This window comes from Cyprinodon tularosa, unplaced genomic scaffold (assembly GCF_016077235.1).
Source record: "Cyprinodon tularosa strain WSP-4 unplaced genomic scaffold, ASM1607723v1 ctg482, whole genome shotgun sequence".
Classification (NCBI taxonomy): domain Eukaryota; kingdom Metazoa; phylum Chordata; class Actinopteri; order Cyprinodontiformes; family Cyprinodontidae; genus Cyprinodon; species Cyprinodon tularosa.
In genome coordinates, this window is record NW_024039210.1 from 156,069 (window position 1) to 264,213 (window position 108,145).

Below are 108,145 nucleotides of genomic sequence, written 5' to 3' on the forward strand. Positions count from 1 at the left end.
GAATTGCTGCTCAGTGGGTAGCACTGCTGCCTTGCACCAAGAAGGTTCCAGGTTTGATTCCCAGCCTAAGGGTCTTTCTGCATCGATTTTGCATGTCTCCCTGTGCGCGTGTGAGTTCTCTCGGGGTACCCCAGCTTCCTCCCACAGTCCAAAAACATTGTTAGGTTAATTGGCTTCTCTAAATTGTCCTTAGGTGTGAGTGTGTGCGTGAAGGGTTGTTGTTGTCCTGTGTGTCTCTGTGTTGCCCTGCGATCGACTGGTCCTCTGTCTCGCCCCTAGACAGCTGGAGATTGGCACTAGCACCCCTTGTGACCCCACTTGGGATAAGCGTGACAGAAAATAGATGGATGGATGCTGGAATTTAAACTCTTTTCCACCTGTTTTCAGAAAGGGCTTAGCAATGGAGCCAATGCCGCCGGTCATCATGGATGACGGAGGTCCATGTTCCCAGCCTGAAGTTGAGGCCTCCTCTCCGTTCACCCTGGATTCAACAGACAGGCCTCATCTCCAGCAGATGGAAGATCTCCACCCAGCGTTGGAACCTGCTGCTCAGATGAGCCATTGGGTCGTTGAAGAGCAGCTGATTGGTTCTTATGAGGTCCAACACAGGAGGGCATCTTCAGACGCAGGGACACTAACAAGAAGAGTTAGTTGCCTTCAAATCAACACAACAGGGACACGTAACTCCTTCCCCAACCCGATGACGCCCCTCCAGGACCCGATGTGGAACGCAGCTATCCAGAATTCTCCTCTTCCTGCCATTTATTCCTTTCCACGGCCCTTCCAAATTGCCGCACCTTCTTATAATGGGCTCTTAGATAATATCCCTCCAACCCATTTTGCTTGCAGAGCTCCTGGAGACTTACCCATTATAAATTTCCCGCAGCCCACACCTGAGTTTTGGTTGAGTTCGGGCCCCTGCATGCTGGTCCCGATCCCACAGCTCTGGCATGGAGAATATTTAACTCCTTACCGATTACCCTCCACAAGTGAATATTGTCCCAGCTGGTGCATTTGTCCTCCGATGGGGACGTTCTGCCAGACCTGCAGACTGACTCAGTAAGGAATACAGTTTTAATGGTTGAATTCTTAGTATTCTTATGTGTCTAAATGCTAAATCTGGGCTTTGTAGGACAAGAGACAACCTGCTGCTGAATGGGCCGCAGGCATCAGAGGATCAGACGCCCAGAGAGCCAGAAGGTCAGTGATCAGAGTTTACGCCCAGGTGTAGAGACCAGGTTAAAGAGCTAAACACACACTGTCATTACTGAGGTATAAGAAAAGAGTGACTCTTATCAAACTAAACAACATTTCACCAACGCATTAGCAATACATCTTCTGGACAACTTTACGATGCTGAAAAATCACCAATACCTCCATTATTTTTAACACTGAAAGCAAACAGCTGTTTTCCATGTTCTCAGCCGCATTCATCTCTATCATTTTCCTGCTGATGATGATGATTTATTTTGTCATCTCTATCACAGCATACTTCTTAGGTCTGCAAACTACAAGCCCAAATCCTCAGACCTCCACTGCCATGCTTTAGAGGAGCTGATTTACAGTGGAAATCCCTCTAAATAACTCTCCATCCTATCTTCATTAAACCTTCATTTAACCATTAATAATCTCATAGAGATTAATAATCTGTTACAAGAGCATCCTGGACAAGATCGTCTGCACTTTAGTTACGTCTCAGTTTCAATCAGCTATCAATCAAAACACATAAACAAATATTTACAATTCAAGAAAAAAAATGCACACAAAAACTACAACGAAAAGGTCCCACTATACTTAAAACACTCAAGAGAAGCAGTTACGTACAAATGTTTCTACATTCCTGTTAATTTAGATCTTTTAGGTTAGTTTAGAGTCTAAATAGAGCAGCTCAGTCGATTTTAAATCTTTCTGTGAAAGACCACAAAGATCTCTATAAATCTGCTCTTATTTGTACGTTTGCTGCGTGCTGTTTAGATTTAAAAGTTCATTTAGAAATGGTTCCTATTTTTAATCACTATATATAAGTGTTAATGTTGGTCTGTCATATAAATTCTGGTGAAAATGCAGGAGTCAGCGGCAGTTATGATGAAATAAGCATTGTTTTTAATATTGTCAAATAAATATGAGTAACAAACACACAATAAATATATAAAATAAAGCAAGAGCAAATTGTTTAGCATTTTAGGTGAGCCACATCGCCAAGGTTACAGAGCCCTGATCTAACAGATGAAAATCGTGATCCCATGATAATATGGCTGGAGCTTAAAGCTGACTTGTTTCTAATTAATTATCAAGGGGAATTTTTGAGGTGAATATTAAATTGAACGAAGAGAGAAACTGATTTACTGCAAAAATTAATCTAAAAACAGAATGAAATAAGTATATTTGCCATTAATAATTATTTCAAGAAGGTAAATAAGATAATCAGGCAGAGGAATGATAAGATGTGATGCACTTCAATTAAGACAGTATAATTTTCTTATTTTAAAGCTACAGTGTGTAATAATTACAGGGATTTACTGACATACATTTAATATAATATTATACTTAAGTATGTTATTTATTATTATCTATGGAATGAAAATCTTAAGCTGCTTTCCTTTGCCTCATAAAATTTCTTTTTCGGATCACATAGGAGGTCGTCTCTCATTTATGGAGGCAAACATTTTTGTGCTATGGCAGCCCAGAGCAGACAAACTAGTGGCGTCATGATGCTGGGATCTGACTATGGCAATTATAGTGACAGTGAAACTGTAACTGTACTGCCAGAGGCGCTCAGAGCTGTCAATAAAACATATTCAATAAGGATTATTTCCATCTATACATCGTCTACCATCAGGGGCGTGGTGGGGCCAGTACCTGGCAGGGGTACATTCTGGACAGGACGCCAGTCCGTCACAGGGCAACACAGAGACACACAACCAGGCAGAGAAGCCAATTAACCTAAAAGTCTTATATTTGGACTGTGGGGGGAAGCTGGAGTACCTGGAGAGAACCCACACATGCACAGGGAGAACATGCAATCTCCATGCAGAAAGATCCTGGACCGGGGATTAAACCAAGAACCTTCATTCTGCACGACAACAGTGCAACAAAGTGAATCCCTGTGCAACCCAAGGATTATTAATATAGAGTAAATCAGCCTTTGGAAAATGGACCGCTTTTCTGCTCAATTCAAGGGAAACTATATATAAAAAAGAAAATTTGGATTATATTTGAAGTTTTGCAGTGTATGTTCTTAGTACAGGGGCCAAAATAGGGGCCAGGACCAGTTCTACAGAGTCGCAGGCCCCTGTTGGCCCCTGTCTAGAACCGCCTATGATGAGACTCACTATAGACTCATATATGTTGCAGTTATGACCTAATAGCTGAATATTTTTACTAGCTGTGTGTTTAATTAAAATGCTTATCAGCTTCATATTAATTCTAATCAGTAGAAGAACACAAACATTTGAAGGGAAATTAAATGGTCAACGTTTCTTAGGAGGAACTTTCTGATATAGTGTTATGGCTTTCTGCCCAGGGTGGCATGTTTTAGGGGAAAATCAGTAAGAAGTGTGAGAGCAAATAAAAATTAAATGATTATTTCTATTGTTTTTATCTGGAGCGTTTCTGGATCACTGTGCGCAGATGTTTAAAACACTTTGATATTTAAGAAACTTTCTTTCCCCATTTTTGGAAACAACAACCGAAAAGATTAGCGCTGGGTAAGCTATGCTTTCCCTCCAGATACCATTCATACAAGAACCGCCTCTGGTTCCTGCTGTTCTTTCTCTCTCACAGAGGAACACCAGGTTCTTACAGCTCAAAGGACCAGCGGACAATGGAACCCCATCGAAGCACAGCAGACCTTAGAGGACGTCTTCAGCTCCGACCCTACCAAGGTTCCTGCTTTTTATTAGTGAATCATGAAGAGAAAACACAAATAATCTTTTACAATCTGTTTATATTTATGTAGTAAAAGCACAGGCTGTGATAACCTTTGTTTATTTGTCAGGGCTCTAGGGACGACTGGAGGGAACCGAACAGTGACCTGGACTTGGACCTTTCTGTAGGTTATCATTGCAACCATTACATTTGTTATTAATTTTCTGTCTTATATTTCTCTGTCGCAAAGGATAGAGGTAGGTCTGAATTAGAAAATATTCGGATGTCATGTGTGACGATACAATAGGTTTTTATTTAGTTTGAAGAGGACACAAAATAGAACAAAGATTTTGGAGCATTAAACTCCATGACAGAAGCTGCCATCTAAGCCTTACTTTGATTAGACCACAATCCAAAAGCTTCTCTCTCTGCTTTGACCCATTAACTTGGTTTTATGTTCTTGGGTCATTTGATTGATTGATTGATTGATTGATTGATTGATTGATTGATTGATTGATTGATTGATTGATTGATTGATTGATTGATTGATAATATTGATGTCTAAGTGGAGAAATTTTCAAATTACATGAGCTCAATAGTCAAAGAAGAAGAATGTGTGCCAAGAGGAGGAAAAGGAGCATGAAGCATGGGATATATATATATATATATATATATATATATATATATATATATATATATATATATATATATATATATATATATATATATATATATAAAACAGCTGAAGTCTCTAATTTAACATGATTATTACAGGGTATTGCACAAGGTATTAAATGGGTATTTATATTTACTTATTATAGCAGCAGATCTTATGGTTCCATCAGTTCCAGCAAGCTGTCCAGGTGCTGAACCAGTAAAGTAGCTCCAGACCTGAGCAGCTCTTCCATGGCTGAACATGTTTGTTCTTTCTCTAAAGTAAAAAACTGTGTTATTTTTAACACCACATACTAAAAAACCAAGTCATTCTCCTCCTTTGATAATTATTCTCACAGAGGTATTTCAGATCATCATGGTCAGAGGAGGCGTTCTCCTTAGAATTGAGCCATGGGGGACATTTCTACCCATTCTGATGCCTAAATAATATGAATTTAATTTAACTTAGTCAAGCTGCTCTGGTTTGTTTTGGGACCACCTGGATGAGTGGCTGAAGACCTCATGTTCACCACGGCTCCATCTTCTCTCCTTCACCTCCGAAAGCTGGAGCTCTAAAGCCTTTAAAAGCTGCTTTGTGAGCATTTCTACAACATTGGAGTTTGTTTCCGTCCTGTTTGTGCCCCTGACCATCTTTGGTTCATAACCAGTTGCTTTTTGAATTCTCCAAGATAATGTTCCCACGCACGTCCTAGTTTAGTGATTTATTCCCCCCTTAAATAATCATCAGTTTATTCCTTCAAGGCTAATGTTCTGTTGTTTTATTTTTTTTGGAATTTAATACATGAAATAATCAGAACCAAGAATTGATTTTGTATTAGTTTATGGTTAATATTAGAATGGGATATAAAACATTTTAATTCAAGTGAAAATTAAAGTCAAAAGAATTTTGTGAGGGATTATAAACCGATTAAAGACACCAACTTGACCAAAATAAAGGTAACACGTAAAGACAGTTAGTGAATGCATATAACAAAAGTCCATAATATTGTGTTTTAGTTTATTTTCTCCTCTTTTATTAAATCTCTAACTCCGTTGTCCATCCCTTCCTGTCAGGTGGGGTCACTCCCGAAGGCGGACGACCTGAACTGCTTCCTTCCTTTAGAGCTCTACACCTTCGATCAGTTCACTGTGGAGGACCTGGAGGTGAGAACGCTGCTGCCTGATTCACTGCAGCTCTAACTTATGATACAAAAACATAAGAAGAAAAGCGTTTTAAAATTGCTTCGCCATAAAGTAGAGGAGTGGTAGCATCATTTTAGCAGGAGAGGGTCTCACAGCAGTTGGATATTGAACTAAACAAAGTAAATTGAGTTTTAAGAAAAAGACATTTTATGAAAATATTAATAAAACATTAAAAAAAAACCTCCATCACCTGAATCAGTTATAACAGCCTTGGTTGGAAGAGTGGATCAGAATTACACAGAGGAGCTGATGTCCCACGGTTAGAAAAAAAAATAAAATTTATCAAGTTCTGATAAATGTGGGCTTCAAATGCAAAGAAAAGGTCAGTGGTTCCTAAACTGTTGACAGTTTTATTAAACTATCACCACTTAAATAAAAAAATTGTTTTATTTAAGTTGTGAAATCACAGTAAAAGTAATTTATCACCCTGAAGCTTTACAATCTCTACCCCAATGAGAACAAATAGGTCCTTCCATATAGAAGATCGATAGGACCCGATGTTTGATCAGTTTGAGTATTTCTTGAAATTATATTAAAAATAAGAAGTCAGGATCTGTTTTTGCTCTAATTGCCTGTTTTCTTATATTTCTGTTTGACATCCAGGTCTTGATACAGAAGACTATAGATGCAGTTTCCGCTCAAACGCCTGCTGACGTTAAAGGAATAAATCCATCGTTGGACACTCTGAGAAAAGACTATGGGCCAAATGAGCCAGAACTGCAACAGAGGAACGTTTTTAGTTCCTCTCCACTCGTAGAAAAACAACCATCTGATCAGTGTCAGTCCTTTACTCTGGGTGACTGTTTGAAAGAGGATATGACCTTTAAGAACGAGAAGAAAGTGTCTGGTGACGCGCGGCCGAGACGCCGCAAAAGAAACCCAGAGAATCGTTCTGTAGAAACGACTTTAGCTCCCATCAGACGCACCCAGAGAGAGAAAAGCCAAAGGACCAGAGAGCAAAGAAAACAGGCGATTAAAACCGAGCAGGTAGATTATAAAGATTTCTGCAAAAGAATGGAGAAGATGGAATGGCTTTCTTGCACAAGAGAGGAACGAAAGGAGGAGCAGACGGGGGAAGATTCAAAGGCTACAAGAGGGAAAACCAAAACCAGAGAGGAGAGAGCACCGCCTGCTCAGAGGGAAATAAAACAATCAACAAAAAGAGAGGAGAGGATAAACGTGTATGAAGATCAGGGCCAACATTCAATCCTTTTGAGTCCGAGGAACAGAAGAAAGACCAAACAGAAGAAAGATGAACCCAACCAGCCTGTTGACGTGTTCAAAAAGCCAAAGGTTTCTATGAATCAACCTCCACCTGCCAATTCCAAAAAAGACCCAACAGCTGATAAAGAAAAGGCCTCAGAAAAGGCACCAAAGAGACCCTCCAACTGGAAGAAGCTCCGCACTTCGAAAACAGCTGAGGGGAGATGTCCTGATCAACACCTCCTTACCCCAGAGTTGAGTTGCAGAGGGACTGTGGGGGCCAACACCAGTCTGCCAACAGGAAAGCTTTTAGCAAATAGAAGGAACACGTTGGGGATGCCGACTGAACCGGAGCAGCTCAGCCATCAGAACACAGAAAGCCAAAAGCAGAGAGGCAAAAACCCAAAAAAGAGGAAAAGGAACACAAACGAGACGGTGGAAACACAGCAGGAGCAGAGAGGCATCCTCCTCAGAATAAAGCAAGAAGGAGAGACTCTACGAGTAATCGGTCCTCATAGTGAACAAATAAACTGACCGCACGCTTAAAACGGCTCCGTTTATTCTCCAAATAAACACTAAGAATCAGTTACATCACAAACACTTTACAATGATAAGTTATTCTGACAAACACCTTTGTGTCTTACATAGACGTCACATGGTTATAAATAATTTTCAACTTTCAGTGGAAAAAACAACAACACAAAAACAAATATTAAAAGATAAAAACACAGCAGTAAACATTGAGACCTTCAGAGTCACTGAGGGGAAATCTTGGATTCTCTTTAGGCGTTTTCACATTTGTGCAAGTTACGCTTGACATAAAATTACATCCAAAAATACCTGAATGTCCGTCATTAAACGTATAAAAATATAAATCTGTGGATCCGCTTGGTAGGATCGTCTGTCATCTAAACACTCATTCAAACTTCTTCACGTGGTGCAGAGACCCGTTGATGATGTGGGTGAATCGGTTGTTGTTCACAGCCTTCCCATTGGCTGGTGGAGCGTGCGGAGAGCCCGCCTCCTCGGGCTGCAGGAGGTCGTTCAGCAGTCTCCCATAGGTAGGATGGGTGGTCAGCAGTCGCAGCAGGTTTTCTGGAAGCAAACAGGGAGACGTTTGGGTTTTAGTCTGGTATAAAAATGTCCTGATCGATCCAGAAATGATAACAAAGGTTCACCTTCAGTAAGCAGGCCTAGACTGGACGCCTCGGCATAAAGAGCACCGGTGCTATGCTGAGGAATACTGAGCAGCGCCCCCATGAGGTCTGACAGCTCCTCTGCATTCAGGCTGCCTTTTCCCTCCTGGTCGAATATCTGCAGGGGTGTCAGAAGTACACATATCTGTTACTTAAGTAGAAGTATAGATACTGCAGTTTAAAAACACTCTGGTAAAAGTTGAAGTATCAACTTGACATCTTTACTCAAGTAAAAGTGAAAAAGTATGTGCTGCAAAAACTGCTTAAAGTACAAAAGTATAAAGTAACATTTAAAACACAGCCAGATGCCACTAAATGAATTGAAAGCTAAATTTTTTGAATATTCCAAAAACAATTCTTTGAGATAGAGCCAAGGATGAGGGAGGTCTTGATGGTCTCCATCTCCAGATACTCTCTCTCTCGCCTATGTCTGACCTTTCAGACATTTCAACATCTTCTTCTGAATCTGACATTGTAGCATGGCATAGATCAGTGTTTTTCAACCCTGGTCCTAAAGGCACACTGCTCTGCATGTTTTGGATGTTTCTGAGCTTCAGCACACCCGATTCAAATGATTGCAGTTCAGCAAAGCCTGATAATCTGCTATCAACTGATAACAGGTGTGTGAAAGCTGGGAAACATCTAAAACATGCAGGGCAGTGTACCTTGAGGAGCGGGGTTGAAAAACACTGGCATAGACAATTCACGTTTGCAGTTTGAAGAACACCCGTTTGCTTCTGATGATTTCCTTTAGCTAACCAATGCGTGTTTGCGTTATATGACTCATCCAATTACACTCGTTTTCACTAGATGTGGATGGAGCAAATGATCTGCATTGGATGGCGCACAAACCGAAGCCAAGGGTAATGAGTAACGTTTGTTTTAAAAATGTAAGGAATAGAAAGTACAGATACTTGTGTGAAAATGTAATGAGTAGAGGTCAGAAGTAGGAAGAAAAATAAGTAATGGAGTAAAGTATAGATACCTATAAACTGTACTTAAGTACAGCAACAAAGTATTTGTACTTCCTTACTTGACACCTCTGAATATCTGGGAGGTTGATGGAGCAAACAGAGTAAAAATAAAAAAAAAACAGTTCTGGTAAGAGATGAAGATCGATGGAGCGTACCGTGAAAGCAGCGTGGATCAGCTCTGTGAAGTTGTGGGAGTTGGTAAGCAGTGAAACACTGAAGTAAAGCTGTCTGAGGTCCACCGTTTCATCCTACCAATAAGAAAGGTTACATGAAATCACACAAGGGGAAAAAAACTGCAGCAAAGACACTTTAATGTTTTATCAAGTTTCGTTTTTTGGTTATTTGGATAAAAAGCTAAAAACTCAATGCTCATGACCAGACCTGTGTCATCAATGCTCATGACACAGGTTTGGGTTTAAAAATAAAAATGGGTTTAAAATTATCAAAAAAAAAATTGGAGCCAACAGGATAACATTAAAACTAGCAGTGGGACATGATTCAAATTCTACACTTATTAAAGGGTCTGTATTCAATTAATCAAAAACCATATTGACAAAGTATTTTTTTCCAATTCAAAAAAAACTTTTTCTCATCAATTATTGAAAGAATATTCATAGGAGAACAGCAACACAAATGTTTCTTGTATTTAATCCATGATTTATGCCAGTCGACCATCAGATAGCTTGAGAGTTTTAATCAATGCTTTTTTTCCCCTTTTAGAAACCCTTTATGTAACATATTTAACAAAAAACTACTTCCATGGAAATGTGAACACTTCTGAGTGACAGACTGCTGCACCATAAATGCACCAGGGAGCGTTATCACTGATCCTTCCTCCCAGCAGCAGGAAGACTCTATAACCATCACTGCTCCCAACAATCTCCAGTACAAAGGTTCCTACTTGAGATTTTAGTATGAAGCGGTTATATTAGAAAACGCGGTAACGCTTTCTTTTACAGTACATCAATAACCATGTAATAACATGGTAATAACATAGCAAGTTACACTATATTACTAGGTAACGAGAATCTTACTAAGTGCTGTGCTTCAAATTTTAGGCAGACAAGGTAAAGTCCGGCTTCTTCTGATTTCAAACCGCTATTACCAGGCAACTCATTCATTTCGCAGACGGCAATAAATGAATGTGTTATCTGTTAAAATTCAGTTTATTACTATATAACAGAAAACCAAACCTAGAAGACAGCAAGCCAATCTTCTTAACTGAATTCTTATTTATCAATACATCTTGAGTTCAGTTTTATATTTGTAGGTGGTGGCCAATTATAGAAAATGTTATGTGGTAACCTAATGGTAATTACAATGTTACATAGTCACATACGTTTGTAATATTTACGTGTAGTTTATTATTTTGAAATCATATATATCTTAATCTTGGGGTAATTACCCAAAAAGTTTTGCTTGTTACCAAGTCCTATAGTGTGACTTGCTATGTTATTACCATGTTATTATGTTATCATCATGTTACCATGTTATTACCATGTTATTACCATGTTATTACATGGTTATTGATGTTATGTTAAAAAAAGCATTACTGAAAACTTAAGTAATAGTTTATTTTTTTACGTGTTAAAATGTTTCCATTTCATCGAAATGAACGCTTTACAGTCCCAACTTTAAATAAAACATGAGAAACACTGGTTAGAATGTCTGTGGAGCTAAATGAAAATATTTGTCCTCCATTCAGACCAACAGTAAAGTTACCTTTGAGTATAAGCCCCAGATGGAGACAGCCGTTTGTCTGTCCTTCAGAGAGAGAATAGAGCTGAGCTCATCTGCGCTGACCTTTGCCCTCTGAACTCCTGACTGACACCTGTCAATCATTCTGGCTAGAGCCGCCTCGATCTCATGTTTTTGCAGCCTGACAGACAGAAAGTAGTGAGAGGAAGGATTGTGGTGAATTTAGATAACAGCTTTATGTCAAACATTTAATCAGGAGAAGAATAGTTACCCAGCTTTCTGCAGGAGAGACAACGTTTCTCTGCTAGGAGACACAAGCGGCAGAGACAACCCACCCAGTTTGCTCACTGGAAATTTTCCCTCCATCACATAGTCTGTGGCTGGGATTCCTAAAGCCCTGTTGATCAGTGAAGAAATGTTAGGAAGCTAAAAAGAAGCATTTCAGCTGCTCTAATGAAGGAGAATCATTCAGTTGGAGCAGAAAAAAAATCCTTAAGATAAAACCTGGCTCAAGTGCTACACCTAGTGGCAGCCATCTGCAACTACATCCACAAACTTCAGAGCTATGAGAAAAAGGAGCTCCACCAGGAGAGTTTTTCTTGTTAGAAATCACCCCTGCTGTGTTATTTATAAGTTTCTAATTTCCCTAAAGTTGAGCTAACCCATCTTTAATCTCCTTACTTGGCCATGAGTCTCTGAACGTTGTCAGCGTACAGGTTGGGATCCTGCTTCTCCTCCTCAGATGGTTTGTAAACAGGCAGGAACTAAAAAAGCAGGAAGACAAGAAAATTTTTTCACTTATCTATTGTTTATTTCTTTAAGGCCGACTTGTTTTTTTTAAGATGTTTCCGATACGAGTAAAAACTGCCATATCTGCTGCAACTTAGTGCCAGTAGTGAACACACCCTAAGTAAACACAGGTTTTTCTTTTACGACTTGGCGGCAGGAGTAGGGGAAATAAAAGCTAATCTTACCTCAACAGTCATGTTTGTGTAAAACTGTGAAGCAGTGTGCCACACGGCCTCGGTCCTGATGGATTAAACAGAAAACATTACAGTCATTGAAAAATGCACATTATTCTGACAGCGTCACAACAAACCGTTACTAGTCAGACTGAATGGTGGATGCATTCCAAGAACACAGATTTATCCGACATTAATCAAACTTCAGGCAAAGCGGTATGAAAAAGATTGTTTTTATACATGACAAGGTGATATTTTTAATCCCAGTTATGAAAGCTAAATAAATAGTAAAAAAAATAAATAAATATACTAAAAATAAATGCACGCATTTGCTAAACATTACAAATCAATGGAAGTTAGCATTCATATTTTGAAAGTAAGGCCATAAGCTTTATATTCTTAAAAGTTTCAGATATTTGTGCAAAAAGCAAGAGAAACCTATATATTTATATGTATTTAATTAAACTGCCCCTCAGGCTGATTAGTTTAAATTCTTTGCAGATTAATATTCTGTACAGATTAACAGTTTATTTCATATTTTTTGTTTTTCATTGTCAACATTAGTTAGTCCGAGCGGCTAAAGCTAATAGCTAGTTAGAGAGCAGAGCACTAGTGTCCCAGAACAACCCCAGTCCTAAGAGTGACCTAACAATTTATGCAAATATTTTATTAATCTCTCTAAACATAATTTACTTTTGGCTGGATAGCAGCTCATAATGGATCCTAATAGAGGATGGAGGCTGTGTGCGTCCAGTGATCTGTGAAAAACACAGAGGACAGTCACATTTCAACTGTTTCCTGTCAGTCAGTTCAGAAAATTAAACCTAACCGCTCTAATGTTGGCTGCTTTAGATCACAGTTTTACTCAAAGGAAATACTTTTTGTTTCATTATCATGATGTGCTTCAGATAGGAACATTAATGGTGGCACACCACCCAAAAAAAACAAAAACAAATTCCAAATGTGAAAGCCATCTGTGTTTAAAGGTTTATCAAAAAGCATTTACGCAAAGTGATATAACCTTTCTAGGAGCGGGGTTGTGTTGATATGTAGAACTGGTTTACAGCTGCTTTTTGTTTCTCTTCTTCCGTTTTCTTAAACTCCAGTCGCCTCAGCAGATGGCCGCTCACACTGAGCCTGGTTCTGCTGGAGGTTTCTTCCTGTTTAAAGGGAGTTTTTCCTCTCCACTGTCACTACAAGCATGCTTAGTGTGAGGGATTGCTTTCCAGTCAATGAGTCAATACAATCAACTGTTTTTCCTTAGAAAACTTTGAATCAATTTGACTGGATGATCTGGTTGAATTTTAAAGTGCCTTAGGATGACATGTGTTGTGAATTGGCGCCTTATAAATAAACTGAATTGATATCGATTTAATAGGGATTTTTAGAGCTGTTGACCTTTTAAACTTATTAACCCCTGCCAAGACTCAGTTTTAAAATGGCCTTAAGCCGTTTCCAGTCTGTGCTGATTGATATTGAACGAGTCTAAATACCAAAGATTGTAGCGTTAGCTTTACGCAAACACTATGGGATTGGAGTCTGAATTAAATCTGCTTGTTTTTTCTGTTTTTCACAGCCAATGATGGATGGAATTGGAATGAAATGTGATGCAATTCAACCACCAACATAAGCTTTAGCCTTAGTTGCATCGTTCTGGAAGATGTTTAACTTTTGAAACATATGCACCGTTTTCACACTTGTTTAACTCTGATAGTAGATTAACCCAACCTTAAAAAGTCTGGACAAATCTTTTATAATAATTAAGAAACATATCAAAGCAGTTTTTAAATAACTATAGTCTTATTCACCCATTATCTATTTACTTTATCATCCTCCAGTTTAGCCTCATGAAATGATCGGACAAAATTTATTTTGTGACTGATTGGACAAATAATAAGTCGTCAAATCCAAGCCAATTTTATACCACATACTGGCTGTGTTCAAATGAATTACCCTAATCCCTGCATAGAGCACTAGAGGGGTTACACCATTTTAAAAGAGTGTCCGAGCGTCTAGTGGATGAAAAAGTAGTGGACTAAAAATGTCCCCAAAATGCACCTTAAAAAGTAGTGTGCAACCATTGTCACAATCGATCCAACCCGGAAGCACGATCCGTTCTGCGCATGCACCATCAGCTCATTTCTGCATGTGCATCCAGCTATACATCCGGGTTGCCCTCGATTTTATTTTGTTAAAAATACCTAAATTACTTTTTTCCCCTCTCCAAAAATAGTAATTGTACTAAACTATAATGTGCCAGACCTGCACCGGAAATGGTGTCCTACGCTACTTCCGGTGGCTAACTTTTTCAGCTTTGGATTTAAACATAAATCTAGTCTTTTTGAGTTTTATGTTTTTCTTTTGTGTTAACATTATGGTATATAGTGCATAATCTAAAGAAACAACTAAAATACAGACAAACATGGTTTAATCATATTTTGCCAGACTGCTCTGAGGATGATGACGTCATGAGAAACAGTTAAACGGAGAGCAAATGCATAAAGAATCAAAATTATCACAAAAAAGTCAAAAAAACATTTTTAAAGATGTGCATTTGCTTTCTTTAGTGGGTTAATTTTAGAACCATAATTACATTATTTATGGACACCCGGATGTATATCTGTTCGCTCATGCCCAGGACGGATCGTGCTTCCGGGACAGATCCATGGCCGCTACATGAGCACATACATCCCACAATGCTTTGCAAGAGCTCTCCTCGCAAAGCATCATGAGATTTCTTTTGGGGGTTGAGAAGGAACAAAGATGGCACCATGTGAGGAGCTGGAGTTACGTGACCAACAGAGAGCGAAAAGCAGCGATCATCTGTCCGAACAGTCAGTTAACAGAGTTCACTATATAGTTCTCGCTCCATGTAGCGTTTGAGGGGTTAGAGCAGACGTTTGGACACGCATGCAATTTTCTTCTAAGCCAAATCTATACAGGTTTAGAGCCATTTATAAGCAATATAAAACATTTAAAGCTAAAATTATTATCTTTTTTATGTCTTTAAAATGTTTAAACTAGATAGTGCTTTCTACATAAGGGTAAGGATGTGGATTTAATTTAGTGTCGCAAATTCTGAGAATGTAAAAAAAAAAAAAAAAAAAAAAAAAAGCCCTATATCAACTAATTAAATGAAGGTGCCCGTTAGTTGCTGCAACTTTTAATTGCCCTTTAGGATTTAGAATTTTTGAAATTAACTGGGAAAAAAATAATAAAAACCCTTGAAATATAAAAGCAAACGTGTAAAGAACTCACCATGATGCTCCTTTGTACGTCCATCGAACCGTATCCTGAGGAAGAGTCATAAAATCAAAGATCAAACAGTGGAAAATGGGGGGAAAAAAAGGTTTTATCTTCCACTCAAAGATTTTTTTATGCACTACAAACAGTGATATATTTGCACTATGCAAACACTTCCCTAGACAGCGCCTGCAAACATTAGAGAAAGTAACAGGGAACATGCAAAAGAAAACTGCATCTGTTAAAAAAATAATAATTTTTTGCTGAATGAGTGTAAGAAAGTAAAATATGATGCAGTTTGTCGAAAACAGGATTAATGTAAAAAAGGCTGCAGCTTCTTCTACTCCAATGGTTGATCTAAAAGCTTCACTGAAGAGTTCAAACTACTTCTGCTTTATTGATCTTTTGCCTGCTTTACTATAACATCACCTACAGTTGGAAAAGACGCTTCTAAAGCGATCATCCAAAAATCATGGTTAAAAGATCAGAAAAGTTAATTATTGAAGGTAAACCTAAAAACTGGAGACTTACAGATAATCATTTGTTTACAGTTTTAAAAACAGTGTTAGAGTGTAACCTGAAGCACTAAACCTTCTCACCAGTTTGTTTGGGTAACGTAGCAGCACTGGTTGGACAGGGACTCCAGCAAGAAAGGCACCTGATATCCAGAGACAAAGATGGTGTAAGAAGAGAAAGAAAAGACAGTGGAAAAGTACTAAGTCATCAGGCAGAAAAACAAGAAACTCCAACCGTTCCTGTATGATTTACACAAACAGGACTGCCTGGATCAGGTGAGGCAGACAGGACAGTGCGCTCTGAAACATCACTGCAGAAACCTACCAGGCTTGAACTTGATGAGAGCTCGGCCATTAGTGGTGGTTCCCTCTGGGAACATGAGCATCTGAAAAATAAAAAGATGCTTTAGTTGTAAATTCTAATGTTGGCATATCATAAAAAAAAACAAAAAACAATCAGTCCCAATCAGCAGCCCTTTAACTCTGTATAACCTACTATACAGGAAGGCACGTAGTGTATTAATGAAAAGTTATTTTGAAAATTATTTCTAATTATGCGTCATAAGGTTCCTATGGCTTAAACTTTGTGTGTTTCTATTTTTTTTTTTTTTTTTTTGGGAAATGGAACATAAAGTTGGACATGTTTCCATCAGTGAAAAGATTAGTGTGCAAACGACAGATCCCCCTGCTTTCATGCCTAATAAAACAAGGAGAGTAATCTTTTATTTTCAGGGTGGATCATCTCAATAAGTGGTCCTCCTAACTGTCAATCATTCTGGTGATATGTTTACATAAGGCCGTCCTACGTGCTCGCCCCGTTAGCCATCTTTTTAAGCACAGGCACACTTTCAGGCGTATATGTGTGGTGAGCTACGGTTTCAGACAGTCATTGAAGCTCATCTTTCTCACCACAGTTCTTGTGGCAGAGGGACGTAAGACGAAAAAGTGTCTACGAAATGTATGAGAAGAAAAGAAAGGCCTTCGAAGAGGCAGATATATCCCAAAATGCTTTGCGCGGAGAGCTCTTATTTGCTGTTACAGCTGGCGACTAATAACAAAGATGGCGCAGGCACCCCGCGGTGGGGGAGGAGTTTTGTCACTAACAGACCGAAAAGCAGTGATCATCTGTCTGAACTGTCAGTTAACTGAGTTTGCTATAAAGTCTACTATATACAGGTGCTGGTCATAAAATTAGAATATCATGAAAAAGTTGATTGATTTCAGTAATTCCATTTAAAAAGTGAAACTTGTATATTATATTCATACATTACATACAAACTCATATATTTCAGATGTTTATTTTGTTTAATTTTGATGATTAATTTTGAAATGACAACAAATGAAAATCTCAAATTCATCATATCAGAAAATTAGAATATTACTGAAGACCAATAAAAACAAAGGATTTATAGAAATGTTGGCCAACTGAAAAGTATGAACATGAAAAGTATGAGCATGTACAGCACTCAGTATTTAGTTGGGCCTCCTTTGGCCTGTATTACTGCAGCAATGCGGCGTGGCATGGAGTCGATCAGTCTGTGGCACTGCTCAGGTGTTATGATAGCCCAGGTTGCTCTAATAGTGGCTTTTAGCTCTTCTGAATTGTTGGGTCTGGTGTATTGCATCTTCTTCTTCACAATATCCCATAGATTTTCTATGGGGTTAAGGTCAGGAGAGTTTGCTGGCCAATTAAGAACAGGGATACCATGGTCCTTCAACCAGGTACTGGTAGCTTTGGCACTGTGTGCAGGTGCCAAGTCCTGTTGGAAAATGAAATCTGCATCTCCAAAAAGTTGGTCAGCTGCAGGAAGCATGAAGTGCTCTAAAACTTCCTGGTATGTGGCTGCGTTGACCCTGGACCTCAGAAAACACAATGGACCAACACCAGCAGATGACATGGCACCCCAAACCATCACTGACTGTGGAAACTTTACACTGGACTTCAAGCAACGTGGATGAAGTGCCTCTCTTCTTTTCCTCCAGACTCTGGGACCTTGATTTCCAAAGGAAATGCAAAATTTACTTTCATCAGAGAACATGACTTTGGACCACTCACCAGCAGTCCAGTCCTGTTTCTCTTTAGCCCAGGCAAGACGCTTCTGACGCTGTCTGTGGTTCAAGAGTGGCTTGACACAAGGAATGCGACAGCAGAAACCCATGTCTTTCATACGTCTGTGTGTGGTGGTTCTTGAAGCACTCACTCCAGCTGCAGTCCACTCTTTGTGAATCTCCCCCACATTTTTGAATGGGTTTTGTTTCACAATCCTCTCCAGGGTGCGGTTATCTCTCTTGCTTGTACACTTTTTTCGACCACATCTTTTCCTTCCCTTCGCCTCTCTATTAATGTGCTTGGACACTGAGCTCTGTGAACAGCCAGCCTCTTTAGCGATGACCTTTTGTGTCTTGCCCTCCTTGTGCAAGGTGTCGATGGTCGTCTTTTGGACAACTGTCAAGTCAGCAGTCTTCCCCATGATTGTGTAGCCTATAGAACTAGACTGAAAGACCATTTAAAGGCTTTTGCAGGTGGTTTGAGTTAATTAGCTGATTAGAGTGTGGCACCAGGGGCCATCAATTTTGAACCTTTTCACAATATTCTAATTTTCTGATATGATGAATTTGAGATTTTCATTTGTTGTCATTTGTAATCATCAAAATTAAACAAAATAAACATCTGAAATATATGAGTTTGTATGTAATGTATGCATATAATATACAAGTTTCACTTTTTAAATGGAATTACTGAAATCAATCTACTTTTTCATGATATTCTAATTTTATGACCAGCACCTGTATTTCCCGCAGTATCTGGGCACAGTAAGCTTGTATAACTCTATATAAGAACAGCACATTTTAAACAGGGCGTGCATGAGGGGAATGGGCTTGTGCACGCTGTTGCACGCAATTTTTTTAATTTTTTTTTTTAAGTGGGGAGGGCGGGTCTTTTAAAAAAATCCTCCACAATACCTTTAACCTACTGGACAGCAGTTATTTTACTTTATGGAATAGATTTATTGTCATGTTATTGAAATATAGATTGCATCTATCCTAAAGTGCTATATAGGATATAAATATTCATGTGCACAGAGACATGTTAGACTTGTTAGAGGCAATAAGGTCACAATGACAAAAAGTGGATAATCTACCAGAAGCACATTTAAATGCAAGGTTTTTAATACTTTTAGCAAGTTTTGTTGTTGTTTACAAATCAAAATTAAATTAAAAGAATCCAATATTTCTGTATAGGTTTAAATATAAAAGGATTTTTTTTTAATATAAATTTAAAAAAAATAAAGTTTTTACATTTTTAAATTAACAAACTGGATCCTGATATACATTTCTGTACGGTTTTGCTCCAGTTTATCCATTTTAAAATCACTGGTGACAGAAGTAAACATCATACCTGGGGCCAGTAGCCTTTAGAGGTCAGCCTCTCGATGAGCTCAGTGACGGCCTTCTTCCTGGACTCTGGATCTTTCCTGCTCACCAGCACAGACTGGTTGAACTCCAGTAGAGCTGGAACACAGAAAAAATTAAGATTACACTGCATTAAACCAGAAGATTTAAAAAATTATCATTAAGAAATGTTACAGTCAGGCAGGAAGATGCTAACAAAAGTAGCCACTTTTTTATTGTTGAACATCCAGGCATTCATCCTCCTTCCTCACTCTCTGCTACTCTAATACTTCTCTATTTAGCAATGGTTTGGTGTAAAGATTTTAGGTATTCCTGATTCTCAGCAACAAATAATCTGCATTCTTTGCCAATTTATCAGTTTCATCATTGAATTATAATCTCCATCCCATTGCAGAATTTGCTACCGCAGCTTTTAAATGATATTAATATCCTGAATGTCTCTTCATATATACGATCATTTTTCATAAGCCATCACACTGAATTACATCCATCAGAGTTTTGCAGAAGCGTTTTCCACAAAGGTTAATATCATGTTGGATTTAAAGGTTTTAGTTGAAATGTTTAAAAGAATCCAAACCTGCTTAAGTTACAGGAAGTTACAAACCTTTGGTAGCTGTCAGTTTATCGTTTTTAGTCATCTTGTTTAGAGATTAAGTCCACTCCTTTTATTTTAAACACTGAGGCGTTAAAACTGCTCTTCCACTGTGAATCACATTTTTGGGTTTGGCCTTTTTTAAACACATTATGCTGATTTACTAAACAATTGAGTTTCTGTCTTTAGAGATTTTCTTAAAGCTTTTTGTGCATGAGAGATTAATAATGAAAATCCATCAATATTAATTTAAATTCTTATTAATTTAAATTACTTAATTGAATCTATTATAAAACAATTTTATTCTTTTGCCCTGTCGCACCGTTACAAATTGTGGCCTCTGATTAAACTAAAATAACCATATGACCTCCTGCTTGCAGGATCACATCAATGTAGTGGATTAGTTTCCTTTTTTGGTTGTCAAAGCAGGTTTTAAAAAATCACCACCATCACCTTTCTGGCTGGTGCAAACTGAAGCAAAAAGATACTCTTAATATTTTCAAATGATGCGTTTTAGTGATGACGAAAAAAGTAGATAACAAAAGACACAAATCCAAAGTGTGAAACAAAGAAGGGACAAATCAACCTGCAGGAGATATGGAGAACCGATTGCTCTTAAACGCAGCTTAGCTTCATCTCCACCTGGATTCCTAGCAGGGCTGAAGTGTGCAGATGCTGCATCATGGAGTCAGAGTTGTAAATATAAACAAAGACCAACAGATTCTGCAGCTACAGAAATGTTTAGTTTCACTTTTAGATAAAAACTTTAAATTATCCGTTCCCAGCAACAGCTTCTGCTGTTAGGAAGGGCTTTTGTAGGATTTCAGCTGTTAAGCTCCAGCAGATCAAAGACCCAATTTTTCCAAGAGGACGGCGACACAGAAACCATCAACCAACCAAAATGCTGCAATTACATGTTAAAAACCCCCAAACCTACAGTTGATTTTATGCTAATTCTTCCAATCCACATTTTCAGCCTCATTTATAAACAAGGCTCTTTACTTTGACACCTGGAGTTAAAAATCCTGCTTTAATAGCCTTGGTGCCTCCATTAGCCATGATGCTGGTTAAGATCCAAACATCAGAAATAATGGTTAGAATATTAAAGTTTCTGAAAGCAGTGCTTGTTTTATTCATTTACTCACTAAGGTTAAACAGTTCTCCACGCTGTAACAATTGTCGTAAAAAATTAAAGGTTTAAAATAAGTGTTTGTCCTTATTTGAGCTGGTAAATAAGATGATCTGCCAATTAAATTTATATTTTTTGCCCTTTAAATAAGATGATTAGATATTATGTAGCTGAGATAAGATGATTATCCTTGAACCCCAGTCGGCCTCGGCAGATGGCCGCTCACACTGAGCCTGGTTCTGCTGGAGGTTTCTTCCTGTTAAAAATTAGTTTTTCCTCTCCACTGTCGCTACAAGCATGCTTAGTTTGAGGGATTGCATTTGAGTCAATAAGTCGATGCAATCAACTGGTTTACCTTAGATAGAAAACCTTGAATCAATTTGACTGTATGATCTGGTGAACTGTAAAGTGCCTTGAGATGACATGTTGTGATTTGGCGCTATAGAAATAAACTGAATTGAATGAAGTTGTTTTTTTTAAGACTTATTTTAAAATGTAAATCATCATATTCCATTGGTAGATTTCTTACCTGTTCAAATTAAGGAAAAATGAAATGAATAACTGGACTGTATTTAATGAAAGTGTGGGGACTATAAAAGCTTCAGGCATTTACCTCCTATGACAGGCAGACTGGTGTTCTCTGACCGAGACACAACGGTGGCCAGCTGGGTCGGGCACAGAACCAGCATGTCTAGAAAGCCACTATGGGGGGCCACCACCAGGACCGGGGCCTCCTTCAGGTCGGCCCTGCGACCTTTGACTCTGACCCACAGGAAGCCCATAGAGAAGAACACGGCTCTGCTCAGGAGCCAGATGATGGGGTGAAAAAGCCAGCGGCGCCAGCCTGTGACGGGCCGGGCTCGCTCTTCTTTGGACAGGCCGGCCAGTCTTAGCCGGGCTATGGGCCACATGATGAGGAAGAATAAGGCTGCCAGCGTGATGCGGAGAGGGACGAGGACGCTGCCTAGGATAACCCCCTAAAGATGGAAGGAAACAAGAATATTAGACCTGATCTGGTCACAAACTAGCTAACAAAAATAAAACATTTTGTTCTGAAACCAGGCATTCTTCTATGGTGTGACTTTCAAAACAAATCACCCCACCTAAAAACAGCAGAACAAAAAATGTGGAAAATCCTGTAGAGAGCATTCATCATCAGGCTGCCCTGCCCTCTCCATGCTGTTATCAGTCACACCTGTCTATGATCAACACATTTATGACTCTGCTCTTTTGCTTAGGTTTAAATCAATATTGTTAAAGCCAATAAAAATGGTTTTATGCCAGATGCTGGGGAGGAAGTCAATTTTTAAAAGTGGTGACATCAGAAAAACACAACGGAGAGAGAAAACAATGGCAATTCCTACACGTTTATATTAAAAATAGCTAAAATAATTAATTAGAGGAGATTTAATTTGACATTTTCCAGGTAGATAAACTTTTAGCTGATAATAAAAGAAGCCAACTTACCCTGATTGTCTGAGCTCTGCTCAGCTTCACCTCATGGATGAAAGGATGAGGATATTCCTGTGCCCCCCTCTGACTGCCTGCTGTCTCCATGACTACAGGCTTTAATAAAAACTCCTCTAAAAAGTGCTCCAGGAAGGGGGGGCTTCTATCCAAGGCCAGGTGAACCAGGGGCTCCTTAATTCCTGTTAAAAGAAGGAGATAAAACAGGAAGAGACGCGCGTGGAGGGAAACTTTAGTCTGAGCGCGAGACTTTAAAAACTAAAACTAGAACCACGGACGGAGCCCCCACGCCACAGTCACACCAGTCATTATTAACCTGTCAGTCCTTTTTATTTTCTGCTAACTCCACCTCACCTGTCACTGCCCCGCCCCCTTCCACGGTACACACCCACGCTGGGTGGGTTCAGGCCAGTCGGACCGGTACCCGAAACTGAACTGGGACCTCCAGATTCCACAGTGGGGTTTGTTGGTGGAAACACTGGGATATACTGATGAATATCATTGATTGGGCCCCTGGGGGCCTGAGCAGGGTGTCCTGGGGCCGCTGGATCATGTCTCCACCTCCATCCACATAGGATTGGATGGTTAAGAACTATTTAAAGACTGGTTGAATGAATGACTGGATCTGTTTCAGTTTTAGTCACTAATTGTTGATGACATGTGTTAAATCACCTGCCATCCACCAGGGGGAGCTACAGCAGCCTGTGTGTCTGCGAGGCTTTTCATCAGAGCAATAGTGATTATGTGTCTATGTATATATACTATATATATATATATATATATATATATATATATATATATATATATATATATATATATATATATACATATATATATATATATATATATAGTATTATATATATTTAATATATTTTATCATTATATATATATATATATATATATATAAAAGAAAATGTTCGAACTGTAAATTTACAGTCATATGTTAATATTACTGTTTATATATATATATTTTTTTACTATTTTTTAAGGCTGCACTTAAGTCTATATATATATATATATATATATATGTGTGTGTGTGGACTGACAGGGAAATATATGTATTTACATATATATATTACTCTGTCAGTCCACATATATATATATATATATATATATATTACAGCTGACAACTGATCGTCTTAATCGATTATTGAATTAATCAACTAGTAGTCAGTAATCGATTAATCGTAAACTGGAGCATAGAGACTCTAAAACATGCCTTTAGCTGACTGAGCGACCCATTTTATTTTTAAAATATATAAACATTTTGCATTTCAGTTTTTTGTCCGTCAATATGCTCTACCCAAAACTCAAGTGGAAAAGTTTTAGTTCCACCTGGTGTATTTTGTAAAAAACTTCTTTAAGCAATCTTTTGCTATACGATAATTGATTAATCGAAAAAATTATCGACAGATTAATTGATTAGTAAAATAATCGTCAATAGCGGCTGTAGCATATATATATATATATCTATATATACTAGATAGATACTACTCGCACTTCAGTGATCGTAAAATTTTTCCAGTCCATTTCTATCCTAAACAAACATAGAAGCAGGTTTACAGCTTATATCCTTCTAAAATTAGCTTTTATACATTGGTTATTTTTAATATTTATCCCATCTCCACAGCTCTGGTTTTATTTACCGAGGCACCGTCCATGCCAGTAAAAACCAGAAGCAAAGAGGAACCAAACCCTCTTTTTCTTATTTTGACAGTGAATTTAAAACATAATTAAAAACTGTAAAATAGTGAGAATCATCAGGCTACAGATAGTAAAAACCTTTAGTTCCAAGTCTCTATCATGGAGGTGGTAGGAACTAGTTACAGTTACTTTTTAACTTAAATCTGTTTTTGGGAGTAGTTTTATTGCATTCTACTTTTTATTTTATAAAAAAAAAAAAAAGGTACTTGAGTAACATTTTTTGGCTACTGTACCCATCATGAGTAACTTGACTCAGTAAAAACAAGCATGTTTTTAATCAAAAAGCATCAGACAGACACCAACCTAGACTTTATGTTTAGGTTAGATTCTTATTTTCTATTTGCTGAATTGAATTTGTCATATTGAAGTAAAATAGAGTAACCGTTATACATTTCGTAAAGAAATTAACATTTCAGTTGCATAATTTAGTGAGAAACAGGTAAACCCTGTATAAACCTATTTATTTATTGCAGTTATGCTGCAGTGAAATAAAAACATAACGAAATAAAAACCATCAATGCTAACTAACCTAATAAAAAGGTATCTTTATTGACATCGTTGGAAACATTTGAATTCAAGCAATAAGGATTTATTTATAGAACATTTTCATAGCAAATCAGCATAAATTACACAGAGCTATAAATTAAAACTGAGTTAATGATGCAGGGCAGGAAGTGGAAACAAAAACCACCTCAGGCTGAAGATACAACAAAATGTGTTTAAACTGAATGACGATAAAAGCTAAGCATTTAGGAGACTCTTCCCTACATGGTCAGGAATCAAACGGACTAAACTATTGGATTAAAGGTGTGACCAATGGTTAATGAGCTGGGAGCTATAAAACACCCCCACTAACAACCTACTGAAGAGGCGACTACCTGGACAGAAACTGGGCGGCCTCGTCTTCAGACTATCATGAGAAATAAAAACAAAAGATGCTAATCGCCAGAGGAAGACCAAAGAAATGCTTCAGCAACAAAGCCAGAAAGAGCCGGGATGCATCCGTGATGTTGGACTGAGATCCTCCTGCACCTCGCTGCTGTTGCTTGGACTGAGACGGTCCAGTCTGGATCTGGAAATGGCTGAAAGTCCGGTTTTTTGTGTTCGGCTGTGAAGGGATGCCCGGTGGCGTGGCGATAAGAAGGATGGAGCATGTGGAGCATGTGACCTCTCCCCTCACAGCACCATCCCTCCACCCATGATCTCCATCCTCTGTTTAACACAAAAACACACGTTAGGAGGTGAAAATGAGCCAATTAGTCAGTCTAAGAACAGGGGCAAAGCAAACCATGGGCCAATAGGGTGGAAGGGTAAAGGGGACAGAATAAAATATTAAAAACAAATAAATATGTGGCATTTATTTATTTAATAGACAATTAAACTGTTAGATGTGTTATTTAATTATGACATGCTAAGTTAAATCATTTAATTCAGACATAAAATAATTCAACAATATAAATTGAGTCATTCAAATAAATTCATTTGCATTGCTTTATTTCACACCTTTTCCAAATAATAAAAACCAAAACATCTTAGTTTACTTTTATTATAATAAAGAAACATGATCACATCTACAGAATTATAATGCAACTCACTTGTCAAACCACCACAAAAATAATGCAGATTAGTTTTTCAGTGTTTTCAGATGTTTGGACCTTTTAATTAATAAATCAATTAATAACAAACACCTTATATATACCCATGTAAACACGCTGTGCAAAAACCCAGTATAATGAGACGCACTGTGTATACTGTATCTATCCGTCCTTTAGCGCATTCTTCTTCTTTGACTATTTGAGCTGATGTAATGAGTACATTTCTCCGCTGTGAGATCAGTAAAGTCAATCAATCAATCAATAATCCATAAATGATCCTCTAGTTCAGGGGAAACCAACTGTTTTAAGGCTGAGGGCTGCTTCATGGCCGCTGAGTCATTGGAAGGGCTGCCAATACTGTAATATGAGCTGGAAAAGAAGCTTCACGCAGAATAAACTGATTTCTATTACATCTTTCCAATTTTGTTTTGGATGTTGTCATTTTAAAATCTCTATAAACGCTCTATGTGATCACTATGATGTTCTGAAAAGGATTAAAAATAGGACAGAAATGGATTAAACTAAAATTTCCTGCCAGTTACTGCTGCTGGTAGTGAGTTACCTTCCCTGAACAGTAACCAAGTTACTGACTCAGTTACTGTCTTGGAGAACTACTAACATTACTAGTTACTTTTTAAGTAATTAGTCCAACACTGTTCATTTCATAACAAATTAACATTCATTTACTCAGTCCCTAACCCTACAAAGTACGGCGGCTATGAGTGTGCTGGTCACGTGAGGCTGGCACGGTTAAAACAGGTCCTGATGCCTCATAACTGGAGAGGAAATAACCAGGAAACGTACGTTTGAAACAAACGGGACTGAGATTGGACCAGCATACCAGATTAGGACAAACCTGTTCTGTTCTGTGAAGCAAACAAGTTGAAACCCGGAAACAAAGAATTAAAAGCTTCTGATGATTGAGAGAAAGTACAGTGACAGCAGAGCTACGACATCTTTCAGTCATCTGCAGTTTCAACCAAACCAGTTCCTAAAGAAACCAGTAAAACCAGATGTTTTGACAGAATGAATGCAGAACATCCACTTTCATCTTTGACCCTCATTACTCTTGTTGACTGGGTGCCAAATAGGAAAAAGATGCAGCTTCATTTTCAGACTAGGAATGCAGGGTCACTGACACAACAAAATGTTCTTTCCTAATGCTGAAGTTGCCCCTGATAGAAGCTATACCCATCATCATCATCATCATCATCATCATCACCGCTGTCTGTTTACTTATGCTGGTTAGCTCCTCAATGCTATATGTGGAGTTTAAAATTTGAATGGATGGCGTTTAAATCTTTTTAAAATCTTGCACACAAACGTGTAGAATTTAAGATAATTTAGTTTAAAATGAGAATGATGGTCCAAACAGACGGCTTTCACCCGCTAACAAAACAAACTAGAGTAGAAACAATTAATCGGATGAACCGATTATTGAAATAATCATCGATTAAGTTAGTAAAGGATGAAACATTAACTGAGATGTAGAGATGATAAAACTTTAGCTGATAGAGCAACCTACGAAGAGCAGTAATTATACCAAAATTGTAAAATAATATATGAACATTTGGATTTGAGATAAAACAAATCCTTTTCATTCGTCAATATTCTCCATCCAGAACTCCTAAATTGGAAAAGTTTTGGTTTCATCTGGTTTAATTTGAGTATCTGATTAATACTATCAAGGTTCTCCATATTTATTTTTGATTCTGTTCATGGTGGATAATCCTGCTTCACAGCAGCAGGTTGAGCCAAACATCCTCTAAATATGCAGGATTATCTTTGAGCACCATTTCACTTTTCTGTCACCAGTTCACCGCAGTTCTTCCAGCAGTCCACACTTTCTCTGCTCTCTTTTTCTCATCATCTTCTCCTTCTTTCCCATCGCCCAGCTTGCCACAGGTTTACCTGCTGTGTCTAAAAGAAGCAGCAGCAGCAACCCAGACTGACAGCAGCTCATTGGCTAATGTGTATCACGTGCAGCCTGGTGCCGGACGCTCTGAAGAGCTTTACTGTATTAATAGGAGAAGCGGCGCAAGTAAAGTTAAACACTGTCGTCAGACAACATGCGGTAATTTATAAATGTTTTAAATCAGGTTGGGTCCAGATTAGCCAGCAGGTGGGTCCGGTTCCGGATCTGGACCACGGTCCGCTAATCCGTGACCTCTGCTCTACCAGCTAAATGCATTCCATAAAAGTTAAAAAACAATCCACTATACTTTCTTTCCCAGTTTGAAAATGTGTTGCTTTTTCAATTCAAATGTTAAATAGCGTTGAGTTTGAGGTTTTATAGAGTGGACTTAGAAAACATGCAAACTGATCCTGACGAATGGGTCCACCCTTTAGGAATGGGGGTCGTTTGGTTTCTTTGTTAGCTAAAGGCATGTTTTAGAGTCTCTTAAGTGGTGTGAATACTTTCTGTATGGATGAACTATTTAATAATTTGGAGAGAAAGAACCCATCAGATCATCTGACCTGCTGATCAAAGATGCTTTGATTAAAAATGTGGCAGGTTTATGTGGTTTGTCGCTAGATGTTTTCCTTCTGTCGAAATGTTTGTCTCGTGTTAAATATGCTTTTGTTGTGCTGAGGACTTTTTGTTTGATATCTCAAACTGTATCCTGTCAAGGATAAAATGTGAAATATGTTTTTTTCCCCTCTCCCTCCCCAATGTGGCTCCTATCTTTCCATAGAGTTAAAGGCAGCCTCCCGGTGGGGCCCTTGGCCGGCATACGAACACGCCAAAGGCAGCGTTCTGCGGGACGCAGGGCCTCAGTAAATCATCATGTATGTGATGAACGGTTTGTACCGATACTGAAATTGTGGTTGACAATAAAGAAATTGATTAATAAATGACCATCGTACGGTTCTATCAGGATGCATTCCATGCCACATCTAAATAACAAAATGACTATTTTCACTATTAGATGATTTCCTAATTAAGATATTTGAGTGTGAGCCGTTGCTGCTGTGTGTTTATGACATTACCTGCGGCGGCTCTATGAAAGCCAGCCAATCAGACGAGTGTGTTGGAAGCAGCCCCATGGACTGGCACTTATATATGGCCAACGCTGCTCCCAGGAGGTTCCCGATCAGGTAGACCAGGCCCTGTAGCCACTGCTGACTGGAGCTCTCCAACAGCTTGAAGGCTGGGAGACGAGAACGAGACGAGGTTTGATGGCGCAAAGAGTCTGATGATGTCAGCGGGTCAGAGCGAAACAGGAAGAGCATTAATACTTACTGGCAGACATGGACATGAGAGCCTGAATGGGCCTCCAGGCCATCATGCAGACCATCATGATGGGGAAGATGGAGATGGTGTTTCCAGACATGTACATGATGAACAGGTTCATGGGGATCTGCTTTAGGGGCCCGAGGGCCACATCCCAGCAGCGCTGCGACACAAGAAGAAGAAAGAGCATAAAGACCGGCTGCTTACATCAACATATCAGTCAGAGATGCACTGAGAGGTTAGCTGCTGGCTGGACACAATCTGATCCTGGATCAGTTTCAAGGGTGATACGTTTAAAATGACAGCAGGAGTTAGAGGAAGCAGTTAGAGAGCAAGGATTTCAACAGATAACATGAAGGCTCAAAGCTAGCCAAGCTAATGGCAATTGCATCCTATTTAGATAAAATAATGACTCCCTCTACCTCCATTAAGGTTGGAGAAAACTGTATTTCTCTGGCGTGCTTTGGTGACGCAGTGGTTAGCACACACGACCCATGAATGGAGGCCTTAAGGCTGATTTATACTTCGAAACTAGGTCGTCTGCGTAGGTGTCGCAGTGAACGCAGAGACGTCCCCGCCTCCTCTTCAGATACTCTGCTGCTCCTATCCCAAACTGTAGGTGACCGCAGACAGTGCCGCAGACAGGAGGCCTCTGATTGGTCAAATCTACATGCGCTCTACTCTATGCCTATTTCCTGTTTTGTTTTGTTTGTAAGACCGCCATTGTGGAAAACGACCTGTGAAGATGGACCAGCTAGAAAAGAGGTGCGATCCCCGCTCTTTTTGGCCCTCACGTCCCTCCGTTGTTGCACAAACTTGCTCCCACTTCCTCACCACCTCTGCCGTATCTAGACCCACAGCTAGTTCCCGATCGTCCCTCTTGCGTTGTGGCGTGGAATAACATAGCACAGACCACGCTTCAATATTGGGCATAAATCAAAAATGTCCGCGTCCAGCTCACTGAGACACACTGCTGCAGGAGGATGACCAGCCCTTTAGTCCTTGGCGCAGTAGACCCAGGTTAGAATCCGACCTGTTGTCCTTTGCCGCATGTCTCTCCCCCTCCCTCTTACCCCCTTTCCTGTCAGCCTACTGTCCAAAAAACAGCCACTAGTGCCACAAAACGTAAAAAAACAACTGTTTTTTTGGGTTTTCACAAGTTTTTTACAAGGTGTACAATTTGTCATAGTTGTCAAACTTAATAAACACCTAGTTCTAAAAGAAAATATCCTCTTTGTTTGAACAAGCTAGTGAGACCAATTCCAATGGAATAAGATGATTTATGCTTAAAATAAGAAAAAAAACATATTTTAAGTGCCTATCAAAGCATTTTATCTTCAGAATACGGTTACCTGCTCAAGTTTTTTTTTACTTTTAAGTTTTGTCAATTCAACCTTTTTGGGAAGATTAATTTGCACAAACTGTTTGAAAGGTTTGAATTCCATCCTCACCCCTGATGTCTTTTATCCAAAGCAGCTAAACTTTAATCAAAAAAAAAAAAAAAAAAAACTTAAAATCTTCCCTCACCTTCTCCACCAGGTTCTTGTCAGTCTCCTGGATGCTGGTGTCAGGAACGGGTTTCTCTGAGTAGCCGATGGGGTAAACGACATCTCCCTGACCGCCTTGTCGGTCACCGCGACTCCTGCAGACAGCGGCAGCAGTTTAGCTTCTGATCAAACCATTTCTGGAACATTCAGATTAGCATCATTGAATAGAAAGCAATTCTTTGGAAGAAAAGAAGGAAGGAAGTTGCAGGCTACTACCGATATATATTCGTCACAATTTAATGCACCAGTTCAGACACTGAAAACCACCATAGCCACAGATATACAGCTAGATTCCTTAAAGGTCCAAACCACTACTGCAGGGTTAGTAAATGCTGCTATAGGACCTCCCAAAGCAACAATCAGGTTTAATAAACTGCTTCACAATATTGGACACTTCAGCTACCATTAGATTAAAACCCGAGGACCAGGCTGATCTACTGACAGCCTCTGCATTAAATGGATCTCAGCATCCATCTATATTAGATGATATTAGGAGGCGGCTGGTCATGCAGCACATACTGGCTTTATGCTGCCATGCTCTGCTATCCATACGTAGAGTCAGTCCAATACTTCGCTGTAAGTTATTCAAAAAGATGATCAAAATGCTGCAGATCATATAATCGGTTGAAAGCACCAGAACAAACATAAAAAACATGAGAAATGAAGAAATATAAAATGATTTAATGCAACCAACTGATTAGACACAACACAGTTGTTCTGGGGCCCCTTTCCATCTCTTTTCCAGCCAGTTATAAATTAACATCACAAATATGTTTAAATGTGTTCAATATCTATATATAAATGTTTTTAACAGCATTTTTCAGGGTTGCATAGAAGACTGAAAGAAATATGTTAAAAACTATGAAGATAATATGTTGTTATCTTTGAAATAACTATTAGAAAACCGGCACATCGCTGCCACCAAGAGGACCGGAGTATCATGCATAGAGGTGAGTATTGGCATGAGTGTTGCAATTCGATACATGTCGCAATACTTGGGTCACGATACGATATTATCACAATATTGCAGTATCACTATATATTGCCATATTTTCCCCAGCTATCAAAATCAAATGATGAGATAAAACAGCAAGTGCTGTATATTTTCATCAGAAAATATTGATTAGGTATTATTATCCATGTTGTTTGGCGTTTTCTTCCACTGTGACTGCCTTTAATACAGATTTGGTGCTGCACGCATAGTTAAAGGGCTCCACAGCGCTTTCTGCCAGAGTGGTGGTGCAGAGGTAGCCCATTTTCCCATCAATGTTTTATGTAACCATTTTTTTTTTGTTGAAAATCGATACTAAGAAGTGAAAGATCGATATTATATTGGGCAGCCGAATATCACGATATATCGCCAAAACGATTATTTCCCACACCCCTAATCATGCAGAATAGTTTTAGCTAAAGAGATGTGGGTAGGAGCGTGGAGCCGCTCTCTGAGAAGCATCCCGCTGCAGCCTTGCGGGAAGGCTTGACATCAAGCCCCGCCCACATCAAGGACAGCCATATTGGAAATGCTCACGTACCAGGGCAGGGAAGCACATAGACATATAAGAAGATATATATAAAGATATGTTTTCATCTTAATTGTGAAAGGTTATCCCTCGAGCCCTGACGTCAATAGTCCGTAAATTTAAACAAAAATACGCCGCACAGTGCTGAGGCATCATTAGTGTGTTCAGCTTGAATCAGCATGTTTGAGTAGCAGGTCGACCGCCCCAACATGGCGGCCGTAATTCCTGCGCCAATGCGGGGTCTACTCATATTATATTATTATTTGAACTTCAGCACCAGCAAGTATTTGGTTATATTGCTTTTCTTAATCAACGCTGGAGATAGGCACGAGCAACCCCCGCGACCCCATGAGGGATTAAGCGGATCAGAAATTTGATGGATAGATTTTTTCTTAATCTGCGATGGACTGGGAATCTGTCCAGAATCCACTGCACCAGCCCTAACGACACCACTATAGGGATAAGTGTGCGTGTATGATAATTATTGGATAGATAAATGTGTCCTCAATGTAATGTTCATTTGTCTCTAAACTACCAATTTAATTTACGTTTTATGAAATTTGTGATAGGGTTTGAGGATAGATAAATACATCTTCATAATAATTCCTTATTGTTGTTTATTTTAGACTGTTTGTTACTAATGTTATTTTAACATCTGAAAATTTAATAAAGATTTAAAAATAAAAAGGACAGACATACCATGTGACATAACACATTTTTTTTGGCCATTTCTTTCTTTTTTTTTATTTATGAATGTAAATATAAACATACAAGGCATACAATAAATTCACACTTGTGATTTTTTTTTTTAAACATGGATTGAGCATGTTCAACATAAAAAAGTATGAAACTAATCCAACAGGATTGTAAACTAAAATAAGATGAAAATAAAAACATAAATTTCACAGGGCCATTTCAAATTAATTTAAATGCTTCGAGTAAAGAAAATAATTTAAGGGCTTTCTTTTCTTCTACAAATCTAAGAGATTTACTGAAAAGATTCAGCTCATTTCTCCAATGAGTCATATAAGGTTTGGTCTTAAAGTATCTGCACTTGTGAATCAAGAACTTTCCAAATAACAAAAGAGTCTACATTCTTATGTTCAACAAAAACACCAAAAAAAAAAAATAGATTTCACAGACAAAGGCAATATAATTTCTTTGGATAGTAGCCAGCTTTGCATCTCTTTCCAAAAAAGCTGCACAGCATTACAATAAAAAAAAAAGAGATGTTCTAAAGTTTCCACATTCTCTTCACAAAAAACGCAGTTATTCCGATCAATATTAAATCTTAATCTCAGATATTCGTTCACTGGGTAGATTTCATTCAAAATTTTGAAGTTAACCTTTCTTTTTTGGCCATTTCTCTCACCAGCTTCTATAGGCAAGAGCGGTCAGCATTTCCAATATGGCTGTCCTTGATGTGGGCGGGGCTTCATGTCAAGCCCCGCCTTCCCGCAGGCTGCCGCGGGATGTACTTGCGCTCTCTGACAGGTATTCCCGTCTTAGGGAGGAGGTGTGGTTTACCCCGTTGCCATGGGCAACAATGTCTTCTGAGAGATGTAATTGGTTGATTCACAAAACAAAAAATAAAAGAAATAAAAAAACTAGACAAATGTGCTTAAAGTTATCAATGGAAAGGAATTAGGGTGGGGGAAGATTTTTATGATATTGATAATCAAATATTCTATTTATAAATAGTTATGATTTTAGGAAGGTTTTCTGTAAGCCGCTGACTTCCAGTACCAGAGTCCTGTCATCTGCAGAAATACTCAGATGACTCTGCAATCATTGGATTCATCAAAAAGCTTTGTGATATGGTGTGGAAAAAAAATATCTGATCCTGATTCTCCACAAAACAAGGGAGAGGATTGTATATTTCAGAAGAAACAGGAACACGTTGAAACCTATTAACATCATGGGAGAAGAAGTGGAGGTAGAAGGGACAGAGCAGATTTTACTTCCTGAGGAAGTCCTACAGTGACTGCAGCAAGATGCTACAGATCTGCTAGAAATCTGCTGTGGAGAGTTTGATCTATTCTTCCATCCCCTGCTGCGGTAACAGTGTTAGAGCTAATGGCTTAAAAAGCTAATAAAGTGTTTATTCAGGAATGAGTAACTCTAATTTAATGCTTTTTAATTCTCTTAGAAATAATTTTAATGCCATCGAAGAGTACCCATGACTCTCATGTATATAAATAACACAGCAAAATGCTTTGTCATCTTTACGGTTGACAGGCCGCAGTCATGTACCGTCCATCGCTTTCCAGACACTTTTTGTTCTGCATTTCCCCCCATTCTCTAGCTTTCTCTCCGCCTCAAGCTTCTTTTCAGAACATACAGTTTTACAATCAACCAGAAGCAGTTCTGCGCAAATATATTGTGATATAATATATATATGACGTATAAAAAAATTTAAAAAAGGCATTTTAAATACCACAATAATCACATTTAGTGAATTTTATTGCCAATTAAGGCCTTAATTTAAAAAATAATAATTTAATGACTTTTAATAACCGCCGGAAACCATGTAATAAAGATGGACGGCTTTACCTACTGCAACTCCATAAAAAAAAAGCACAAAAAAAAAACTATGAGCTCCTGCAGGCCAGATTGAATTAAAATCTGGAGTTTACTGTGTTTAGTGTTATGTTTCCATTGTTTATCCAACATAATTCTTTTACACAGCTTGATTTTTGTTATCCTTTACATTCAGCTGATCTAAGAGAGGGTGATTGAAATTAAAGCTGGTTTTTCAAAGTAATGCAAGTCATCGGTTTCTTTTTATTATGACAGAAATCAATTTATCAAATTTGGTAGAAAAAATTTGAAATCTGAGATAAGATTCTGTCGCCCAGCCCTAAAAGAAATTAACTTATTATAGAATTTATACATGGACTAAAAAATGTGTCTCCTGATGATAAAATAGGACAAGTTTGTTTTACACAGCATGAAAATGTTTAAACACCTTATTAACAAACTAATCTTTATTTCCATGTGCTTACTGTAACATTTACTCACCAAGCTGCTCATTTTCATACCTCTATTATTTGGTTTTAATGTGGACTCTCACCTCTCGGCACGTTGCCTGATTGTTTAAGGTATTTTAACAAAAATGATCAACCGAACCTGGAGAAAAAGAGATGAAAAAGAAAAAAGGCAGTGAAGAGAGGAGCAGCAGCTCTTTCTCCTCAACTCTAGGGAGAGAACAGCGGAGTAATGAAAGGGAGATGCATTAAGATGATGGTGCAAAGAGGCAGACTTTGAAGCATTGAATGAAAGCTGATCAATGCAGATTTTTTTTCACCCTTTTCTTGCTGTTATCCACCAGCCTGCAGAGTAACAAACACATTTTGAGCATCATCTAGAGTCGTCCGCTTCTTTCTGCTTCTGCAGAGCTTTCAGCTAAGAAAATGTATCTATATGTAAAAGGTCCTAAAAATAAACTGGTTTTACCCAAAAAGGAGGACGTTTTTTTTCCCCAACAAAGAAAAGAACCATCTCTGACCATTATTTCTCTACTAAAATATCTTCTTTCTGAACTATGGCAAAACAGTTTATAAATAGTGAAATTAAAGATATAGTGGAGGATTTTCTCAAATGCACATGTAACCGCTCCTGAGAGGGAACGCCTATTAAACGTGTGCAAGTGCATGCAGGAGCCAATTTCTCCTCGTGCACGCTCTGTTTAAAAGAGGCTATTTGCATCGTTCATACAAGCTTACTTTCCAAAAGAAGATCTGCAATTATTCCACTATGTCAGACTCACCTCCAGTAAGCATGTAGGACAGCCTTACGTAAACCTATCATCAGAATGATTGACAATTAGGAAGACCACTTATTATGATGATCCAGCCAGAATAATAACATCCTCCACTATACGTCTAACTAAAAATGTCAAACCTTTCAGCAAAAAATATTCCATTTTAGACTCTGGTAGCCTAAGCTGGTAGCCTAAGACGAGGATCATAATCCTGATGAATTGACCACACCGATGACATTTTGAGTTGTACTTTCTCTCTTTAAAACTGCTTTTATTCAGCTTATCAAAGCAAATAAGCCGAGCTGTTCTCTAGATGACGATGAAAGGACAGAGCAGCTCAACAGTCGGAGCATCCAGATCGCCTGGACGCCATTTTCATGCCCAAAAGGCGTTTAGTGTGAAGACACCATAAGAAGAGCTGTCCAGAGAGATGGCAGCACAGCAGAGACAGATTTCCAGAAGCCCCTTTTAGGTCATGGATGCTTACATCATCATGTACAATATAGCAAACCTGACCCCCTTTTACACCTTCCTACTTTGTACGCTTTAAGAAAAGAGTAATATGATAGTATTGCATCTTTTTTTTTGCAGCTTTTTCCAATTCTTTTGAAATATTGACTGAGAGCATCTTACAGTGCGTAAATAATAATGAAATTAATCTGTATCATAATAGTCTTTATAGTACTACTTACTATATTTTTCCTAATATTTATTTATCCTTACATTGCTAGGGGTTCCTCTTAAAGCCATCCAGACCCTGAAGCTATTCATGTTCTCCTGATGGAGATGACAGAGTGTAATGCATCTATATATTAACAAGTTTATGCTTATCTATTTTTCTATATAGGTGGCGGATCGTCCCCTCTCTGTTCAGACTTCTTCAGTCTCACTAAAAGGCAACATTCCTACCATTTTGTCACGTTAAGACACAAAATATTTCAATATGCCATGTCACTGAGGTAATGATAAGAGATATTTCCTAAATTTATGTCATTAAAAGAGATACTTAAAGTCTTAGGAGTCTTTTTGAATACAGGCAACAAACAAAGTGTATTATTAATAGAACGTGAACCAAAAAGTCCAGGCTGCAGCTAATTTTGTAATTGAATCAATCAGAAGCTGGAAGCTCTGCTCTGCTTCAGATTGGTGAGTCTACCTGGTGTTTCCAACACTGAGCTCCAGGGCCCACTTCATTCTCCGGGCTCCGCTGCCTCCTCTAGTGGACAGAGCTCCTCCTTGTCCCCCTGGCGACGCCATGGCAACAAACTTCACCACTGGTCCTCAGAGATAGAGAAAGAGTGTGTGCACCTGCACGAAACCTGAAAATATAGATAACATTTTGTCATTGCGACAGTTTTCAAAGATCTGATCCTTAAAAAGTAGCATCTCATAAAATATTAGCAGATGATGAGTTACTGCGTCTTTAAATCACTTCCATTTTGGCAACTCACAATAAACTGGAGTAGATTTAGCTTCTATAGCACAAGATGAACAAACAAACAGTATAGCACAAGTGGGAAGACACATTTTACACAAGTAAAATAACGAGGTTTTGTGTGGATTTTAATAAGCCCCTCAATACAACGCAGTAGTGCAACCGAATGACATGAGAATTGATCAAATTCAGGAATAAAATCCACCTGTGTGTGAATATCAGTGTACACACTGGTTTGTTATCGAACAAGCAGCATCCTAGTGATAAAGGAACATTTCAGAGCACTGATCAAACCATTATTGAGTTATGAAAAGAACATCGCTGGATGGGAAAAGCTGCTTCAGATCTTCACCAAAAGAGTTACAATTGAAAAGCAAAGGTTTGCACTTCAGGATATTGAGTCAATGGGATTAAATATAAATGCTTAAAATAATCTAATTTTCATGCAACACTGTTATGCAATTCTGTTGTTGTGAAACAGTGAAGACTGTGGCTGGTTATGAAAAAGGTCCAAACTGCAGAAAATTAACATTCCATTAAAGGACAACGACAACATTTATTAAATATATGTCTGGTCAAAATTGCACCTGAAGAAATATCAAGGTATAAACGGCAGGGGAAATTACGAATTTTACTTTACAATTAGATAAATAATAACCACTTATAAAACTTATAAAAAAAATATTTTTTATCAAAAGGAAATCCAAAACCTACTTTGAAACTTTACGATTTTGTACAGAAGAAAAAAAAACATGGCGGATTTAGTGAAACAGTAGCTTTCCCAGAGCTTTCTGCCATAAGATACACCGATGACAGGACAAAATACTACATAAACAGTAGCTATTCCAATAACAATCAGTAATATTTAAAGAGGTATTACAGAAATTTGTTGTTTTAAGTTTTTCTAACGAACACAGCGGCAGCTCCGCAGAAGCAGCAGCGCGACGCAGCGCTGACAGGGGTGTAGCTACCGGCTAACGTCGAGCAGTAAAAGCTACACGCAATGCTAAAAGTTAGCTTACCTTACAAAGACATCTAAACCAGCGCTGCTGTCGTTTAAAGTTGGTATTTTAGAAAGAAATTGGCCCGTTTAGAGAGCCGAGAACAGCTTGTTCTACCGACCAACACTCGCTGACTTCAACCCAGGCCCGCAATGATGGCGCAGTTACGCTTAGAAACGTGGGTGGACGTTGACGTCGCACAGCCAGTAGTCAGTACGTCAAAGATACCGCCATATTGGAAAGGTCACTTGCGCCACTTTTAAAGACAGAAATAGCACTTTTTTGTTTTACAACCTTTCATTTGAGACTTAAAAACAGGTTCTTAACATATTATTGTAATATATATCACTTTATTGATATAGGTTGGGTAACAGAAATAAATTTTTGTCTTTCTTACACATTTAGATCTTTTAAGTCCTGCATATTCTATTTTTTGAATCATATTTGAATTCAGGTAAATTTAAATATACTATTTGATTTAATTAAAGAGTCTTTTATTCTATTGTTTTCACTTTATCAAAATTTTTTCAACAAATGCCTTATATCGAGATGGTTTCATCTATTCAAAAATTTAGTAGCTTTATGTTTACTTGTGAAGTTTGAATTCCCACAGCATGGTGATGCCACCACTGTGTTTTAGTGTTGGAATGATGTGTTCAGGCTGATGTGCAGTGTTTGTTTTGTGCTTCACATGACGTTTCAAACATGCATAGTACTTTATTTCTTTCAAATAATGATTGTCTCCTCACCAATCTTCTTCAAAGGTCTGATTTGTGGATTCCAGCAAGGTTTCCACGTATCTCTTCACGGATTTATGCTCTTTTCCTAGCTTTACATTTTAATGCAAAAGTCACATTATTTGCAAGTCAACTTTTTAGTCATACTGTTCCATGTATTAGCTGACACACCAAACAATGCTTTGTGAGCGATACAGCCAAAACAGACCAGATCTAAAGCTTTTATTATTTTAAACAAGTCCCATATTTTATGTGGCAGCAATATTTAAACATTACATAACAAATTAAGGTTAAACATGTATGTGCATCTAAGAATTCATTTAAAGACAATATATACAGACTTGGTGAAAAGCAAATAAAGCAGTGCAAACTGTATCGGTAAGTATACAAAAGTCACGTATGAGAGGCACAGTGGTTCTGTACAGCATGTGCACATTTTAAGGCCCAATTTAAACACAGATTTAAGGCCCGAGTGGTTTAGGCTCAGCCTCTGCATATTTGTTCATTAGGCAAAAAAAAAACAAAAAAAAAACATTCTGTTCCCATAATATATGTCAATGCTGTTAATGGAAGATTAAGGCCGGTTTATCTGCTACATGATACCTTTTGAGTGCAGTAGTTTTAAAAAAATACAGTTAATATACAGTTCCAGTTATTTCTTTTCTTCACATGTTTTGTTTTTCTTCACATCACTTGTAGAGGCTGAGCTCTGGGCTGTGGTACAGGCACATGTAGGAGTCGCAGAGCAGTCGGCGCACCGACTCCTTCACAGAGGAGGCGTCCACCCTGCTTAGCTCCTCCTCCGACAGACCCAGGTAGCGGCCCACCTCAGGACACGCTTTCACTCGGGGGATGTTGAAGCCGTTCTCGCCACCTGGGGTGAGGAGCGAACAAACAATCGTGAGGCTTTTGTGTTTGACTTGTAAAAAAAAAAAAAAAAAAAACTTTTTCTAGAAGAGAAACATTGTACCGTCTCGGTCTGCCATGCTGTCGAAGAACAGCCAGTCGGAGGCCTGGGGTCCGTGCTTAACGAAGCTCACATAGTGGCTGGTTTCGATGCACGTCACTGCAAACAGAGACATTCGCTGGCGAGCGTAATGCAGAGGGCCCGACCACGACCCCTGAGGAACGTTGATCTTCTCCGGCTTGTGGGAAGCTCGATTCCTGTGACTGTGAACCTGGTAAAGCAATGTTTAAAAAAAAACTCAACATCCCTTCTTATTGTCAGGATTTTAACAAACTTTCCTGGAAACAAAGGGATACCTGTGTTTTACAGGTCTGGCAGTATTGCTTTAGACGTCCAGGAGTGATCTCCAGGTCTCCGTAGCACTGCGAACATTCCCACTCAGCTACAGCCTGGCAGATACTGCACTGTCTCAGAGCTACACACAGCAGGAAACATATTCAACTTCAGGCAGAAATAACAATAATAAAGAAATGTGATCAGAGCAAACAGACCCTGATAAAAGGTACTATAGAAACACAGTAAAAGGATGTGGAGGATCTTACTGTCGTCCAGCAAGTCAGTGATGTCCAGGCTGAGGGTGGGCAAGATGGCATCAAACATTTTAAAGTCCTTCCCAAAGCGAGGCATCAGCAGGAGCAGACAGGAGGGAGCCTGGTGGGAAAATAAAGACACTTTTTTTTTTCTAAACAGAGAACTGAACCCTGATGTTCATCATGAAAGCTCATTCACTGAGAGAAGCCAGAGGAATGATAGATTAGGCCGGGTCTCTCTAGTGAAAACTAGTGGTGGGATGTTATTACATTTTTGAATCGACTTTCAATGGTGAAGTCCTCTCGAAATCAAAAATAATTATTGTTGATTGCAGGGTTCGTAATTAATTAATCAAATTATAATAAAAATAAACCAACTTTTCAATAAAAACTTTTAAAAACTTTCATCCCCAATAATTGAAGGATGAAAAACACAATGCATATGTTTCTTGTATGTAATCAATTAATTTGGTTATTCAACCATCAGGTCAGATCATTTAGCTTTATCTAGAAACCCCTGATATTTTATGCAGAGTTACATGGAGGGGAAGTGGGTAACAATGTTGGCTTGCAGCAAGAAGGTCCTGGGTTCGATTCCTGGGTGCTTTCTGCATGGAGTTTGCATGTTCTCCCCGTGAATGTGTGGGTTCTCTCCGGGTACCCTAGCTTCCTCCCACAGTCCAAAAACATGACTGTCAGGTTAATTGGCTTCTCTAAACTTGATGCGAGTGTGGGTGTGAATGGTTGTGTGTCTTTGTGTGTCTCTCCGTTTCCCTGCGACAGACTGGCGCCCTGTCCACGGTGGACCCTGCCTCTCGTCCATTGACAGATGGAGGAGAAGATTGATATTATGCAACATCTTTGAAAAGCTAATTCTATTGAAGTGTTAACAGTCCATGCAGGGCCGGTTCTAGCCCTTTGGTTGCCCTAGGCGAGATTGAGTTTTGCGCCCCCCCCCCCCCCCCTCACTTTTGCCGTGCGAAATACCAGTACTGTTTTCAGCATCTGTTTAGTGCTTCATTGAGTTGTGTTTACAGTTCCACAAAGAGTGCTGTGCGGTGAATTGTGCCTACAGTTGTGCAAAGTGTGTGTTACAAAATTGCAAATTGAGTGCAAAGCAGTGTTTGTTCTTTTAGTTTTGTGAACTCAGTGAGTGGATTTGCTATAAGTATTAATAGTTTTAGAAATTGTGCTATAAGAATCAAGGTTGTGTTTAAGCATTCAGAAAAAACTGTAACTTAGCATGGAGTGATGCATAGACAAATACCAGAATAGGTTTCAGTACCTTTTCTTTTTTATTATTTTAAATAATTTATTACACACTCAAAGTTAGGACTGTGCAAAAACACTTTTAACCATCTGTAAGGACACTTAGGTAAAGTATAACTAAAAAACTGGATTGAATCATTGAATGAATTTATTTCAGACAATTAACAAATGTAACACACATTAAACAAATATTAAATAAATCAATTTCAGAAATTACCAAATAACAATAAAAAATAATAAATTTAAGAAATTCTTCAACCAAGGACTACATAAAAAAGTAATTGATAAACATTAAATTAAATTTTCTGTTCCAGTTCAATTAAATAATTTGAACATAAATAGAAATGAGATAAACAAAATTTTCCTCTAAATAAAATATATCAGGTATATTTACCCTGATTTCTGACATTGATTAGTGATTAAAGAAAGGATTAACCCTCTACAAACAAAAGTGCTTTTATGAATACCATTACAAAATTAAAAGTTTGAAGTTGTTGTTTTTTTTTTGTTCACATATTCTATGATGAACAGCCATAACTTCATATATTTTGATGATTATTTGTACATCCCTTTTGAATACTCAATGCAGATAATCACTACAAAATATTTTATTTATATTAGTATCTTCTACCCATTCTCAAGCTAATAATATAGCACATAATTCTGCTGCATATATACTGAGAAAAAAATGATGTCAACATTAGGGATGGGGATCGTTAATATTTAATGATATCGATACTCCTTATCGATCCGAGTCTTTATCGATACCACTATCGATACTTTTCTGTTATTTGGTGGAAAGACGATGCAACAAAATTTTTTTTAACAGAACTGCTATTGCTTCTATTGCTTAACAAGTGAGCATAACAAAAACGTTTCTAGCCTTCAATAAACATGGCTAATGTAATAGGCCACTTCGAAATCATAAAACTAACTAGAATATATTTTCACAATTGTTGGTTAATGTATTGTCTACTGTCACTTTTCATCATGTTTTTAGTGATTAGGAAAATATTTAACAAATAAATAATTGTATTTTAAATTAAATGTAATTTTTTATAAATGTTGGCATCAGTAGTTTAATTATATATAGAGCAATATACAACTGTATTACTCATGTTTCTCGCCAAAAACAAAATTTCCCGTTTTCTTTACGTTACACTTGAACGCATCATGATAACCTAATTGTCGTTTTACTGAGCCAATCTGAACACATCATCACGCAGCACGTCTGAAACTTTATTTACTTTTCAAGCTAACTAGCTTGTATGCTTCCGATTACAACACGGATTTCACAATTAATATTTTTAACTGACCGGACACGCTACAAAGTCTGTGTGCGCGCTTACCAGTGGTACTCTGAGTGGATGATTAAGACGGGCCGACTGCGGCGGCAGGAGGAGGAGTCTTTTCCGTTCAGCCATTCTCGAGTCGCGAGCAAAGTTAAGTGCCAGACTTCACTTGTTTTACTTTTAATATCTGTTCGCTTACAATTTCATTCCAAAATATTGGTGTACATGCTGCAGTGATTGACGTCACGACTTCCGGGTTGGAGGGCGCTTGAAAAGTGATCAGAATCTTTTCCGATTTTCTCTTAAATGTGAAAAAATAAATAAAAAAACCGTGGTATATTTATTTGTTCATATTTTGCTATTTATATATACGTAAGGTTAAGTCAAACTGACGGACGCTTCATAACTGGTTTAATTCGCTTTTTTTCTAATTCTATGATTAATGGGAAGTAAGCCTAAGGGCGACGCTAGAGGGCGCCCCCAACACATTTGTCGCCCTAGGCAATTGCCTAGCTCGCCTATAGCAATCGCCGGCCCTGAGTCCATGAACCTTAATAATAGCACAATTCCTTCAACTAAATATGATATATATATATATATAGTAACTAGATATACAACAATCCCTGCAAAAGTTTCATATTTGCAGTAAACATAAGATACAGTTTCATATCTTACACTGACAGAACTACATAACAACAACAATTGTTATTCAATGTGTAGCATTTAAAGATTTACATCTCATGCTACCGTTTCTGTTAAAGCCAGTTACTAACACACATCGTCCATCTTCCTGCCCCTAGTTCCTTCCTAACTGTCAGCACTATTCAGATAGCACTTAATATGGCGACTGTTGGGGCTGTTCCGCCGTAGCTTAGATATTTACACCGATTTGAAGTATTTGGATCAACATGTGTTTAAGCTTGAATAACCCTAGGGAACCATTACTGGTGATGCTGCTTGTGTGTCGGATTAATGAGCCTACAAGAAACAGGGGGAACAGAGGTTCCTTCTTGGGATTTTAATAACTAAATAAGAAAATGCAATTAATATGATTTTTTTATTGCATTAAAGTCCTGGCCCTGGTAGAAACTAAATATCTAATATATTCCTTATCCATCTCCTGCTTACACTCTACCATCATTTTTAACACCACACTAAGGCGCTTCTCCCCATTTCACACCTTGAGTGTTTTACGTACAATCACACAGAAAATCATGTCAGATAAGGTTATGGTGTTTTTTGTGTTTTTAAAACATTATTTTTAATGACTTAATCTGTCCAAATATAATGTGAGAAATAGTTTAAATGTGTGTGGCACAGAGACAGAGGTAAAAAAAAAAACCTTGCCTGGTTGTAGCCTCTCTTTTTACGCAGTCAGTGTGACATGGGAAAAATTAAAATCGGAAATTAAAAAGTCATACGTAATCAGTGTGTTCAGATCGTAAGTTAGGATTTAGGGAAACTCCCCAGGCTGTGATCATGAAGGAGCCCAACTAAAAGGCTAATCTCCTGATTCTGGACTCAGTTTGAAGGAAACGTTTCCAGAACAGCTGAATGACCTAAATACATAATCGGCAAACCAGTGAAACATCTACATCACGCAGGATAAAGGCTCTACAGGCTGCAGCAGACAACTACTGCTCCTTCTTTAGAAAGTTTATTGAGATGTTAGGAACAAGCTGCTAAATGAGTTTCCTAAGGACGCTGGACTCTCCTTATAGAGATGGAGCGGCTTCTAAGCCGGCTTCTAGAGTCTAAGCAGACATTGAGCGTCTTTCTCTAACTCAGGGGTCTGCAGCCTGTGGCTCTTTAGACATTCAACAATGACTCTTCATCTCTTTAGCTAAAAAGCAATTTATAACCAGCTTTGGAAAAATAGATCATCAGCACATTGTAAATGCATTTATTCTCTTTTTGCAAGTATTTTCCTTCATTTTAAAGCGTAACATTTAAAATGACACGGTGAGTATTTTAAAAATCTTTAGGAGAGCTTTTTTAAAAACATACATGATCTCTAAAAAATATCTTGTCATGTTAACGGCGTAAACACTTTATTATAATAAATAATAATAATAATTGAACTTTATTGATCTCACATTGCAGAAATTTACCCCTGCATTTAACCCATCCCCTTGGGGAACAGTGGGCTGCCATTATGAGGCGCCCGGGGAGCGGTGTGGGGTTAAGGGTCTTGCTCAGAGACCCAGAGTGGCAGTCTGTGGGAGTGGGGGATCAAACTCAGAACCTCAGGGTTCCAAGCTCTATGCCCTTACCACTAGACCGCCACTCAACATTAACTGCTGAATATAAAAATGGTTCTATTGATTGTAAAGGTTGCAGACCCTGATCTATCCCTACTGCTTCTGTTCGCTCAGCGGATGTTGAAGTAACATTGATACATCAGTAGGGGGGCAGTACCCACAAAGTGTTAGGAAGCAGTTTAACTGGAGAAGCACAAGCATAACTTTCTGAAGGACTGGTGTGGACATGTCCCCATCAATAGGCTCTGCTTTTTTTTCCACCTTTCCACTCAGTTACTTTGGCCAAAGGTAACAGAGGTTGGATCCAGCCATCTGTGCTCAGAGAGTTTTTGGTCAGTGTTTTTTTTCCCTCTCTCGCGCTGTTCCTGTGTCCCACCTCTCTGTGTTACATCATCAGATCTGTCGCTTTGAGACATCTGCTTTGTGGTCGCATTTCACTGCATACAAAGTAGCTACGTGGGTTGGAGGAGAGACACACAGCAGCACTCAGTGAATATTATTTAGCAGCTACTTTTATGTATAAGTAAAGCTTATGAGGAGACGGGTTAAAAAAAATTGAGATCATACCACCAAAAAGATCTGTTTGTTAGACATACGGAGCTTTTTCAGCCAAAAATGGCAACAGATTGTAAGTTTATACAAGTTATTATTATAATGCAAGAAGTTGAGAAAACAGTTTGTTCTTTAGTAGTTCTTTTTAACTCCCAGTTACAGGTTAAAATGAACTTGTTTTCTTATTGTACAGATAGAATCAGACTGCAGAGCTTCTACATATCTTGAAATTTAGTTTCTGGCATCATTATATTAGTAAAGAGCTTCATAAAACTTTTTAAACAGAGCGCAGAGATAAGTAGGGAGAGCTGCAGATTTAAAGGTGAAACATTTACTGGGATATGCAACATTGCAATAAAATAGATCTCCAAATTTACCAGGAAGTTTATAAGAAAAAATATGCGATGCAATATATAAAATGAAGCATATCCATATTTTTCTGGATGGATGGAATTGAAATTGTAAATTGTAGGGGTGCATGAATTATCGATTTTGGCATCAGAATTGGCTGTTATTTGTTATTTTTTTTATTTGGGCCCCCATATGTAAATGCTCTAAAAGGCCTCTGTCTAACATTGTTTAATATAAATATCTGTTTATTATGTCTTGTGTTCTCAACAATAGGAAAGCATTCAATAAATATATGAGCTCATTTTTGGAAAATACAAAAAATTATTGAAAGCGTTCGGGTTGAGTAACTGTAGGTCCATCAGCCCCCACCCTTAGAGTGTCCCCACCAACTTTCCTCACAAAGTTACACCCCTGTAGGGAAGCACTGGCAAAGTTGAAAGTGTTTTCAGAAGAAGGTGATCCTAGTTTTTATGAACCACTTGGAATCCTGACAGATCTGATTATTTATCATAATCAGCAAACCCAGCAGTCCAATGTGATTCCCATTGGTCAGTTTTCCTTTTCCTGGCCCTCTGCAGCTTCAGTTGCTTTATTTTGAATAATTTCCCAACAGATACCTGCCAAGCAGTCGGATCAAACCGAAGATAACTGTCACAGAATCATCATCAGTCGATAATCCGGAAGTATAAAGCAAGTAAAGCAGTGTTGGGCTGCTTTATTAGTCTGTTATGGAACATTATAGATGAGGAAATGTAGGAACTAGGGCTGCAACAACGAATCGATAAAATCGATAAAAATCGACTTTTAAAAGCGTTGGCAATGAATTTCATCATCGATTAGTTGTGTCGCGCGATTAATGCGTCATCCACCTCCGCCGTCATCGCTGCCACTTGACTGAAAAGGGGGAAGAAAAAAAAAAATTACGGCACAGCGAGCCAGCGCTGCAGGTGCAGTGTTGGCAACTCAGCGATATTTATCGACTTTTCAGACCCCTCCAGCGACTATTTTTTTTTAAAAAGCGACTAGCGACAAATCTGGCGACTTTTTACGGTGTCACTGGCGGCTTTTGGAGACTCTTACGTGAAAGCACGTATCGTTCCTACTCTTGTCCTCCAGCGGCAGCTGCTGCCGTGAGGCGCCTCCCCCATCCCAACCCCGTTCTCCCGCATGAGTCCCTCTCAGCGCTGCAGTCAGAGCCAGCAGGATGTTTACCCTCAGCGCCCAGACTGCAAATGAAGCGCGCATGCGCCGGGATTGACGGCGCAAATTGATCACAATAATTAAAATAGCCTTTATAAATAAATTAACTTGCAAATTATGAGGGCAAGGCTTTCAAAGTTTAAATCTTCTGGCAAAGATAAAGTAAAGAAGATCCTGCAATTTATGGAAGTAAAGCAGAATAAAATCCAGCAGGATCAGTAATATGTCAATTAATTATATGCCACATTCCCATGTAAATATCTGTCTTTGGAGGATGTGTTTTTTAGCACCCCTAGTTCTCTCATTTTTATTCCAAATACAATTTATAATTTGAATCACAGGGCTATTTTTATCTCTATGGTTCAGTATTTCCTCAAGTAGCAACTTTAACTGCTATACTTTCCTGTCTTAAAAGGCAGAACTCTTCTAGTCTAAAAAAACTCTTTTGTTGAAATGGGGGGGCCTATTGCTTGAGCCCCTTAGGGGCTTTTAAAAACAAAAATGTCTTTTTTTGCACTTTATGAAACAAAGTACCCTATATTTTGTGGATGTACAGCTACATTTCTCATGTAAGTTTGCGTAGTTTTAACACAAACATTTATTTTTCATATTGCACCAGTACAGTTAATGAGCAACCTGTACTTGTGTGCTTGTTTGTTCTGTCTAAAATGTTTATTTTGGAATAAAGAGGTTAATATAAAAAATATTTTTTGTCCGATTCATCGATTAATCGAAAAAAATAATCGGCCGATTCATCGATTTTTAAAATAATCGTTACTTGCAGCCCTAGTAGGAACCCTGCTCACAATCTTATCATTAAGCTAAAGCCGGGCATACACTGTGTGATTTTTTCAATCATTGCGCGCAGCTACAGCTCACACTGTAGGATGAAATCCTGCGGTTTCGTCAAACAGTGCGAGTTCACAGTGAGCACGGCGCTCTGATGCGATCTACCTGCTCACATTGTATGTCTAAAAACCACGTCGTACTCCACAATAAAATGGAGCTACTCAGACTCGTCTATCTGGAAGCCAAACGAGTAGAAGAGGAATATGAACCTCACTAGAGTGAAACGCACTGCCTTAGCAATTTGTGCAATCTTGTGCTGAAAGACCTAAAAAGAAAAGGTGACGACGTATTTGGACAAAGACATGGCTGAGCAAACGTGGCTACTACGGTCCGATCGGAAACTTCTCGCACGTCTGAAAAGTCACCCTGAAAAGGGCAAAACAAATTGTACAGTCTAAGCCCGGCTTAAAGATCCGACCGGGTGGAGCTAATAGTGCTAATCGCTACAAATCAAAATAGGGAAAAATAAGTTAGAAAACCTTACCTCTAAATCTTATGTTAACTCCTGCTGATAGAAAATGATCCACTGCTACTTGGCAGCATGCTAGTACATGAAGTAAAAAATTAGCCTAACCTCCACAAACTTGAGGCCAGCGTGCAGGAAGGAGGACTCCAGCAGGGCCTGGACGCTGGCGACCCGCATGGACGCAGGAGAGATGATAGGGACAGGGGAGGAGGCGGGGGAGGAGGGGAGCGTCGGTGGAAACAGCTGGTAGAGGTGGCACTCCTGTGCCTGCTGAGACATTGATCTGAAACGGAGGAAGGAAGGAAGACGGGAGTTGCTTTTTTCCCCACACACGTGGAAAAATACTTCAGATCACCTCCCTGAGGTGATCTAGACAATGTAAACATGATTTTCTTCACTTACTTAACAATTGTGTGAATATTTGCAATTATGCAACAAAGACTAAACCAAAGAGCAGCTGACAGGTTTCCATTACTGTGGGAACGACAGTGACTGCACCAGCGTACCCTGTTAAAGCCTTTGTTTGCATACAAACTACATACATCTGGCTGCAGCTCGGACCACATTTAGACTCTGTAATATTCGGTGTCTGCAGACAAAGAGAAGGTTACCTAATCTTTAGGAGCGGCTCCACTCTCAGGAGCTGGAAAAGCTTGTTCAGGAACTCCTCTGGATCTGAAAGACAACATTCCTTAGTTTTATAACCAAGAATAAAAACAAAAAAACACGCAAAAAAAACAGGAAATGAGAGGCTGATATGCTCCCATCAGACCTTTCTCCTGGTTGGTGAAGCTGGCGTCACTGCTGGCGGCTTCCAGCAGGCGCCTCAGAGCCATGGTCTTACTGGCACAGACGTAACCGTTCCTTTAGAAACAGAGCAGCACACTTTACATTCACTCAGAGGAGGAAGATTTCACAAACATGCCAAGTCACTCCCCGTTGGTGACCAAAGGAAAAAAACAAAACAAAGCAGCAGATAGAATGAACTATGCTGATACTGCTTTGTCTCCAGCATGAATTAAGAGCAGTGAAATGTGGTTGGGTCGAAGGTAAAGCCTGGTATGGGCGCTCACACACCTTCGCAGCGGGTTGACGATCTCGCAGCGGAGCAGCTCCTGAGCCTGTTTGGAGCCCTGGTCCGTTTCGGCGTCAGACGGCCAAAATAAAACCCAGTCTGCTGAGCTGCAGCAGGAGAACAAACTGCAAAGAAAAGGTGAATAAACGACTAAGTGTTGAACTCGTCATCGAGTCTGTAAGCATCCTACATCTTTAACTGTGCACTTTATTTAAGGACGAATGAGTCCTGTTTTTGTCTCCTGACTGATTCCTTTGTACGCTGAGATAATTCGAGGGCTGGTTATCCTCCCGCAGCAGTGTGTCACAGTGAGCTTGAAGCAGATATTTTGATTCATGCCCAATTTTTAAGCATGGTCTGCGCTATGTTATTCCCTTTAGAAAGGACAGCAGGAGTTAGAGGAAGCAGGTAGAGAGCAAGGCTTTCAGCAGATAACAGGAAGGCTGAAAGCTAGCCATGCTAATTGCTATTGCCTCCTATTTAGATAAATTAATGACTCCCTCTACCTCCATCAAGGTTTCAGAAAACTGTGTTTCTCGGGCGTGCTTTGGTGGCACAATGGTTAGCACACACAAGCCATGCAGGGAGGCCTAAGCGGCTGGTTATTCTCCCGCAGCAGTGTGTCGCAGTGAGCTTGACGCAGACATTTTTGATTTATGCTCAATTTTGAAGCGTGGTCTGCGCTATGTTAGTCTATACCACAACACAAGAGGGAAAATCAGGAACTAGCTGTGGGTGTAGATACCGCCGAAGCGGTGAGCAAGTTTGGGCAAGTTCGTGTGACAACGCAGTAACGTGTAACATGAGGGCCAAAAAGAGCAGGGATCCAGGTGGAAAAACGCTCCCAGCTTTCTCGAGCACCTCGCTCCTCTAGCTGATCCAACTTTACGAGTCGTTTTCCATAATGGCGGTCATACAAACAAAACAAGCCGCTAAGGTACCAAACAGGAAATGTGCATGAGTAGAGCGGATGTAGATTTGACCAATCAGAGGCTTCCTGTCTGCGGTCACCTTCAATTTTGGAGCTGTGCGGCAGAGTGTCTGCGGAGGTTGCGGGGTCATATCTGTGTAAACTGCGACACACGCAGACGACCTGGTTTCTGAGTATAAGCCAGCCTCAACTGTGGCAGATCCGGAACCTCACCTGAACAACGTTGCGTCCAGGTAGCAGGAGTTGAGGTGACCCTGGATGCCTCTCTTCGAGCCCTCGTAGATCCGCCTGGCCTCGTCGCCGTCCACCGGCGGAGTGTGCTCGTCCACCCGCTCGCTGCCCCAGTCTGCAAAGGCTGAGAGACGCACACATAGGGTGAAAGGTCACGCTCGGACCTGCAGCCTCGGTGTAACAACACACCGTCCAGCTTTTAAGAAGCGTTCCTACCTATGGAGTTGCATCTCTCCACCTGATTAACGGGCTTCTCGGGAACGGGGAACCTGGAGTCCCGTCTGCAGTTGCGAAGCTTGATGAACAGCCCCTTGTTGTTGGGGCAACGGAAGTGGCGTTCTCCAAGGTAACTGCCGTCTGTTCCAGCAGACAGCTCCTGCTCCTAACGCACGGAAACATGGGAAAAAAAACGGAAATCCTACTGTGATAAAAGTCTGTCAACATCCCGCATCCAGACAAAAAGATCTACCAGCTCCAAAAACAAAACAAACCCAAAGCATGATGCTGCCACCGCCATGCTTCACTGTTGGTCTTGTGTCTTTTTACACCTTTTTTCTACTAGAATTGTTGAGTGATGTTTTATTTCAGTTTTTAAAGAATTGTTACACATTTTTCCACCAGATTTTAGGAGATTTCATCCAGTTCTGGAAGCTTCATATGAAGGAGGGTAAAACACAGCATCTTCTGTAGGTCTGCGCTCTGGACTGAGATTACTCAAAGATTACTCAACAAAACGTCAGTTGAGACTTTTGAGTAAGAAATTATTTTCTTTGTTTTATAACTCTACATAATATGATGTGATTTAATCTAAATCACATGAAGGGTTGTAAACAAAGCTGGTTACATGTAATTGTTGTCATAAATGATGTTTGATGTACTGCTAAAGCCTCGTTTTAGTGAATCAGGTCAGCGTAATGGAAATATATTTATCAGTTTATTTCTCTTCTAACTATAAATCTCTTGTGTTTTATTTCTGTTTCCCATTGAATCATCATAAATCGTATAAAAACTAATGGAATGATATAATTCGAATTGGTTTAACTAAAACTAAAAGCATTTCATCCATACTGTAGGTTATGAGAGAAAACAATGGGATATTAACTGGAAATTGGTTATTAGTCAAACTAATTAGTATTTATTGTAGAGGAACTTTAAAGTTGGATAAAAAGACAAACAATCAGGAACAAAGAATCCACTGATCAGGATAAAAAAGGCTTAAATAAACATTTAGCAACATGTAAACCAACTGATTTGAGCTCTACAGACTTCTTCAACTTTTGACAAAGTCCTGGATCAGAAAAGTTCACCTATCTGATCTAATATTCAGCGCTTTCTTTTAGAGGAAAAACCAGAAGGAGGAAGGAATACAGGGAAAAACGTCCCTCTCTGTGGACGTCTGCGTCCTTTACTACAGGAGGACGCCCTCATCTGTAGGTATGTGCTCTGAGGGTTGGATCAACACATGTGAGGAGCCTGTTATGCTACAGAAGGAATCGACAGAGCAGTAAAACCCTGATGGATGACTCTCTTAATGAAAGGCTGCTAGTGGAGCTCCATCCTGTAAAACTCCTCCTTCAGCTGCTCTAAAAACAAACCTGGATCCTGATTGATGGAGAGCATCGTTTATACGTCAGTGAAACCAATAAAGACAGAAGGGCGAAACAATTCATCCTTTTTCCTTCTACTCTGACAGAATCTTGTAGCTTCTATGTTAGCTTTAATTGTTTTTGGGTCATATCTGTGAGTTTCCGGTTTCAATAACTTTAAAACAGTTGAAGCAAAGGTTAAAGGAATCCTCACCAGCTCGATCCCTGCCACCAGCTCCTGGACGCCGCTAATGTGACCAATCCATCGGATAACCCCAAAAAGCGGCGGGTTGTTCACCTCCACCATTGACCCCACCTCCAGCTCCATATGTTCCCCCGTCTCTCCATACCCCTCTGCTTCTTCGTCGTCCTCCTCCTCTTCTTCGTCGTCATAGTCGTCTGCAGACCTCAAAGGCGAGGCGGGGCCGTGGACGCCGTTCGTGTGCTCCAGCTGCTGCGGTGTAGCAGCTGGGGCCAGGTTCTGAGGTTTTGGAGGAGGCACTGGCGCTGTGAGGGGGTGTCTGACTGAGGGTTTTGGAGGAGGAAGGGGAGGGGCTTTGAGTCCTTGTCTGTTAGGTGGTAAGAGGGGTATCTTAGGAGCAGGAGCAGAAGGCGTGGAGGTGCTTTGTTTAGAGATTGGAGACAGCGTTGGCTTTAGGATGGATTTGGGAACCTGGGAGAGAGGATGTGGGTGCTGGGGGGTTTGTTCTGAGGAGAGAGGATTAAAAAGGTAAATCACAGCATTTATTTACATGGTGTTGGAGGGAAACACTGGTGATGCACCTGTAGAGACTAAGTTTACTGGAAGCAGGAGTCCATAGAGAGGAGAGGGAATGTGGCAGAGCCTCTGTTCCTTATAAAAGCCGTCCCAGTTACCGGCGGGAGCGTCCTGAAGCCGAAAACAAACGCATCACAGAGCAGCATTGCATATTTAGAGCATGATCCGCCCAGTTTGGCTCATACTGACCAGAAGGATCCCAACGTGCATCGCAGATTGGACTCTGCCCGGCAGGACGCCGCAGAACCGCACCTCCCCCGCATGGGCTATACCCTCTAGGCTGACGGACACCCTCTGACCGAGGTGAAACGGCGGAGGCGATGTCGAGCCACGCAGATTGTTGTTAACGGCGACAGGAGCCGACTCCGTGGTCCGTGAGAGCACGGCCTGCGCCTGGTTCTTGGGGTGATGGTGGTGGAAGCTTAGCCGACGCAGGTGGTGGTGAGCAGAGCGCTCGTTGTTGCTGCGGTGGCCGTTGACGGCGTGGTTGCTGCGGCGGGGGTTTTCCCTGGTTTTCTCCTGTGCACGTCGCCGTTGTTCTTGCTGGACCAGCTGCGGAGACGCACGTGGCTCACGGGGACGAACAGGCCGCAGGCGTCCGGGCAGGAGAAGTAGCGGTGACCTTTGTAAGAACCGTTACAGGTTCCTCTGCCTGCTGCTGAGCCCTGAGAGGGAAAATTGGCTTAACATGAGCCCCTAAAGTCATTTAACATAAACACATTAACATTTTTTTTTAAGTAATAATTTGGAGAGGTCTAGTGAGAGTCCTGACTTTGGACCAAAGAGAATTCATCAAAATACTCATGGAAACAAACAGCTATGATGAAGCATAGAGGTGGCAGAGGGATGCTATGGGATGGGCTACTAAAGCCAGGCACACGCTGTGCGATATTTTCAATCATTGCACACAGCTACAGCTCAAACTGTACGATGAAACCGCAGGGTTTAAAAGTTCACAGCTCACAATGTATGTTCTCACACTGTGCAGCCCGACGCACTGATGCAACCTTACGACTGCCGACTGAATTTCAAACATGTTTGATTTTCTCCCGAACTTACGATTCCTGATCGGGAGGCTGGTGTGAGTTGCTGATAGCTCCTCGCTACCCGCTGTATATTACATAGGGGTGGAACGGTTCACAAAATCCACAGTTCGGTTCGGTTCACGGTTTTCGGTTCGGTATATGTTGATTGTTAGCATGACATGTTGGTGTAAGCATAAACAAAACATGTTGCACAATGCTTGCACACTGTTTTTATCCACAACTTTCTTTCCGCCGTCATCGTAGGTCACTCTAAATGCAAAGCGGTCCCATACAGCAGACCTATAAAGTGCTGCTGGAGCGTCTTCCAACTCCAGTTCTTTCCCACTCGCCATACCCACACAATTCTCCACAACAATTGATTTTTTTCCCTGCTACACCCGGCTGCGCTGCTTCGCTTCTTCTTCTTCTTGTTTATTACTGGTGGTTGGCTTTGGTCGCAGTACCGCCACCTTCTGCTCTGGAGTGTAATCGCTTCCTCTATGAGAAAAAGGAGCAGAGCATCAACCGAACGAAACACACGCGAACCGAACCGAGATAGTCGAACCGAACGATTCTGACGGTTTTCATAAACCGTTCCATCCCTAATATTACACGACACACACACAGGCTGAAAGTCGGCCCGATCGAAAAATTCTCACAGGACTGGAGAATCAGACCAAAAAAAAAAGATCGTACAGCGTAAGCCCGGCTTTAGAAAATAAGAATGAGCGTAACTTTCCAGTATCTTGTAGTGCAGATCTGGTAGAGACACACCAGGCAGAGAAATATCAACTGAAGATAAAGGGATTCACCTTTAGCTCCACTCCAAAATATAACGCGCTGCTTCCTCCGCTGAGCGGCCCGATGTATTTGAGTTCTGCCTCGGCCAGCTCATTCTGCGGGCCAATCTGGACCCACAGCGGGGCGTGGATGGGGAGGGAGGCCAACTGTCGCAGGTTGTTTGGATTGTCTGGAAAAAGTCCAACAGATGCAGACAGTCATCACAATGACAGAGACTCTCCAAAAAAAAAGTAAAAAAACGATCCGCTGGGCTTTGTTTCTAAGTTTGAAGACGTTTCGCTTCTCATCCAGGAAGCTTTTTTATTTCAAAATGACAGGAATAGTGTTCAGTTTGAGGCTTTATACAGCAGCCAAACAAAACCTTGTTTCTGTTTTGAAAACATGAAAATTGAAACGGACGAAGGGGTCCATCCCTTTGGAGTGGTGGTCATTTGGTTTCTTTTGTTAGCCTGCAATGCCCCATACCCGTCTAAAAAAGGAAGCAAAACGACCCCCCATTCCAAAGGGGTGGACCCTTTCTTCCGTTTCAATTTGCAGGTTTTCAAAACAAAAACAAGGTTTTGATGGGGTACTGTATAAAACCTGGAAGTCAAGGCTTTTCCTGACATTTTGAATTGAAAAAGCTTCCTGCATGAGAAGCAAATCGTCTTCAAACTTAGAAACAAAGCCCAGTGCATTGTTTGTTACTTTATTACATCTTTCTAACACATGCATGAGATTTATTTTAGGGCTGCAACTAATGATTATATTGAAAATCGATTAATCTGACAATAAGTTTTTTGATTAAAGGATTAACAATCGACTAGCCAAATGTTCCTTAAAGAAAAAAAAAATCCAGGAGATTGATTTTTATTTTTTAGAATGACTATGACCTGGATGACTGAGAATCTTCACCAGCACAAGGAGAGACAACATTTCAGGTGGGAAATCAACAATCGAATTCGCTTAAGAAAAAGAAATCAGACATAGTTAATGCATTACTTAAAAGGTTGAGCCGAACTTCGGGGTCCTGGACGGGCTCCACCAATCCAACGAGGTCAAGTGCCACTTCTAGCAGATACTTCTTTTCTATCTTTACCATGAGGCCATTATCCAACACCTGCGAGACAGAACAGCCTGTTAACATGAGGAGGTGGAAACATAGCATGATGCATCCTTTCTTCATTTTGCTCCTGTTGCCTCTCAGACACATTTCTATAACATTCGACGTTTCCTTTTACCTCTTTGCAGACGCCTCACAAATAAATGAACACCCCTCCCTTGGTTATTTATTTGACAATGCACATTAATCGACATTTTATACTGTAAACATGCCTGATTTAGCTAAATTAAGCTAATTCTCCTTGGTAGAACCTTTGGCAGTTGTCAAATCAAGCCTAAAGAGTAAAATAAATAAATAAATAACATTCCATAACAATCTATATGTACAATAAAAATACAGGAAAAAAACATACAACCAATATTTACATTTCTTGTGACAGCATATGTTTATAAGTGTCTCCAGCAGCCACTTTTTGAATGATAAGAATGACGGAAAAACTGTCCTTTCTTGAGGCACTGTTGGGACCCTCTGAATGAAAAGACCTTCTGGTTTTTCTATAGGAGAGAAAGCAGCTTACCTTCCCCTCTAGTTATGATGAAGAGGTGCAGAAGCCTTTTAATTATATAAATTAGACTAATAACTTTCAATTTATCCAAGCTCAAAACTTTATACTTCTGAGCAATCTAAGAATGATGACTTTTCTTATTCATAGGTTATTTATATATTATTTTTAAAGGGATTATTGTTGTAGAATGACAATAAGACCAGGTTATATTACAACATATGGGAGAGCGTCATGGCAAAAAAACCCAAACAAATATAAATATGTCATTGCAGCTGTGTTTGAGGAATCTAAAATTTTATCCTCTTAATTTGACCTTATAGCGGGTTTTATTGATACCTGTTTTAAAGACAAGTGTTGAGCAGTAATTTGATCTGAGGTACTTGCATTCTGCAACCGTTTACATTTACTGTTTAAATGACATCATGGATGAACCAAAAATGATTTTTACTTGCATCAAAATAAAATCTAAGTTCTAATGTTTGAATAAAAGAAACTTATTGACAAACCTAATGAATTTTCGTGGTTCTTCAGCCTCTTTTTTTAACCAACCAACTGTTTGAAATGTCGCTCCGATTTGTTAAAGTCGTTTAAAGGTAGATAAACATGCAAGTTCTGTTGGGAAATCAAGACTCTAGAAAAGGTGAAATCTAGCTTCTACATTGAAGACTGAGAAAATGATCCATGCTTTCATTACCACTCTTAGATTACTGCAACTTATTATATAGAAGCTTTTCTACAGCGTCCCCACATGATCCAAAACACTGGTTTGAACAAGTAACCCCACCACTGTGCATTGGCTGCCTGTATTGTTTTTACAAATAATTGATTTGTTTTTTAAAAGTTTGAAAAGGCTTAGCCTCTGCTAACCCACAAGATCTTCTACAGAGCACCACAATCAAACAATAAAACTACTCCTACAGCAAATTTAAATGCAGAGCAGACTGCACTAGATATGTTGAACAGCTTACCTCTCAATAGAAGCTTGCACCATTTTAAATCACTCTTGAAATCTCATTTATATTCCATATATTCCTGTTTTTCTTATTTTTGTGTTACATTTAAATGCGCTAAATTCATCTATGGTTTTATGAAAGCTGTGCAGCACTTTGGTGCAGCTGCAGGCTGTTTTTAAAGGGCTTCATAAACAACGCTGACATCAACATCCTCAGATTGAAACATGGCGGTGGCAGCATCATGCTGTGGGAGTCTTTGGAGAGGGGGAAAGAAGCTGCTCAGAGAGACATTCTGAAGGAATATAACTGACACACTGTCTTATATGCTAGATGTGGAAATAGCACTTTGTCTCCTCGATTGTCTATTTGGAATAAAGACTCTAAATCAAAGAACATGGACCATATCATATATCACGAGGCTTTTTAGCAGCCAAACATATAATATTGTTGAACTGATAGGAAATGAACTATAATTGTTTTGATGTACAGAATTGGAACGAAGAGTTTTTAGGAATTGGTACCAGGCTGCCATAATCCTAGATAATCTACCAGATCCCAGCTTGTCTGGACCTTGGCCTACACTGAAAATGTATTTACAAAAATGTACACAGTAACCACCTGTTATTGTCTTGATAAGTTACCCCTCTACCTTGTGTATTATAGCTAACGCTGTACCCCCCTCCCCCTTGGGTAAATGCAGTGATGTCACCAGTACACACATTTATTACTTAAAGCTACAGTGTGTAATTTTCAGCGACATCTAACGTCCAGACTGCAGACCGCAGCAACATGAACATCTCCCCCCCACCGCTTCTCCCCCCCAACAGTACGGCGAGCATTACGGGACAAAATGTCTTCCACGACGTCCGCATCACCTACCTTCTCAAGTGATGAGGTTTGTTTACATAGATAATTTTACAGATAGTATTTCATTAGTCTGTGTAGGGTATAGATTTCATGTAGACTTAAGATAATAAATGTACCCGTTATTTTTTCTACATCGTTGTGACGTTTTGGTGAGCTGCTTTGCATGGTGATATAAACAGACAAAGTAATTGTAGCCATTAGTTTAACAGCGAGATTGTGTTCGCTGGAAGAATATATATTCCCCGTTTACAGAGTCCAAGTCTTGTTTGTGGCACGGGGGTTACAAGGCGAGGAAGAGGGAGAGGAAGAGGGCTGAGAGGCCGGGGTGGGCGTGCAGCCAGGGCCAGGCGAGAGAGAGGTGCCAGCGGGGTGACTAGAGCAGAGGAGGAAAGGCTTGAAGATCTCCAAAGGAGCCGGAGAGAAGTAACCGAGGTATATATCCAGAAAATTACTGAATCATTACCTGTGAAACGTCAGGGACGTTGCTGAATAAGTATACTGGAGAGTAACAGCATCATCACGCAGCATGTTATTGTAATGGGCGATCTCGCAATCACTAGTTTGTTGGCTCTGCGCTGCCGTAGCGCAAAGATGTCTGCCTCCATGGCTGCGAGACCCGCTCCTATGTAATTATACATAACGAATTCTAAGGCAACGCAAATATTAAGGTTAAGAGGCTGAGCTCGTAGATGATGATAAATAACATAGTTATGTATAATATATTACATTTCTGACTGTATATCCCTGTAATTATTACACACTCTAGTTTTAAGTAAAAGTATAGATACTGCAGTTGAAGTATCAACCTGACCTCTTTACTCAAGTAAAAGTGAAAAAGTATGTGCTCCAAAAACTACTTAAAGTATAAAAGTATAAAGTAACCATTAACAGAAACAGCCAGATGCCACTATATGAATAGAAAGCTCAATTTTTCAACTATTTCTAAAAATTCTTTGAGATAGGGCCAAGGATGAGGGAGGTCTTGTTGGTCTCCGTCTCCCGATACGCTCTCGCCTGTGTCCGACCTTTCAGACATTTCAACATCTTTTTCTGAATCCAACATTGTAGCATAAAATAGACAATTCATGTTTGCAGTTTGAAGAACACCTGCTTGCTTCTGATGATTTCCTTTAGCTAACCAATGATTGTTTGCGTTATATGACTCATCCAATTACACTAGTTTTCACTAGACGTGGATGACGCCAATGATCTGCATTGGATGGCGTACATGCAGTGAAATAAATATTTCTAAACATTAAACCGAAGCCAAGAGTAACGAGTAATGTTTGTTTTAAAACTGTAAGGAATAGAAAGTACAGATACTTGTGTGAAAATGTAATGAGTTGAAGTCAGAAGTAGGAAGAAAAATAAGTAATGGAGTAAAGTATAGATAGTAAAAAGTGTACTTAAGTACAGTGACAAATAGGGGTGTAAATAATAATCGTTTTGTATCAAGGCATCGATCCAACCTATTTTGCCCTCCTACCTAGCTTCCTGGTTATACTCTTACAGCAGTGTGTTGCAGTAAGCTTGACACAGACATTTTTGATTTATGTTCAATATTGAAGCGTGGTCTGTGCTACACACTGTGGGTCTAGATACGGTCGAGGCGGACAGGAAGTGGGGGCGAGTTTAGTCAGACGACGGAGGGACATGAAGGCCAAAAAGAGCGGAGATCCAGGTGGAAAAAGGTTCCAGCGTTCTCGCGCACCTCGCTCTTCTAGCGGGTCAAACTTCACGAGTTGTTTTCCGCAATTTTGGTCATAAAAACAAAACAAGCTGGCCTCCTGTCTGCTGCACTGTTTGCGGTCAGGTAGAATTTGGGAGAGGAGCAGCGGAGCGTCTGTAAAGGGGCCGGGGACGTCTGGAGCCGAGGTATTGCATTGCACTGATTTTGTGCAGTATTTTTTGATGCAACTTTTCTACTTCTGTTATTTGCTGTTGTTTCTAAAAAAAAAAATGCATAATGATATTACAACTTCCATTGATTTATTTCAAATTTGAAACATTGTCTATCCTGTAAGGTAAAAAAAAAAAAAATGAACCAATAATCATGGTGTATTCTTGAGTATCGAAAATAATCCAATCGTTGGGTCAGGAAATTGATACTGAATTGAATCGCCATGATGGATGTGATTTACACCCCTAGTAACAAAGTATTTGTACTTCTTTACTTGACACCTCTGGATAAATGTGTATATATATGTATGTATGGGTGTATGTATATCTCTGTAACTACATGTATGTTGTCCATTATAAAAATCCCCACAAAACTCATGACATAATCCTGAAAAAAGCCTGCTTTCTATCACTGAATGATATGTTTATCTTTTTCTAAGGAACTCTCTGAAATGGTCATGATAAAAAATGATTAATTTAGGCTCCTTCTAAAGCTGAGAAGAGCCGGGGCGGAGCTAGATGGAGGGGGGGCAGGGGTCGCATGGCCACCCCTGCCATTTTTTTCCCTCTAATACAGACGGTGGCAGCAGTAATATCTCAAGAGGAATATTCAAAACATTTTAATTTTTCATATATTAACAATAGGCTCTATGCACAGCTCCACTACTTCCTGAATTTAATGCAGCTCCTTTGTTTCCTGTCTTTCATGATTGGATGCACTGATTAATCCAGGTGTGTATGACCTAAGTAACTGGCCAGACACACCTGGATTAATCAGTTCGTCCAGTAATGAAAGACAGGAAACAAAGGAGCTGCATTAAATTCAGGAAGTAGTGGAGCTGTGCATAGAGCCCATTACTTGACAACAAAAACAATGTGGTTAATTACGCTCATCAATATACTAACATTACAGATAATAATTAATGCTCTTTTCAGAACTAGATTTTGGGTTATATGGGGTAAAGAGAAAATGATGTGTCTCTGAAAGTCATCTAGGATTCTTCAGTGAAACGATAGATCAATAACTCTTTCAATAAAAACCTAATAATCATTATATATATATATATATATGTACTTGTAAATACAACATTTAAGCAGAATAATTGTTGATACAAATAGGTAAGTAATGACAAAGGAAGAGATGTTTGCCCCAGAGCTCAAACCTGAAAGAATTTGATCAACTATACCTTTTATCTAGAAAGCACAGATGTTTAAATATATGCTTCTATTTGTTAGCAAAGGCTGTAGGAAAGTGTAGTTTGTCTTTAAATGGTTATCGCCTGGCCACCCTTATAAAAATGTTCTGGCTACGCCTCTGTAAGAGACTCCTGGTTGTGCAGAAAGTGTGAGAAGTTGCCATGCTGGTACCTTCACCCAGAGGGCGTCCCTCCTGATCTTGCCCTGGTCTTGTTCGGAGCAGATGAAGCCCCTCTTCAGCACAATCAGACCCTCCAGATCATCCTGGACCTGAAGGTCGGTGGTGATCAGGAACGCCTTGAAGGGACGCCGCTTCCTGCTCTGCTCGTGAACTCCTGACATCTCGGAGGTGTCTGTATCAGCGGCAGCGGCTCCACGGCGAGAATTAAGCCCTCTTTCTCTACGGACGGTAAAGAAAATTGTTCTCATTACGAGGAGGAAGCGGCAGGAGTGCTGCGGTTTAACCGTTCACCTGGAGGAGTGACGGCGACAGGTAGCCGCGGTGAAGCTCGCATTAAAACTTTATCTGTTCCCACTTCCCACTAAATCCCTCCTCCGTCGCAAGTTCTTCACTTCATAAAACAACTTGGAAAAACTATCGGAGGAAAACTTACCAACTTTTTCAACTCCGACCGTCAACATTTCCCCTCACATTTAAAAGGAGCTCCGCTCAATAACAAACCGCGAGGCGAATAAGGAAGCGGAGTGATTGACGGCTGAACAGCCAATAGGGTGCGAGGGAGCGAAACACAGGAAGGAGTCTGACCAATCAGTGCGCTGGAGGGCGTTGTCAACGGCGGGGGGGAAATTCCACAGCAATTGTTGACGCTCCATGCAATTTCGGAAACACACACACACAAAACAACGCAGGCTAATTAAAGGATGTAATTTTTATTATTATTATTAGTTCATATAAATAGAATAGAAAAAATATATTTCCACACAGCTCTTCTTTCATTCACAGTTCTCAGCATTCCCCGTACAGTTCATCCTTCAAACAAGATCAGAAAGTGCAAATGTCACGTCCTTCAGAAAAGTTTTCATGGCATCAGTTTTTTCCCCACTATAGTCATGTCAGTTTAATTCATATTTGAAAGAATGACATCATGCTCTGGGATCCCTTCAGGCTGTATAAGGTCTGCAGTGGCGAGGCTTCACCAAAGAGGTGTCAAACTTTTCCACTCCACTCCCCATCTAAACCCACAATGAAAAATGTAAACAATTCAATTTCATTTCCTTCCATGTTCCATTTGACAGTCATATTTATAGGTCGCCTCAATTTAGGGTGCAAAAAACAAAAATAACAAAACAAGGACTAAAGTTGTTTGTTGCCGTTTCACATTTTTCCATCTCCATGCATGTAATCAGGAATGTGTGTGTTTTTCCTACTATGACAGGTTAAATAAACATTTTTGGAATGAAACATGTTTTTGCCCAATTTCTATAGCTATCCAGTGCATTTCAATGCATTTAAGCCATAAAGTAACCCCCCCTAATCTAGACATTTAATTAAAAAAATAACCTTTAATCTTTAATACATGTTAAACATCTTTCATTTTTTTGTGATATGGGAACATTTCAACAATAATTTCTAGAATTTCATTTGGTAATTAAGTCTCTAATCAGTGATTTTCTTCCTTTAAAGGCTTCCTTTAAAGTGTAAGCAATGATCCACAGTGTTCAGAGGTCCATCAGTAGAAAGCTTTCTCCTTCCAGATGCCAGCTGGTTTATTTATTTTTTTTTAGGTTGGATTGTATTTATCGTCTCATCCAGAAGACAAAAGGCAGCTTCTTAAAAAAAAACAAAAAAAAAGTATCTGCGATCCTTTTAATCGCTGAATCAGCGTCTGGTGTGAGCGTCTCCTTCTGGTTGTGTTTCTGTCATTGTGAAAACCAGAATGACTGGCTGCAGTGTGAATCACCAGCCGTCGGTGTGCAGCTCTTGTTTTAAATGGGTCCAGGTTCTGACTAGAACTGAGGGGTCGAATGATCGGTATTGACGTAGTAGGTGGTGAGCTCTCCTTTCCCCTTCACGTTGACTTTTCCTCGCAGGGTGACATCGTACCCAACGCTCTGGATGATTTGGGACGTCTCCTCTGTCACCTGAGTTCAAAGAGGGGGGGATTAAAACAAAATGTTGAGTTTATAATTGTTTTTAATCCCATTTTTTTATTCTACAAAAAAATAATTACTAAATAAAAGGAAATATGGTTTAGTATCTTGTTCCTACAATTGGAATTTGCAGAATTAACCTGCTTTAAACCTTTTTTTCCCCCACAGAGATAAACCCCTGCGTGTGTTTGGTGTTTTTCTGACCTGTATCTTGTCCAGCTCCCCTGTGCTTTCCATCCTACTGGCAACATTAACAGAGTTCCCCCAGATGTCATACTGGGGTTTATGGGCTCCAATAACTCCTGCGATCACTGGGCCGTGATTTACTCCTGCAGAGAAGAAGGACTGTAAGGTTAAAACTGCCTTTAAATCACACCTGTCTTTGCATCTGTGCTGATTTGATTTAAAATGGATAAATCCTTAACATAAATGCAACGCCTGACAGTGCAGCAAACATCCAAACTATTTCATTTATTTATTCTAAAAAATATATATATTTCAGTGTTCAAAAACAAAATATATATATATATATATAAAAAAACAATATTAATAATGCTCACAGCAGCAATAAGCAGCAGTTTATTTTATTCTATTGAACATATGTTTTAGAAAAGTTTGGTTGGAGATAAAGAAAAACTTGCAGTAAATCGTTTTTTCTGCAGATCTTAAGTGAAATTAAGTATTGGATGAAACTGATGGATACTCCTGAGACTTTATAGCATTTAAAAACATCTGTCCAAGTCCAATATAGGAAGGAAACACAAGAGAAAATATGAAATCACTTATTAAATTGAACTATTTAGAAGTCTGGAGTATTTGAAAAAGAACTGAAATGTTAGAACTATAAATATACAGTCAAATGTTTATATGACCGTTTTTTTTGTATTTTTTTTTACTGTTTTCAAGGCTGCACTTTAAAAAAAGTGACTTTTTCTAGAGAGCTGTTTCTTTTTGTTTACACTTGTGTATAAAAAAATCTGTCTAAGTAATTTAAGTTGATCCTTTCTTCTTCTAAATGTGAAAAACCGTGACTTCAGGTAAGGAAGCTGTGTCTTTAATGGGAATGAGCCTCTCCAGAAACAGAGGAACATTCTTTCTAGCTTTGCTCTAAAGAAGCACCTTTAAGTAATGAACCCCACAGATTCACAGCCAGCTGCTGTTTGTGGGATGCAGTACTGAATCAGGAGAGTCTTTTTAATGGGTTAGGGTTAACATACATGACTGCTTCAATAAAACTGGTCATAGATGCAGATACAGATGATGAGCACATAGATTGAAAACCCACAAAGCTGCTAATTAATGACCAATCATTTCAGGTGAACAGATTAGAGTTAAAACCACATGTAAAAAGTCAGAGTCCTGTTTAGGTTTTAGTTTAAAGATGATCAAAACAATAGAAACAACTCTTTTGAACTAGAGTATTTTATATTAGCTGGAGAGTATTGGTCTGCTCAATGGAGAAGTAGAGGCGGGGTTGAATCAGTTTCAGCTGATGGAGTCAACAATGAGCGGACCCTGCAAAACTAAAACAGAAATGCTTTTACAGATCGAAATAGAAAAGGATAGAAATTGATCTCACAATGCAGAAATTCACTCTCTGCATTTAACCCATCCCCTTAGGGAGCAGTGGGCTGCTATTGCATGGCGTCCAGAGAGCAGTGTGGGGTTAAAGGAATAGTGCACCCAAAACATGATTAGCCTTCATTTTCTACTCACCCCCATGCTGAACAACACTCTGCAGTACTTTTTTGATATCTCAAATGCATCTTGAGATCTGGGAGGCTTCTTGTTGTCTGCTGACATTCAAATAATGGAGGTCTGTGGCGCCCGAGGCAGAAAGGTCCATAAAAGTCCACAAAAAATGTGTCAATATTCCTCCATACTGCTCGTCCAATGTATTCCAAGTGTCCTGAGTGGGTAGCATCCAGAATTTACTCGAAACGAAGTCATTTAGAATGTTTTTAGAGCATAAACAGTAGTGTATAGGATTTCCTAAAAGCGCGTTCACGAGTCTACGGAAACCGCGGCAGACAAAACCAGACGAAAGTGCGCATTCAGCTCAGCAAAGAACTCATGCTCTTCCTCAACACTGAAGTCCTCAGACATTTTTCTTTCGTTGTTTCTTTCTTTGCACAGACAGCACAGTTCTTCTTCTATGCTTGCATTATTGGCAGAGCAGACGCTGAATGCGCACTTTCATCTGGTTTGGTCTGCCGTCTTCCGTAGCGTCGTGAACGCGCATGTGCGCGCTTTCAGGAAATCCTATACACTACTGTTTATGCTCTAAAAACATTGTAAATGACTTTGTTTCGAGTAAATTCTGGATGCTACCCACTCAGGACACTTGGAATACATTGGACGAGCAGTATGGAGGAATATTGACACGTTTTTGTGGACTTTTATGGACCTTTCTGCCTCGGTCACCATAGACCTCCATTATTTGAATGTCAGCAGACAGCAAGAAGCCTCCCAGATCTCCAGATGCATTTGAGATATCAAAAAAGTACTCCAGAGTGTTGTTCAGCATGGGGGTGAGTAGAAAATGAAGGCTAATCATGTTTTGGGTGTACTATTCCTTTAAGGGTCTTTCTCAGGGACCCAGATTGCAGGCTGTGGGTGCTTGTGCTTCTCAGAGCACAAGCACCCTGCATTAACCACTAAGCCAACAGTCCCCTTGGATGGAGAGGAGACTAAAGTCATTTTTATTTCTACTGCTTTACATTAGTTTGTTTCTTAACCAGGATCAGTGAGGCTGAACGCAGCATGAGGCGAAACCTGGACCCCTTAGAGTCGCTGCAGCTCCATTAGGGTGGTACCTCCCATAGCTGCCTCTCCCAGCAGGAGAGCTGGTCACCCATCATCAGCATCTGCTTAGTGTGAGGATGATTCTCTTTTCACCTGATCTCACTATTTGGCTCCTGCTGAACTGTAATCCTCTCAATCAGGTATTAAAGCAGAGCGACATCTTAAACAGAGCAGGGTTATAAACACTGCTCAGTGGAGCTCCACTGGTATTTCCCAGAGAGAATAACAGGACTGGCAGGTTGGACGGTTTCACTGATGAGGACGGGTTCACTGATGAGGACGGGTTCACTGACAGAAGTGAAAGGATCTGTAGAAGCTGCAGCCTGGAACATTATGATCAGTGTGGTGGAGCAAGTCCAGGTTCCTAGAGCTAAATGCAGGCGCTTCGTGGAGGATTAGTGAACGGATTGGACTCTATGCTCCCCTCTTGCACCCAATTTATCATCTGGAGGTCCATCCATCCATTTGGTGCTAACTGGACTAATCTGAGGCATCAGTTTTACTTCCTCTGTGACGTTCAGGTTATATCTCTGAGGGTTGATCTTGATTTTCATCAAATAATGCAGCACCTTTTGCTGCTTAAAACGTTACTCAACCTATGTTAGTATTGAAATCTGATGTTTTTAATTACATAGAGTATCCACAGATAATTACCATTTCCGTCTAAAAATCTAAACCTGGATGACTTTATATTTTATATTTAATGCATTTAGATAATACTTTTTCTTCAGCTTTTCCACTATATTGTGTGCATCACATATATAGTATATTCCCACTAAAATGCCTTCAGGTATTTTGTTTTAACATGAGAAAATGTGAAGGAATAGGCCTAATTTAGTAGGTGTTAGCTATATATATATAATGTCTTTCATCTGTTTAGACTTTTTCTAATCAGCCACCTTATAAAGAGCAACTACAGTTTGCTTTTTATTTATTTATATTCCCCCATATTGTCATTTGCAGCATGTATATTTTCTTATATCATTGTCTGAAAAAAAGGCAAAAAAATCAGTCATTTTTGTATTAAAGAAACCTTTCAGGAAACACAGATCCGATTAGCATTATGTGACTTTCCAGTGAAGTATCCACTATCCTGAAGGCACAGATTGGAAATCAGCTCACCAATACGGAGTTTAAAGTTGTTGAAAGAGTGCTGGTTGATTTTATCCAGTTTGCTCATCATTGCCATTGAAAACTCCACCATGGTGCGGACATTAGAGTAGGTCATGTCGACTTTCTGTAGGGAGAGAACATGCTTGTTCAGTCGGGCAGATAAAAAAAAAAGACTTTTCTTTCACTTTTTAAAAATTTCTTCAAGAAAAACTAACAGGATTGCTGCTTCCCTCTGCAGGCAGTGTTCAGAAAACCTCTGATGCTAACTTTCGACGTACAAACCTTATGCTCTTCTCCAACAGGGCAGTGCCTTAGTCCTGCGGCTGCCATGTAAGTGCTGCCAATCGTCTTGATCTTCTCAACCGAGGAGAATTTGGGCTTTGAGAGAAGCTGCATTGAAACACAGACAGGAAAATGGCCTTTAGAGAGAAGGAGAAGTAGTTATCTATCAGCCTCTCAGTCTGTCTGCACAGCCGTACATCGTCAAAGTCCACGATGATTTCATTGAGGAAGCGCAGACACTCCAGGCCGTCTCCATTGGAGCTGCTCTCGTTGTAGAACTCTTTGAACTGCGGCATGGATGCGAACATCACGCACACGCAGTCATATGACTCGCTGTACAGGTCCTGAAATATATAAAGGAGGTCAATGCAGATGTTTTACAATCACCTACCAGCAGAGGGCGCACTTGTCCTATATTATGCCTTTATTACATGTTTTACAGGTTAAATTGATCTAAGTACAGTAGATTCTCACTGATAAATGTGGTGATTTATAGATGTTTTCACAGAAAACACACAAACGTTTCTCCACAGTGACATGAAACATTTCAGAGGGTTTAAGTGACATAAAACTTACCTGATTGCGGACAGCTTTGCCCATAAAGAAGGAGGCGACGTGAAGCGGCATGACATTCTGAAGGAGGAGCCTGTTGACGTTCTCCATGGTCTCCATCTCCTCCCGCTCTGTCTGGAAACAGTGCTCCAGCAGGAAGTCAACGCGGCACGTCAGCTCATCCTGACGGAGAATCAAAAACAAACATTTCAGCAACGGATCTGTATATGATTAAAAAACAAAACAAAACCCAAAGCCAAGTTTAGTTTAGAATGAAGAAACAAACCCGTCTAGCAAGTAGGAGGCACACGATGTAGAAGATGGCCAGCCATATGCCAGACAAGATCTGAGGGTCCTTCAGCACCCCGGGCCTGAACACAAAGAAATACAGATAACATTAAGGTTAACCCACTTTACCGTCATATTTACTCAGTCTCAGTATAAACTGGGTCTGTGTCGTCCAGGAGGGATTCTTTCTATAGAAAGGGGCTAAATAAATGATGGTGATCTGAAACCGCAGAAAAGGATTCTCAATCTGGGCTCCAAGTCACTGACAAAAGCAGAGAAATCCAACACCTTCCCATGAGTTGACAGAGTCCCTCTCAGGTCCGACTGACAGACTAGTTCTTATCTTTAGGGGCTCATATAAACCCTCTAATCTCAGGATGGAGTCGGCAGGGCTGTAAAGCTTCAGTACAATTAATCTTAATTAAACAAAATTGAAGAAAAATGCAGGTTCTTGTTTTTCTGGATTCGGGGTTCATGTGTTTTAATTCATAATGGTTCATTTAGGATGTTTTCACACTGCTGTTCGCTTCAGCGGATCGAAGCGAAAACATTCACAGCTTCGTTTGGCTGGGTTTGTTTTCTCAGAGATTTTTAAACCCAATGTCATGAGGTGGCGATAGGTTGTTTCAGGGGGGCAGCGTTCGCCTACAGTATCTCATGATTGAGAGGAAAAGGTCCGACTCCTGGGGTTTCTGCTGCTACTTTAGTGTTTGATGTAACTGTGATCCTGAACTTCTTTATGTTGCGATAAGACACTTAAAAAATGTCTTTGGATACGAGCTCTTTGATTATTCTCCTCGTTTTTAATTGTCGTACTGCACCTGAAGCGCTCCAGAGTCGGGAAAAACCGGGGTGAGTTACAGCTTCAAGGTCTGTCTCAGGGTCCTAGGTCGGCTTTATCATAGAGTTATCTGCTCCAGCAGCTGGTTCAAAGCGCTCCAGTAGGGCTGCAACTATTGATTGTTTTGCTGATCGATTAATCTGTTGATTATTTTTTGGATTAATAATCAGTTAGGAAAAAAGTTCCTTGGAGAAGATTCTTTTACAGAATTCAAACCAGGTGAAACTAAATCTTTTCAACTTGTAAGTCTAGATAGAGCATATTGACAGATGAAAAAAGTTTTTTTTTTTAAATCTTGAATGCAAAATATTTATTTATTTTTTCTTTATGACAGTCTTTTTATAATTACTGCTCTAAGTGGATTGCTCTGTCAGCTAAATTCATGTTTTACAGTCTCTATACTCCAGTTAACGATTAATCGAGTACTAAATTAATTGACGATTATTTCAATGATCAATTAATCAATTAATCCGATTAATAGTTTAAACTCTAGTTCCAAGGTCTGGTGTAGAAGCAGAGCCAGGCTGTGTCCCTGCTGTCGATCTGGTCCAGGGTTGAGTTTAAACCTCGTATAACATGCATCCATTATGACCAGCACCTGCTGTTTTACCACAGACTGTAAAACAGCAGAACTCAGACGCATTAATGAAAACTAAAAAAAAAAACTAAACTCTCATCTAAACTATCACTTGCATGCAAAAATTTCTAAGCTCCAAAAAAAAAAAAAAGAAGCAGAAAATGTACCACTTCTCACTAACCATCATCTGTCAATCAGAAATGGCCGTCCTGTACACAGGAAGGTCTCTAATCCTTAAAAAACTTTAATACATTAGAACCTCCTTCAGTCGACATTATGCAGGAGGATTGAAAACACTGATCCAGAGCCTTTGCTGCTGACTCCACCTTATCTCTTCATATGTTTGTGTTTATTAGAGTATTGCTAAAGAAGCCTTTCCAGAAGCAGTGTGAACAGCATGGCTTTAATGCAAAGCTCACTCACTTGGTGTCATTATAGAGCAGATCCACGAGGCAGTAGGAGCTCTGGGCGTAGACGTGGAGGAAGAGGGCGAGGTAGACCACCACAGCCAGGGTGAGCAGGAGTCCCTTCACAGAGAAGCAGATCCTGACAAACGCCACCACTCCCAGCATGGCCAGCAGGCAGCAGTACAGGTAATACTGGGATGATGAAAAATCAGTGTAAATGACTTTGCCTTAATGTTCAAGTTTGGATCAAAACCTCTAATAGTTTTCACTTTAGACACATAAACCTGTTCAATGTTAGGATTCCTTCAAACATATTTATAGCTAATTAAGTATTTTTTCATGTTATGTTTAATTTGATGTAAAAATGTCTAATAAAAAGCTAATAACACCTTCAGAAATTAATGCTAACGCTGAACAAAGCAAAGTCAGCAAATTTCCAAATAATTTCTGGAATCTGATAACTGTTTCTCTGGAGTTCCTCACCGGGAAAGTATACAGCCTGAATCCCTGTAATTCGGTTTCATTAGTGGTCAATGTGCAGTTACTTCCCGGTTGGAAGAACTGGAGGGAAAACAAACACAGTTTAACATGAATAATGGAAGACCAGAATATGAACATTATTTATGCAGCAATAAAGGAGTAAAACAACCATCCATCCATATATCCATCCATCTATACATACCTATATCATCCATCCATCCATCCATATCTATATCCATCTATCCATCTCTATATATATATATATATATATATATATATATATATATATATATATATATATATATATATATATATATATATATATATATATATATATATATATATATATATATATATATATATCCATCCATCCATATATATCTATATATTCTTCCATCCATCCATCTATATATATATATCGATATATATATATATTAGTGCTGTCAAAATATTAAAAATTTTAATCGCGATTAATCGCATATTGTCAACAGCTAACTCGAGATAATCGCAAATTAATTGCATATTTTATCTTTTTTTTAATTTATTTTATTTGGCCATTTAAAAAAGCAATTATGCAAAAATGTAAAAAAAACACATGCTTATACAAAAAGTTTTTTTTTATTATCATTATTTTTCAAGCACTTTTAAGAAACTAGAATAAAAATATCCTGGTTTAAATTCTACATTTTAAATTAGGCGTTATGCTTCCATCAAAACTTTAAAAAACTACAGAACAGAAAACAGTACTTCAAGGTACTCTATAAGCTTAAAGGAATAGTACACCCAAAACATGATTAGCCTTCATTTTCTACTCACCCCCATGCTGAACAACACTCTGGAGTACTTTTTTGATATCTCAAATGCATCTGGAGATCTGGGAGGCTTCTTGCTGTCTGCTGACATTCAAATAATGGAGGTCTATGGTGCCCGAGACAGACAGGTCCATAAAAGTCCACAAAAACGTGTCAATATTCCTCCATACTGCTCGTCCAATGTATTCCAAGTGTCCTGAGTGGGTAGCATCCAGAATTTACTCGAAACGAAGTAATTTAGAATGTTTTTAGAGCATAAACAGTAGCGTATAGGATTTCTTGAAAGCGCGCGCCAGCGCGTTCAGGACGCTACGGAAGCCGGCAGACCAAACCAGATGAAAGTGCGCATTCAGCGTCTGCTCTGCCGATAATGCAAGCGTAGAAGAAGAAATGTGCTGTTTACCTGTGCAAAGAAAGAAACAACGAAAGAAAAATGTCTGAGGACTTCAGTGTTGAGGAAGAGCAGGAGTTCTTTGCCGAGCTGAATGCGCACTTTCGTCTGGTTTGGTCTGCCGCGGTTTCCGCGCTTTTAGGAAATCCTATACACTACTGTTTATGCTCTAAAAACATTCTAAATGACTTCGTTTCGAGTAAATTCTGGATGCTACCCACTCAGGACACTTGGAATACATTGGACGAGCAGTATGGAGGAATATTGACACGTTTTTGTGGACTTTTATGGACCTTTCTGTCTCAGGCACAATAGACCTCCATTATTTGAATGTCAGCAGACAGCAAGAAGCCTCCCAGATCTCCAGATGCATTTGAGATATCACAAAAGTACTCCAGAGTGTTGTTCAGCATGGGGGTGAGTAGAAAATGAAGGCTAATCATGTTTTGGGTGTACTATTCCTTTAAGTTTTTTCTCAAACATAGGACAAAAATACTGTTAAAATAAAGTGCACATTCCGTTATGAAATACAGATTTAATTCAAATGAAATTAAGTTACTCACAAAATAATATATAAATCAAACGAAATTACAATAACAGGGCTTTGCAGGCATCTCAGTAACATAACATTTTACATGTAGAACATTTTCAAAATGCTTTAATATTCCTTTGGTCTGAACAGGAGCTGCAGCAGCAGTGCAGTCCACATGACTTAGTTAATTTCTTTGTCTTGGTGGCACTAAGCCAGTGAGACGCTCGTTTCTTCTGGAAAACACACACAGACGACTCGGGTTTTGTCAAGAGAGCCTTCTGGCATAACTTAAAAAAAAACGACGTATCATTCAGGATACCTTGTCTGCTGGCCATTTTTGCCCATTCAAAGCACGAGTCTGTTACGCTGCGGACTCTCCCGCAAACTTAGCATTCCTGAAGCTACGGAAAGCGTCGAGGGTAAAACAAACAGTACAGAGCGCGCTGCGGAAAAATAAAGATTACAAGCGAACGGTGCATTTGTTTTGATGCGCGATTAACGTGTCTTGAAAAAAATGTCGGCGTTATAGTCTAAAGCAGTTAACGCGTTAATAACGCTTTAAAACTGACAGCCCTAATATATATATATATATATATATATATATATATATATATATATATATATATATATATATATATATATATATATCCATCCATCCATCCATCCATCAATACAAACTTATAGAGAACCTGTCTGGGTCAAAACAAAAACAACGGATACTCACAAAGTTGAGGACTGCCATGAGCAAAGTGATGAGAACACAGAGACTAACTAGTAGGAGCCGTAGCGCCGCCCTGGCGGTGTTGTTACGCGACAGCTTCAAGACCCACTGCACGTTTAACGGCAATTTGGAGTGCAAACTCTGAGGGGGGAAAAGGGAGAAATTGTAGAGTTGCTCTGAATTTGTTTCACTTCTTCTAAGTAGATCGATGAATGGAAATCATGTCTCTTTAAGGGAGATCTATAAAATATACGTCTTAATTGCTTGTGTCTGACAGTTAAGCCTAACGTTTTAAGCATTTTGCCAATGTATCAAATTCAAAATCTACATATCCTAAAACCTTCATGAGTTTCATTAAGACAACTGAACAAATGAGTGTATAGTTAATCTCATCAGACGGTCTGTTTACCTTCATGTATGCACTGAAAGAGATCACCAGAAGTGCCACCATCACTGGGAAAGTCACCCCGTAGGAGACGGCCATTGGAAAGTTCCTGTAACCATTGAAAAGAAAAAGAGTTTGGTTCAACCGTTCATCTTAATTAATATTTCAAGCTATTCTTCAGATGTTCCAGTCAGCCAGGCTGCAGACAAACCTCAAAAAGAGACGATTGGTTGTTATTACTAAGAGGAGTAAAGATGTACTTACTTTTCGGAGACAAGCATCTGGACGGTGAAGAGAGCCACAAAGATCACAGTGAGGCAGCTCACTGAATAGTGCAGATTTGTCACCTTCGATAGGCGGAACTGGAAAACAGTGAATGCAGAGTGAGCCCGTGAGATGCAAAGGTCATGCAGTGGTCAATGCACCAGGTTACTACAGCTCCAACTTTTTCCACATTTTGTCCCATAAAAACAACACATTTAAGCTACTTTTATTGGGAGTTTAGGCAACAAAAAGTTTCTAATAATTATGAAGAGGAAGGAAACCGTTTTCTTTGTTTGTTTTTTCAAATGTAATCACCCTATCTGATTCAATAATCATAAAAAGCCTGTTTTCTGCAGAGACGACTTCAGCAGCTTTTAACATGTGGAGAGATTTGTCACAAACTCAGTCAGATTGGATAAAAAACAACAAAAGTTTTGTATTTTTCAGCTTCTAACAGGCTTTCCTCAAGGTTAGCTTTAGCTACATTGTTTCCATCGCTATGATTAGCTACCAAAGATGGCCTTCTATCTTCCACAGTATGGATGGCGTGTTAAGGGGTCATAAACCTCCACATGTAAGCTAAAAAATAAGTTGTGTTCTCATCTCTATTTGCCGTGTCCCAAACTACAGCATATTTTTGACTGCAATATAGACTTTCCTTAGCTTTTTGGCAACTAGTTGCACCTAATCAGGGGACTGCAACCTGCAGCTCCAGAGCCACCAGTGGCTCTTTGTTCCCTTCAATGTGGCTCTAAGGCAATAAGAAAGAGTTCAGTTGTGTTTTAATGTAATATCAAAATAAAATATCTACAATGGGCCCTGCACGGTTGGTACAAAGTCATTTAACGCTTTAACTGTGTGCTTTATTTTAAGATAGGTTAAGTATTGTTCTTTATCTTTCATATTTGTGGTGGCTAAATTAGCTTGTCTCATTTTACAAAATGATTTTGTTTAAAGTGGAGTCATGATCTGCTATTTAACTCATACAATCCTTCTGAAATTGTCTATGAATTAATGTTTAATCATTTTTGGAGAAAAGAATAAATAAACATAGCTCATCCTGAGCCTTGTCCTCTCGAATTCGACTTGTATGATTAGACGTTCATGTTGATGTATTGTTAGCAAGGGAAGCAGTTTGCTTAGCGTCGCTTCTTGATCTCCAACACAATAGCCACACAAGCAGCAAAAATAACCGACTGTCTGCAGGTGAGTCCCTGATTGCTTTTGGTGGAATAGAAACAGAAATTAACATGTTAGCATCCTTCAACAAATGACGTAAATAGAAGAGGACCAGGATCATGCTTTGTATGGAGGCACACTCTTGTGTGCTTTTCTGGTTTAAACAAAGAAACCACCCAGAAAAAACAACACACAAAAAAAAAAACACTCCATTCACACACCACGGATTTTCTGGCAGGTTTTACCCAAAGCCAAACACCAAAACAAACTTTTCAACATAAAAAAAAGGGTCAGATTTCTAGGTGATGAAGTTTTCAGTGCGGAAAATTGAAAATCTTAAGATCATTTCCTACGAGGCTTTAAATATTAATAAAAAAACTTTATTGTTGCTGTAGACACATCTTATTTTTGTCCATCTTTGAACTGCAAAGCTTTCAGACCCCCTGCTCAGATTTTATTTACTGGTATCCAAGGAAACAGGACTGAGTGCATTCACGTTTTTTTTGTTTGTTTTTTTTTACTCTTACAAATTTTTCAGATATCAGATATCAAAGGAAAACTCATGAAAATCTGTCTTAAAACACAAAACAATTGAAGGAATATGAATATTTTCCTGTGTGGTTAAATAAATAAATAAAAATACTGTACCTGATTCTCTAAGCTGAGGTCATTAAACAACAGAGTCAACCAGTTCAGCTTCTTTGCTTTCCTCCTGAACAAAAAAAAAAGCAATATAGAGGATTAGAACAAGCAAACTTTAAAATTCAGACATGCTGACCGTAAATGGGAGGTGAACCTTACCCGGCTAAGTCCACGGTGTCCAGAGATCCCTTTATGCTGCTATCGATAGACAGGCTGAAAGAAATGAGGGAGTGTTACTGACGGCAATCTCTCAGATCAAAGGGTATTGCTGCTTTTATGTAGCTCTTTGAATGGATGTGTAATTAGAGTAAATGGTTGTGTAACAGATTCCTGCTGCTTACCGGTTGGGGCCGCCGGGGAACGGGTGCCCTTCCTGAATCAAACACAAACAAACTCTGTTAGAGTCGTGAGCCCCGTCATCACCTCCCTTCATCATACAATAGCGTGATCACGCTGCCGTGACACGGCGTGGCCTTTACAGCACAGCAGGGGCAGCGGCGCTTCCTCACACTTACAGTGGATGTGAGCCGTGGACGCTTTATGACGCCTTTCAGAGGCCTGAAGGGCTTCTTCTTCTCAGGGTTGCTCAGGTCAGCGAAAGGGTGGATGTTCTTCCACGACTGGAGGTACTGAGACATCCGGACGGACGCCCGCTGCTTGTTCTCGCCAGCAGAGAGACTGCTATTCTGGAATTACACAGCAGAGCGGCGCCAAATCAATACAAGACAATTAAACTGAAACGCAGAACCTTTCTAAACACATTTTAAAGAAATGTTTCCCTACAAACAGGCTGATACCTACCGTGTTGGACCTCCGGGTGGTTCGGTTTGGCTTGTTGGGGTCGATAACCAGGTAGGTCTGTCTTCCGCTAAGATGAGGGTTCCGACTTTCCCCGTCCCCTTCCTCCACCTCGTACGCTCCTTTCAGGTGCTGCAGGGTTTCCTTGGTTATGTGGACTCGCCTTCACACAGAGGTTAAAATGTTTACTGATTAGATTAAAAAAAAACAACTTTAATTCCCTCTCTGATTCGAGTGCTTACCCAGGAAGTCCTCCAGACTCCATCTGATTGGCTAAGGTAACGTCGTTTGACCACACGTCGTACTGCCACTTCTGGGAGCCGATCACACCAGAGAGCACGTTGCCGGTGTGAACGCCGACCCTCATGTTGATGTCCACCTCCGTGGCCCGTCGCAGTTCACTGAAACATGAAAGAAGGTACAAATGCAGCCTTTTAGGTTTGATTTATAATTTAATACAATGCATTTCTACCTATTTGCTTGATAAGCGCTAAAATAAATCTCTCCTAATGATTTTCACTGTTCCTGAAGCTCTCTGCTCTGGCGCCGCCCTCCTATGCCAACATCAGGCATCGAATATGAATCGAATTTCATTGTATTTCAACAGAAATTATAGTAACTCTGCAGATCTTAACAGCTTTAAGCTAATTTCAATACCTGGAAAAATAAAAAGTAAAGGTCTATAATTAGAGCCAAATAAAGCCACATTAAATCTGCATAAGCGTCATATTTGAATTTCCAAAGAATCGATGAGGCTTCCAGCTTTTGGCCATAAATATTTGCATCTTACTGTATAGAACAGAGAGTACATTATGCAAAACATGTTTGCATGGTGAAAACATTGCAGCAGTGTGATGCTGAGCTGCTACTGTGGGGAAAAAGCCTGGGTGGGTTTAAAAACGTTCAGGTGAAACGTGAAGTTTGTATTAAAATGATGGTGGTTTTTATGGTGACCTTATTGTAGATTTTAAAGCTCTGAAATACTTGGATAAAAACATTATTGTTAAAAGGACACGGACCTGATGGCCGTGCACATGTCCAGGCCCATCTGAACACAGTTAATGGCATGGCTGGGAATGGGGTCGGGAAGGCCGGAGACGCAATAGTAGCAGTCCCCCAGGATCTTGATACGAAGACACCCGTTCTTCTATAATCGGAGAGAAACAGGATTCAGCAACGAGTTTGACTTTTATAAAAACACATCATGGTTCATATTCAACGTAACCTGCAGCTTTACCTTTGCGATGTCATCAAATTTGCCAAACAGCTTGTTGAGGACCGCCACCAGCTCCTCGGGGGTGCAGGTGCTGGCCAGCTTTGTGAAGCCCACAATGTCTGCATACAGGATGCTTAACAAGCAGACAGGAAAAACTTTTTTTAAAGTTTAACAAGCAGCCAGATACACTGGAAAAAATGGAAACCTAGACAAGTCATTTTTATCTGAAAATAAGTGCATTTGTTCTTGGATTGAGGAGGTAAAAGAGACATTTTGCCAATGGTACAAGACAATTTACATTTAGAATAAGAAAACACAATTGCATTCTCTCATTTCAAGTGCTTTTTATCTAATTATCTTATTTTAAGTGTAAAAATACTTATTCCATTGGCAAATTATCTAATTTACCTACCCAGATTTAGGTTAAATACACTTAATTTAAGAAAACTTTTAATTATTTCTAGATAATTTTTCCAGTGTAATAAACACGCTAAAAAAAAGATCTAGAAATAAGTAATTAGTTTAGATTTGGAGTTTATTAGATAATATGCACTTGAAATAGCTAAGTTTTCTTTTATTTTAAATGCAATTAATTATAACGTAATCATTTTAAATGTAAATTGTCTTTTTCCATTGCCAAACTGTCTCACTTATCTCCTAAATTTGAGAAAATTCAAGAAAAATGCACTTATTTTAAGATAAAATGACTTCTTTAGATTAACATTTTTTGTAGCGCTGTTACTACCAACATGGATAAAACAAGCTACATAGAACAGTATATGGTAATCTAACCTAATCTTAAACCTTTAAAATGTTCAAATATTAAAAAATCCAGTGAGTTACTGCAACATTTAATCTCCCTTTGGGATTAATGAAATATTACTGAATTAAATTCCAATCTGTAATTATTGATTTGGTATATTTTATAACTCAAAAAAATGTATTTTGAAGCGTTTTCATTCCACCTAAAGGTATGATTGTGTAATTACTGTATGTTATGTGTTTTTTTTCTAGCGTAATCTTTTAATCAATAATTTATCTCCTCTGATAGACAACAGAATCTGCATATCACTTCATGTTTTATTCACTTAGGCATCATTTTGTCAAACATTAAATCAGTTGTTATGATTAGGGGTAGTAAGTAGATCAGTTACTCAGTACTTGAGTAGCCTTTTTAACTTAACACTTTTTTTCCTCTGATTAAAAAAAAATGAAAATCAAACAGTTCACTGGACGTGGTTTACAAGTTTGAAGACGTTTCGCTTCCCATCCAGGAAGCTTTTTCAAAATAAAAAGGTCAGATAATTGAAAAAACTTCCTGGATGGGAAACAAAACGTCTTCAAACTTGGAAAACATAGTCCAGTGGATTTTTTTTTTTTTTACTTTTTTAGAATGACTATGATCTGGATGACTGAGAATCTTCATAATTTTTTCCTCTTCCTTCAGTAAAAACATAAAAAGTACCCAGCTGTTCAATAAGGGTAACAGAAGGAAGAAATGTGGCTGGGAGTAGCTGTGCTGTCCCTTTTTTTTATTTTAGATACGCCCGATGAGTGACGAACCGATTAAACAAAGTGTGAGTTTCCTCCCTGTATTACTGTGACTTAAGTGCTGAGTCATGGCTCATTTCTTTGTAAATTGTATCATAAAGCCACCCAGGTTCCTTTATCTCGGTGAAAGGCTCTTAAGGAAAACATTTTGGGCGGCTCTGCTCACTTTAAAGCCTTCTTTTTCCATTTTATTCTATACCTACAGTTTACATATATTATAGCCGTTAATGGATTCTGTTGAGAACAGGCTTTAATTTTTAGTTCATTCTCTTCCTTTTATAGTGCTGCATTACTTTCTGTTGCTCCACCACACTGAATGCCAGTAAAACACAGAGGTTTGTGGTTGTAATCTGATGATGGGAAAAGGCTCCAGTGCTTGAACACTGAGGTAAGACTGCAGCCAAACAGGAGAGGGGTTTGAAAGACCCTCCGCCCGTCTCTGCTCCCTTCTCACCTGACGTCCTTGTGCTGCCGCACGTAAAGACTGTGAAAGTTGTGTTTGTTGCCGCCTTCGTTCTCCCCGTTGTCCTTTGGCTTAGACAGCTTCTTTATGACCTCGCTCTTCAGCTCCACGGCGATGTAGCGTGGCAACACGGACAGAAGCAGCCCCTCCTGTGTCGGAGGAAACACGGTCAAAGTGTGAGACTTTGGCGTCGTTCTGAAACGACGCCGATCCGCTCAGAGCCTGCGGACGACTCCATGTGTTTGCCCAGTAGGTTGGCGTTTGGTCTCTTTGTTTGCCTCCAATGAATGGTGGCCATTTGGGTTTGCCTTTTCTATTGCTGCTGAGCCTCAGACGAGTGAATGATTAATCTATTGGCCTAATAGCAAAGGAAAGCACACAGGTACCAGGCTGTGGCTGTCCATGTAAAGAGCCCTTTAATGAGACCAATTACGCATAACGATTTTAAACTCAGAGCCGGTAAAACAAGATGCTACTATGAAGGACTTTGTTCCTGCTAAATAAAAGCATTCAGAGCGACAAGGATACTGTATAATTACTGCAGCATGAGCATAAATGCAGTGTTTTGTTTTTAACCTGCTGGTATTTGATCACATCCTTCTGGGAGCGCACGGCGCTGAACTCTTCTCTCTTCTTATTGGATGCCCTGAGGTCGTTCTCGGTCATCCACAGGTGAAAGACCCCGATGCAGTTGGCGCACACCAACAGCACGGCGTTGGCCACCAGCTGAAACAGAGATCAGGCCGTTCAGGCCCTCGTTAGTTTGCTCTGAGAACGGAGTGCACACCCTTTTCACAACACAGTATGAACAGCCTATGAATTTGCCTACATTAAAAAAAACAACACAAAGAGCGGCATTTAAATAACTACCTGACTGCGCACATGAGAGGGTTTTGGACGTAGCGGTAAAACAGTTACAGCTGTAATGATTTACATGTTTTCCACAGGAAGTACACCAGGATGGTCACTAATAACAAAATGCTTTTGTGCAGCCTGGGCCAACCTTTACGTCACGTTCCACCTTTCAGATAGGCTGATATTGTTGCAAATATCTACTGTCGTTCACACATAATGCACCTTTAATTTAAAACCAACTTTTTTGGCAGGTTAAAACGGTGAAGCTTTACCTGCTCGGCCAGTTGTGGGGTGTTTGGACTCTTGATGGGGACGTACACGCTGATGATGATAATGTGAGAAAGGCTGGTTCCTATGCCAACTATGTGGGCCCAGGCCAAAGACAGGGGCAGCACGGTGTAAACGCTCAGAGAGAGGAAGATGAAAAACGCCACCTGACCACACAGGAAGACAGGAAACGTTAAAACCTGAACCGTACGGGAGGAATTACTTCCACCGTTTTCTATTTGGTCTGTTTCAGTCAACCTCTCACCTGTTCCCACGCCGTCACAGGCCCCCCAGTGAAGATGAAGACTATGGCGGTGACATAGAGCATCCCCCAGACAAAGAGCGCCAGCGCTCCTCCACAGCGCCTCACAGTGGCCAACCAGGGCAGGCACACAAGCAAGATGCAGCTCAGGCAGAGAACCACACACACCACCGCCAGGGCGCCGACGTGCTCAGCGTAGTTACCTAGAGAAACCTGCGGGACGTAAAGTACTGTTAACGACACGTACAGGCAATGGGCTTCCTGAGAGAGCATTCATGACTTATTCTGAGACATATTTTCAAATAGAAGATTAATTCCCCCAAATCAGCATCCTTGCTCCAGTTTATCTCTTATTTTGGGGTCCCGGTCTGAAAAATCTCACGCTTATCAGCTCAAAGCTCCATCAGCAACACCTCCAGCCTCTACTCTACTTTATACCAGGCCTTACCAGAGAAAACTAGCCAGGCTTCTCCTGCTGCCTAATCACATTTCATGCCGATGATTTGACGTTTCTTCCCGTTTTATCTCATCCACATAAACAAATCTGTTTGCTCTACTAAGCCTTCCTGCCGCATTTCTCTAAGTTAGTTAAATATTTTGCTTGACCCAACCCTCTGTTTGCTTAGCAGTCATGGTGAAGTTGCATAAATCTGCAAAACAAAGACATAAATCCACTACTCATTTCTCCAATCGCTGCAAAGAAAGGGATTCTTCATAAATAGAAAACCCAAAAACTCTGACTAACATCCCACATACCTTCTCCCTGAGCTCATACTTCTAGAAATCATCACAAACATAACAGACCACAATATTTCTCTGAAAAGCTGCACTTACATGGTGTTTATCACTATCATCAGTGTTTCCATTATTTTTATTGCGACTGACTTTATGGTTTATTTTTCCCAGAGCAATAATAAAAATAATAATATGAGCCACTGGAACTAATAGGTTTGGTAGTTGGTCACTTCAGCTGAAGGGTTTCATGGGATCTTCTGCCCACTGTGCCTCATTTCTTCTCCTTTCGACTAATGGCTTTGTCTGCTCAGTGCATCACATTAGAAAACAAAAAGAACAATAAAGGAACATAAATATATATTTGAAAGCTCTACTACACGTTAAAGAGTAGCTGAACCCTGAATCAGCAGTAGGTTTTTGCAGATAAACTGTATAAATTGGACCTAAAAGCTGGTAGGCTGCTTTGACGCACGGCAACACAATCACTGGCAGGGATGAAACATCAACAATATGCTTTAGATTGAGCTCAAACGATGGTACACAGCTAAGACATTCCTCCTGGCTCTGATCGGTCGTTTCTGACCAGAGACAGTCTATCGAAGGGGGAAGCAATTAAAAATCAGCGGGATCCGAATAAATAAAATTCTGAACCAGTAAAATTATAATACATTACTTTAAACAGAATTAAACAGAATTTAACACTGAAATAAAAATGAGGTCCTGAGTTTGAACGAAGACAGAGCCATTCTAAAGCACATATCAAGGTGTCATTTTAAGCCTTGGTCGATATTTATTTTTTATTCTGTTCATGGTGGAGAATCCTGCTTCACAGCAGCAGGTTGAGCCAAACATCCTCTAAATGTGCAGGATCATCTTTGAGCACCATTTCACTTTTCTTTCACCAGTTCACCGCAGTTCTTCCAGCAGTCCACACTTTCTCTGCTCTCTTTTTCTCTTAATCTTCTCCTTCTTTCCCATCTCCCGGCTTTCCACTGGTTCGCCTGCTGTTTCTAAAACTAACAGCAGCAGCAACCCAGACTGACAGCAGCTCATTGGATAATTTGTATAACATGCAGCCTGGTCCCGGACGCTCCAGAGGGCTTTATCGTATTAACAGGAGAAGTGGCGCAAGTGAATTTATACAATGTCGTTGGACAACATGCGGTAATTTATAAATGTTTTAAATCAGGTTTTGGTCCGGATTACCCAGCAGGTGGGTTTGGATCCAGACAGTGGAAGGAAGTGGAGGAGCTTAATATCCACACATATTCTGCCTCATCTACTTTCAAGAGAGTTTTTTAAAATACTCTTGTACTCAAAATACTCAAATATACATTAAAAATAATTATAAAATTTATCTAATTGTACTATAATACTTTTTTTTGTGCAAATTTATTTTTCTAAATTTGATTAATTCTGAAATATTTCGCCTTGTTCGAATTTTTCTATTTGTTAAAAAGTCCATTTCTATGTAGACGGGTACACACTACTTTACAGCCCAGCATTTGGATAGAACACAATGCTTGATTTAAGGCGGAGCTAAGAAGTCTAAGAGACATAATCTCAAAGGCCATAAGCATGTTGCAGTCTCAGAGATTTACTCCTAAACCCCTCGTAACTGATTTTTTTCACTCTGGCCGTTTCTCAATATGCGTTCTTGAGCGTTCTCGTGTACTCGTGACACGTCATCAGCCTCAGCCCGAGTACCGTTCCAATTCTCGAGAACGCCAGATCGAGAGCGCACCAAATCCCCGGATGTTGTTCTCGCCCCGCCCTCTTTATCGAGCATGCATCAGAGCCTCCCTGTGTGGCCTGTTTACAGAGTTACAGTAGTGCGAAATTTAAAAAAAAAGTCTGACATTGAGCGGACCAGAGTGACCAGCAGACCTCCGAGGGTAACCGCAGCCAGGGCTAATGTTACCCCGTCTGTAGTGCACTTCTCTCGGTCTAGTTATGTGTGAACTACCGCTCGTTCTGATGGCGGTTTTTTGCTGTTCGGTAATTTTTTAAAATGTTTTTTAAGCTTTAGAAATTAAAAATATTGTTTTCAAAATGTTTTGTGTAGGGAATAAATAGTTTTGACTTTTAAAGAAATGCTAAAGAACGTTGCATGTGATGACGTCACGAGTACGCTTCTGTTCCAATACACATACGTGCTTGCGTGCTCGCGTTCTCGTCAAGTCCGATCTTCCTGCGTTCTCGCCAAGAACGGACTTGACGAGAACGCGAGTACGTACTCGCGTTCTCGTCTCGTGAATTGAGAAACGGCGCACCTCTCAGAGTGGAGTCAGATTGTCGCCTAGCAACCGTTCCAGCCAATAGAAATACAGCATCAGGAAGGGTGTGCTTATTTTCTTCTAGCGAGTTTGCCGTTTACTACTTCCTGATAGTAAAATTGCTTTGCAATATAAATTCGGACATAATAAAGCTGAAAACACAAACAATTAGAAAATAAATAAAAACATGTGATTCCAACATCAACAATGAAAATTCAACAAATTTTCTGTTGGAGGCAGAATTAGCCTCTGCAGGATTAGCATACTATGAAGAGGGATTTTGTGTTCACCTCAGGCCTGAAGATGGTCTGACTCCAACACTAGCCTATTTTTTTTAGGCTAAAATGGTTCATAAATCTGTTTTTTTCTATGAGTTCATATATTTGATCTGGCATATCGAAGATTATTGCACACAATTAGGTTAGAAGAAAAAATTTCAAAAAGGGATTTCATTATAAGGAAGCAGTAACAAGCAAACTCAGTAGAAGAAAACAAGTACACCCTTTCTAAGGCTGTTGTTCTATTGACTACAAAGCATATCTCTACCTCGAGCAGAGGGTGGTTTGCGCAGGAGAAGGAAGTAAACGAGAGGAGAAATTTCTGTCCAAGAAGGATTAGATCTATGAGCTGATTAGAACTTAGAAGAGTTTATAAGAAGTGTTTAATGTGAGCGTTAAGTAAAGGAAATCCTGCTCTTACAAAGAAAATGTGGCTGGAAAAATCCTCCATAGAAACAATATTTTGCTTAATAAAAAGTATTAAGTGTAAATCCTCTATGAAAGATAATATAACTGTGTTATTTCTGACAGATTATGAACCCTGATCAAACCGAAATTATCCTTAAGGGCAGATTATACCGTAAATTCTCTAATATAGGCCCGGGCCTTTATTTCACTCAAGTGCATCGCGGTCCAGGCCTTTATTGGATAGAGGCCAGAATTAGAGACAGGCCTCTATTGCTATTTGAGCAAAACAGACTACCAGTGGAATGAATAAAAATGAGATTTTGTGTCTATTTGAACCTATAAAACACTAGGTTCATTTATTGAAAAAGTACAGTTACCATGTCTCGCTTGGTTTGAAGTAAAAAAAAAAAAAAAATCCTCCAATTCTGTTTAATTCTCCTCCTCAGTTTCCTCCTCCTCTTCATCTCTCCCTTTAATCTCCTCATCACTCGCGCTCCTCCTCCTGTTCTGCTGCGTGTCTGTTCTCTTCCTCGCGCAGACGGGCAGCAGTCAGGGCCTGTCGTCCAGCTGCGCAGGGCTGTGGTACTTGTATGTTACTACCACAAGTATAATGTTGAGGTATGCCCAGAAAAAACGTTTATAGCCCCGGCCTGTATTAGAGACCGGCCATTATTTACCTCCTCTGACAGCGAGACCGGACATTATTAGAGACCCGGCCGCTATTGGAATACAGGCCAATATTAGAGAATTTACGGTACTTCTGCAACCGCACACATCAATTGTCGCTTGGGTCTGGTCGTGAATCAGTTTTGCTGTTATGCTTCTGCAACGTCGCCCTGGAATTTGTAGGGACACACAGCAGTTTCCCACCAAAGCGCAAGGGGGACCCTATTCGAGAACTCGTGAGAACTTTGGTGGATGGTCACGAGAACTTCGGCAGTGCCGGTGGGAGTGTTTATCTTCCAAAACAACAAGGGCGCGTCAGCAAGATATCACGGTCATGGAGATGGATCTAGAGTTGCTAGACATCGAAGAGGAACAGGTTCTGTTAATGGGGTTGGCAAAAAGACAAAGGAGGACGTGTAGGTTGTCCATTGTAGTTGTTCCTTGGTTTTTAAAAATGGTGCGCCCCGGCACCGATTCCAGAAGTACGACCACTCAGACAGCCGGAAAGGCATACCAAGGGCCAATCACAACTGCTTTTTGTCTATGCACTTCTGCTTCAGGTCTGCGCGGGTTTGCGACCGTCCAACGTATAGTCAGGATTATCTTTTGGTGTGCGACGACGGTTGCAGAACCTCTGCATGGGGGGGCGTGGTCGCCAACAGAAATGGATTTGACGGTTGCAGATCCTATGCGTCAGAAGCATAAATTGGCCTTTATTGTGCAGCACCTTTCCTCTGTTACGGCTTTGAGAGCTTTGTAAGGTTGTAAATTAAAAGCTAAAATAAATTTCCTGTAAAATCCATCACGGGTAAATGTTTTGGCCACACAGTCAGTAAACCTGCTCACCAACACTTTTTATTTTTCTTTATTTTGCACACTCTTTACAAGAAAGATGGTTTTGTGTAGTTTATTTATCTGTCTGTATTAAAATACATGAGTTCTAATTAAATGGAGCTCATTAAATTAACTTCTTGATATCTTATTACGTTAAACACCCTTTAACCGTAGCTGTGTGTTCCTGTGCTATGGTGGGGACAGAAGCAGAACTCATTAAGGGGCTCCAATCCCAGCTGTGCTGATTGGGTCATACCATTCAGAGCTCCAACATGGGGGAGGACCATTTAGATCTTTGGTTTATCATTTTTTTAGTTGGTTAACTGTATATTTAGTTTTTAGTCATTTAAGTTATTACTCAAAGGTTTTTTTTTTTGGTTAGTTAAATGAGTCAAGAGATGTTCCCCTGTCCAAGTGTATCAGTTTGGTCTGATCAGAGGGTGTTGTTGGTGTTTGGTAGGTGATTTTGTTTAAAATTGTTTTATGTTAAGGGCCCTGTGTTCATTGTGTTGGGAAATAAAACTGTCCTGTGTCCTCATGCTTAACCGGCTCGGTCCCTCACAGTAATTCCGGCTTCCCTTTGCTCTGACCTAGTTTCATATTCGGCTGTGTTTTTTATTGTATTCCAAAAAATGGTTGGAATTAAAAGCTTTTTTTTTCTTTACAGATGCATGAAAAATCTGACAGTATTAAACTGCTGGTATAATGTTTTCAAAAATATGCTATAATACTTTTAATGGAACATACGGTCAAACTGTTATTACTTGAATCATTTTTCTTTCTTATATATCCTTATAACCTTGCGCTTCATAATTGCTTCTATACTCCATGGCCTTTTTTTCTTTTAGGTATAGTTACTAATGGCCATACAGTCAGATTCACCTTCCCTCCCACCTCCCCACACGTTATCATAACAGGGTGCGGTTTAAATATAGAAAACCTAACATGATAATTACTTCTGCAGAGGTCTGCGTAGGTGTGACGTGTTGGGGAGGTGCAGATAACTAAATGGGGAAGTCCTGACGTAGTACACACCGATCCGCTCTGACGTTGACATATGGATAAAGAAGTTCCCTGGATTGCTTCTCTAAAGACTAATAAAACAGACTTGTATACATCTTTGCAGAAAATCCAATTTTAATGCCAAATTAGTTTTTTTCTCAATCAAACTTTGTTCAATTGACAGGATTCACATTTAAATCTCGTCGTAACATAAAATACTAACTCGTCAATCAAAAAAAAGTTTTTTCAAATGGAAGTGAAGTTGTTTGCACGCTCTGGGCGAACATTCTGCTTTACTGGAGTTAAACACAGTGCAACCTGAAACACAGGAATGTAATAGTGATCTGGATAAACAGGTTTGAAGCCTAATTAAATACTAAGTTAATTCCTGTTTTAGCTGGTTCATTTTCCCTCCAATGGTGCTCTCTGTTTTTTGACTGGACAGACGGTCTTTGCTTCTCCATTTCTAAACAAATATGCAAGAAACAAACAATCCCGTCAGTAATCAGTTAAGTAAAGGGATCGTTGGATAATCTATCTTTAAGTCAGTCTTTGCATAATACAATCTGGCATTTAATTCTTTAAGAAAATCAAACGTTGAGTTTTTAAAAGACAAAAGGGTTTTTCACATGTTCTGGTTTCAGAGCTTTTAAAGGGATTTCTGCTGGTTTTATTTCCTGGTAGTGATCTAAGTCACTAGTGATGTTTTCTAAGGATTTTATTTCTAAATATGGCCGCAGGTTTCTAGAGAGACTTAACTTAATCAGGGTTTGAACGTGTCTCCAGATTTGCAGCCACAATAAGGCTACCGTCTCCCGTTACAACAGCTTTAACTGGCAAGATGGCAAACGCCATCAGCTGATTTTGTTTATGTTTTTTCAGGCGTTCAAAATCATGTTTTGTTGTTTTTGGTGCTGCCAGTAAACAGAGTAAAAGTTTCTTCAAACGGAGGGAGTTTCAGCGCAAACGTTGACCGTTTCTTGTAGAAAAGATTCATGAATTATCCTGAAGGACAGGATCTGGGTAATATAAACATTCCTGTCATTGAGACAATCAACTGTTTTCATTTTTGCAGGATTCAATGAGAATAAAATGATTGCGAGGTGATTTATTTTCACAATTAAACTGTAATATCTGTTTGTCTTATTACTGTGAATTAATCTGCTATTCCTTCATCAATTCAGTGCAACAAGCCCCTCCATTATTGCAGGAGTACAGGCCTTAGAGGTTGGTTAGAGAGCAAACAGCATCATGAAGACTATATTCCAAGCTTTGAACTGTCATTTGCAAAGAGATGGAGAAATGCACTACTGACAACCTAGAAAGATGGAGGTCAACCTGAGCTGACAGGACAGCAATGGAGGAGCTCCAGAGATCTGCAGCTCAAGTGGGAGAATCTGTGGAATGAACTACTAGCTAAACTCTACATAAATCTGGACATTGTAAAAAGGGAACCACGGCGTTATATTTGTAGATTCCAGCGAGCCATGTGGGGAAAACATGTAGAATATGGTGCTTTGATCAGATGAGACATATTTAACTAGTTTAGCCTTGCAGATTACCTTTAAAAAGCATGGCAGTGGCAGCATCATGTTGCAGGGATCCTTCTCTACAGCTAAGCTTCCCAGAGCTACGGTAAATACAGGCCCATCCTTTAAAGGAACATTTAAAAGGCTACAAAATATTTTAGTTTGGGGCAGAAGTCCTTTTCTCAGCAGGATTATGACCCTAAAGATACGTCCTGGGCTGAGTTTTTAATTTCATCAGAAATAGAATTACATTTTTAAAATCACAGAAGCACTTCAGTTTGGTTGCATTATATTTAACAAAACAAACACATTCTCACTCCAGCACTTTAGGCGGCGATAATACGCTTAAAGGAATAGTACACCCAAAACATGATTAGCCTTCATTTTCTACTCACCTCCATGCTGAACAACACTCTGGAGTACTTTTTTGATATCTCAAATGCATCAGGAGATCTGGGAGGCTTCTTGCTGTCTGCTGACATTAAAATAATGGAGGTCCATGGCGCCCGAGGCAGAAAGGTCCATAAAAGTCCACAAAAAACGTGTCAATATTCCTCCATACTGCTCGTCCAATGTATTCCAAGTGTCCTGAGTGGGTAGCATCCAGAATTTACTCGAAACGAAGTCATTTAGAATGTTTTTAGAGCATAAACAGTAGTGTATAGGATTTCCTGAAAGCGCGCGACGCTATGGAAGCCGGCAGACCAAACCAGCGCATTCAGCTCGGCAAAGAACTCATGCTCTTCCTCAACACTGAAGTCCTCAGACATTTTTCTTTCGTTGTTTCTTTCTTTGCACAGGTAAACAGCACATTTCTTCTTCTACGCTTGCATTATTGGCAGAGCAGACGCTGAATGCGCACTTGGTTTCCGTAGACTCGTGAACGCGCTTTTAGGAAATCCTATACACTACTGTTTATGCTCTAAAAACATTCTAAATGACTTTGTTTCGAGTAAATTATGGACGCTACCCACTCAGGACACTTGGAATACATTGGACGAGCAGTAAGGAGGAATATTGACACGTTTTTTGTGGACTTTTATGGACCTTTCTGCCTCGGGCGCCATAGACCTCCATTATTTGAATGTCAGCAGACAGCAAGAGGCCTGCCAGATCTCCAGATGCATTTGAGATATCAAAAAAGTACTCCAGAGTGTTGTTCAGCATGGGGGTGAGTAGAAAATGAAGGCTAATCATGTTTTGGGTGTACTATTCCTTTAAACTGGGTTTGCAACCAAAGTCGTTTAGCCCTATATACAACCAAAGCTACAGATGAAAGGGTTAGATTAGAGCACATCCCTGTGTTCAGGACAGAACAAGTTGCTTAAGTCTGACTCTAAAAGCTGTGATGGGATTTATTACTAGGCAGAGGGAGGGTCTGTCCTTGAAAAAATGAAAAAAAGTGAACTGGTTTTAAAATTTATTTCACTTTAATAAGGGAAAAAAGTCAGAATTCTGACTTTAATCTCAGAATTTTGGATCCTACTGTAGATGGGCACCATGAAGGAAGAGATGTGGGAGCACTCAGCTTCACTGACATAGATGTGAGTTGTTGGGGAGGAACAGTTACAGGTTGGTGGAAAATGACGGAATTAGGCAGCTTTTTACGTGCCCGAGGGGTGGTGATGCTATTTCATTAATGGAAGAGCAGAAGGTGCTTAAAACAACAGAGTTAAAACAGACATGGCTACAGCTTGATGCTAACATAATTCAGTCAAAATTCTGAGATTAAAGTCAGAATTGTGAAAAAAAATTCAAAATTCTGATATTAAAGTTAGAATTGTTAGAAAAAAATCAGAATTCCGACTTTTTTCTGATATTATACTGAAATAAAATTTAAAAATCAGTTAACTTTTTTAATTTTTTTTAGTGGCCCTAATCCTCTTCCGTATGTCCCAGAACTTTCTCCAGCATAAATGCAAGCAAGTTAGTGAACGTTAAAATGGGAGAAGATAAAAGGACATAGTTTCTCCTCCTCTGCTTTCTATTCTCTTGGTTGCCTGTATTCATATCTGTTCCACTTGCTAAAGCTGCACTGTCTGTTTCCAGATGAACCTATAAACCTGCCTGCTTCACCTTAACTTTTTCTACCTTTTACCCCAAATCCGGTGTGTTTTATTTTGCCACCGTCTCTCTCTTCCTGTCTGACTCATGATGTTCCCATCAAATTCCTGCATAGGTATGACCAGACTAGACTAGGAGTCGGTTGGAGCTACGCAGAGAATCATCTGCAATCAGACCAGCTTCATGCATTTCAGTGAGATGTAACAGATACGACCCCATACTAGGGGTGCACTGATTACTGGTTTCTGGCTGATCACCAATTCATGATATTTCAAAAGCCTGACATGCAGATTCCAATCTATATTTTTATAAAAACTCAGTTTTTATAAGATCACAAGAAACAAGGTATTTCAATCTTATTTTACTGAAAAAATAGTTATCATTGCCTGTGATACAATTAAAACTTCTAAAATAACTGCTCCTGAATATCAATTCAAGTTTAAGGCATTGACAGTGGGTGGATTTTAGACCTTTACAGGCGTAGATCAGTTTGGTAAAAAAGATTGGTGTCGCATCAACCAATCACAGATCTCCCAACATTAAGAAAATCGAAGACGATCGATTGGCCGGGTGATAAATCGGTGCACCCCTCCCTCATACTGTCCAATAATCCGTTGGATCGGATGTAAAAATCATGTCCAAGCCTTTAATAAATCCCAGAAAGGCCTAAAATTCTCTGCTGTCTGGTTTCTGGTATCAAATCTTATTGAGCTATAGCTTTTTAGGAGATCCAGCTTCTAGATAAGCAGAGCTGAAAGACATATTCCACAAAAGTCTTGCAACTGTAGCAATAATACAAAGTATAGCAAATGTCCATAATCTCAGATTTTTTTCCACATTTTCAAAACTTTTATTCCATTTTACCATTATGTGCTTTTATTCACATTTATCTGCTACTATTTTTAAGGATACTTTCAAATGCATTAAGCCTCAAAACTCAAACATTTCTCAGAGACTCTCAAACTGACTCTTAAACCGCTCTTCCCCTTTTGCATTGTTTATTTGTTCTTATTTTCAGTTGTGTTTAGTGCCTGCAGAGGTATTAGAAATAATAACATTGTGTGATTATTAGCTGATAAAGCTGCAATTGTAATTTCAACCCGTTGTCTTTTGTGTTTATTTTACGCAGTGAATGGTTTATCACTCATGCTGGATTCACTTTTCTTTTAGCAGCATCCAAATGAACAGAGACATATGTATTTGGTTGGTGATTAATAACTTTGCTAATAGCCATAGTCTTTGATCTGTTATATAAAATCTCATGAGTTTTGCAATTATGATGAAGGAAAATATTTAAGGTTTTTAAAGGGGATATACATGCATTTGCAAGGCATTCTGAATGGGAATAACAGGAGTACAATTTTAAACCTGGATATATTATGATATAGTTTCTTAAAGCGTTAAGAGGGGCTGCTCACAGAGACCTGGCTGCAAGCAATACATCATTTATTAGATTATAATTTAATACAGAAAAATTACCCACTTAGTGTAAACTGATTTGTGTTCAGCATGTTATTTTAGCTTCTGTTTCATTTTAAATATTTTATTCCTGGGTGAACTAGCTAAATTGTGAAGGTTTATTTGCATAAACCAATTAAGAAATATATTAGAGACCGTTTCTGCGGAGAAGAGCAGCAATTATGAAGTTTGAAACCAACTTATTCATTGATTAATAAGCCTTCTTACAACAGGGGCATCAAACTCAAATCCTAGAGAGGCCGGTATCCTGCAACTTTAAGCACTGGTCAAACTCTACTAAAGAGCTAGGCCTAGGGTTTAGTCTGAGACCCCTGGAATAAAGGAAACATCTACCCATTGGATCGACATTCCCCAAAACCAAGCAGAAGAGCACTCATGCTGTATCTCACCCTTTCTGTAGCAGGAATGACAACAATGATGACGACGCAGAAGATCATAGACAGCACCAGCCCAGGTAGCATAGCAGGAGTCTCCTCCACGCAGCGCATGAAAGCCCTGTTGGTGGCCTGGTAGCAGCAACACACCCCTTCCTTCACACTCCGTCTGGACTGGATGCTTTGTCCATCATCATCCTCGTCGTCCTGCTCGGACATGATGACCATACTGTCTCTGGTTCGGCTGACTTCGGTTGGAGCATCAGACAAACCAGGCGAACTTCCATTCATGGAGTTCTGGTCTTTGGGTGTACAAGTCCTGTCCCACATGGAGTCGTCCCCGTTAAGATCCATGTTACTTTTGTTTGCTTTGTCCGAATCCAAACTGGTCTCAGACAGATTGATGGGAGATATGGAGCTCGTCTTCTCTAACGTCCTTTTATCGAGCTCCAGTAGCTCTCCATCGTAGAGGTCCGTGCTAAAGCTGCTGCAGGCGTAACCGGGGCTGGACTTGGCGCTGCCGTAGTCCGAGTCAGAGGAGCTGTTCCCTTGCAGTGGAGGATTCATGTCAGTCTGTAGCTTATGGCTGGATGAGCTGACCGGAGGCTCCTGATCAGTGCCCTGTGACTTCACTTCCCCTCCCCTTGTCAAAGAAATTGCCCTGAGAGGTTCAGGAACATGTGCGGTTTTCACCTCACCCACTTCCACAGCAACCTGGGAAGCGGCAACTCCTGACTGGCTCCCGTCAGTAAGGTCTGAGGTGACGCTTTTTGGTTTGTCACCGTCTCTTTTGTGGCTGAAATCCTCAAGCTCCAAGGTGTTCGCTTTGCCGTTGCCTTCGCTGGAAATCACAACAATGTTCGGCACCAAGGCCGCCTGCCCAGAGTCATCCTGCAAAGCTCTGGACTCGTCTGGCATTGTGAGTCTGTCTTTATTCTCACAGTCTGTGTTAAAAGTTGTTTCAGTAAGAGTCCAACCCTTGTTTACTAAGAGATTGAATTACTTAATTATTCAACCGTTATCTCTGCGAGCACAATGATCTGTTAAGGTCCCAGAGATCGATAAGGAATCTTTAACTCAAGCATAATCTCCTTGGATGAGTTCTCTGCCATGCTATGAGGAAGAAGAATCTTTCTGCCCAAAAGAGAAAGAGCAAAATTAGTATAAATCAAACAGAAAACTGAGTTATAATCACTATAAAAATGATTTTAGAGGAGAAGCAAAACAACAGCCCACACAGACTGTAGCTTGCTTTGGTTTTAGGGCCATTTTCATAACACACCACTATGAGACATTTCCCCATTATGCAAAACTAGTTAGTCTACCTGTGTGCTCTTCCCCTGTGACACATGCCTGCTCCACACCGCACACATACTGTACCGCTGTTCAGGTGTGTACAACAATGAAATGTCAGTGACTCACCCAGTTCGCATTAAAAACATTTTTTTCTCATTGTCACCTACAGTCAAAGCTTCAGACCAGCTCTCTTTCTAAAGCTTCCCTCTTTTGGCTCTTCTTCCTCTTTACCTGACTTTGACCAAAACATTAAAAAACCCCACCCTCTGTGCCTAACCACTGGCAGCACCATATCGTGACTACAGCCCCTCCGTGCAACCTGTCGCCTACCGTGTCACATTAATGCTAGGATTAGAGTAGATCATAATCTGTCTATCCTGTAGCGATGCCATTTCTGATATATCGCCCTTCCAACAGGGATTAAGCTGTAATTCATCATCAATTTCACCTCGGCTCACCTGCCTGGTGTAGCTCACCTTCTTTATGCTGCACACTTTTACATTAAATGAAGATCTCTTGTTGTTAGTAAGCAGTTTGGATCAGACAAAAGCTGCACATGCAATACTAAATGAATATAAATCTTTAATGAGCTGCTGTTCTGTTAGTATCCTTTCCTCCCTTCTGGTACTTTCACTACTCTAATCTGTTGGTCAAAGAAGCAAAGTCCTAAAAAAAAAAGGGAAATCACCAAAGCTAAAAATCAAACTTTATCTAAGAATAGGGTATTTCTGTTGCTCTATTTGTCTCTTTTGCTCTACTTGTTGGTTAGATAGGGACAAAACAAACTAAACATTGGGAACAGATGATTGAAACATTCACTTCAGATGTAGAAATAACTCACCCCATTTAAAACAAAAACATGTAAAACTTCTAGATTGTGACAAAATCTCCTCTATGAGTGATGAGAAACACAAAAAGATCTTCAATAAAACAAAAGCATTACTTTTTATTCAAAATATACTCAATGGGGTCAAAGAAAAACACACAAAAGGTAAACACATTTAAAGAACAAAAAGCCTGTAAAATGAAGCAAAACATGTATAATTTATTTGTACTTTAGGCTTTATATGTCCACTATTTAAAAATATATCCAACATGAAACACTTGAGTTTATATATTAAGAACAAAATAATAAAGTTATACATGATTAGGCTTCTTGTGTGTAATTAGATAAATAAATACTATTTAAATGATCCAGTAAGGTTTCCCAGACCTTTGTCCTGCCAGTAAAGAATTAAAATACATAAAGTGACCTATATTGGATGGTAAAAAAGGTAAATAAATATAAGCTACCAACTTGTTAGCATATATGGAATGGAAATGATAAATGATCACAGATGAATTTAATGAAAATGTAGCCTTGGAGGGTACATTTATGGTAATTTAAGATATTTTTAGGGTTAAACATAGACAGCCTAAAAAAAAAAGTCAACATGTTGAACTTTTGATAAAAATGATTAATACACTAAAAACTCCAAATGGAGGAGTTTGGACTTCAATTTATTAGTAAAACAGAAAACTAGCTTTCCAAACTGAAAAGAAAACAGGGAATTAATTCACTAAAAGTGAAATTAATAAGTGATAAAGAGAGATGACAATCCTACCTCATTGCTTGGATGTTATCTTCGATCTCCTGACACTTTCAGTCCAGCTGACAGACAGGATCAGGTTGGATTTCCCTGAGTCTCTCCTCGTCCTCACTCATCTTCCTGTGTTTATCAAACAACACTAAAAGGCTAAAGGGACGTTAACAATAAACAACCGACCGAAAAAATCAGAAACACACACAAAAAACCCCGTCTAAAACCGTCTTTTCGTTGCTAAAAACAGCCGGTAGAAAGTCAGGGTCTCGTTGAAGCGCTCGAGCCGCTCTCTCTGTGAAGTTCTCGGGCGCGAGGAGGGAGGTGTGCGCGGACTGGGTGTGCGCATGCGCGCGAGCGGGCGCGCTCTGGTCCAGCCGCAGCAAAGCAAACAGGGAAGGTAAACAGAGAGGCAGAGGGAGAGAGATGGAGAGGGAGGACAGGACAAAGATCAAACTTTTCATGAGGCAGGGATGCTGGCTCGGTTAACTGCCGGAGGATATTTGTTTTCACATTTGTTTTTTATTGTAACGCAATTATTCTCGCAATAAAATCAATTAGAGGTCAAGATGTGTTCAGGGATTTTCCCCCCACACTTTGAACATATAAGATATAAATGTATTATTTTAATCCTGATTTGCTCATTTCCCCTCACCAGGAACGGATGCTTTTATAAGGACAATAAATCAACTTGCTGCAATAAAGAACAATTTTGCACAAAATAACCTAAAAGCAAGCAACTACATTTTTTAACGTTAGCTTTGTGATAAATAAATGAATAAATAATGAATATAGGTGCTTTGCTCATTTACCTTTTTTTTAGTTCACATAGGAGTTCACATGGAGATAGATAGATAGATAGATAGATAGATAGATAGATAGATAGATAGATAGACAGACAGACAGACAGACAGACAGACAGACAGACAGACAGACAGACAGACAGACAGACAGACAGACAGACAGACAGACAGACAGACAGACAGACAGACAGACAGACAGACAGACAGACAGACAGACCTCTTCACAGGAAAACCACTGAAAATACCACCTGAGCTACAGTTGTTCAGATTTCCCCCTTCAGTCTAACTTAACTTAACTGAGCTTGATAAATTTTGCAGTAAAAAACAAGGATTCAAAAAAAAAGTTACCACAAAATAGTTGCAGCAGTAATCATGGAAAAAGCTGTTATATATTAAAGCATGGAAAAGAGCTAAATACAAATGCACTCCACACTCTTCAGATTTCTATGTTTTTCAACCTTAGATTATGTGTCTAACAGTTAGGAATGTAAACAAGACCTTACAGTGGAATATTAAATTAAAATAAGCCAAGAGATAACATAGGAAGCTAAATATGTATAATAAACTTAGACAAACTTTATTGTCGTTTTGTATAAACAGAATGTATACAAAATGAAATTACACTGCTTACAGCTTCCAACAGTGAAATGAACATTTCCATTATAAGGTGCAGCAGTGATTATCATGTAAACAATGTAGGAGAAAAGGAAAACCAGTTTAAATAAGAAATTGGTGCAAAAGGACATTAGTATGGAAAGGTTCAGTGCAATGTAAAATAAATATTGTGCAAAATGCTGTATTATCCTTTTAAATGCACTATTTAAAAGGATTGTATAACCTTCAGCTACGTTTGTAGTGCAAAATAATGTGATGCAGAGTCCAGTTTTTGCAGTGCTAAGACTGAGACATTGGAAAGATTCAGTGAATGAGAACACTTAAAAGATTGAAATAGGTTTTTTAAGTATAATAACATCTGAGAGACGCTTTGAGGATATTTAAATGTGTTACTAACCAGATTAAAAGCAGGTCAGATCTATACCCTCTTCAAACTCTCATAACTGTTTTGTCAGTACATGATATTTTGTTTGTGCAAACTGATCAACATTTTGAACACAGTCTTATTCAGAAATATTTCATCTAAGCAGTCTAGTTTATACTTAAGCATCTGCACATTTGCTAAAGATAACATCTGCAATAGCAGCTAAAGCTCGGTTTTAATTAAAGCGTTTATACATAGTTATTTATGAAACAAGAACACTGCTATTTTAAATCGGAAAATGAGCTGACTCAATTAGTCTTCGGTTCAAAGGTCTGTCTGAGTTTGCTTTTTTCCTCTGTTTCTCATCTTGTCTATTTTTTTCCAGATGAATAGCTTTATTGGCGAGGGAATATTCCCCCATATTGACAGTCAATGTATTTTTATGACATCAGCAAACAGATATGCTCATACTTTGTTAAAGATTGCGCAGGTGCTTGGTTTATTGCATGGTAGGGTATGTATGGTGCTGAGATCTGTTTTTGATGTGACATTAAGGTAATCAAATATTTTGTTTTCTATATTTTTGCTGTACAACTTATATGAAAAAATACTTAATAAATAAGATGAGAGGCAGAAAAGGCACTTATCAAGAGGGACTGATAACCATCCAAGCATCCATGAGTAGTTATATACCGTACTTTATATTTAATGTTTTCCTGTTTTTTCTGAAATTATCAAGGAACTTAAGGAAAGTTTCTTGATAATTTAGTAATTTCAAAATATGGAAGATACACAAAAAAATTAGATCTCACTACTCACTCATATGCCTACAAAAGAATGAAAATGATGTTCAACGAGACTAGAGGAAGAGATACATTTACTCTGCCATCTAAGACATATTAATATATATTATGTTATATTTCTTTATCATGTTCTTATGTTGGAAGCTGTGCAGCAAAAATAATTTTTGCTGCTATTTTTTTATTATTATTATTTTGGGACTGGTTATGATTCATAGGATATGATGCAACCATCGCATCATATCCTTTTTTAAACAGCCGGTTTGCAACTTATTTACGTCCCAAAAGCTGAAATAATTCTTAAACTACTTACAAAAACCACTTCTCTTCACCAAGGATGTAGAGCAGGATTTTGGAGAAGAAAAAGAGAAAGCTTTCTGGATAGGAAGCGAAATGTTTTCCAACTTGGAAAAAATGTCCAGTGGTTTTATTTTTACCTTTTTTGGAATGACTATGACCTGGATGACTGAGAATCTTCCCCAGCGTACAGTTTCTAAGGCTAAAGTGTCAATGTTCAATCTAACCAGATATTCAGGAGCACCATGATGAACACTCACATCACCATTCCTTTTAACTCTGTACACCTCTGACTTTCAATACAAGACAGAGTCTTGTCATATATAGAAATACTCGGATGACTGTGCAGTCATTGGGTTAATCAGAACCGAACAAACAGCTAAGTACAGGGAACTGGTTAACTGCTTTGTAGAATGGTGTGGAAATAATCTTTTGATTCTGAAAGTGGATAAAGCAACAGAGATGGCTATAGATTTAGGAAGAAAGAGAAACAAGTCAATTATGGACATGGGAGAAGTAGTGGAGGAGTATAAAAACCTCTGTGTTCACTTGGAAAACAGCTTTAAAACCGTAAAAGGGACAAAGTGCTGCATATCTTTTTTCATTCTATTGTGGAGAACGTGATCTATTTCGCCATCTTCTGCGGGTGGATCAGCAAGTAGAAGAAGAGGGCTGGTTCTTCACTAAAATCTAAAACCTCTGGAGAGGAACAATTCTTCATAAAATAAAGAGCTTCACAGATAACCCTAAGCCTTCTCTTCTGAGGACTTTCTTCAGTCAAAGGCTTCTCCAGAGCTACAATAAAACAGCTATTAACATCAACAACCCTTCAGGATCAATTATGTATTTATGACTTAATGAGTTGTAGTTTTCTGAGATTTTTCAGCCACAAACCCTCCAGGCAGACTTGTGACACCATGGATGAACATGTGTGAAAAACAGCTTTTGCCTACTCTTCAGTCTGGTGCAGGATCTGTGGTGCTGTGGGCCTGTTTCTCTTTTAAAAGCCAGTGGGAACATGTTATGGTTCCCCCCTTTTGGACTTTGAGTGTTTAGTTATTCAGATTTTCATTAATCTGAGTCATTCTGTTTTGTTGATCTTTGGTTTATTTTCCATTATTTGTTATTTTTAAGCAGTTTTGAGTTACTCTCTGTTGCCCCCTTGTGCCAGTTACCTTTCCCTTTGGCTCCCTTCTGGTTACCTCTATCCACACCTGCTCAACATCAGCTCATTAGCCCATTCTTTGTTCTGTTCTCCATATATACAAAACCTCTGCAGTTCCTCATTGCTGGCTCCCCATGTGTGTTTTCTCCTGATGTATTCTGGCTTTTTGGTTTGATTCTTGAATTTTGTTTGTGTTATTTTTTGATTTTTATTAAACCTGCAAGAACAAATCTCTGCTGCTTCCCTCATCTCTGCATTTGGGTCCTCAACCAACCTCCACCCCCATGCTGACAGAACATGGTTGGAATCATCATGAACTTATAGGACTTTTCAGCACCTCACTGGATCAATCCATAGTGCCAGCATGCTTCAAGTCTGCCACCATCAATCTGGTCCCAAAAAGGCCTCAAGTCACCTCACTCATTTACTACTGGCCGGTTCACTAACTACCATCATGATGAAGTGATTCGAAAGGCTGGTTAAAGAACACATCGTCTCCAGTCTGCCGCCAAGATTCAAACCGTTCCAGTTTGCCAACCGACAGAACCGCTCCACTGAGGACGCAATCTCTGCTGCTCTCCACCTGAGCCTGGCACACATGGAGGTGGTGAACACTCACGTGTGGAAGCTGTTGCTGGACTTCAGTTCAGCTTTCAACACCATCATCCCACAGCATCTGATGGGCAAAATGGAAAAGCTGGGATTCAATACACCCCTCCGCAATTGGCTTTTAGACTTCCTCACCAACAGACCTCAGTCAGTCCAGGTTGGACAGAACACCTCTGATGTCATCAGTCTAAGCACAGGCTCCCCTCAGGGCTTCGTCCTGAGCCCCCTGCTGTTCACCCTGATGACACACGACTGCGCCCCCAGGTTCACCACCAATAACATCATGAAGTTTGCAGACGACAGTGGTGGGCCTCATCAGAGACGACAACGACCTGGACTACAGAGAGTAGGTGGAGCGGCTGGTGGACTGGTGAAAAGATGACAGCCTGTTCCTGTACATGTAGAAGACGAAGGAGAACATCTTGGACTTCAGGAAGAACCACTCTCCACTTGTCATCAGCTAAGCTGTAGAGATGGTCAACAGCACCAAATTCCTGGGGTTGCACATCACAGACAACCTCACCTGGACTGTAAACACCACCTCACTGAATCAAAAGGGCAGAAAAGCAAACGTACTTCCAGCCGAGGATGAGGAGAGCCCACCTGCCCCCACCCATCCTCACCCAAGCCCGTAACATTATCAATGAGCCCTCACACCCCCACCATGGACTGTTCTCCCTGCTGCCCTCAGGAAAGAGACTTCGAAGAATTGGATGCAGGTCCAGCAGACTCCAGAACAATTTCTTCCCCACTGCCATTAGACTGTTGAAGTGTTGAATAAAGAAAATAATAGAATTAAATAAAAGCTGAAATGTTGGAAAAAATAATATATCAGTCTTATGTTTACATTTGATCATCATGTTTACATGTTATCACTGCCGCACTTTAAGAAATGGAAATGTCTTCAGAGCTGTACTGAGCTAAATTTCGTTTTGTATACACGCTGTGTGTAAAATGACAATAAAATTAGTCTAAGGAATAACATAAACATTTAGCAGGAAGTAATAATTGATAGCTCCAAAATACATGATCAAATAAAGATAGAAATGAATCAGTCAACTGTTGTTTAAGCAGAGGTGGATTTTTAGATATGAATCATTTTGCTCTTTGACCAGGAAACACATAACAGGGGAGACAACACCAGGAAAAAAACGTAAAAATATCCATCATAATGCAAACTCTTGCACAGCAGTTTGGCTTGACTGACCCTTGGAGGTATAAATTTCTTGAGGCTCAGGCTTTCTCCTTTTTCTCAAGTGTCCACCACACTTATACCCATATAGACTTCTTTCTCTTGGATACAAGACTGCTATCCAAAATTCTTGCTACAGAATGTCACAGCATCGCAATGTCAGACCATGCCCCTACATCCCTTGATGTAGTGTTGCTTCCTCAAAGTAACCCTTGCAAAATGTGGAGATTTAATTCAGCTCTCCTGGCTGAGAAAGACTATAGACAGTTCTTACAATCTCAGATCTCACTGTTTCTTGAGCTGAATGACTTGCCTGGCACAAATGGGGGTATTATTTGGGAGTCAACTAAAGCTTATATTAGGGGGTTACTTATCTGTTTTATTTCACACAGGAAGAAGGTGGATAATTTGATTATCACTGAACTCCTTAGGGACATAAAAGATGTTGATGGACGTTACGCATCCAATCCTGAACCTAATGTTTTCAGGGAACACCTTAGGCTGCAGACAGAGTTTGAGCTTATTTCCATTACCAAAGTCAGAACGCTTCTTCTTACTGTAGGTCCAGACAGCGCTGTTATGAATCTGGTGATAAGGCTGGGAAGCTCCTCTCTTATCAGGCCAGGGCAGAGGCGTCTTCAAGGCTAATTCCTACTATTAAATATTTCACTGGTGATATACTTACTGACCCCCAAGAGATAAATAAGACCTTTATGGAGTTCTACTCGGCTTTATACTCCTCTGACCATCCTTTTCCCCCAGGTGATGTGCTTGACAATATTGTCTTTCCCCAAATAAAGGCGAGCATGGCTGAGACGTTAGGTGAGCTCATTACAACAGCAGAAGCTCAGGAGGCCATGGATTCACTCCAGAATGGTAAGTCGTCTAGGCCTGATGGCTTTACAGCCGAATACTATAAGACTTGCTTGCCCCTCTTCTGCGAGACATGTATAATGAAGCTTTCACCTGTTGTCACCCCCCAAACACCCTGTCGGAGGCCACCATATCTCTTCTCCTAAAAAAGTATAAAGACCCATTGCTCTGTAGCAGCTATAGGCCAATATCGCTCTTGAATGTTGACTTTCTAAACTTCTTGTCTCGCGTTTACAACATGCTCTGCCTTCTATCATTGCGTCTGACCACACTGGCTTTATGCCTGGGCAGCTGTCGTCACATAATACAAGGTATATTTTTTATTTACGGTAATCCATTCATCTGATTCTAAAGTGCCATTGGTTGTGCTTTCCCTTGATGCGGAGAAAGCCTTTGACAGGGTTGAATGGTGTTTCCTGTATGAAGTGGTGGCTAGGTTTGGACTTGGGGAGGCCTTTCTTCATTGGATTAAACTCATACTCATCACCAAAAGCGTCTGTTCAAACTAACATTACTCCAATGTCTCCTCTTTTTCTTATATGCCCTGGTACCAGGCAAGGATGCCCGCTGTCCTTGCGACTCTTCACTCTGGTTGTAGAGCCACTTGCTCTTTTGCTATGTTGGTTTCAAGGGCATAACACATCTTAATAGGGTTCATAAGGTTTCACTGTATGCAGATGACCTCCTCTTGTATGTCTCTGACCCGGCGAACTCATTCCGTGTGATTACTGACATTTTACACCATTACGGTGCTATATCTAGTTACAAACTTAATTTTCAGAAGAGTGAGCTCTTGCCTATCAATGCTCTTCCCCATAAGATAGTTCCATTTAAATGGTCAAGTTCTGGCTTCCGATATTTGGGTGTCTATGTTACCACATCTTTGTCTGATTTGTATTTAGTTTACTTTGCTCCATTGGTCGAGAAGACAGAGAGGGATTTTGTCTGCTGGTCTACGCTGCCTCTTTCTCTTGTTGTTCGTATCAATCTGGTCAACATGGTAGTTCTTCCCAAATTTTTTTATTTAATTCAATATGTTCTGATTTTATTAGCCAAATAATTTTTTGACAGATTAAACAAGCTGGTTTCAGACTTCTTGTGGGATGGTAAGCCTGCGAGGATCCGCCTGTCAATCCTTCAAGCGCCTAAGGAAAAGGGCGGGTTCATCCTCCCTGTGTTTAGGTTCTACTATTGGGCAGCAAACATACAGAAGCTTTTTTTCTGGTTAGTTGAGCATGATTCCCTACCTGCCTGGGTACACCTAGAACAGGACTCTGCTCCATTTTCCCTGTGTTCGGCACTATGTTCTCAACTTCCACTTCAGCTTTCGTGTTTGTCTGGCTGCCCCTTAGTTTGTATATCACAGAGGATTTAGAGTCAGATTAAAAAGCAATTTGGTCCTTCAGGTCCTTCCGTTTTGACATCGATCTATAGGAATTGTACTTTTGAACCCTCTAGAATGGACCCATCATTTTGGTTGTGGCACAACAATGGGCTCAAGTCTGTTGGCGATGTGTATACGGACAATGTTTTCCCACCTTTTGCACAACTTGCACTTAAATAGAACCTACTCAACCACCACCTTTTTCGCTTTTTTCAGATTAGAGATTATGTGAAAAAACAATTTCCCCATTTTCCGAACCGCCCTCCTTAAACCCTGTTTGATGCTCTTTTGACTGTGGATGCCTTTGCGAAGAAATGTATTTTGGTTCTTTGTTGTATGTGGTCAACAACCTCATCACCTCTTACTGCTGTTAAGGCTGCTTGGGAGAGCAGTCTTGGTGTCGCTCTGAGTGATGGGCAATGGGATTCTGCATTATCTCTGGTTCATTTATCTTCCATATGTGCTCGTCATAGGCTCATTTAGTGTAAGGTTCTTTATAGGGTCCATTATACAAATGCTAGATTATCTAGAATCTACCCTTCTGTCAGTGAGGCTTGTGGCAGTTTAGGTCATGTCCTAAACTGACGTCATTTTGGTCTGATATATTTACCACGTTAGGCTTGGCCTATGGCCGCACCATTGCTCCTAATCCACTCTCTGCAATTTTTGGTGTCCTTCCCATTTCTCACTTGCCCCAAGGTGCTAAAAGGTGGCATTTCATACACAGCCCTGCTGGCCCATAAATTGATTTTGCTTAATTGGAAAGTCGCCCATTCTCCTTCACATATCCGCTGGATCTGGGAGATACTCTACAATCTGAAGCTTGACAAACTCAGATTTTCACTTAAAGGTTTTGTGAAATCATTCAATTTCACCTGGGACCCTTTTCTACGACACACAGAATCTCTTAATTATAATTCTCAAGAACTGGTGGTTGAGTAAGAGAGAGGGTGTTAATTGATTTTTTTATTTATCTGTTTGTTTATGTGTTTATGGCGTGTTTATATATATATATATATATATATATATATATATATATATATATATATATATATATATATATATATATATATATATATATATATATATATATGATTTTTTGCTCCTTCTTCTCATTTTCTATTCTATTATCTTTATTCATTGATTCTTTTTATTTATTTTACCCTAAAGAGTGAGTGTCTGTATGTGTGTGAATGCATGTGTGTTCTGTCTGTCTGGTCAAGAAGGCTTGTAAAGGTGAGGGTGGGGGTTGCTGGGCGTTGTTTTGGGGTGTTTACATCGGATGTGCCACTATATGTGTCATCTTTATACTTTGTACTCTAACTATAGTTAGGGGGGAAAAAATCCATCATAAAAGAGAGTTTTGCAGTTATTTTAATGTGAAAATAAAAAATACACCAACACCTGCCACACGCACTGCGAGAAAATATTCTGCTCCATAACAAAGGGTTGATTGTCCTAAAGTTGGTTACTTACTCACAGAGTATCAACCATATCTGACCATTTCAAGGTTAGAAAAGTTAAATATTTAGATAGTAAATCTGCTACTGCTCCCACAGGCAGAACAGAAAGAATCTCAAACACAATCCGATATCCAGGAAAGCTTCCTTCTACTTGTATAAGTATGAGCAAGCAAGTTTTCGAGATGTCTCAGCTTCAGGTACATTCTAGTATGGGACACACTTGAAAAAAGTGCCAAATATAGATTTGAAAATGCAAAGTATGAAAATTATTGTATTAACTGAAGGAGGAGCTGAACTCAAGGGAAGGTTGCAGAACTGAGTGTGAACAGATTGTGCAGAGAGCAAACAAAAAACTTTTACCACGTTTGCCAACCAAGTAAAAATGTTTCCAATAGAAGACTAGGGATGTTACCAATAATTGTGCTACAGTACACATGCTCCTTGTATAAATTCACTCAAATCAAAGGCTGGAGTCTCATCGTTGCAAGCTTTTTTTTTCTAATGCATTAAAGGCAGCATATATTGTCAGATTTTAACCCATTTTTCTCAATGACTGCAGACAGTGTTACAAAGCACAATAAGCAGCAGCCTTTCATCTTCTGTCTAGAGCACCAAACGAGTTTGCCGAAGCCTCTGTCTCGCTCAGGATGTTCCCAAAAATAGATGTGCTGTCTTTTCACTCCATTGTTGCAGGCCTCACCAAACCGGTTCAATGTGAATCTATTCTCGGAAAGACGCCGCTCTGTATTCTTCTGTGAAGTCACATAAAAAAAAAAAAAAAGTCTTCCTGTATAAACACAAATACTGTAGGCATCGTGCTATCAGTTTCAAGTGTTTTATATGCGCTAAATAGAAAGTCAAGATAATAAAATAGAGGTGAATGAAAGAAAACAGAGAATCACTCTCCTACTAATCACTGCATCTGTATTATTTATAGATTTGTTATCCTTTCTTCTGATCTGATCTCAGCTCTACGGTATCTGCTGTTTATTTATTTTTTTTGTCTGTTGTTTTGTGTTTCTCAAGATTTATTTTGTGGTAACTATAGTCATTTTTATCTCATTTGAGCACCTGTAGCTTTTCTCACAGCAATCAAACTTTTCTTTTCAGAGCAGAGATTGCTGTAGACACATTGGGGAGAAGCAATACTGAGCTTTAACAGTTCTGTATAAAACACACAGTCATAGCAGGAACCAGTGTTTGCAGAAAGGTTCCTTATTCCAGGGTATGAACATGAAACTTTGGCTGCACACCCTCTCTTGTTGTGAAAAAAGGTTATAACAGAAAGCAGATCATGTGGATTTAAAGGAATAGCCATTGTTTTCATACATAGAGTAGAACATGAACCTTTTATAACATGTTTTATTATAATTAAAGTATTATTAAAGTACACATTGAAGGTCGAATTGACTTGGATAACAGCAGATCCAATATTTGTGTTTTCACTGTGTAATAACAAATTCTGATGGAGGAAAAATATTAGACATATTTGTGTAGCATTATATTAGAATGAGGAATTCAGCTCCATTAGTCCTGATCATGAAGGTGATGTCTGACCCCTGGTGGAAGGAGCAAAGAACTGCAGGTTCAAAGCCAATCAACCCATCAGATTCTGCTGAAGTATAACCCACCTGAGAACATGTAACATAAACCTTTTTGTGTTTCTTAGTTATTTTAATTTGTCATTTTATCTGTTAACAACATCTATGATTTTATTGATCAACAAACTAAATTTATCTTTGTGTTAAACTAGAATCCCAGATGACAGGCAAAACAAATCTATTTATCAGTTAGAGGATATTTAAATGCCACTGTGAAAAAAAGAAAAGAAATTCCATCTTGATAGAACCCAATACCTTATAGAGTTTAGAAAACTCCATCAACATATTTAGAAAATTGTTAATGAATGTGGAAATAAACAACAAATTCCAAGCTGAAACCAGTGTTGCAATTTTTTAAATTTCCCAAACTGGGCTCCGTATTCTTTGCAATGTTTTTATGAGTTATGTAAATTATTTTCACCTTTATATTAAGGGTTAATTGGATTTAAAGCCAAAAATGCAAATATGTTCTATGCAGTGATGTAGACGTTTATTCCAAATTCTTAGTTTTCCCCAACTCCTCTGGTTCATAAACGTTTCTTACTTTCTCTGAAAAAAACAACAACATATATTTTTGTAGTATCAGGGAATTCCTCTGACAATCTCTCTTCTAAATAAAAGCTGCTTTTTGAAGCAAAATTAGGACAAAACATGTCTGTGACTAAAAATCAACCTGAAAATTTAACTGTTCAGTCATTGTAGGTAGTCAATATAATAAAGTAGATGACTCTATATCTCAATGAGAGAACTCATTGGTTCTCGCAAGTATTTTCAAAGTGCACTTTTAGGGAAAATTAATGTTGTCCTATTTAAACATCAAAACTGTTGTGAAGTTGGATTTAAACATCATAATCCTAATTTTGCTTGAAAAGGATTATATGGGTACGGTCTCTATAGTAACCTTAAAAAACATCTACTAGACTTAATGTCTTAAATCATTAAGACATAAATTTAACATTAGCAGTGACTTGACCACTATAATTATTTATTTTTAACTATTGGAGCAGAAACCTAGCTGGGCAAATTCCGTAAACAATACTGCAATAAGTGATTCACATGATTATTGGTAAAAACAATTAAACTGTAAACAACCACTGAAGTACAAATAAAATGAAAAAATATGGTAGATTATAATAAGTTTTAAAGAAGTGAGAGCAGTGAAGACATTTACGGTAGTTTTTGGTATAACCGCGTTGTGTGCATTACCTAGAATGCATGGATATATCAGATTAATTTACCTCATGTTATTGCATTAGAACATTGCAAAGCACATGATGGCCTGATAGTGGTGGTGTAAGTTACCATGACAAAAATAAAAATAA

General features: G+C 39.4%; 4 protein-coding genes across 5 annotated transcripts; all 4 read right to left on the reverse strand.

Moving 5' to 3' along the window:
- Positions 1-7,469: 7,469 nt before the first annotated feature.
- lpcat4 (lysophosphatidylcholine acyltransferase 4) lies at positions 7,470-22,435 on the reverse strand. The gene is made up of 13 exons (XM_038302147.1): positions 22,118-22,435; positions 21,264-21,627; positions 18,916-19,028; positions 15,841-15,901; positions 15,600-15,658; positions 15,016-15,050; positions 11,770-11,824; positions 11,477-11,559; positions 11,067-11,192; positions 10,820-10,976; positions 9,253-9,345; positions 8,106-8,241; positions 7,470-8,022 (listed from the first exon to the last, which is right to left on the reverse strand). Exons 1-13 carry the CDS (start codon positions 22,205-22,207, stop codon positions 7,844-7,846), a joined length of 1,551 nt encoding a protein of 516 aa, XP_038158075.1. The 5' UTR covers positions 22,208-22,435; the 3' UTR covers positions 7,470-7,843.
- Positions 22,436-24,346: 1,911 nt separating this feature from the next.
- emc4 (ER membrane protein complex subunit 4) lies at positions 24,347-38,095 on the reverse strand. The gene is made up of 6 exons (XM_038302142.1): positions 37,939-38,095; positions 36,638-36,800; positions 30,179-30,293; positions 28,661-28,814; positions 28,408-28,568; positions 24,347-25,033 (listed from the first exon to the last, which is right to left on the reverse strand). The coding sequence occupies exons 2-6, from the start codon at positions 36,736-36,738 to the stop codon at positions 24,998-25,000; spliced, it is 567 nt and encodes a 188-aa protein (XP_038158070.1). The 5' UTR covers positions 36,739-36,800; positions 37,939-38,095; the 3' UTR covers positions 24,347-24,997.
- A 754-nt stretch (positions 38,096-38,849) lies between these two features.
- Positions 38,850-62,066, reverse strand: si:cabz01101003.1 (ubiquitin carboxyl-terminal hydrolase CYLD). The gene is given in 18 exon segments (XM_038302132.1): positions 38,850-39,528; positions 39,625-39,832; positions 39,918-40,036; positions 40,164-40,272; positions 48,500-48,674; positions 49,003-49,066; positions 49,164-49,255; positions 49,469-49,591; positions 50,611-50,752; positions 50,845-51,010; positions 52,429-52,922; positions 52,998-53,103; positions 53,182-53,517; positions 53,520-53,657; positions 54,830-54,987; positions 55,800-55,917; positions 61,513-61,741; positions 61,956-62,066. Coding segments are annotated over 17 exon segments (2,904 nt in total). The 5' UTR covers positions 61,684-61,741; positions 61,956-62,066; the 3' UTR covers positions 38,850-39,343.
- Positions 62,067-62,213: 147 nt separating this feature from the next.
- Positions 62,214-95,967, reverse strand: LOC119794521 (adenylate cyclase type 4-like). 2 transcript variants are annotated; one of them, XM_038302139.1, is made up of 26 exons: positions 95,682-95,967; positions 92,797-93,911; positions 81,140-81,349; positions 80,880-81,041; positions 80,329-80,478; positions 79,744-79,901; positions 77,760-77,871; positions 77,542-77,669; positions 76,765-76,923; positions 76,526-76,685; positions 76,240-76,410; positions 76,066-76,097; positions 75,884-75,937; positions 75,731-75,794; positions 73,904-74,001; positions 73,664-73,748; positions 73,258-73,395; positions 70,802-70,879; positions 70,335-70,510; positions 68,492-68,576; positions 68,230-68,388; positions 67,851-67,997; positions 67,654-67,761; positions 67,381-67,495; positions 63,658-63,782; positions 62,214-63,444 (listed from the first exon to the last, which is right to left on the reverse strand). In XM_038302139.1, exons 2-26 carry the CDS (start codon positions 93,697-93,699, stop codon positions 63,310-63,312), a joined length of 3,912 nt encoding a protein of 1,303 aa, XP_038158067.1. In that variant the 5' UTR covers positions 93,700-93,911; positions 95,682-95,967; the 3' UTR covers positions 62,214-63,309. The 2 variants fall into 2 exon arrangements, with proteins under 2 accessions (XP_038158067.1, XP_038158066.1); XM_038302138.1 differs by having other exon boundaries at positions 92,797-93,915.
- Between the last annotated feature and the right edge of the window lie 12,178 nt (positions 95,968-108,145).

Excerpts from the sequence above, each read along its gene's own strand:
- lpcat4 (XM_038302147.1), bottom strand. The coding sequence starts at position 22,207 with ATGGAGACAGCAGGCAGTCAGAGGGGGGCACAGGAATATCCTCATCCT. Across the intron at positions 19,029-21,263 it reads CAGTCTGCCTGTCATAGGAG|CTCTACTGGAGTTCAACCAG; the intron begins GTAAATGCCTGA and ends TCTGTGTTCCAG. Across the intron at positions 9,346-10,819 it reads TCTGGGGCTTATACTCAAAG|GATGAAACGGTGGACCTCAG; the intron begins GTAACTTTACTG and ends TCTTATTGGTAG.
- emc4 (XM_038302142.1), bottom strand. The coding sequence starts at position 36,738 with ATGGCGTCGCCAGGGGGACAAGGAGGAGCTCTGTCCACTAGAGGAGGC. Across the intron at positions 30,294-36,637 it reads CTCAGTGTTGGAAACACCAG|GAGTCGCGGTGACCGACAAG; the intron begins GTAGACTCACCA and ends CGCTGTCTGCAG. Across the intron at positions 28,569-28,660 it reads TCTCATGTCCATGTCTGCCA|CCTTCAAGCTGTTGGAGAGC; the intron begins GTAAGTATTAAT and ends CTCGTCTCCCAG.
- LOC119794521 (XM_038302139.1), bottom strand. The coding sequence starts at position 93,699 with ATGCCAGACGAGTCCAGAGCTTTGCAGGATGACTCTGGGCAGGCGGCC. Across the intron at positions 75,795-75,883 it reads GACACCGTGGACTTAGCCGG|GAGGAAAGCAAAGAAGCTGA; the intron begins GTAAGGTTCACC and ends TTTTTTGTTCAG. Across the intron at positions 74,002-75,730 it reads ACCTCAGCTTAGAGAATCAG|TTCCGCCTATCGAAGGTGAC; the intron begins GTACAGTATTTT and ends ACTGTTTTCCAG.